We start from the raw sequence: 144179 nt of genomic DNA on the forward strand, positions 1-144179 counted from the left end.
TCAGTTGGCTCCCACACATTCAGCAAGCATCTCCTCGCTTCAGGCAACAGCGCGACACGCGTAACCACTCGCAGGACCTCGTGTACACCACGCCAGAATCGCTCCACCTTTGGGCATTCCCACAGAATATGCAAGAAAGTTGCCAAAGCACCACAGCCACGCTTACACAGTCCATCCTCAGCAAAGCCCATACGTAGAAGCCTCGGCCCCGTCACGTACACCCGGTGGAGGATCTTAAGCTGGACGAAGCGAAGGCGAGCCGGGATGGCCACCTCCTTCGGAGAGGCCACCGCGGAAATCCAGTCCTCGTCGTCCAATTCCAGCCCATCGGCAACCCAGGCCTCGCGGAGGCCAGTCAGCAGGCCCGATCGGTCGTTGATCAGTTTTTTATATATAAGGGAGATCGTGCTGTCTGGGACATGGCCATCCAGCACTCTGTCCTCCAGGGGGGAAGACTCCGGAATGGACGCGACATCCGGGAAGACGGAGCCCAGCGCGTGGCGGACTTGTAAGTACCGAAAGTACTCACTGCCTTGCATCTGAAACTCCGTCTGCAGCGTCTCGAAAGTTTTGAATCCCCCCCTCGTCCAGAGATCTCCCACTGTGCTGATGCCGATCGTATCCCACTTCTCGAAGCCCTTCGAGGTCCACAGGGAGCCCAACCTCGCAGACGCATATAGCGGTGACGCCCGGGTCAAACGGTCCTTCCACCCCATAGCTGCGTTAGCCGCGTGCCATACACGCACCATGACCCGCGTCGGTCCCGTCAGGCGAGGGTCCGGCGCGCCAGAGTAGAGCGCTCGATTGTAGTCGCCACCGGGCAGGAGCATCTTGTCCATTTCAAATGCCGGGTTCAGGGCGGGCCCGTAAAGGCCATGATTAAGCGCAGCCAGCTGGGAGGCCCAGTAATACCGTTTGATATCCGGGAGGGCAACCCCCCCATCGTACCACGGGAGCGTCAATTTAGCCAAGGCAATACGTGGCCTCCCGTCCCAGAACAGGCGACGCTGCAAACTCTCCACCTCACGGAAGTAGCGCGCCGGGACCAAGTCCATAGTGTTCTGGAGAGCGTACAGAAAGCGCGGCAACGACATCATCTTAAACAAGGCCGCTCGGCCGAGCGGCGAAAGCGGCAGACGCCGCCAACGCACCACATCCTCCTTCAAGCGCTGGAGGGGGGGCAGCAAATTCCGCTCGTAGCGGGCCTCCGGGTCCAGAGTAATATATATTCCCAGGTACCGAAACCCCTGGGAGGCAATCTGGATCGGACAGTCCCGTGGTAGGACCGGAGCCTCCCCGGCAAGCACATATACACAGGATTTCGCCCAGTTGATGACGAGGCCTGAGTTGCGACCGAATGAGCGCAAAACATCAACTAGGACGATCAGTGATTTACGCGGGGAGGCGAGATATAGAAGGATATCATCAGCGTAGAGGGACACACGGTCCTCATGCTCGGGGGTCCAGCGGAGACCACGGATGGAAGGGTGCCACCGCAGCCACTCCGCCAGGGGCTCCAGGGCCAGTGCAAACAGGAGAGGCGACAGGGGGCAACCCTGTCGCGTGCCCCGTCCCAGTGCGAACGGGGCCGAAACTCGTCCATTCACCACCACCTGCGCCAATGGGCCGGAATACAACAACTTGACCCAGCCGATGAAGCCCGGTCCGAAGCCAAACTTCGCCAGCATCGCCCAAATGTATGGCCACTCGAGCGTATCAAACGCCATGGTGGCGTCCAAGGACGCCAAGATGGCCGGTTCCCGCACAAACGGGACACGCGCGAGCACCCCGTGCAAGCGTCGCAGATTAAGGGCCGTGTTGCGATGGGGTATGAAGCCGGACTGGTCTTGGTGGACCAAATCGCCCACCACGCCGACCAGCCGGTTGGCCAGCACCTTGGCGAGGATTTTGGGCTCCGCGTTCAAGAGCGAGATAGGCCTATAGGACGTGACCCGCTCACGGGGTCTCCCCTCCTTGTGGATCACCACGATCGTGGCCAGACGCTGGTCCGGCGGAAGGGAACCCCGCGAGCGGGCCGCCAGGAACATCGCGCGCAGGTGGGGCGCCAGTACGTCTGGTCGCAGCTTATACAGCTCGATAGGGATGCCATTAGGGCCCATGGCCTTGCCAGATGCGACCGAGCGGATAGAAAGGGCAATTTCGTCCGAGGTGGGAGGAGCGTCCAGCAGATCCCTGTCCTCCACCGAAAGGGAGGGCAGCGCGATGTCCCGAAGCAGGGCATGGGAATCCTCCTCCGAGCAGGGAGAAACCGGGGAATACACCTCGCGGAAGTAATCCGCGAAGCAGGAGACAATGGCGTCCGGCTCGGTGACACACACACCATCCATCCTCTCGATCAACGGAACCACACGACTCGCTCTCTCCTTTTTGTCCAACCACGCAATCAATTTACCAGCCTTATCACCCACATCATACAGTCGCCCCTGTTGCTCTCTACTGAGGCCCCTGGCCGCCTCCGTGACGAGGGCCCTATAAGCCGCCTGCTTGAGGTGTAGAACATGCAATGTGGCATCCGTCACCCCGCTCCCCAGGTCACCCTCCAGTTCAGTAATTTCGGCCTCCACCCGGGTTACCTCCTCCCGCTCGCGCCTCCGGGCATGGGAGATAAAGGAGAGGGCCTCCCCTCTGAGAACTACCTTAAAAGCCTCCCACAGGGAGATAGCCGAAGGGACAGACCCCACATTCTCCTCAAAGTACCGCTGCAAGGATTTGATCAATTCGGCTCGAATAGTGGGGTCGCGCAGGTACCAGGCATTGATTGGGGCTACCCTGCCCTCCCCCCTCGGGAAGACATCAAAGTGCAACAGTAGTGGGGAGTGATCTGAAATACCCCGTGCCAAATGGCGCACCTCTCCCACTCTCCCAGCATAGGCCGCAGGGACAAGGACATAATCTAGCCGCGAGAGGCTACCATGGGCACCCGAGTGGAAGGTGTATTGCAGCTGCGCGGGATGCTTTAGTCGCCAGCAATCCACCAATCCTAGTGTATCTAAAAGGCCGGACAGCCACGCCTGTGCCCGGGGGAGGTCCCTGGGGGGATAACGATCCATAGACCCAGAAGCCACCGCATTGAAGTCCCCCCCAACTACCAGAAGCCCACCCGGGAGGTCAAGGAGGAGGCGCCCCAGGTCCGCAAACGTGGTAGATTGCAACGCCGGCGGAACGTACACTGATACAAAAACGACCACTCTGCCCTCCATTCTACCCACCAAGACAGTGTAACGTCCCCTCTCATCATGGCGCACCTCATCAATCTCCAATGGGAGCGAGTTCTTAATCATGATACCCACCCCCCGCGAGCCCGAAGTGAAGCCCGAATGGGCCACCAAGCGATAGCCTCGCCGATTCATGGCGTGAAAGGAATTACCTATAAGGTGTGTCTCCTGCCGGAAGACCACGTCTGGTGAAATTCGTTTCAGGTACTGCAGGACCACACCACGCTTAATCCTATCCCCCAGTCCGTTAACGTTCCATGATAACACTGTCAAATCCCTACCCCCCATCATACCTGGAAGCCATCCGTCGTCCCCCAAAGAGCATCTCGAAAACAACAATACAGTAAAGGGTTCGCCTTGCGGTGCAAACAAACAACACTCCACCCCCGCCCACCCATCCCAACAGAACTCCCCCCTCCCTGCACCCCTGCATGAGCCCAGACAGCCCCCCCAAAGTGCAGTGTGCCTGTCGCCCCATAGACAAAAAACTAACTAGTCCCCCAGAGGAGGAGGGAAAGCCCCCAATGGACCCCGTACGACCTCCATAGGAGGGGAACATACACGATCAGTGAATGGTAACCGGAATGTTGTCCAGAGCAAGGCCTACTATTCACCCCTCAGTTCTGATCCGGCGAGCCCTCCCCGCCAACCGCACCCCCCCCACCCCCCCGGCCCCGATCCCCAGGCAGAGTATCCAACCAGTCCCCAGCCGCCTCGGGACGGTCAAAAAAGTGCGTGCGACCATCCACCTCCACCCTCAGCTTAGCTGGAAAAAGCATTGAGTACTTAAGGTTCAGGTCCCGTAGGCGACGTTTAACTCCGAAAAAACTCAGTCTCTGCTTTTGGACCGTCGGAGTAAAGTCAGGGTAGAAATTCACGTCCATATTATCAAGCTTGACCGGTCCCTGTAGCCTGGAAGTCTGCAGGATAGCGTCTCTGTCCCGAAAGTTAAAAATCCGGGCAATGAGAGGCCGCGGCGGGGCTCCGGCCTTAGGTCTTCCTCCGGGGACCCTGTGAGCACGTTCCACCGCAAAAAGTTTACTCAGCCCCCGGGGCTGGAGACGGGTGAGGATCAGGTCTTCCACAAACAAATCTGCCGCCTCCTCCTCCCGTCCCTCCGGCACCCCGACAATGCGAACGTTGTTCCTCCGGGCCCGACCCTCGGAGTCCTCCAATCGACGGTCCATCAGGGCGCTCGCCTGGCCAAGCCGGTGCACCTCCTTTTGAAGGGCCGCCACGTCTGTAGTGAGACCCGAGGTAGTGTGGGCCAGGGAATCGACCCGGTCATTTGTTTTAGACAAGTCGGCTCTCACCAGGCCCACATCCACCAGGGCCGAGTCTATCTTCTGCGCCAGAGTATCAAAGCGCTGGTCCACCGAGGCCTTCATCTCGGCAATGGCGCCCATGACGTCCCGGAGGGTCAGATCCGCGGGCTGAGCAGACGCCTCAGTCGGGCCCGCGGGGGATGTACGCGGTGCCTCTGGAGATCCCTTCTGGAGGGTGTAGCGGTCCATGCTGTTAGACTGATGTGCCGGGCCACGGCGGGTCGATTTCACCTTTGCCCGGTCGCCATCTTGCTTTGTGGACATGTCGCACTCCCAAAGTCGTGCCAATCTCCTCGAAAGGGCCGACAAACCAGTTCACGGGTTCCGGGGGGGGGCGGCCACTGGACCGCAGGACAACTCACAGCCGGCGGGTCAGCCGGGCACCGGGACAAGACCACACCACCGCACCCCGCTCCGCAACCCTACCTCGCTTGAGGGCAAGGAGGGCGCAAAAGCGAAAGTGAAAGCGCGGGGTACGCGAGTCGCCCAGCCCTGCCCGCCGCTGTTGTTCGCTTTGTCCCCGGATCGCCCCACAACTCCAATCCGGGGGGCCGGCGCGGAGAAGGCCGCAATCTTCGATCGGTGCTCCCACCGGTATCCGGGGTCAGATTCGAAAACGGAAAACGGGTGCCGCCTCAGCTCGGGTACACAGACACAGTCCCCTCATCAAAGACAGGATATAATCAGGATTAATTCAGGAGGTCGCGGAGGTCCTCGGGAGCTTCGCACCTACGCGGCCATCTTGGTTGCGCGCTAGGCTCCTCCTCTCGTACGACTTTGTTATCACGCCCTGAATACATATGAGGATAGGTACCACGATAAAGGTCCCGAAGGCTTAGCGGCCCTATATAGGAAGGTAGACATTGGGGAAGAAGGAGAGAGCGATGTGACGAACCACTTCACTCGTACACTCGAGGTCTATCGACACCTTAAAGAACACAGACAGGCCACCAAAGCAGAAACCCCCATAGCGACTAAGCCCCAGGAAGGAAGGACTGATACCATGATGCCCATAAAAGAGGCCGCCCCCTACTGGGCCCCCCACGAGGTCAGGGAACACATGACGACATCAACCACCAAGATGCGAAGGGAAGGGTTGTATATAATTGGGTCTACCAGCCATGGGACCGACAAGATATTTTGACCTTTAGAAAAACTCTACCCGACTTAAGAAAGAACCCGACTGCCTTCTACACCGAACTCGGTACAGCCTTAGGCTCAACAATAATGACTTTAGCAGATATCGACTTGTTCTTCGGATTATGTCTACCGGCTGACGTGTGGAAGCAAATCCGGAAAGTTGACCACGCTGAGCCGTTCGGATATACCTGGGTACAACTCGATACCATAGATAAACAGCGAGAACCGGGACAGAAACCCCCGAAAGCCATATTGGAGCTCCCAGACAAGATTGTACAGAAATTGAAGACTCTAATCCCAGAAAGAAAGGTAGACTGGTCGATAGTGACGGCTTGTCGCCAGAAACCCCAGGAGGATGTGTCTGAATACTTCTCTCGATTCAAGACTGTGTTTTCCGATTATAGTGGCCAGGACATGACCACTGCAACCGGACATCACCTCTTTGTCCAGAATTATGTGAAGGGTCTGTCACAAGAAGTCTCCCAGAAGCTACAGACCAGCGAGAGTAGCTGGGCAGCCTCCAAACCCGCAGCAATCCTCCAGATGGCCCAATACTACGAAAACCAAAAGAATGAGAACGATAGGGCGTCAGAGAGGAAGAAAAAGGAACTGAAGGAGAGGGTAATGATAGCACAGTTGCAAGGGGTGACCATAGGAAGGGAACCCCCGAAAGGGAATTACCAACCAACCGCCCCTAGAAAGCTACCCCCTAGAGACCATACCCCTGCACCCTACAACGGACGGAGAGACTTAGATGGGAACCAATGTGCGTTCTGTAGAGGGTTCGGACACTGGAAATCCCAGTGCCCGGTCCTTCTGGAATTGAACACAAATAGGGACCCCAGAGACACAGCATATGACCCCAGAAATAGAGGACAGGGACGAGGGTACACGAACGACGCCATCAACGACAGGCCAGGCAGACCAAACACCTTTGATCGCCCCCGACAAAACCAGTGTCAGCAGTCCGACTACGAAAGCACCCATGACTTCGCATAGGACCGCCAGGGGCAAGGGAGGGATCCAGTCGAACTCCGTGTTGACCAGCAAGGTCCTTACGTCACTGCTAAGGTCTTGGGCAACAAGTCTCCATTCCTGGTAGATACTGGGGCGACACGTAGTGCGTTATCTAAACGACTGATTCCTAGGGCACCCTTGTCTGGCTCACATGTAACCTCAATAGGCTTCGATGGAACACCCTCCACTAACCCCTTATCAGCACCAATCTCCTTTAACTTAGAAGATAACGCCACTGACACGACCTTTCTACTCTCCTCCAACACCCCCGATGCTATTATGGGACTTGATTTGCTAAAACATTTTCGAGCTACCATCAGATGCTCCCCAGACGGAGTTCGAGTCATCCTGCACGATAACCCAGATCTGTTCAGACCTTGTCACACGCGGCGTATGCTCTCTATAACCGATGCTGACCTGTCCCTACTCGACACGTTACCTTCACATCTATGGGCTAAAACCGACTCAGATGTAGGGCGCATGGTGATCGACCCAGTACACATAACCGTCCGACCGGACGCAGTGCTCCCAAAGCTTCCACAGTATCGGATATCGCCCGAAGGCGAGAAGGCATTGGTGGAAATCATCGAGTCCCTAGTCGATGCAGGAGTGGTAGAAGAAGTAGTCAGTAATGTTTGCAACAGCCCTATCCTACCCATTGTAAAAAAGCAAGGCGAGGGAGACGAGAAAGCATACCGCTTTATTGTTGACTTACGAGAAGTTAACAAAGTAGTCATACCTCAGTACCCCGTGGTCTCAGACATCACCACCATCCTCACCCTGATTCCGTCCACTGCCACCACCTTTACCGTTATTGATCTCAAGAACGCATTCTTTTCCATCCCCATCCACCCAGACAGCCGCTACCTGTTCGGCTTCACTTTAAAAGCCCGTTCGTACAGATTCTGTAGGGCACCCCAAGGCTACACTGAGAGTCCCAGCATTTATAGCCAAGCCCTCAAGAGACAACTAGATGCAGTCCAACTACCCGATGGAGTGGTGTTAATACAGTACGTCGATGACATTCTTTTGGCGGCCGACACCACTCCACTTGCCGTCACAGCCACCATTCACCTCCTCCACTTCCTCGCGGAAAACGGTCACAAGGTCTCCAGGAAGAAGTTGCAATTCTGCCAACCCCAAGTGACATATCTAGGCCACCTACTATCCAAAGACGGGAGGAAACTTACCCCTGACCGAATTCAGACCATCCTAGAAACCCCTGTTCCCAAAACTCAGAAGCAAGTGCGGTCTCTAGTAGGCCTCACCTCCTTTTGTCGACAATGGTTGCCAAACTTCAGTCTTATTGTAAAACCTCTGCTTTCCCTGCTGGCTAAAGATGTTCCCTTCCCCCTCCCCTGGACACCCGAATGCCAATCCTCCTTCAAAGAATTACGAGACGCCCTCTGCTCGGCCCCAGTCCTAGGAACCCCAGACTACACTAAACCTTTCTCCCTCTACACCCACGAAAGGGAGGGATGTGCGTTGTCTGTCCTAACCCAGTCCATAGGCCCTAAACAACGCCCTTGTGCCTACTTCTCTGCCACTCTTGACCCTGTAGCCAGAGCTTTGCCCGCCTGCCTTCGAGCAGTAGCCGCCGCTGCTGTCTCTGTCCGGCAAAGTGAGGGGATCGTGCTCTCGAACCCCCTCACAGTATTGGTACCCCATGCGGTTGACACCCTCCTGAACCAAACCAAGACCCAACACCTGACTAGCGCACGACTGACTGGTTACGAACTAACTCTGCTTGCACCCCACATCACATTGAAACGATGCACCACTCTGAATCCAGCTACTCTACTACCTCTCCCTGACGCTGACCCCAATGCGTCCCCTATACATGACTGCGTGACCCTCACCGACGAACAGACCAAGAGTAGGGTTGACCTCCGGGATACTGCCTTCCCGGACCCTGACGGAGAACTGTGGGTAGATGGCTCATGTATCAAGCTCCCCGACGGCACCACCTCAGCTGCCTATGCAGTCACCACAGCCCGAACAGTTGTTGAGACAGCCCGCATCACACAGCGATCCGCACAGGCAGCGGAACTAATTGCTCTCACACGAGCATGCATCCTGGCAGCAGGGACAACCGCAAACATTTACACAGACAGTCAGTACGCCTTCGGGGTAGTTCACCACTTTGGGCTCTTATGGAAAGAGAGGGGATTCCTGACTTCCTATGGCACACCCATCCTGCATGGAGATCTAGTCTCTGCCCTGACCGAAGCAGTCCTCCTCCCCACACGACTGGCTGTGATCAAATGCCAGGCACACAAGAAGGTGACAGACATTATAGGACAGGGAAATGCACTAGCTGACATTACTGCCCGAACCACAGCCGAGAGTAGGTCCACGACCCATATGTACGTGACCAGGTCACAAACTGAGAAATGGAAGGATGCTAGGGAAACGATTAGGGATATCCAACTAGCCAGCACACCACACGAATTAACTGAATGGGCCCGGGTGGGATTGAAGGACGATGACGGTTGCTGGCGAACTAAAGACTCGAACAAATGGTTGCTACCCGACTCATACTTGATCCCCATGCTGACCATGGCACACTCCCCCGCACACATAGGGTCTGCCCCCATGATCGAACTCATCTCCAAAGTCTGGCACAACGACAAAATCCCAGACTCAGCCAAACGTCTGGTCCAACAATGCCTGGTATGCCTCCAACACAACCCTGGGAAAGGAACTGCTGTACCCCGGGGAGGGTTTGGGGTTCCCAATCACCCCTTTGAAGTCCTACAAATGGACTATGTCCAGTTAGAAAGGTGCCAAGGTTTTAAGTACGTACTTGTCGTTGTGTGTGCCTTCAGCAAGTGGGTGGAGGCCTACCCAACCCACGACAACACCGCTATGACTACCGCAAAAGTACTACTGAAAGAATTCTTCCCCCGATACGGCCTTTGTCGAATTTTGTGGAGCGATAATGGCCCCCACTTTGTAGCCGAGGTTATCCAACTCATCTTAAAGGGGCTGGGTGTGAAACAGAAATTCCACGCGGTCTTCCATCCCCAATCTGCAGGCTTGGTTGAGCGACATAATGCCACATTGAAGCTTAAGATAGCAAAATTAGTTGCCACCACAGGACTGAAATGGCCAGACGCTCTCCCGCTAGCATTGCTATCAATGCGTTCCACCCCCACTAAACACCACTTAACCCCCTACGAGGTCGTTTTCGGGCGGCCCATGAACCTTTGGACTGCACCAAAGCCAACATCCATCCACGACGTCCCGGACGTCCTCATGTCTGACTATTTGTATAACCTAACTAAAACGTTGTCTGTTATCCATCAGCAGGTGCTGCAAGCCATTCCCGATGTTTCCAGGGGCCCCGGGCACGACATCCAACCCGGCGACTTTGTCTTAGTGCGTAACTTCCAGCGCACCAAGAGTCTGGAGCCCCGGTGGACGGGCCCCCTGCAAGTCCTGATCACCACCCGAACAGCTCTTTGAGTGGAGGGGAAACGCAATTGGCTGCATGCACACCACTGCAAGAAGGTATCACCGACCCTGACGACCACGGACAACATCACCGCCCAAGAAGAACTTCTGGACAAAGACCGACCATCCCTGAACCGCCGCCCAGATACGGAGACACTTGAGCTAGTGAAATATCCCGATCCCACCGTGCCTTCCAAGGAAGGGTATAACTTGCGACGAAAGGAGAGAACTTCGGCTAAGCAGACCACAAACTAAGTGGAAATCTCAGAGCGGTAGCCTAGTCACCTCAAAGGCCACCAGGAGAGAAACTAAACAAAGTCTGTGGTTCTGCCCGCTACCGAGTCTCTTGAAGGTGATGGAAGCGCCCGACATGAAGATGATGGAAGCAACCGGACGTCCGAAGATCCACTACAAAAACCCAAAGACTGACAGAATGCACAGCTCAAAGACTATTACACTTTTCATTACCCTTCTCTTTTGCCTTCTCCTCATGGTCACCTTCTGGATCATGGAGGAGAGCACACCCGCTCATAAGACATTGCTGACCACCGTTCAACCTACCACCATGAAAGAACACCATCTGATCTCACTTTCACCCCAACTCCGAGAAAGGAGTAAGGAGTTCTGGAATAACTCTTTTGTGCAGTTGCTCCACCAACACAATCTTGCCGCCAACGCCACTAATTGCTGGATCTGTGGATTGCTACCACATGCCACTGGACACTCTATCCCTTTCATCCCTTCACCTTTTTCTGTCCATGGTTCCTGCCTCGCCTGGCTAATCCTCCTGCAGGAAAGCTACAGGGACAATGCCACTTCCGGCAAAACTGTGTCGCACTTCTACCATGGGTTCTGGCTGAACAAAACTGGAAAAACTTCTGCCCCCTTCTGCCCTCTGAGATCAAACACTTCCTTTCACATGGACATCCCTGCCAAAGAACGAGTTGAAATGCAAGTGTTCAACAACCCAGCCAGACCCACCTTCTCTTACCTCCGGAAACGGACGGCCGCCACCCTAACAGTGGCCCTATCCGTCATCAACATCACTGGATTTGTGTGCCTCGAAGGCCTGGGGGCGCAGCTGGTGGGCCACAGCTCCTGCCTCATCACCCGAACATTGGACTCAGTTGATCCACCCTCCTTTGTTGCCTCCCCGAATATGTACTTCGTCTGTGGTATTAAGGCCTACACCTGGCTTCCGAAAGGTTGGGGAGGCACCTGCTACATCGCCTTTGTCCTTCCTCCGACATACGTGGCTCCAGCAAACCATCACCGACAGAAACGTGCCAAAGACATTGTGCAAGCCGACTCCACCGGAGCACAGTTCATGGACGCAGTAAAAGGTCTTGTTCCACTCTGGGGTCCAATGGCAAACAGCCGTGCCATCCGCCACTTAACCCAGGCAGTCGAAACGGCGATGAACATTACGGCTGGCATCCTCGCCAACAACACCGCTGAGCTCCAGGCCGTCCGCCTAGTGGCTCTTCAGAACCACCTCGTTCTAGATGTGGTTCTGGCTGATCGTGGAGGAGCATGCCGCATCATTGGGTCCAGCTGTTGTACCTACGTACCGGATAACTCACCCTCAGTCTACAAAGCAATTGAACACCTCCACAGACTTTCCGCAGAGGTTCATCAGGAGCAAGAAGAATGGTCACTGGGGAGTTGGTTTTGGGACACTATTAGAAGTTGGGGATGGAGGCTGTTTTCATTTATCCTAATACCAATTGTGATACTATGTGGATGCTGCTTGGGGATTCAGTGTCTGCCACCTTTATGTTCGCTTTTTATGAACTGCATCTGCCCTAAGACTTTGAACTTTGAAGCGGAACGAATGAAAGCTCTGTATGAGATGGAAGTTCGTAGTATTATGGGGATAGATCCGAACTAGACAAGCTGGCGAGACATGTTAAAAGGGAGGACTGTGGAAATTTAGCTTGCAAACTGAACATTATCTGCGCCATCTTGTCTCTCCCCAGCGCGACACACAGGAAAGCGCACGGCAGCCATTTTAGGCACCCTGGTCTCTCCCTGCTCATTGCCGATCACCAGCGCGTCCCCCTGGCGCTGCAAGCATCCCCCGCGCGCCGGCCACCCCCGCTCTCTCATACACGGGCCATAAACCCTCTCCTTCTGCGCGACCCTGCCATGGAACCACATCCCACGCCTGACCGACATCCCATACATGGTCATGCATCTCTTTGATAACCCCCTTCCTCTGCGCCCCATTGTCCGAACCGATCCCAGGCCATCACCTAGCCCTGCGGATGCAGTTTATTGCCCCTACTGTAAGGGAAACACCCCACATCAAAGGGATTACAGTAGATCAAAGCCCCTACCCCCTGAGACCCGGCCGGTCGCACACACCCCCGGGAATTGGCGGAATGTCCAGCTGTGTGATAGCCATCTCCTACTGTGGACGGGGTGGGGACTTCCACTGTAGATATGTGTGGGAACGAGCTCGAAGTGGGGATTCCGAGGATGTTCTTTCATGTTCCATGTATGATAACTCTGCAATAAAGTCATAAACCTGTGTATAAGAGGCGAGGCCTCAGAGATGCAGTTAGAGCACCTCGTGACGATACCTTGCTGTCAGATCTGATGTGTTCTGCTCCGACGGAATAAAACTTTGTTTCCTGCCTTCCAGTCTCCGGCGCCTGCCTCTTTATTGGTTTAACATCGAATGGTATAAGAGGCGATTACCGCCGGGCAATACTTGAAAGGTTATCGACTGAAACTGCCGCTACCGTTTAACACTAGTACATCTGGAAATGCGTTAAAATGCTACACCTTCCCAGTTAAGGCGTAACGAGAAGAAATATGTTTATTTCTCCTCGTTATATCCACTTTCTATTTGTGCTGCTGAATAGAATGTTTTGGTACAGGAAGGTGGGCCTTCCTGCACACAAAAACAATCCTACCTGTAAAGCAGGTAACCTAGCACCATAGTGCAAGTGTGCCTACGTTGGCGCTTGACATCCACAAGTGCGCCAGCGCAGAGATAGAGCAGGAATGCGCCATAAGTTAGTAATGGTGGTGCATTGATGAACTCTCCATTTGATGAGTGCAGCAAGTTGTCTTGCTGCATTGTGCCAAATGTTGATAAATCTGTCCCACTATGTAGAACATGATACTAGCTACTTTAGGGAGCCACTTAAGAGAGGTTAAGGATAATGGTGTCTTCATTCACCCATCACTCAAAGTCTATCACATTCCAAATCCTTTGCTGCTTTCTCATCGGCGTCTTCACAATGACACCTGTCTAGGAGGGGTGTGAAGTTGTAAAGACTTTGTCTCACAACTTGCGAAGTTATACAGAAATCTTTGCAATGATTTAGGCTTCCACACACTTGTGTGGAGATTGGGATTTTTGCAACAGGTTGTGTGAAGAAAAAACTGTTACATTTGCCGCTGTGCATTTTAGAACGCTGCAAAAAAAACTTTGAGAAAAAGTCTGCTTACATTTACCAACTTGGCTGGGATTGATCACAGTAAAAAAGCTCATGCTCGGTCTTGGAGTTTTGTTTTTCAGTGTTTAGAAAATCATTGCATTGTTGAACAAAAGCTTTAGTGGGAAAACTTTTCAAAGCTTATGAAAGGCGAAAATTGGGAATTTCGGGAAATCTCCCTTGGTTTCTCCGCACTCAGCCAGGCAGGATGCACCTGTCTTTCAAAATGTGGAATTACTCATGTTTAATTAATGAGTACGCTGTACTGTACTACGCTTACCCATCCCCCTTTCCCCAGTGCTTAATTTGTAAAAAAAAAAAATTTAAAAAAGAAGACATGCCAGGGTTCTTGTCAGGAGGCCACTGCAGCTTGCACCACACATTATCCAGACAGTGCCACCTTCTGGCAGACTGCCACAAGTGTAGACACTTAAATGCCTTTGACAAGCACCGGAAACCACTGGCTCAAATGAAGTACTGCTTACCCCCATCATATTCTGGTATATGCTTACATTCCCAGCCTATCTATAAGTGACATTGCTCATGCTGCGTGCAACGTCTACAGTTAATGAGCTACAGCACTGAAACAGAAGCACAGATGCAATTGTTTCACACACACACACACACATATATATATATGTATATGTATATATATATATATAGAGAGATAGATAGATAGATAGATAGATAGATAGATAGATAGATAGATAGATAGATAGATAGATAGATAGATAGATAGATAGATAGATAGATAGATAGATAGATAGATAGATAGATAGATAGATAGATAGATAGATAGATAGATAAATAGATAAATAGAAATCTTGTATCCTACTCTGTGGGGGGTATCCAATACCCAAGTCTCCTGCAAAAGGCAAAAATCGCTCTATGTACTCGTGCCATTCCAAATCTCTTAGATTCCTATTGAGGCCTGCTATTTTCCATGAAATAAGACGTATTTCCGACCGTGAGCCTCGTTCAGCATCTAGATGTAGGTTAATACTCGTACTACAGTTAGATCAGATCAGATCAGTTATAATACTACTAATCATGTGGTCAGATGGAAACTCTAAGAGATTACCTTGAGTAATACTTGTATTCTCCTCCACAGGAAACTGCCTTATTTCCTGTATCCTACCGGAATCTAAGACACAATGGGGCATTTCCACACTATGAGCATTTATTGAGCGAGTTTGAACCATTTCACAATTTTGCCCAATAATCCCAGGTTGGGTATCTCTCTGATGTAATATCTTTTGTTGTCAATCTAGTGCATCTAGATCAGAAAACCCCTGGAACCTATTGGAGAGTACTACTTGTGTACCATCACAATTATGGGGATTTCCAAATCGGGGTCTGTAGAAAAAGCCCAGTGGAAGGGCAGTAATGCAGCTACCTTGGGGGGATATCTCCTCATGCATATTTAGTATTCTGCTTACTAACTGTGGTCGCCAAAAATGTACTACTACGCAGTCGCCTACCATATTCTTTAGGGATTTCCCTATCCACCCAACCCTACGGACCATAAGGATATCTTTCATGTTCGAGGGATGGAATTGTTTGTGTTTAGTGAGCCAATCAATCGTCTTATTTCGCAAATTATGCCATGATTCTTTTTGCTCTCTTTTAAGTGGTGGGACTCCAGCTAAAATAAGCGCATAAGGGCACGAGCCCGGTGGAAGACCTAAAACTTCGTTATTGGGTATAAGGTCAGTCCCTTTGCGACTTTGCAGTTGTCTTAAACCAGTATGAGTCTCTAGTACATTAGGAGCTGTATGTTGGATGTTACTGTTTTGAAGCCGTCCTGAATTATCTTGTGTATCCCATGCTCTACCCAGTTGATCTATGTTCCTGTCAGTCAAGTTTGGCATATGGTTTGCTGATAATTGCTCTTTACCCACATTACTCATTTCTATTTTGCTGTGCTAACAACCCTTCTGCTTGTTATAGTGGATATGTCCCTGTAGCTTTTTCAATGTGGACGGTATTACTGCTAATTTTTAATTGTTCTATTGCACTATTCAGTTGCTCCAGCTTTATTCCTATAGGGCTACGTTTCTTATCCATTTGGTCACTAATCTGTGTTAACATTATCCCCAAAGCAGTGTCTAGCATTGATGCTATAGAGCCCTCTAGTATTGTCCTAGTCTGCTCTAAAAAAGGGGGATATATACCAAGGTCTGTCTCTGTCTGCGTGCTAACTGTTCTGTTCTGGGTTTCAATCTCAGGGTGCTCATCGGTATTATGGTTCAAATTTACCATACACACCTGCCCTCCTGCTTTCTTTGTTTTGGCTTTCTTGTGCCTGTTTGTTTGTCTATGTTTTACTGATTGCCCCGTCTCATTTAATTCTTCAGTTGACCTCGGCACACGCAACCTAGCTGTCATTCCCCTTTTGTTTGGGCCATCTTCAATAACTTCCACATTGTCCAAATCAGTTACGGGTTGTATCGGTGAAGTTAATGATCGTTGCTCATTATGGACAATCACTGTTGGACTTAGCCTTGGTGACTGTAATGGAGTCTTAGTAGTTAATGGGCTTGTTTGTCTATATACAGCTAATTTAGAAGGGTCAAGCGAGAGGCGTCTCTCTGCTATCTGTATCTCGTGGGCTAAAAGAGACTCTGCTCTAATAATAAAGGCATCCAGGGTGCCAGCAGCCCCCTTACGTCTGTTTAAGCTCATACTTCTTTAATTTACCAAACAGAAGTTAACACTTAATAATTCTTAAGTCCCAACTAACTATATCGGGACCACCACAACAATGACTCCGGTGGCAGTGGCGGCGAAAAAGTACACTAGGGCTAGGGATTGTGTTTCCTCCTGGTTTTAGGTATTTTCGGTGATATCCCGCACTCCGCACTCTGCCCGCACTCCACCGCCGCACTGCTCCTTCGGGCTGCCTGACTTCCGCTCCTCCCGCCTGACTTCCGGAACTTCCATGCGTGCCTCTCCAACAGAATCTGTCGAAAGTACTTTTCATACAAAGGGTTCGCACTTGACAGCTGTGTCAGAGAGAGATTGGCAGCCATGCTGTTTCGCGTCCCATAAAGCCCATCATGCAAAGGCAATTAACAGCATTGAGGCACAGATTCAGTCTCAGTGCTGTAACTACCCTTCCTAACAAACAACTAATTCCACATTGGATGTATTCACAGTCTGTCTTTTATGTTTATTCACTGCATTTAAAAATATGTGTGCGAACGCCTGACACTTAGCGTGATCAAGGCGTAAGCTAAAACGCATTGCTGTGCAGCCAAATAAATTAAGTTGCTGCAACGATCCAAAGTGTCCGGGAATCTTCTTTAATTAAGAAGTTGTTGGAAATGATATGACAGGGTGACCGGCACCCTGAACTCGGACCGCCCTGTCAGACGGCCTCCACCCCTGCCGGACTCTCTGCATAATATATATATATATGTATGTATATATATATGTATGTATATATATATATATATATATATATATATATATATATATATATCAGAAAACAATTCCTTTTGAAAAAAGGAAAGCCGACGACTTGTCTGTTGCGCTTAGTTTTTTATTGTCAGCACAAACGTTAGACGCGTGAACAAGCCTGTTTCACAGGCGAAACGCGTCTAACGTTTGTGCTGACAATAAAAAACTAAGCGCAACAGACAAGTCGTCGGCTTTCCTTTTTTCAAAAGGAATTGTTTTCTGATATTTTCGGGCCGGGCTTTGGCGGTCCGTCTGTCGACGCGCCCTCTGCTTAGGAGGTGGCAGGCATACCGGAGCATTTGGAAGAGAATATATATATATATATATATATATATATATATATATATATATATATATATATATATACACAGACAGATAGATAGATCTTCTGATAGAAATTAACAAAATAATTCAGGAAAAATGCACGCAGATTTATGCAAGACACGCTTAAATTTAACTGAACCATCTCTCAGGTTAATTACAAGGTTACTCAATATCAAATTACGGGATCAGGCGTTTTTGAAGTTTAATAACGTAAGAACCGTTTTGAATAGTTGGCGAACACTTCTTTTTCTCCCCAGCTGAAAGTATCTAGCGCTTTGCTTTCCACCCGAGAGTTGGAGGTTATCAACCATCCGTTGTACAATATTACCACCTAGCGGTAATGATTGAAAATTCAAGACCTCAGCATTAAACCCGATACTTGCTTGTTGTCAGCTCCAAAGTTGGCATCATCGCTCACCGAAGGAGGGACTAGATGTCATGCATAACGATCCCTGGGATATTACCAGACGTCTATCATGTCTATCATTTCTATAATTTCTTAGCCATTTCTTAGTCTTCGATGTCACGAGAAGTGAGTGCAAGAATTGGGTAGTAAGCGCTGCGCTATATAAATGCAATCACAATGCAGTGCTTTAAATGGGCAGGCCCTGTCCCGCTCTGAGTTCCTGCACTTCTTTGATTTGAAAGGGAGAGAACCTGCACTTTTCACCTTCGCTGCAATATATTTAAAGGGAGAGTGTACCAGCACTTCTCGGGTGCGAATAGGTATTCTGAAAATAAAGTAGTTCCCAGTGCTTTAGGTATATAAGTGCCAGGGATATATATATATATATATATATATATATATATATATATATATATATATATATATATATATATATATATATATATATATATATATATATATAAATAATAAGTGCCAGGGCTCTCGTCAGGAGGCACAACACACTGACCCTGCCATGCTACCAATGATTGTAACATCACAACTAATGACCTTCATACTCCTACAAGTGTGACATCTCGGACCAGTTCAGGCCTCCAAAGGTATAAGGATTGCTTGGGCATTGGGTAAAGGTCATTTTTAATGTATATTGAATTAATGATTAACAGTTGTGGTGCTATCTAAATTAACCAGACAGCCCCACCTTGTGGCAGACTGTCACAAGCACTGGTGTGAACGGACCATTAAGTGCCGGTTGCAAGCACCGTAAACCACCTGCTCAAATTAAGCACTAGTAGTTCCATTTGAATCACTGACAATACAATATAATACAATTCCGCTTGTAGTGTGATGTGGCCAGGCTTACGATCAGAAATCGAAGTGGGTAAGACCTGTTGGGAACTGCATACCTACATTTTTCTCAACAAGCTGGTTTCTATGGCGTCTTTTGAAAAAGGTTTCTGAGTAGCCAGATGCTGTGGGGTGTCAGCAGTGCCTGATGTCTTTATTTATCACAAGAGGTTCTAGAAGGTCATGCACACCAAGAGGTCAAAGGGGGCACTGCTTAAACTCCAGCCACAAAAGGAGATAAGCCCTTCAGCACAACCGCTGTCATGCAGCAACTGAAAGGGGCGATGTTGCATATTTAAATTTATGGTAAAAGGGGTCACAGAGGTGTTTGTGTGCACCCTGGGACCAAGGGTCACTGTGTCACAGCCTTCCTGGTTTTGAGCCAGCACAAACGGTAGGTATTATGCACTTTATACGTTTTTTGTTATTCTTTCCCATTATAAACCACTCTCTTGTGAGTGAGAGAATTGCATTTGCCCTCAGTTTCACATGCCCATTTCCTGTCTTCTGTCAATCATTATACACTCAGGGGGATATTCTCAAGAACGTGTGATAACCATCGCAAAATTAGCTTAACGCAACTCTTCACATCGCAGTCTATAGCGGGAAAATAACTCTGTGTTAACGTGGTATTCTCAACACAGCGGTACCATGCGATAGACCCACGATAATGTGTCAAATGAACTCGTTAAAATCAATGCAACGCTGCAAAAACACGAAACACTAATGCGAAAATAGTAGTGATGACGCCAATCGCGATACAAAAATCAGTGAAAACCAGCCACAGGCCTGCAATTCCCACGCGTCATGCGGGAAAATGCAGTAGAAAAGTAGAAAAAAATACAAGCAAAAGCCAAACAACAGCAAAGCACAATGGAGGTAGCCGGAGCAAGTACAGAGGACAAGCAGAACCCCACAAGCCCCCCGGAGGACCAGCCTGGGACCTCGGGGTCAGTGAAGGGCAAGGACAAGAAGAGTAGGAAGAAGCAGTTCAGTCCGCAGGAAAACAGGATCCTGATAATGAAGGTGGTAGAACACCATCAACTACTGTTCGTCACCTTCACTGTGTCACTGGCAACTAAAAATGGAATATGGCAGATCATCGTGGACAAGGTGAATGCAGTCGGAGTGCTGAAGAGGACAATGGAAGAGGTCAAGGAATTATGTGAAGCGCAAAACCAAGCAGAAACTCGCAAACAACTGGAAGGCTGCAATGCAGACTGGAGGTGGGAGTCCAGCATCACAGAAGGAGCTGGACGAGATGGAGGAAATGGTATCTACAGTCATCAGTGGGGAGACGGTGGCAGGAGTTTGTGTCCCGGACACTGCTCAACATGACCGGACACAACAGCAACAGGGTGAGTAACGACCAGGGACTGGGGGAACGGGGGGGGAGATGGGCACAATGTTACACATGCACAAGTAAGCATAGCACATCTGCGGACTAACCATGCCCCAGAGTCCCAACTCCCACCAAGAGACCAATGCACCCAAGTATGCAACATTTCAGCACTGTATGAGCACAGAGGTCAGAGGCACACCACATGTAAGGGATAAGGAGCAGCTAAATCAGAGCTGCAGGGGCGACTCCTCTAAAATGCGGCACACACACATTACATGGGTTGCAGGGATTCTGCTTATGCACAGAACTATGCGCAGGAACCCAGGCCCTCAGTGAATTGTGGTGTACCAAAAACTCACCTCAGAACCCAGAACCCCTTATCCGACCAGCATCAGTGTCCCATTCGTTATCCGAGTTTTACCTCGGCCGTCCCAATGTATAGACAACCCAGAACAAGCGACTTAGGGTATTCTCAGGAATGGTGGGAATCAGAAAAACCTGTTCGTAATTATTCTCATATCATTCCACAACAGAATAAACAGAGACACGGTAAAGTTTAAAGAGTTTATTTTATAAACCTCGTGTCCTAAGATGCAGTACTTTGGCTAACATAAGCAGACAAATGATTAAGATCATAACCATCAGCATAGTTACAATACCATAGAAAATGAAAGGAGTAATCATAATAAAATGACAGTGGATGACAGACACCTTCCTTTCGCTAGTAAACTAATATTATTATTATTACTAATAAAAGGTCTCTAGGCTTGAATGGGGAACCCCATACCGTAAAGATCAGCTTAGTGGAATCACATCACAGGATCAGCTAGACTCTGCTCCTGGGAAAGCTCTTCTTCCGAATGTGTCTAAAGCATGCAGCACTGCAATATTAAAAGCACTCGACTTTCAGGTATTTGCAGCTGCGTTCGTGTTATGGCTAAATAGTGGGCCGATCAACCTGAACCCAACAACATGCACCGTCTAGCAACCCAGACTGTTTCTTTACACAATGTTCAGACCAAGGTCGCTGCTCACTGTTAGGGATGTGAACAACAGACAGTTCTCATGTGAAGCAAAGGCCAGCAAGCATTTCTCAATTAATAACATGTAACTACAGTGTCGTGTGCAAAAGCAGCAAAAGTGGCAAGATGGCTTTCTAACATCTAACGCGGTTGTGCTAACTTAGCATTGTACATATATAAATAGCAGTCTTCACTACACATGCAGAGCACATCAACATTGACAACGATGTGGCACAAACCGCAACACGTCCACAACAGAACAGAGGACACAACTGGTGCCGCTTGTGTGTAGAAACTGGCCAATCACATATGGCATTGCAGGGAAATGTGAGTTGACAGTGTACAAGTACAAACACACATCCGTGATGTTGTAGAAATGTCCACTGTCCCACATCAAATGGGCAACTCCCCCCAAACAGTCACAATGTACACTGTCATGCAGTCTGTATGTAAACATGTACAATGCGTCAACATACATGTGAACACAATGTTAAACTGCATCTCCCCTTCACATTACAGGGGGAAATTCAACACCTCCTGAAGAGCAGGCCGAACCTCTCTTCTCTGATGATGAAGAGGACCACCACACCTTCAACTCCGACGCCTTCCAACAGCTGGTGGAGAGCCTCCGCAGTCCACTTCCAGGAGCAGGGCAGCCCGGCTGCTACAAGGAGACCCCGTCCTCCCACCCACTACCATGGCTGCCTCCAAGGACCCCCACGACGAACACATGGCCTTCCAATGCCGTGTGTTGGGGTGCCAGGAGAAGCTGGCTGAACAGGTGCAGGTGGGGTTCGACTGCATGGCAGCCCAACTAGACGCCATACGTGGGTGTCTAAGTCCCATCAGGGACCACTCACAGTCCCTAATGGATACCCACAGTCTGCTCCGTGCTCTCCAATGAACCATGGCTGACATCAACCAGAGTCCTGACTCTGAGACAAGAACAACTGTCGAGTCAGAGTGACTCCAGCGATCTCTCCCGGGAGTTGGGACACATGCAGAGGCTCATGGAGAACATGGAGCGGACGGGGCGGAAAGAGCGGCTGCCACAACTGCACACCAGTGAGAGGTAGCTGGGTCCCTCAATGCCCTAAAGACCATCCTCATGGCATTGCTGCCACAAGGAGTGGCGCAGATGCATGCTGCTGCTACCACTCCATCCACATCTCCGGCCCCTGATGTGTCCGTGCCACACAGTGCGGCAGACTTTCCACCTCCGGCCCCTGAGGTGTCACTGCCACACAGTGCTAGAGGCAGCACACCACCACCCACATGTGAGGCGCATGCAACAGCAGAGGACGAAACTGTGGATGGATCTGCCTCCGTGGTCAGAAGGACGCAATAGCATCTATCTCCACCATATGGCCTGTTTCTGCCCTCTGCATCATCACCTTCCACTGTCCCCAAAATACACTCTGCAACACTCACCTTGGACCTCAACATGGACTGCCATATTCTGTTTGGTCACCAATGACACAGCTATCAGACTGCGGACTGAACTCCTCCTCTTCTGATGTACCTGTCATTCCCTGAAGGACTCTGGCTGGCCCTCCACAGGCCAACAATGTAAAGTGGGGTTTGCATGGCCCTGTACTGCTCCAGCTTCAAAACTCCACTGAATGTGCAATAAACATTCATGTTCCCCACAGATGTGTCATGTCTATGATCTTTCAAGTGTGGAAGTATGGAAAAATGTAGGATCAGGGACTCCCCCTTACGTCCATGTTGCTCATTTTGTGGAACTTGGGTCACAGGGTGACACATTGCCGATTGCGGTCCGGGTGGCACCGACACTACAACGGAGACACGCATTAGTTACTTCCTTGTCCAGCCCAGGACGGAACCATGCCCAGAGCCCCGGGGTCATTGTTCACACCCTTACGCTGGACTGGCATACGCCAGGCCAGCCCATTCTGCTTACATTCACAGGGGGGGACGGCAACGCTACATGTCTGAGGTCTTTCCTGTAGGGATCTGCTGCTCACAGGTCTAGTTGTCAGCATGCCACAGCCACTCCGTCATGGCTGGTTTACACCCACACCACACCCATCCAGCACAGCCGTCACAGGACGTGACCCTGCCAATAAAAAGGGCATGGCGCACGTGCTGGATGCCATTTCCACTCTCTAACTGGGTGTCTCCGTGTGGTTATCATTTATGCATGAGGGCCTAGGGCCCTGCCACCTCACATTGCCCAGTGCCGGGGGTGACGTGATGGCGTCCGCACCACGAGACTCAATCATAAAGGGTCCATGGCTTGCGGTGCACAGACTTAGTGGCACCGAATACATTGTGGCAGGCACAGGACGGTGTCTTTCGGTGCACTAAGGTAGGGGCACCTAAAGTGCTGAGTGGGAGTGCAGCCTGCGATGATACACCGGCCAGGTGGTCCGGAATGATAAGGATTAGTGTGAGCCCTGCTGGACCGCAGTGAAGGCCTGAGACAGCGGGCAGTGCAGGCCTACCGCCACGTGACGTTGCCTCGCGGTTCACAGAGTTAGTGGTACCTCAAGAGCTGAGCGGGTGTGCAGCCTGCGATGCGACTGTGTGCACGAATGTGATCTCTGCCATTGCGAAATCAAGACCCAGAATCAAGTGTGTGACCTGATGGCCCGCGGTGCGGGGCTGCATGATGTGGAGGGTGCCCTGGCCACGGGCTTGGAGCTTGCACCGGCACGTGGTGGGCCCTCTTGGAGACACGCCGGTGGCGGAAGGTGAGCAGTAAGGCCTGGTTGAGCAGGGGCGGGCAATCACCGCTGGGCGGCGGGAGGGGCTGGGGTGCAGCAGATTGTGTGCGCAGGGGCTGGCAAGCGATGATGGCGTGTGCAACTGTATGGACTCTGCCATTCATGTCTCTGGCAACGGTTTCAGATGAGGGAGCCTGGGGGACTGCAGTGTATACCGGCACGTGGTTGGAGACACACCGGTGGCAGCAGATGAGCCGTGAGGCCTTGGTCCACAGTGCCTGCACTCTCTCTCTTTCTCTCTCACTCTCTCTCCCTCTTTCTCTCCCACTCTCTCTCTCTCCCTCTCTTTCTCTCTAACTCTCTCACCCTCTCTTTCTCTCTCACTCTCCCTCTCTTTCTCTCTAACTCTATCTCTCTTTCACTCTCTCTCTCTGTAGTTTGATGAGCGCATGACACACCTTCTTATCTAGATTTTTGTCTTGCAGGCTGTGACTTACAGAATCTCCTGAGAAGACCCGCCATGACTCTTCAGGATTTTTGTTTTGGGTTTATTCTGTAATAAACAAATTATTTGGATATTCTAAGATGAATGTATGATTCTCCTTTATCTGTCCACACATGTATGTTAGGTGTTGTGATTGTGCGACTTCATGCAAATTGTTTGGTTCGGGATTTTGTAGAGTTGATGTGCAATATCTTTATCCAAAGGGGGGGAGGGGCGCCCGGGGTAGGGCCCCGGGGGGTTGTGGGGTCCTGGGGGTGGTGGCAGTGGGTGTTGTTGCCCTATTGAGGCTCCGGGCTGCATGTTCAGTTGCTCCAGGGCATCTGTTGTTCTTCATGTGTGGCTCTGGGCTGTGCTCCCTTGTCTGGTGCCGGTTGTCGTCCGACTTTACACCAGGTAAGAGCAGGTGTTAAAATCCTGCAGCTAACGCGCCTTATCTCATGTTTTGTTTTCTTATCACCGATCTGGCTGGTCGTTGAGAATGTTGCGGAGTGGTGTTGTCACAGCTTTTGGCCCAGGAACGCCTATTCTGCATCTCATTAGCGTTAGTTGCAAGAGTCATCTGTGGCAATGTTTTTTGCGACTGCTATCGCAGGTAAACTGTTGATATGGGCTGTTAGCACCAGCTTGTGAATGGGGCGATAAATTTATCGCAACTTTGGCTGCGATAAAGTGCCGATAACTCGGCGATAGATCCTTGAGAATATGCCCCTCAGTTCAGTGAGAATCAAGGCCATAGAGTAAAAGCTACAAGGATTGGGGGCAGGAGGGAGAGGAGAGACATGCTTGTTCACATTTCTTTATTACTCTCTTCACATTTAGGTTCACATTTTCATTGATTAGGTAAATACTTAGTTGATGTATTTGCCAAAACGACTGGTATATGTGTTTTGTTGCTTAATAGCATTGATTCCAAATGGTGACATGTCACGTGTCCTGGCGTTCTAGCCAGTGGATATTTGCATTCTGGTTCTTGTAATTTTGCTTTTCCATTTTAAGCACAGATGTCCTTGCAAAACAATGCGCTGTCCAGGAAAAATGCAAACACGGCTGAAATGAACTTAGTACAAGGCTCTACTTGCCGGCCATAGACTGTGCCCCAAGGAGTCTTCCTCCCACTGTGTTACGATGTGAGAGGTAGGTTTTCCCCTCTCATTTTATGTAGATAGCATTTGATATCCTGGTCCTGATGAATTGCCCATGATCTTACTGACAACAGAGGCAAGAAACATGTCGACCGAATGAGAGTAGGACGTAGGCATCTAGGCACTTAACCCCTAGCTTTACGCCACTCTATTGACTTTTAATCAGGCAATTTACCTACCAGAATAAATACAATTCAAGGAATAATTGACCTGTTTTAACTCACTTACACTACACTACATCTACACTACTGGGCCTCTCACCCCCACTGCACTAAACGGCAGGGACAAAAGATCTCCGACAAAGAGCCCCATTTATGGGAGCCCGTCAGGCATTGCAGCGCCGGCCCGACGAGGAGCAAGCCCAGATGATGAAGCATGACACCTAGCTTGCTGGGTGTGTGAGGGCTCCAGTTCTGAAGAGGGGTCACCCCCTCTCACTTTGAATAATAGGATTCACTTATTGAACCTACATATCGAACCTAGTACTCGCTGACCTTATATGTCTCCTCACCCTTAGGAACTGCATACCCATCTTTATACACAAGTTTATATCATTGAAACAATTGTACCACTATTGGGGCATATTATCAACACAGACGAAAAGATTATCGCCGCTTTAGCATTGTCCGTTAAGGCTAGTTGTGTGCTGTGGGTTTGCCATTTTGTTTGGTGTTAAAACCCGCGGTGGTTTGTTTTTGTGAACTCTTTTGTAGTAGATTCCGCCCCTATCGCTCTCAATGCTTTCTCTTGAATTGTCAATGGTGTTAGGGGGAACTTTACACCAGCAAGTCTAAAACTACCCTGTCGCTCACTTCCCCAACCTCCTGTGTCCACATCAGCGACTCCTGTACCTGCAGAACACTGCACTCACATGTCCCTGTTGCATTTCTAAACACCCTTAGAACAAGTATAGTGCATGCACGTCTGCTCTTTCTTTTTCTTGATGATTCTGGCTACTAGAGAGCAGCATCTGTGATGTCCAGCACAGTCTATTTAAAGTGCTAAAGTCTGCTGAATGAAGCACTGATGGTGATCTAAAATGAACAAATCTACTTCTGCAAGGGAGGGGGGAGACTGGAGAGCACTTACTGTGGTGGGGATCTAGACCCCAGGATATAAGGAAAGCTAACTACTCCCCTAGAATCCATCTTTTGTTCAGACCAGACGTAAACTACATCATACTGCCAGCCCCAATGGCCTGTTTCTTAGTACTAGGCGGAGTAATGTTTTCTGCATCCTTTCCCTGTGGTAAGGTTCATGTTTGCTTTTCGGGCCAACCTGGCTCCACTTGCTTGTGTAGCCATGGGCAATGCGTAGTTTTGCTAGTGATATCAATGGTCTTTCCTGGGGCTAAGGTCTGATCCCAGCAGCTCAGCCCAAACCCTCACAGTAAGTTTGAAACCCACACTGGTTCCACGTTTAACCTCACAACCAGGCCTGCCTCGTTTGCGTGTCATGGAAGAGCGTAAGCCTCAAAGCCCAGAGCACACCCCACGATGTGGCCGAGGAAGGGTCACAGCAACAGAGCGAGACCCGCCTCGCACACACCCGCCGCCTGGGTTCGGCTCCACGGGGACACATTCCTCTTCCAGTGCCGAAAGGGCATCTTTTAGGACATTATGGCTCCGAGGAGAGTCCCCGGCCATAGGGAAGTCAGATTTGATGCACATTCTCTTGCTAGTGTGTCTCACCAGGATATGGCCAAAGAAGGATAACTGTACATCAATAAATATAATTTAATTTATACACTGCACGTGCACACACACTCAGAAGCTGTAGTACAAGATACACTTCAGTATACTGAAGAGAATATATTTACGATGATCAAAACAGAGTTCGACAGAGGAAAACAGCGTTTAAAAGAGGAGAAACTGAGGAAGGATGTAGGGGGGAAACAGCTGAGAGAAGTGTAAGAAGTGTGGAGGGATGGTGCAAAGGAGCCAATGAAGAAAGGAGAAACAGGAAAAGGAGAAAGGAGAGACACAATAAGCAAAAGTGAAAGGAGTGAAAAGAAGGAATAAAGAAGGAGAGAATGGAGAGAAAACAAGGAGTAAGACAGAAGTGGAGGAAAGAAGGGATGATAGTAGGACGGAAGGAGTAATTTAATCAAGAGACAAAAATAAGGGGATAAGAGATATTGGAATGTTGAAATAGAGGGCCAGATAAAAGGAAGGAAGAGCCAAAAAAAGATTTTAAAAAAGAGAGACTGAAAAAAGGAATGAAAAAAGTAAAAAGAAACTACATGAAAAAGACAGTTGGTGGCTTGAGAGGAAAAGAAAGTCGTATTTGAATTAAAGAACAATGGATCAGTCAAGCAATAAACAAATACATTCCATCTTTATAAATCAGTCTTTTGCGTCCTGGAGGATGACAGAGTCGGGCCACTTGACCTTCGCGCTGTAGGGTGGTGAAGGGCACTTCTAGGTTACCCCCTAGATTCCAGAGACCTGTGAGAGGAAACAAGGAGGAGAGGATCAGTGTTGATGAAGCAGCCCGTTTTAGGAATGTGTGGAGTGAGGACAATGTCTGTTCTTCTACTAAGACCTCTCAATCCAATGTGAATTACAGTTACTAAAAGAATGTGTTTCCTTTTTAGGTCTGGGATTTAACAGTGTAACTGTCGAACATACCTACTGCTTACAGTATACCTAGAGTAGGCTTTGGGTCCACCTCTTTCAACCAATGACCTTCTTTGATGAGCGTCTTTCAACCATTGGATTACGTCTTTGCCAACCATGCCTTGGATAATCCCATTGAAGTATTCATCTCTCACCTAACACTATTGGCTGCCTGGGTGTATCCTTTCATCACAATAAACCTAGTCCTATTGGCTTTGCCAATGCTTGCTCATTTAGTCTCCATCTTACTCGTGATCTCTGACAGGTGCTTGCAGTATAATTTAATAGGGGCTATAATAGGGCGTCTGTCTTCCAGGGTTGGGGGGTCCAGCCTGTGGCATTTGTTCCTTACAGAGGGAGAGTCTGCCTAATGTCACAGAAATATCTCTGCTTCTCTCTCAGATCAGTTCACCCTACACATGTATAAACCTCCAAAGATTTCTAGGTAAATAAACAAGGACTTAGAAGGCAGGGAACTGTGTCTGCATAGATAAAATGCTGTGCTTTGCTGGGGAGCTGACTTCACGGGGCTCACATAGCTTGCAATCAAAGACAAACATTTTAAAACTGAGTTTGAGGTTCTGGTTACAGACCCAAGGGCGTTTTTTCACTGTGTCGGACAAAAACATTACATTTGTTAGGATTTGCAGAAACCATCTCCTAAATTAACTTTTAAACCAGGATCCTTAGACAAACAACCCCAGGGACTTAGTAATTATTAAGTAGACTTGTTAAACCGGTTTCTCCCTACTAAGGTTTGTACATATTTATTTTATTTCCACCTTATGAACTTGGATAGTAGGTGCTCGAAGGATTATTGCTTTCTTTGAACATGTCACTGACACGTCTGGTGTCTGTATGTCCCATGTTCCTGGTGAACGAAGGAAGATGGGAGATGGCGGCCCATTCGCTCAAGAACTTACAACCCGTAAATAAGTACTTGTGGGAATGATTCTAGTGTGTATAAGGGAATTCCATGGGCCAGGGAATGCTGAAGTGAGGGGCCTGTAGCGGGAAAAGGAGCTTTCCTTGCTTAGTATGATCCTGAATGTGTATAAAAACAGTGACAAGTGCTCGATCACGTGTGCTATTCTCAGCAGGAACGGATTTCTGAAAGACCGGATCTGCCCAAGAAATATTTTTGAATATTTATTTTCTGCAAAAACGTCGACGTCAGAGAAATACAAAGGATATTCCTTGGCAAATGGTCCAGAAAGGTTTGGCTTGTTTCTCCATATTTATACCTGGCACCATGTACGGAAGCCGTTTCCGGTTTAACCCATTCCCTTTAGGCTGGCTCAGGGGTCTAACCTGGCACTTAGTTTTTCTAACATCTATATAAAAGCACTAGGAGGTCTGCTGGAGGGCACAGGCCTCTCCCAATGACACACAGCCCAGTCCTGAGGGTTTTGTGGGAGTGATGCTGGAGGGCACAAGCATCTCCCAATGACACGCAGCCCTGTCCTGAGGGTTTTGTGGGAGTGATGCTGGAGGGCACAAGCATCTCCCAATGACACGCAGCCCTGTCCTGAGGGTGTTGTGGGAGTTCTGCTGGAGAGCGCAGGCCTCTCCCAATGACACACAGCTCTGACCTGGGGTGTTGTGGGAGTTCTGCCGAAGGGCACAGGCATCTCCCAATGACTTTCAGCTCTGTCCTGAGGGTATTGTGGGAGTTTTCCTGGAGGGCACAAGCATCTCCCAATGACACACAGCTCTGCCCTGGGGTACAGTGGGAGTTCTGCTGGAGGGCGCAAGCATCTCCCAATGACACACAGCTCTGTCCTGAGGGTGTTGTGTGAGTTTTCCTGGAGGGCACAAGCATCTCCCAATGACACAAAGCTCTGTCCTGGGGGTGTTGTGGGAGTTTTCCTGGATGGCACTCACATCTCCCAATGACACATAGCTCTGTCCTGGGGGGTGTTGAGGGAGTTCTGATGGAGGGCACAGGCATCTCCCAATTACACACAGCTCTGACCTGAGGTGTTGTGGGAGTTCTGCTGGAGGGCACATGCATCTCCCAATGACACACATCTCTGTCCTGACGGTGTTGTGGGAGTTTTCCTGGAGGGCACAAGCATCTCCCAATGACACACAGCTCTGTCCTGGGGGGTATTGTGGGAGTTTTCCTGGAGGGCACAAACATCTCCCAATGACACACAGCTCTGTCGGGGGGGGGTGTTGTGGGGGTTCTGCCGGAGGGCACAGGCATCTCCCAATGACTTTCAGCTCTGCACTGAGGGTATTGTGGGAGTTTTCCTGGAGGGCACAAGCATCTCCCAATGACACACAGCTCTGTCCTGGGGGGTATTGTGGGAGTTTTCCTGGAGGGCACAAACATCTCCCAATGACACACAGCTCTGTCGGGGGGGGGGGTGTTGTGGGGGTTCTGCCGGAGGGCACAGGCATCTCCCAATGACTTTCAGCTCTGCACTGATGGTATTGTGGGAGTTTTCCTGGAGGGCACAAGCATCTCCCAATGACACACAGCTCTGTCCTGGGGGGTATTGTGGGAGTTTTCCTGGAGGGCACAAGCATCTCCCAATGACACACAGCTCTGTCCTGGGGGGTATTGTGGGAGTTTTCCTGGAGGGCACAAACATCTCCCAATGACACACAGCTCTGTCGGGGGGGGGTGTTGTGGGGGTTCTGCCGGAGGGCGCAGGCATCTCCCAATGACACACAGCTCTGTCCTTGGGTGCAGTGGGAGTTATGCTGGAGGGCACAGGCATCTCCCAATGACACACAGCTCTGTCCTGGGGGGTGTTGCCGGAGTTTTCCTGGAGGGCACACGCATCTCCCAAGGACACCCAGCTCTGTCCTGGGGTACAGTGGGAGGTCTGCGGGAGGCACAAGCATCTCTCAATGACACACAGCTCTGTCCTGGGAGTTCTGCCAGTGGGCGCAGGTATCTCTCAATGATACCCAGCTCTAATACAGTCTGCCATCGTTGGGTGACATTCAAAGTTTGAGGGACTGTCTTTTGCTATCCAGTATTGGAGATTTCATCTTTTCCTGAACCTTAAGCCATCCATGATTGAGTTTTGGTTGCGCTTTTCTTCGCCAAGTTCACCTCTGGGTTATTCTTGGCTTTCCTCTCTCTCTCCGGACTGAATATTTTCCATGTTGGTTCTGCTGTTGTGAAATCCTTATGGTTCATTTCAAATTCTGCTCATATTTTAGCTTACACAACAGCAGTTTCTTGTCTGTCCTTTTTGAGGTCGAGCCTACCAGATAATGCAAGCTGTCTTGTTAAAAAAAGACATACCGTTGGCTTGACAAGAACATACAGTGGCTTACAGTCCCCACCAGGGCCAGAGTGGAAACACAAAGCAGCCCTGGCACATTATGTCAGACCAGCCCCCGTACTGTGCATAGTGAGTGTAGCGAGCAAACCTCACTACTACAAGGAGGGTTTGGGGATGTTCTAACCCCAAGAAAATGTAGGCAAAAATGGTGCATTCTACAACACATATTTTATTATATATTCACTTGTGTTCGCTTTTAAAGCATAGTAAATTATGACCTTACAGTGCACCAGGATTTAGCAGTCTTTGTTGGGGCCCTTCAATGATTCCCTCACTATCACTTTCCAACAGTGCCCCGCATTTCTTCATAGCCCCTCTTCCACATGTATTTCATTTATTTTATAGTGCCTCTCATACTAGTGTTGGGTGTCAGAGCACTTTACATCACACACAAATACATAGGCAATTAATCATACATGTGGAAATCAGTTTATAGAAAATGTTACATAACGCAAAGGCGACTACAAGGTGTAGGATACATGTCATCACACAATGGGATGCCATACACCAACGCAGGCATCCTTGCAAAAGAATGCAGTAAACATAGAAAAAGGAAAAAATGAGGAGAAATAAAAAAAATTCCCCTTGTTGCACCTCCCTAACGCCACCCCTATGGTGGCGTTAGATTGTCACGCATTCCTAGGTTTATGATTTCTCGTAAATCTGGGAAAGTGGCAGATTCCATGGGTGTTGCGTGGAAACACACCAATGAGCAAGAACAACGTTCCCACCATGCACTCCCAATTAGCGTAGTAGTATAATTTTGTTAAGTGATTAGTATTCACACAATCATCATTGCTTTGAAATGCTAATCTTCATTTATTCAATTTTTAAGTATTCGTAATCATGGTTTTGAATCATCACATGTTGATGAATAAATTAACTTTTTGTTTTTTACAAATCCCAATGCATTTGGGGACAAGCCCTTCGTTAGGGGAAAGTATCTTCCAATACAATTAACAACCGAAATTCAGATATTCAATAATCTGTAGCCAATGTATAAGTAATAAAGTATCTAATGAAAATATATGAAAAAATATTTTAAAAAACACCTTAACCCGGATGAAAAAACGGCAAAACACCGCTAGATGATGGCAGTTGAAGTAAATATAAACGTGAATGTCACATGGAGGAAACATTCTCAAGAAAGTCGTAACTCTAGTGGTAAAAGTACACGAAACTGGTAAGTGACACGTGTTAAAAGGACCAGCCTTGTAACTTACATGCAACTCAACTAGATAGATCTCGAGTGATTTCGGATAGAAAACATTGCGGTAAAGTGGCGGGCAACGCAAATACTTTAAAGTGTGTTACACCGGAGTTGGTGTAAACTCGTGTGCACCAATAGCCGTCAGCAAAGTAAAATAGCGTGAATAGAGTGGTTGAGCGAAAGCTTGAGCAGAGTGGAATCCGTTACATACCATCACTTAAAAACGAGTTCGTCCATGTAGCAATGCTTCCCGATGCGTGTACGTTCATGGTTACGTGTCATTCAGTTTATAGTGTTACCGCTCAAAGAGTATAGAGATAGAAAGAGGAATAGATTCCAAAGGGGTGGCAGAAGTTAACAAAAGTTAGCGCCATCTTAGGTAAGACAGACCAGGCATAACTCGTCAGGGGTAACGGTTATGAACAGGACGTTGCAATCATACAGTAAACCAAAAAACAACTCTGAACACAGAGCTTAAAACACAAGATAGAGTGGCAATAGTGACACATAAATGAAATTCCAAGAGGAGTGCATTAAAGTGGATGAGTCTAGTTAATATGGCGTAATGCTCCAATGTAGAAATGCGTACAAGCAAAATGCCTCTGGAAAAAATTCAAAAGGATCACAAAAAAACAGATTAAACATTTAAGGGAACAACTCATATCCAAACGTTCGTTTAAACCATTACGACTACATGGGTCGAGTTTTTTTATCCAAAATGTTTCTCATTGAAGTAACCATTTCTTGTTGTCTATTCCTTCTTGGATGGGTACAGTTTCTAAGATCAGAAACCTCAGTTGGCTTACATTGTGTTTATATTTAGTGAAGTGTACAGCAACTGGCGATTTTCTGTTATGATTCCGAATGTTGCTTTTATGTTCATTGAGTCGAATTTTCATCTTCTGTTCAGTTTTGCCCACGTAGACGAGTCCACCTGGAAATTTCAGCATATAAACAACATTTTTAGAATCACAAGTTACTGGAGTGTGGAGCTTGATGGAGGTTCCTTGTACCCGGTGTGCAATGGTGTACCCTTTGATAATAATATTGCAATGACTGCAATTAAAACATGGTATGGTTTCTTTGTAGTCGAAAGTGGTTACTCATTTGCCTGGTTTGGTTAGACATTTTTTAAGGTTTTTAGTTCTTTGGTATGCAAAAAGTGGCTGGTGATTGAAGATACCTTTGAAATCATTTTCTGTTTGTAACATGGACCAATGTTTCAACACAATCCTCCTAATCTGATGACTCCGGGTAGAAAATGTAGAGACAAATGCCGATCTTTTTGTATTGTTAGAACGTTTTTGACTTGTCAGCAGTAGGTTTTTGGCTTTAACATTTGGCTTTTCAATGGCTGTAGTTATAATGCTGTTGGAGTACCCTCTTTTTTTTATTTTTTACATTTTTCAACCATTTTATTGCAATTCATGTTGCAATTTTCTTCATTGGGTGATATTCTTTTGATACTTAATAGATGGGAGTAAGGCAGATGTTGTTTCAGTGCTCTTTTGTCCGGGACTATGTGTGGAACACAGCCAGGGACTCGGGCAAGGACTGGAAACTGGGTAGAAAACATACCATGCACAGAAAGAGCAGTACAGCACTGCCCAGGATCAAACAGGGAGTCAGAGGAGAAAAAGGGATCCAAAGGGGAAGCCTGTACAGTGAACAAGATGGCTAAGACTCAGAGAGGAAGGGCACTCATGAGGAAACTTAGCATTCAGAATAACTACACCCAGGTTGAATGTGCAAGACATATATATGAAACAACATTAACAATAAAGGGGAGTGTGGGGTAAAGCACTCAAGAGCTCCACACGGTAAGACTGAAGCTCAGTAAGTTTCCCACCCACAATTGCTGTTACAGATACTGACTGCTAATACTCACATGTAGGATATGCATGCAAAGGCAGGGTCTGTGGAGCTTATACCTATGGTGATGTTATAAATGTAACTCAAAGACAGTACTCACAGTGAACAAGAAACACCGCCTAGGTATTCAGCTGTGCCCACGGATCCTGGCGATCAAACAGGAACACGCAAGGCAGTAACAGCAAGGGGGTAGAACTAAACACAAGCACAATAGACAAGGAGCTAGCAAGGAGGAGTGCTTAACAGGAAAGGAAGGACATCACAGTGCGCACTTGGCAGAAAGCAGATAACAAACATACAAGGCAACAGAAGCAAGACAGCAGAATAGAAAGACAGCAAACTAGGAACTAGAACCAAGGAAATGGGAAGACAGGCCGGTACTGGAAAGGGATATACAGAAGGGACGGCTACAAGGGTATACTAGAATAGTGCAGGTTAAGGAATCAAGAAAACAAAGTAGCATAGAAGGCAGTGCTGGGGCAGGAACAAGAATTGAGCTAAGGCTCAGGAGTCAAGGAAGCACTGCAGGCAGTGCTAATTGGGGTAAAAGGGATGGCTATAGCTCAGGTACTCAGGAAACAAGGTAGCACTGCAGGCAGTGCTAATTCAGGCACAAGGAATAGCTATAGCTCAGGAATCACGGAACAAGGATTAACTATAGCTCAGGAATCAAGGAATATCAAAAGCTCTGGAAACAAGGATCGGTCTCACCGGAATACAGCTACAATGACCAACCTTGGCCTGAAGGGAGCTGGGGCTTAAAAGAGCTCACAGTAATCACATGCAGCAGGTGTGAGCAGGCTAGCAGCAGCCAGCCACAGGTGAGCTGAATTCCTCCACCCATCCTTGGCCTGCAGGGGTGGAGACGAAGCAGTGAATTCTAGGCAATGTAGTTTCCAGCATGAGCAGGCTGGCTTCCACAAAACCCGGCATGGATTGGGAATGGATGTGAATTCCCAAATAGTGTCCAAATGGCTGGAAGTCAAGATATGCATACAGGGAAGGGTCTGAAGGCATATTAGAACACTGGAAAGCCCCACAATTCGGCCCCCTGGTGGTGGGCACGAGAGCACAGGGAGTGAATCGTGACATCTTTGATGACAACTATTGTAAAGTAATATATTGTTTCAATCTGTGGGTTTGGTAAATACTTTAGTTTCAAGATTTTTGCCCTGTACTGTGATTTCAACATCCAAAAATGCTATCTGACTCTTACTCATGCTGTTGGTGAAACTGATACATTCATCTATAATGTTCAGATCATGAATTGCAGAAACGAGTTCTGATTCTTGACCTTTCCATATTAAAAATATTTCATAAATGTATCTCCAAAAGGTGATCAGATTTTTGGATCATTTGGATTTTTGAAAAATCTTATCTAATTCAAAATGATGCATAAACAAATTCGCATTGCATGGTGCCACACAATTTCCCATGGACGTACCAGAGATATGTAAGTAGAATTCTTCGTTCCATGTGAAGTGGCTGTGGTAGACTGTGAAATGAAGTATTTCCAACAAGAATATTTTGAGGTCTTCATTCATCCTGTCATTCAACAAAAAAGATTCTACAGCATGTAATCCTTAGACATGAGGAATGGAAGTATTTAAAGATCGTACATCTATTGTACAAAGAATGTGAACAATATTTTCATCGAACTCAATAGATTTTATTTTATTGAGCAAGTCACTTGTGTCGTTCAAATATGTAGACATACGTTGGACGATGGGTTGGAGATGTCTATCCAAATATCTGCCAATAGGTTTGTGTATAGAGTTTCTTGTAGAAACAAGTGGTCGGTGAGGTGGTTTCTGTAAATCTGTATGGATTTTCAGTAACATGTATATGTATGGAATACTTGGATAGTCTTGAATAAGATATTGTTTGTTAGCTTCATTGATGGTACCCATTTATAATGCCTTATCCAGAATGGATACAAGTACCTTCAAAAATTCTCCTGTCGGGTTCGAGTTTAGTGTCATGCACATGTTCGTCAACATTCTTCAAGTAAAAGTCAGTGTCTAAGATAACCAATGCTCCTCCCTTCTCTAACTTGCAGTAGGTGACGGTAGAATTGTTTGCGATCTGGGTAATAGCTCCATGTTCTTTTTGTGTTAAATTAGAACTCAGAGTTTTGTTTCTTGAAAATTTCATGGAGATCTTTTAAGACACTGGTTTCAAAGGAATCCAAAATCTTGTGACTAATGGGTGCTACGAATGTACTTTCCTTTCTTAGACCCATTAGCGACCCTTCTTCATTCCTAGGGCAGGATTCTATCACGTTGTCAAAGAAATATCTAAGTCTCAAATTTCTCATGAATTTGTAAAAACTTCTTTGAGTTTCAAATTCATTGGAATGATAGGTAGGAACAAATGAAGTGCCTTTTTGTAAAGTATTTATTTCAAAGGCGGTCAACTGACAGCTGGAAATGTTAATGACTAGGTTTTTTGACTCCTTGTTGACTTCGCTATAGGTTGAACCTTTGTTTTTGTGACCACTTCCCCTCCGGGTTCAATGACGGTGTCTTGGCCTCTCCCTAAAAAAGGCACTTCTGTGGATGGCTGGATAGAAACGGTCAAAGAGGTGGATGCCTCTTGGTTCATGTTATCTCTTATATGCGTAACTTTATCGATGGGTTCATGTGAAGTAGAACTTTCACCATCTGTGAATATCGTAGAAAATGGTTTTTGTTGACGCCTCTGGGCATTAATTTCAGCCCAACTGTAAACTTCACCCATTTTGTAATCAATGGTATCGCGTTCGAATTTTCATATTTTCCTCTCGTTAATTTCCTTTGTGTACTGATCAAGTTGTTTGTTGATGTAGACTAATGTTGTATCCCATTCGTATATTGGCATTTTGTTTGATAATTCACATCTCAACTGAATGATTTCTTTATTCAATTCTTCTAATAATTTATATAGCTCTTCTACAATCAGCAAAATTAAATCGAGGGAGCATTTATTCAAAATAGCGTACCAACGTTCAGTAAATTTAGAGTTGTTTTTACCTAGAGTGGATTTTAGGAAAATTATTAAGCCTCTTGGAATCAGTTGAGCTCTATGATATTTGATGAGAGTGCTTGCGTGTAAGCGTTGATTTACTTTCCTCTTGGTAATACAAAGCATTTGCTTAATGTTCCTCTGAATAGTTCTTGTACTGGTCGTGGCTGCATCCATTTCTTGGATCAAATAATATTTACATTGTGCAAAAAGTGTCCGCTCTATTGTCAGTTATGTTTGAAATCTCTTCGTACGACATCCTCAAAGATGGGTGCACACAACGGTTGATCATAAACGATATATCAATGTGTAAGACTTAAGTTGTGGCACTCCTATTAACGTACTATAATCCCTTTCTTCTGCGTAAATCTGCTTACGGTGCAGGTGGGTACCACCCTCTGATCTAGGGCGTAACTATCGTAACCACACCAATTGCGTTGTCTTGAGGAAGAACAACGACCCCACCTTGCACTACTGATTAGCATCGTAATATAATTTCATGAAGTGATTAATATTCACACAATCATCATTGCTTTGAAATGAAATCTTAATGTATCCCATTTTTAAGTATTCGTATTCATTGTGTTGAATCATCACACGTTGATGAATAAATTAACTTTTCATTTTTTACAAATCCCAGGACAAGCCCTTCATCAGGGGAAAGTGTCCTACAGTACAATTAACAACTGAAATTCAGATATTCCATATCCAAGCGATGCAGCCAGTGTAGAAGTAATAGAGTATCTAATGAAAATATATTAAAAAAATATTTAAAAAACATCTTAACGCAGATGAAAAAAACTGCAAAACGCTGCTAGGTAACGGTAGTTGAAGTAGATATAAATGTGAATGCCACATGTTGAAAAAATTGTCACTGAAAGTCGTAACTCTAATAGCAAAAGTGCACGAAACTGCTAAGTGACGTGTTAAAAGGACAAGCGTTGTAACTCACATGCACTCAACTATGTAGTTCTCGAGTGATCGCGGATAGAAAACACTGCGGTAAAGTGGAGGGCGAATTAAAAGAATGCCGTATCGTGAGATCTATTACATGTTGAAACTCTGTTAGATGTAAAGAGTACAACTCAGAAAGAGACAACAGTGGAGTCCAGACAGATAAAATTGCATGCATAGAACTAGTAATGAACTGGTAAGCCGGTGACTAGTTCGTGAATTGTGACGCAAATACTTTATAGTGCGTTACACCGGAGTCGGTGAAAACTCGTGTGCACCGATAATGAGGTGTCAGCAAAGTAACATAGAGTGAACAGAGTGGTTGAGCAAAAGCTAAAGCAGAGTGGAATCCGTTACATACCATTACTTAAAAGTGAGTTTGTCCATGTAGCAATGCCTCCCGACGCGTGTACGGGCACAGTTACGTGTCATTCAGTTTATAGTGTTACCGCTCAAGGAGTATAGAGATAGAAAGAGGACTACATTCCAAAGGGGTGGGAGAAGTTAACAAAAGTCAGCACCATCTTAGATAAGACAAAAATCGTCAAGGGTAACAGTTATGAACAGGACATTGAAATCATACAGTAAATCAAAAATAACTGAGCACTGTATTTAAAACACAAGATTGAGTGGCAATAATTGACGGTTACGTGTCATACCGTTTATAATGTTATCGATCAACGAGTCTGGACAGTAAAGGACAACTAGATTCCAAAGGGGTGGCAACAGTTAACAAAAGTCAGCACCATCTGAGATAAGACAGACCAGGCATAACTCGTCATGGGTAAAGGTTATGACCCGGACATTGAAGTCATACAGTAAACCAAAAAATTACTCTGAACACAAAGCTTAAAACACCAGATTGAGTGGCAATAGTCACACATAAATGAAATGCCAAGAGGAGTGCATTAAAATGCATGAGTATAGGTAATACGGTGTAATGCGCCAATGTAGAAATTAGTATATGCAAAATGCCTCTGGAAAAAATTCAAAAAGATTTTTAAAAAAAAATAATAATATTTAAAGGGAACAACTCATATCCAAATGTTCATTGAAACCCTTACGACTACATGGGTTGAGTTTTTTTATCCAAAATGTTTCTCATTTAAGTAACCATTTCTTGTTGTCTATTCCTTCTTGGATGGGTTCAGTTTCTAAGATCAGAAACCTCACTTGGCTTACTTTGTGTTTATGTTTAGTGAAGTGTACAGCAACCAGTGATTTTTCGTTATGATTCTGAATGTTGCTTTTGTGTTCAGTGAGAAGAATTTTCATCTTCTGTTCAGTTTTGCCCACGTAGACGAGTCCACATTTTTGGAATCACAAGTGACTCTGGTGTGGAGCTTGATGGAGGTTCCTTTATCAAGGTGTAATGGTGTACCCTATGGTAATATTACTGCAATAACCGCAATTAAAACATGGTACGGTTTCTTTGTAGTCTAAAGTGGTTACTGATTTGCCTGGTTTGGTTAGACATTCTTTAAGGTTTTTAGCTCTTTGGTATGCAAAAAGTGGTGGGTGATTGAAGATATTGCAGCAAGAGTCCTCATAAATGAGGCCCTTAATTTCAACCTGCAGCTCTGGGTCAATCAACCAGTACTAAATGCAGTGGCGGACAGCAGCAGACAAAACTGATGTGGAGAATATTTAACCCACTGACATGCACTGGTAATAAAACCAGCAGCGCCCTAAGGCTCAGTGCCAAAGCTCTCATTCATGGTCCATTTTAAACAATGTTTATAATGGGCCATGATTGACAGCTTTTGGGTTGAGGCTGAGTTGATTTAAACTAAAATAAAGAAATAAAGAAATACTTACCCGTCTCGGCACTCGGTGGCTCCTTCAGTACAGGCAGCAAGCTTCCAGAGCCTCGTCCTACCCACCTCTACTAATCCAGGCACTGCTCTCATGCTGCTCCGGCAACATGAGAGAAGTGCCAAGATTGGGTGGAGCGCCCTCGTCCAATGCTCCTTCAGACACCGGAGGCCTGTGCATTTCTCTCCACCCAGCTGTCTAAGACAGTTTGGTTGGAGTGTTTAATGAGTGAATGTCAGGCTCACTGTCGCACGACAGCTTGCTAAAGTGACATGCACACTTTAAACTGAAGGGCACAGTGCCCGCTGTTTCTCCCTGCTGCCGGCACCGCCCTCTCAGACTCTGCTGCTTGCCAGAATGAAAAATAAAATGCGGATAAATTTGTTTAATTACCATTTTATTTTCATGTTTCCCTTCACTTTCAGCAGCGGGGCGACACTCCTTTGCTCTCATGGAGGCACCGCCACTGACTAAATGGTAGCCGCCATTTTGTGGACCTGCACAAGTACCACCAAAAATTTCATAAGATTTCATTTCATAGAGATCCGAAGGGAGAAACACCCGCCACCTTGAAGGTAAGTGAAAGCAATCAAAAGAACCAGATTGCCGTTTGTAACCAGAGGGCAACCAACGTGCAGCATAAGTGCCCCGTGCACAAATGAGGGTTTTGTGGAGAAGCAGGAGCGCTCTGTGAAAAACTGAGGCGGTCCAGGTTGAAGGGGGAGAACTGAGGGGGCCGAGGGCTGAAGAACGAACGAAATGATGGTGAACGTTGTGCTTTACAAGGTCTTTAGCAAGGGAAAAGTAAATCCAGGCAATGGGTGTCCCCTGACCTGTGACAAATCATCCCACGCACCTAAACGCGCCCCATTGTAAAACCCTTCAATGGAACAAAGGCCGTATAGATTTTAATTGGAGAATAATTAAGTATACTTTTATCATCATTTTTCTAATCCTGATTCCTAAAGGTTTAGCAGCATGTAGCTCAAAATTATTTAGGATTTTACATTTACCTGTGCATTGATTGTAAAATTGCTAACTCTTAATTACTCTGCAAAGCTACTTTTTCTTTTTGAACACCGACAGGATCTTTGGCGGAGTTATGCTTCGAGCTCAGCTCACAGTACCCGTGGAGACACAAGAGTACATAAGGACACTTTGGCCCACCTCCTGTGGACATCTTGTGGTAAGCTATAGCATGGGCTGTTTGTTCATTCTGTCATTGTTGACATTCATGCTTACCTGTATGAACCTCTCTAACAGTAATGTAATTATCCTGTGTCCTATTGGTTACGCTTTGTTGTTGTTCATAGAACATTCCAAGTTCTAAGAGTGTTGCTTGTCAGTTGGATCTTGCTGTGGAGGCCCTTGGATGCTCCAATAACCAGCTACTACTTATTTACACCATTTATGTGTGTGCCCCTTTGACCCTACCGACACACAATTTGATTGTGGTGGAAGGTCAGTTTAAACACATTCAGAAAACACCTACTAATCTACCTTGACTATGCCAGTGATCTCTTGCAAGGTATCAGGGAGTGGCTCTCTGTGTTACTATACTGAATTATAAGGGCTACAATTTATGATTGAGTTGATTTGCAACGAAAATGAAGATGTTTGTGGCTTATAAGTTGCAAACACATTTTTTTTTCAATGAAAGAAAATTTGCAATGTCTTTTTACACGGAAACAAAGAATTGGCGTTTAAAGTGAAACTGAGACGGTCGAGTAGCAAGTGAGGTGAACCAAGTCAAGCAAGGCATTTTCAGAAAAGATGTGTCAGAGGCAGCGTGTGCGTGCACCACAGCTGGCCAACAGCGACACGGGGAGGATGAGATTGGTGTACCATGCAAATTAACAGAAAAATAAGACCACAGAATCCCATCTGTGAAAACCAAATAAAACGAAAACTTGTTTGGAGGAGAAAGCACATTTTTTGAAAAACAGTCTATTGGAAAATGATAGCAAAAACCTAAAAACAGCTCAAAATGTAACATCAATGTACAAAAAAGGAAAGAAAGAAGATAGAAAACAACCACAAGTAATAAAAAAAAGTTGTGGGCTCAAATGATAATGTGCTAGATAGAGCATAGCTTCAATTTTAAAGCAGAATAAAGAGTTAAGGAGACAAAGGTAGAGGGTTTAGAGGTAGGGAACTGATCGTCAGGATGAATTAGGGTACGGAAAGGAGACCAACAAAAAATATAACGTATAAAATGGAGGAACAGGTTGGAGAGAAAATAAGCTCCTTAAAATAATACTGAGGTGTTAGGAGTGTTTACCCAAAAATAAAGAGGATGGAAGAGGACGAAGAGGAGGGGTGAGAAAGTGGGAGGGAATAATAGTAGCAGAAATCGAGAACGAAGTTCGGGGTAACCTCGGAATAGCAACTGGAAATAACATTGAAATGTAACATATTGACATCAACGAAGGGGTGAAGAAAAAACGACCAGCACAAAAACTTGTAGAAAAACCAACAGCAAACCCATTTGCAAGATTAATTGCATTACACCTAGAAAGAATGAAACCAGCAATTTCTAAAAAAAAGAACATCTCATGAGTTCGTTTTTAACAAATGGTTCATGGTCACCTTCAGATTTTCGGTTAAACGGTTTAGGTGAAATTGTTTCTCAGTATGGGTACCCGAAGAATTATTTTGCCTATGAAATCACATCCAACTGGAGCCCTCCATTATAGGTGAGTAGGACGCCATGATGCTTGGAGAAGGGGGTGCCACAGAACTGAACACCCACAAGGGAACACTGCAAGAATGTTTAGCAATCCAGATAAAATATCTTTTTGCTGCTGACATAATTTTTCATATAGAAAAGTAGAAGCTTAGTCCTTTTATTTTAATTTGATACTACCTCGCACTTGCGGTCAGAGACGACTGTCTTAGTTCGTCCTAGATGCGCTAGCTCGCTTCAATTTTCCAGCAGTAGCTGTTCAGAAATGTCATGCAATCTGCTCTTTGGCAAAGGAAGCATTGCCAACATTTGATCATCTGTATGAAAAGCAAGAATAAGCACCCAGGATAGGTACCATCTTGGCGTGACATTAATCGGAAGGTCAGAACAATACATACAAAAGCTAAAAATGGAGAGGAGGACGTTGTCCTCATTGTCATTCTATAGAGAACTGAAAACTGTACTGGGCCCAGAAAACTATTTAACGGAAATTATGTTAGCACCATTAAGGCTGTATTTATAGTTTGGATGTCTATGTTAATAGTAGGACTGAGGTATTATGTACACAAGTACACAAATCCTGGGATCCGCAGTTCCCAGGCGGGCTGAGATGTCCTCAATCAAGAGGGTAGAAAGGACACGTCCTCCCTAGTTCATATAGTTATCAACACAAGAATGTCCCTTCTATAGTCGAATGGCTCCTTTCTCTGTACGTAAGACAAGCAATGAAGGAGTGATCCAAATAAGATGGGGGGTTCCTAAATGTGTGATGGTGATTCTTTCGTCAAAGGTACTCCCTGCAGGGACATACTCGTGCGTGACGAGTAGGTCCCTGCAGGGATGACCTTTGACGAAAGTGTGACAATAAGGCCTTCCTCCTGCGCTCCCTCCGGGAAGCTGTTGCCCTGAGTTACAGGGGTAATTCCTCACCAAGACCAGTGGCAAGTATTAGGCTTGTTCCAGTTTTTAATCACTTAAGAGTGCCTGAAACAAATCGTTGACACGCGTGCACGTCTTTGGGGGAAGTAACTTCTTTACATCCCATCCTGACGAAAGCCCAGGACCTATATAGGCCAGATAGTTAGGGCTGAAACATGTTGGTGCTAGAGTAAGCGTCTAAGGACCATCACGTCCTTAGACACCCTATTGTATATATTTTAACCTTCCCTCCCTCTCCATTATTAAAAATTCCTTTAGGAGTGGGCGAGGAATTTTATCTTTAACAGTACGCCCCCATACACAATGGGGCAGATTTATGAGGCCCGTTGCGCCATCGGAACGTCACTTTTGTGACGTTCCGTGGCGCAGAAGCATGCGTGATATTTATCAGGCAGCACTGAGCCACATTTTTTGGCTTAATGCTGCCTCATAAATATCAGTCCCTTTAACGCAGTGTTCTGCGTTAAAGGGGCGTGCAATGGGTGTTGCTCGGGGCGTTCCCAGCAACACCCATGGCCTTTTGACACTGCCCCAGATTTACGAGAAATCGTAAATCTGAGGCAGCGCCAAAAGCTTCCGCCTCCCCAGGGGAGGCGTAAGGGAGGCGCAACAGGGAGAAATATCTTTATTTCTCCTCATTTTTCCTTTTTCTATGTGTGCTGCATTCTGCAGCACCCATACAATGAGGAAAAACATCTTGTGATTATTTTTGTACAGAAAGGTTTCCCTTCCTGTACAAATTCATCTCCGCAACGCAGGCACCCTTGCACCATGGTGCAGAGGTGCCTGCGTTCGCGCAGGCAGCCCATTGTGCGCCGGCGCAGGGGAAAAGGACAGGAATGCGCCACATTTTATAGATACGGCGCATCCCTGCCCTTTTCTTTTGCCGTAGGGAAGCGCAGCAGGAAGGCCTGCTGTGCTTCCCTATGGCAAAACCTCATAAATCTGCCCCGGGATCTTTAAGTGCTCCCTGAAAAACAGTCGAGCCCACCCCGACTTTTAGCAGTTGGGGACAGCCCTATGATGACGCATGTCACTATTAGAGTGAGTGAGGGCTATTTAAAGAAAAGGGTCTTTTTCCCTTCCCACCCGTAGCAACGGGTTGGACTTAATTCTGTTGTTTCTCTTGTGAGTTTCGTTCAGGAGAGGATCATCATCACACATTTAGGAACCACCCCACCTTATTCGGATCACTCTTTCATTGCTTGTATTATATATACAGTCGGAGGATAGACATTGGTTTATGATTTACCAGCATAACAGGAATTAGAACACTGGAATATTGAGAGCTCCACTGAAGACATTGGACCGACTCAGGGACTATAAAGGCTGGTAAAGCCTTTTTGCTCCAATATTTCAGTGTTTGTCTTTCAGTTTCTCTCTTTTTAATTTATAACATTCTACCCTCAGGGGTGAAATGATCTAACAGCCTTAATAGCCCGTCTGCCTAAGGCAAATAACAGTTGTTAAAGACCCTGACCCTCGTTATGAGCCCTTGCCTTTGGCTCAGGCCTTTTTGGGGCTATTAACAACCATAAATGCCTCCAACAGCAGGTTATAATGCTTAAAGAATATACCCCACCCTTTTTAGGTCGAGCCTAGCGCAGCGCGCAGGCGTTGCTCTAGGTAAAACAACTTCTTGGAATCACTCCAGACTTTTTGCACGCTTGTGCGTGTTTTTTTTTTTCTTCTTTTTCTTATTGGTCTTTGCGTGCGTCTTTCGAAACAAGAGAGTACGCGATTGGGCAACAGCGGGTGCATGTCCCACCTTTGCCTGGAAATGTATCCGCCCACGGCCTACGGCTTGCGGTTACACGCGGCCTGCCATCTGTTTCCAATTATCACGCCCGCGTCTCGCGTTAATTGTAAACAGATGGCGGTCGTCGAGCAGCGGCTTTCCTCCCTCGTTTACATTAGCAGCTTGTTAACAAATAGTCAGCCCGGGAGCGAGCAGTGGCGCGTGCCAGCTGCATTCCGCGTGTGTCGGGTTACACACAAGAGCACAATTTATTATGTTGCTAATCTCCGCTCACTTTCCAGACCCTCTCACCTTTCTCTTCTTGAGGCAGCTTCAGAGTCCGCCTAGTGGAATCTCGGGCGGGGGCGGCACCAGGTCTGTGATTTGTGAGCCCAAGCACGGGGCTTTCTTGTACACCACTGCCCTTTGCCTGTGACTTCGGGGCCTCCACTATCTCCGGATGCAATTTGGCGGTGAAGCCAACGCCGTCCCGGCTGTTGCACTCTTGGGTCCAGCCACGAGACTTCTGAGACTGCGATTTGCGGACGGTCGCTCCGCTCGTGACTTCTCTGGGCCACAGCTCCGCTCCCGGCATGCGGCTCCACCTCAATCCTCTGCCCAGGGTCTGCCGTCCTCACAGTTATGTAGCAGGGGGCCTCCTTCACCCTGTACGTGATTTCCACCAACTGGCCAGCCTCAGCCTCCTCCGTCTCCTGTTCTGTATTTCGGTGATATAGCTCCTCTCTGTTTGGTCTTGATCTGCGGCTTCCGGCAATAGCACAGATGGGTCCACGCGCTGTCTCTTTAGGCTTTGGTTTCGCTCATGCCGAGTGGTCTCTTCGCAGACCCCATTCTGGGTCCGCCGGCTTCTCAGATATACCAGGGGCTTCCGTTTCCTCGAACTCACTTACTTCAATGGATTACTGGCCGGATTATGGGGTTATGCTCCGGTTGTGGCAGAGCTCAGTTACAAACCCGCCTCAACCAGAGCTGTGCATAAAGGGGAAGTAGCTTGGTTGCAACCACGGCTGATTAATCTTAATGTTGATATGGTATCAGCAGGGCATGAACACTTTGCAGTTGTTTACCGGGCAGAGCCTGTACAGTGTAGGGAAGCACGATTGAGGCCTGGTGAGGCCAACTAACCAAGAACCAGAAAGGGTGTGTTTAATTTGGATGGGAAAATCCTATTAACTACCGTCATTGTTTGCTCGCCAACTCAGGAGGGATGTCACTAATTTGCATGTTTCGTCACACGTTCTTACAGGACCTTTCTTTTCCTCTCCTCTTTCTTCCTCTATCTCGCCCTATTTTTCTCTGCCTCCTGCTCTCTCCCTCCCCCCACCCCTATCGCTGTCAGTGTCCTTCCTCCTGTGTATGCATGTGCTTAATGCCTAAACACTTAAAAGGTCCCAAAGGCGAGACCTATTGGCTATGCCAATGCTTGTTTATTTGTGAAGGCTAGCTGCAGATAAAGGGTGAAACACTGATTAATTGCAGCCACTAGATAGGTATCCCTTTCTCACTCCTGTTTGACATCAAACTTTAATGCTTTGTCTTTCGATCTTAGTGCACGAGATTTGGCAGAAGCCACAAGAAAGCTCAGCTCTTTTTGGGCTCAAAGATTCAAGAGGACCTTGAGCTGAATCAGAACCTATCATGTGGCTGGAGTCTTCAGTGCCTCATCCGCCTCTATACTGTAATCTGGCTATTCTGTGCCTGAAATAAACTCAAATGCTAATGTGATGCCTGTTTTGTATGTGAGGCTATATTAGCCTTCACTGCTGGTGGCCATCTTGTACCTGTAATAATAATCCACATTTGTAAAGCGCGCACAAACACCCGTAAGGGTCTCTAGGCGCTGGGGGCCGTCGGGAAGATTAAATAAGCTATTGCCCAGAGTCACATGGTGCTGGGCTAATCTGCGCCGGCGCTGGGGATCGAACCGTGGTCCCCAGATTCCGGAGGCAGTCGCCCTGGCCGTGGCGCCACACCTCTTCCACGACCTCTTCCACACCTCTTCCTCTACCTGTGATGTCTTATGCATTTGACCCAAGGACCCTCCTGCGCTCCCGCTCCCTGTGCTCTATCTATTTCTGTATATTTTAGGTCTAACCAAAAGACTGTTTTAGTTGTCTCACCAGCCTTATGTTTCCACAAAAATAATACATAACCTTGCTTAGAAAAAATCTACTTCAGATATTCATCAGACAGAGTGTCATTCACATATTCGTTGAGTCTTTCAGAACAGCATACATAAAATAGGGCAGTAGATCAGCCTTCTTCGACCATTGGCTCTCTTCCCAAAGTATGGTTCTGCTTAGTAGACAGCCGCCGGTCTTTAGGATGTCAGGTATTCTGAGTAACAGTATGTTGCGTGTGCTGTACTACTCTGCATGTGAGAAGCCCACCATCAGGAGAAATTTCCTTAAGTTCATCCCCCAGCAGCTCACCTGCAAATGCAGACTTCTGCTAATTGAGTAATGAGAGTACCAGCAGCTTAGCTGACATTGCTCCTTGACCACAACTTTCTTATGCAGAGTGCCAGGCATCATTCTGCAAGCTTCAAAACCATGCCGTCATCTTGAAACGATACTCTGTCACAAGATGGCAGACCAGTGCAAAGCTTTTTTTTTTTTTAATGAAGCACATGCCCTCCACATTTAGTAGACATAGTTTTCTTTTGTTTTTCTTTATTTGTTTTTTATTTATTTTAGCATATTCTTGCACTACCTCGTTTTTAGAAGTTAAGTTAGACTTTTTGTTTTGATGCCGAAAAGCCTACACAGATCAGAATTACATTCTGCAGTGCTGGTCTAAGTTTGGCCTTATGGGAGATTAGATAATGTCAATGGACATTCACACTTCAGTGTAGCTTTCTTCAAGAGCTTTGAATTACACTAGTGAACCGATGCACTAGATATTCAACCTGTGTCTCCTATTGGCAACATCTGTTCAAACACCACTCTTTCCTAGTGAGCTGTGTGCCTGTGTGTGAGCAGTGTACTTAAATTAGTACAGGATATTCACCATGTTTTATGAGTGCATTGTGTATGATGTACCTCTGAGAATGTAGGATTAACATTGTATTTTCGAGTGCAGGGTAAGTGGTCTACAGGTTGAAAGTTGTGCGTGTGTGAATGCAGAGTGAGGCCTATGTCTGTGTGAGTGCAGTGTGAGGGATGTGCCTATAGGAGGGTAGAAATTTGAGTATGGAGTCCTTGCATGTTATGTCTTAGTGTTCATGCACCTTACAAGGGCCAAACCTATTGGCTTTGGTAATGCTTTTTAGGGTTATGGCTTTGACTTGCAGAAATACAGTCCAGGCAGTGAAAATACAATAGACTGTGTAAAAGAATGGTAGTGAGTTTTGATAAGGCAGATGCAGACTCTGTTGAAAGAGGTTGAGGAGTGACGGGTCAACAGACAGACTGAAATGTCACCGTAGTGAGCGGGCCCCCTCATTTTACTTTGCCCATTACAATCTAGCTATGTCACTGGTGATTTGCCTAGTTTGTTGCATGGATGAAAGCTGTTTCTGCGTGGCATTGAGCTCTTCTGCCAGCTTCTACAGTATGGCGCTGAAGGATCCCTCTGCACTGACTTGGTGCAGGGTTTTCGAGGTGCACTTGGTGTTGATTTTGGCTCTGATGTAGGATGGTTACCACCCTTGGGCCAAAGGGGAGTCAGCAGCTGTCATGGCTGTTGACACTTTAAGGGCCTGCTGGTTTCAATGCTGAGGAGCCCGCACCTTGTTCCTCTTTTTCGTGAATGTTCAAGGACAGCATTTCCAAGCTGCCTATTGTTTGAGCCACGGGGACTCCAGAGAAATGTGGTTCTTACTCCACAATGCAGTGAAAATGTTGGGGGTTGCCGAGGTAGATTGCTATTGCGTCTCCCTGTACACCCAATTTTTTTCCCTTTGATACCTCAGTGTTTTTTGCAGTTAAAGGTATGGGAGAATTCACAGGCGATGTCGTCATGATCAGGGGAGAGGCAGAGGTTGCAAACATCAAAATAATCTGATGAATGGTATTTACCATTGCACCTTAATCAGACCTGGAAGGGCGTATGTTCTATCAACCCCTTTCCAGTATGTATTCCCTGAAACAATGCCTGATAAACTTACGCGGATTTGACCAGTGCAGGGAAGGTCTAATCATGAGATGTCAAGGCGCAACAGCCGTCATTGGTCAAGCAGGTCAGGTGGTTTTTCAGCAAGAGAGAACTATCCAGTAAGCGCGGACAGCGCAGTAATTGTCTTTCCAGTTTTTGGTCCCGAAGAGTAGACCTACAGGGCCACTAAAAAGCTGCAAGGATACACAACAGTCTCGGAGCCCTTGCTGGACATATCTGAACCTCTATAGTGGAAAAAAAGATCTAGGGTGGAGTCAGCGCCCATGCGCCTTGTAGACTAAGGCCAAAGCTACAACACATTTTGTGCCTCCAAACTTCTTCGAAGCAAAATAAGTTGTAACGTCGGAGCCAACACTAGATGGTGGTAGTATGAAGAGCATGTGTATCTACAGCCACAAACACTACAAATATATTGCTTTCTTTGAATATTTCACTGACATTTCCTTTGTTGTGTGTGCATGCTAAGCTGTCTAATCATTGCTGGCAGATACTTACTATTTTGAAAATAACTATGCTTTCTATTTTGCTTGAAAAAGAAAACACAAACCTTAAGCCAGGCTCTACATAAATTGTTCCATTAGAATGCAGAAGTTTAAGACTATCTTGCCTCTAGTGAACCTGCAGCTTCCAATCTAATTTTAGGTGAGTTTTTAGAGTGTGTGTTCAGGAGGTTCTCGACATAGTGTTTTCATTAGCGGCTGTAGTCAGGGATGTAGCTCTCACATCAAAACCTGCTCCCATCAAACATGTAAGATCTATAAGGAGGCAAGTTAAAGAGGAAAATGCATCCCTAGAATATTTTGTTTCAACAGAGACAGTTTTCCTTTTCAGAATGAGAAGCATGTTTGTTTTTAAAAGCGACCCTTCATATGAACCAGCACTATTTTCAGTCCCTTATCCGGCACCATTTCACATTCCTCCTAGGGCCATTTTGGTCAAACAGTGATGCCACCTCAGAGACACATCCCGCACTTGCAGAAGCTTTTAAATGCCTAGCCATTGGTCCAAAGCTACTCATCCTGGATAGGGTGGGTAACCAAAGGTATGGCCAGTGATTCCATGCCCATAAGACACTTAATAGACAAGATCTCCTGCAGGCCAGAGTTTGAGTCAACTTCACAACAGTAAGCATTGGGAAGTGCTCAAAATGGCAGCCAGCAGAAACTCCTACCTGCATAACAAGTCAGCAGCCGCATGGAAGGCGGGAGCATTTGTCACGAGAGACATTCATGATCACAGCATTATTCCCCTAAGAATTCCTTCCTTGTGACTCCCTACGCTAACGCCCTTCCGTTTTCATTAGATAGGAGTCTCTGATATGTACATGAGTGTGCCGCATCTCTACCAATCTCGGGAAGAAAATAAAAGCCTCATAAATCAATAATGGTCCCCAGTGACTAAATTCCAAACATTTGTCCTGACTGAAGATTTAAGTACCAGCCACAAAGGCAGCGAATGTGGAACGATAAGTACTCACATTCCTATACAAGAACTGCAAAATAATACACTTCAAGAGCCTGGTAGGCAACTTCTGAGAAGATCTCATAAGATAATGTTGTTTCAGCCCATGTCTCAAATAAAAGAGACCTCTTGTTATTGGACAGGAGTTACAAGTTCTATCCACTGTAAGTTAACCTTTTTCCAATTTTAGGAAGAAGTAAGACTCTGTGTCCTTGAAGGTAGTTTCTTGTGGGGAGATGTGAGATGGAGGCATGAGATGTAAGCACAACCTTTGTGATGGAGGGACAGCAGTGTGGTGATGTGTGACGTAGGGTTATGTTGGGAGAAGTGGTGTGGTGAATAGGGTGGCATGCAATCGTCTTACGAGTAGCTGTTTTGTTGCTGCCTGCGTCGTGCGGTCCTCATCTTCTCAAAGCGTGCCTCCATCTCCTCCAGGACCTTGGGAGTATAGCGTACCACAAGCTTCACTGTGCCCTGCGCAGCCTTAAGCAGCTCCACTGCCTTCTCGTGCTGCTCTCCTTCCACACTCTGAAGAAGAAAGACAAACAGTGAGAGAGAGAGAGACAAAGGAGAAAAAATATCAGGGAGCAGGAGTCCGCAGGGTAAAGGTTACAGAGAATCATCATAGAAGGAAAGTCAAGGAGGGAAACAGTGTGGATCAATCTCAAAGGAATAATCATGGTGAGGGATTGAGAAACTGGAGAAGATTCACATTAGTTTCTTCAGAATTACTCAGCTGTTCCCTCCCTCCAGCTGCCACTCAACCTCCAGCAGGTATGCTGCTCTAATATGTAATTCAGAGTATAATTCTTAAGGGGAAAACATGGTATCTCAGGGCTAGTTTCTTAGCAGAGTATCTTAGTAAATATATGAGATCTTCTGATTGTATAAAGGTCTAATCTAAAGTAAATCTTATGATCCACAGAATTCCCAAAATAAAAAGTACAGATTCTAAAATTTTCCAGTGGAAGATGGTGAACGCTAAAGGTGGTGGGACATACATATACGTCTCAAGTTGGATCAAGCAAGTTACTGCACCTACTTTCCACTGGTACATTTTGAAAGTTATTTGGAAAAAAGAAGCCAAATAGTTCATTATGCAGCACACTTGCCACACATATAAATGGCTAATTTTCCAAAGATTCTGAAGGGTTATTAAGGAAATATTCCAATTTGTTTATTCCCTCTAAGAAAATTTAGGAAGAACAGTGGCAAAACAATGCATTTTAGCACACTATCTTTTGAGATTGGTGAAGAGTTAAAGAGAGAAAATTAAACATCTTGCGTTTGTGTTCCCAAATATATATAGCAAGTGCTCTCAGTGGGAAACAAGAAGCACAGGTCAGCACCCAAAGAATTAAGCTGCTGATGGCAGGTTCCACTGTTAGTAAGTCTGGCAGTTGCAGAGATGATTTTGAAATGTATAAGGTGCATGTCCCCAAGCTATGTAATGGGACCACAGCAAGATATGGTGCATTCTGAAAAGTCACATATTACATTACACGTAGGATAGCTCAGGGATTAAAGTGACTGCCACACAGATCTTCTTGTAATCTGCAGGCAACAGGTCCCTGTCCCTGTAACATAGATCAGAGCATTAGTTTGCTGCTAGCTGCCGGGCTGTGCGTAACCTTCATGACATAGATCTGAATCCTCACAAAACCAATTCAGCCATCCATCCTTCCAAGGTCGACAAACTGAGCATAATTAAATATAGTCATAACAACAGCTATTTTGAATTGGGAGTAGGACATAGTAGCCACTGGGACATTTTTTATGCATGACACCTTTAGCCAGTCCGGCCAAATTAGGCAACAACAACATATGTATTCTGACACCTGAAAGTATTTTTTGGGGCTCACAGAAAGGTAGTGTTAAGGAGTAGTAAGGTTTTTAGGTTTCAGGGAAAAATAGCATTAAGAGTTAGAAAGTGTTTTAAGGGTTACATTAAATGGTAGTAAGGAGTTTCTAGGGTTCAAGGAAGTTAAGACTTAGATAGGGTTTCAAGGGTTCAAGGATAGGTAGCATTAAGGAATAGTAAGAGGTTTGTAAGGTTCAGGGAAAGATAGTTTTAAGGGATTTTTAGGGTTCAGGGAAGGGTAGCGTTATTGGGTAGTAAGGGGCTTTTAGGGTTCGGGGAAGAGAACAGCAGCTTTAATCAGCAATAATGGGTGATAATGAGTATTTATGCTTCAAGGAAAAATAGAGTTACGGGATAGTAAGGGTTTTCTTATGGTTCATGGAACTGCAGCGTTAACGAGTAGTAAAGGTTTTTAGGGTTCCGTTCATTGTGGCGTTACAGCAGGGGTCTCCAATCTTTCCAAAACTGAGAGCTACTTCTAATCATTAAACACCACACTGAGCTTCTGTCCAATATAAGGATATGATAATGGTACACAAAGGCCAAGTAACTTCGATGCCACCTACGGATTACCACAATTCCGCTCCAGTGTGCATACACTACTAGCAGTACATGATTTGTATTGTAAAAGATTTACATGTGGGATTCCCAAAAGTTAATTTTATACCTTTTCTGTTGTGTATGGATCAGCTCTAAGAGGTGAGTGTCTCACTGGGGCGTATACCAAACTTTTCATGCAATATAGACGATGGCACTGCTCTCCTTTTGTGAGTGAGAGCCCAGAGTTCTTCCTAGGTCTGCCTAATTACCCAGAAGTCCATTAGCATTTACATTGCCTTCTTAACTAGGACTATTAGTAAACATATAAATAAACATATCTCTGCAGTCCACCCTCACCTGCGACACACACACATTATGCCTGCCAGCTAATTATGATACACAAATTAATGCATGAACAGATTGTTTTCAGAAGCCAAACACCCGTAAAGAAAAGAAGGAAATACATAAAGGCAGAAAAAAGAGAGAAATACAGGAACGAATGAAAGGAAGAAAAGAGGAAAAATGAGCAAGGAGGGTAGGAAAAAAGAAAATGAAAGAATTTGTGAGAGGAAGTAAAAGGGAGAGAAAAGAACAAGGGAGGACAAACACAGAAACAGAGAGAAAGGAAGAGAGGGAAAGAAAATGACAAAAAAAGAGATGAGGAGAAAGAGACCAAAAGGTAGACAAAGAAAGAATAGAGGATGAAAGGAGTGAAACAAAAACAAAGGCAGAAAGAAGGAAAGAAAGAAAGGAAGAATAGAAAATGAAGAAAAGAAGCACCAATTACAGAGAAAAGGAGAGCAAGAGAAAAAAGGAGAGAACAAAAGAAGAAATAAGCAGAGGAAAATGAAAAAAGCCAAAAATATAGAAAGGAGAAAAAGAAATATGAAAGAAAGAAGAGAGAAAAAGAAAGAGGAAGGCAAAAGAAAACAGGAACAAAAGAGAGCAGACAATTAAAAAAATGAAAAACCTAAGAAAGAAGGATAGATCAAGTCGAAAGATACAAAAAGAGGTAAATGAATAAGAGAAATAGAATAAGAAAAAAAGAAGAGGAGAGAAACAAAAAACTTGAGAAAGAAACAGAAAAAGGAGAGAAAAGAGAGAACGAGAAGAGTAAAAAAAGGTAAAAACAAGTAGATTAAGAGAGAGAAAGAAAGAAAGAGGACAAAGAAAAACTGAACAAGACAATACAAACAAGAAATAGAAAGTTTGCAGGAACGAGAAAACAAAAAAGAGCAACAGGAAAGAAAGAGCAGAGAAACATCAAACGGAGAATGTAGAGAATAAAAGAATGGAGAGGAAAAAAGAACAAATGAAAGAAAAAGAGGAGGAACTGGGTTAAGAAAGGAAGAATAATTAGAGTAAAACAGAACAAAAGAGAACGAAATATGTTTTAACAAGAGGGTGGGGTGCCTTTTTCTGCACTGTCAGCTTCCCTGGCCTAACAGAACTGGGCCCATGGTGTTTAAAATGTTGCTTAAGCCGGTGGGCAGCTGTATTTTTTCAAACAAGCAGACAGGCATTTTGTTGTTAATTGTTTAGTTTAGGTTTATTCACTGGTTTTCACGGGGACACTTTTTATAATTGTCTAAAGAAACTGTCATTTTTTGTTCGGAATGTATATTGTGAAATTGTTTTCTAAAACTTCTTCATTGTAGATATAAAGAACAATGTTTTTTACCAAATTTCTAATGTGTATGCTCAACTTTTCTTTCTGACGTCACGTTTAACCCTCTTTTTTTATTGCCATTTGGGCTTTATATATTATATATTTGGTTATTAATCCATATGAGCCATTGTTTCTGTTTAATAATCGGTATAATAAAAGGCCTCCGGAAGGTTCTTGACGTGCTTCCAGTATCTGCTAGGAAAACCTTAGTCCACGCACTTGTCACCTCTCGTCTGGACTATGGGAATGCCCTCTATCTGGGCACCAGCAGTAAAAGCATGCAGAGGCTACAATATATTCAGAACGTGTCTGCCCGCCTTGTCCTGATGCTTCCTAGGAGAGCCTCGTCTAAAGATGCACGATCTACTCTACACTGGCTCCCAGTTAAAGAAAGAGTCTCATTTAAGGCCCTCTGCACTAGTCACCGAATCCTGCTAGTGAAGGGCCCGATCTATCTCCACAACCTTCTGTCCCCCTATACGCCCTCCAGGGCCCTGCGATCCTGGGGCGAGGGTCTTGTTCAAGTCCCTGCTATAAAAAGAACAAGAATGGGGGGACGATCTTTCCGCTACCTAGCAGCTAAACAATGGAACGCTCTCCCCTTGGAACTGCGGCTGGAACAATCCAAAACCAAGTTCCGAAGAAAACTAAAGACCTGGCTTTTCCAACCATAGAATCCTTCCGAGCCCTTATCTTCCCGGCCTCCTACCACGTACCAGGCTGCTCCAATTGGCCGCAGCGCGGAGACACACTAGTTAGTGTAACCATGCGCTTTATAAACTTCTTTATTATTATGTACAGCATTGTAGTAGCATCTGTTTGATTTAAGTCAAGCACTGTTGTAGTAATATCTAGACTTGATAAGGCGCTCTCTCAACTTGATAAACAAATAGTTCCAGATCTTGGAGGGTAAGCACTTTTTCGGTGGAAGCACACAACTTCTGCCCAAAGAAGACTCCTGTCAATCAACATGTGGATGGAGTCAGGGCTTTAGCGCTCCTGGTGCCCAGTGCGACAGTCTTTGTTGGTGCCCCAACAAAAACCTCCTTCTCCACGGATTCCCTCACTACCAAGCTCCACCAGTGCCCTTCCCTAACATGCATTTGTATTATAGCGCTACTCGTACCATTCTGGGATGTCGGAGCACTTTACATCACACACACATTATAAAGAACCAATGAATCGTATGTGTCTATAGGCAATGTCACATAAGACAATGTTGGTTACAAGGAATAGGAATCACATGTAATTCATATTAGCAGGCAGTATAAGAGTGTTTTTGATCTGGAGAAGCACAAACTAAGGATTGCTTTATTAATAAGAAAGTATTTATATTCAAATGAACCCTTCTTAGCAACAGTAGGATAATGAAAGACTGAGGAAAAAACATAACATTATAACATATATCGTTATAGGTTGCATGCAGCTCTTTGATGACAGTTCATAGGTCACTGTGCTTTATTAGGGTTGTAACTTGAGGACTGCAAGTAACAAAAAGATTTTTGTGACAAAAACAGAAAACCACTGAGCGACACACATAAAATAAAGTTTGGTGATTTGTATAGTACACGTTCTTTGCAGCAACCCTCTGTGCTACATTATCATGAGTGGAAGCTGGCACTAGACAAAACTCCGTTTTCTCTCCAGGAGGAACATAAATCACCAGAGTTATCTTGGCATTTGTATTGTTGCCTGAAAACTGCTGGACGCCCAAGAAACTCTGCAGCAGGTGCTTTTTTACGCTGGGGTTATTTCTGAACACAGCATCCCCCTAGGTGAGCGCCAGGTGCAGTTGCACCGGTCGCACTGCCCTAGAGCCAGCCATGGATAGAGCCAAAACCCCTTTCTGTAGTACTCCTGAAAACTCTTTATGTATTGATCATACAAGGACTGTACTGTCAAGCCAGAGCTTTGAACGGGGTTTTAAAAACTCCTATTCAAGTGGCAACTGTGATGCTTAATTTCTTCGTATCTGCTTGGGCTCTGTTGAGTTCAAGATTATGGCAAGTTGTATGGCTTAGTCTGCAAACATGATCCCAGACATAGCTTTGAATTATTCTATCACATGCTTTGTATCCAGCAGAAGGGAGGTACATTATATTTGCTTTAGAATGACTGCTATGCCGTGTCAGATGTCAATTTTATGCTGAACAAAGCACCCAGGGAGCTCTCTGTGCAGGAGGCACCAGAATGCTTCCCCGCTCCCTTCTCCCATGCAACTTTGCAGTCTTGCTTTGTGTTTTAGTGACGTTAGCAGATGCACAGGCTAGCATTGGTTGCTGACTGCAGACTTAAGCAAAGAGCATTATGTTATGCCCTTCAATAGCTTGCTGATTTGGGTTGTTTAGGCCTACCCTACCAGACAGTGCAAGCTGTCTTGCTGAGAAATACATATTGTGGGCTTACCAAGTACGTACAGTGGCTAGGGCCCACCCATTGCTTACCACTGGCTGGCGTTCCTGTCACTCTCATTTGGTTGCCTCTTATTTGATGGCTTATTTATCAATCTTCTGTTTGCCCCATCTATGAAGCACTGCCTCTTTACCATCTTGTTGGTTAGCTAGCTTCAATGCTTCCTCTGCTCGGTTTTAGAAAACTACTTTTTTGCTTTTTGTCTAAACACGCCATGAGAGTGCATATGCTTTCAAGGTGTCTCCCTCGTGCGATTTTCTCCCCTCAACTCTCTCTGCCCATGAGCTTTTCTCCCTCCACCCGCACTCAAACTGCTCTCTCTCACCTGTGTGCTTTTGCCACCTCCCTGGCACAGAACATTGCTTTCTTTTGCTCGTGTTCTCTCCCTCTTGTTGAGTCTCCCCCACCCGCCTTCCTTGTTGCTTCTCCTGCGTACTCTATGTACCTTCACCTCTTCCCCCTCCCCAACCCGCTCCCACAACCCTCATCTATTTTTTGTTGAAAAAGTGATTTTATGCTAACTTGAAAAAATTCTGCTTCCTTATTACTTTTTAAAATTTACCAATCCATCTCATATCGGTAAATAACCTTTTGCCTGCATGTGTATGCGTATTGAACGCATGTGCATACCTACAAATGTATGCTCTGGCTGCATCATCACATCTTTTTAGGTTTGGCCTGCACAGCACTTGCGCTGTGCTTGTGAAATCTATTGTTTTTAATATAAATCTTAAAAGGGGCTGGCATCACGCCCCCTCGCTTTCTTGGCTTTTATTGGTTCCTGGGCTTGCCACTTACTTTTTCTTCCATTTCGATTGGCTGTAGAATATTTTCTTGCATTGACCAATGCTTGTTCCTCATCTGCGTCTCTTATCAATGTCCTGTGACCAAAACACTGTTAACATCCGCTTTGGTAGAACTCTTTTTCCATAAAGATTGCCTCTTTCTGCTTTTCCATCTTGCAGCAGATTTATATAGAGCAATTTATCACACAGAGAGATTAAGTAATTTGCCCAGAATCACAGGATGTTGCGCTGCCAAGCCTGAGACTTGAACCGGTATCCTCAGCTCTCGATTCAGCTGCTCTGGCCAATGCGCTACATCCTCCAGACTGCTGTGATGCTTGTTTCCCATGGTATTATTTTATGTACTGTGTTGACGTACAGACTGTTTACATGCATTTGGGGTACATATAAACAAATTCTTTCTTATTATTTGTTGTTTAAATTTTGCCCTTGCGCAACAGGTTTCTCGATAAGACAGTGATACTCACTGACATATCTTGTATTGTTCGCTTAACAATGGCGCTGAATTTAGTGCTATAGCCCGTTCTTTTCTTTCCTTTCTGCTTATGACATCAAAACATAGGTATTTAAATCTTCCAATATGGTGACTATCGCAGACACCATCGGGAAAGAGTTAGACACGTTTGGAAACTGTTGCGCGGTGAATGCATGATAAGATCAAAAGTTCCTTTCAAATTGCATTATCATATGAGAGGGTCGTGCATGTCAGAACTGTTATAGATGAAACTAATGGGCACCTATTGTTACGATATACACAAACTTGTATATCAGCCCACAATTGCATGTTAACCCCTTCGCTGCGGCGGGAATTCCGCCGCAGCGCTGGGGGGTGCGGGGGGGGCAGCGCGGTGGCGCTGTGCTCATGACGGAGCCACTCCGTCATGAGCCACGGTTGAGCTGTGCTCATGACGGAGTGGTTCCGTCATTACTCCGCCCAGTTGCATTGTCCCCCCGCACAGGCGGGGAAACAGTGCCGCGTGGGCGGAGCGGCCGCCAACGGTCGCGGCATGACGGAACCGCTCCGTCATGAGCACGCGGCAACCGTGGCTCATGACGGAGCGGTTCCGTCATGAGCGGGGAAGGGGTTAAAGACAGTGCTTGCGTTTGTTTTTCTTCTGTCTCTAACCACTTATTCACGTGAGAGCATCATACATGAGATCACCTTTTTTAAATTTCATGAGCATTTCTTGTTTAAACTTACATCTATAAAAATGCATTAACATGTTGTAGATGTGATTACGTTTGCCACGAGCACCACGGGCCTTCTACGCACGCACAGTTTCAACCGCTCCCAATATTATGGAAGCACGTATTGGTGTGTGGGTTGCACCACGAGTTGTTTTCGGTTCTGTTTAACAACAGATTAAATATATACGTCCTTTCACCTCTAGCCGAGAACCTAATCACAGACTGATGTTCACCACGGAGTCTCTTTACAAAGGGTTGTGAGTAGGTCATAGATACACCCAAGGACCTATCTATGAACCTAAGACTTGTGCCTGAAGTTCTGGTTCCATTTCCATAATTTTATTTATTTCATAGGTTAATACTTTAGTATGCTTGGTTAGAATCTGGCAATTTATCAACAGCACTATTAAACCGTGTTCACAAATTGTAATACCATCACCTGAAGCGTTGGCTTACTGATGAGCGGGTAACGCACTAATCAACTGCAGCCCTGGGCCCACTGCGCCGCTTTCCTCAGCGTTAGTCATGGTAGACTCAAAGCTGGTTATTCTATGCACCTTTTTACACCCAGTCAAAAGTGACATGTATCACAGTATAAATGTCAATGGGTAACCTAAATGAGTTGGAAGCTGGCATGTTTGGATTCGTTTGAATTTTTTTGCCTTTCCAAGCTGGCTATGTGGCATGTTCTTTCTTCACTGCTCTATTACCTGCAACAAAACCTCGCGCCATGCCCCATTCGGACAGCAAACCAAATATAGTGATAACTGTACATTTAGAACCAGCCATTCATAAATGGATTGCAGTGTGTGCTCCACTTGTGCGGTTCACTCACGTGTGTGCGATGTAAGCCTTTTAATCTTGATTCGTTGAACACATGATGTCCAGTCAGCATGGGGGCGCGAAATCGCTTTATTTTATTCTAATGAATGTTCAATGAATTCCAGAAATTTTTGTGAAAGTATGCTTCATAGCAACATGTAGATGTCATTTATTTTCAGCATCCAAACTTTATCAATGCTTCCAACTGCCTCTTGCTCAGCAAGTGCACCCTGTCAATGTTCACACCATTTAGTAAACATGTTATGTCCCTCTGTAAGCTGTCTCTGCTGTCACTTGTCTGAACATCCCACCGCTGCTTGGGAAACTAGTTGATCCCACCGTTCCCTGTCAGCTAGTTACTGCATGCCCTGTGTGCTCCTCCTGTATCTGCCTGTTTGGATTTGTTAAGCTCCACCATATCCTGTTTATGAATATGTATTGTCCTAACGGCCAGACGTGCATACTTAAAAAACATGACGGCTTGCAAAGAAAAATCCATGAACCCGGTGCACATAAGCCTACTGGATCCAGTTGCTGTCATGTGTTTTGGACTGAATGCAAACCCTTCCCTCTTCTATACCTGCACTACCCTTTTCCTATCCAACTAACAAACTCACATGTCCACCGCTCAAATTAATTTCATATTTCCCTATACTAGTTCTCCTCTAATTCTCTTTGGGTTCCGGAGTAGCGTGCGTCTTGCCGAAAAAGCGCTTTGATACTTCGTCGGGGGTCCTAAGCGCTATGTAAATACAATTATAATACAATTAAAGCACACTGCCTGTCTTGCTCTCTGACTTTCGAGTAAAACTAAGTACGCACCGTTTTTCTCTTGAGCTGCCCTGCAGTGCCACCTGCTGATCAATTGCTAGCGGTGGCCTTGGTGGCATTGTCTCCAGTTAACCATACCCCTACATCAATCAGTCTTTACAACTATACTGATGAATTAGGCTGTTGGTCACAGATTTTGGCAGTCTTTCCGTTCATTTATTTTCTGTCCTCACTGAACACTCTATTGAAACCAACGTGTGCTTGCAGTCTCCGTTCAACAACAGTCCCTCCGCCCGCTCTTTCAGACCACTGCATTATCTGCTTACTTCCGGTTTCAACACTAACAACTTCATTCCCATCAATCCCATGGTATCGAACAGAGCCCCTTCCTCACCGTTTAACTGCCTTCTCTCGTGGATGCAAAGTGCCCGTTCCAATGAGTTACTCGTCCTACTCTGAATAGAAACGGGTTTGTGGCGGTTTCCCGGGCTGCCGGACTCTTGCCCCGCGCATTGTGGCCATCTTCTGCCTCAGTTCCTCTCACCGCTGAGTTTCATCATGGCGATTAACACTTTCAATTCCTTAACAATCTGTGCCTATTTTATCTGCTGCTTTACGCAGCGCAATCTCGGCCCGAAGGCACGGGAGCTCTTTGCCTTTAGCTTCTCAGAAGAGCTTTGGGTCGACTTTGCGCTGTATAAAAAAAGCCTCTCTCTGCTGGTTTATTAATTGCTTCATAATGCTCATTGCGAGTGGTGCAATGAGAGACAGTTTTTCTTACTTTTAACAGGGATGAACGAGAAGAAATATTCTTTATGTTCAGACACATGTGAAATGGACAGAGGACACAGACAGTAAATGATAAAAACATGAACTTATTTATTCTTTTCGATCTGCAATGATCATGTCATTCTTTAATGGCGATGTGGTTTTGTTGTGGTAAATGTTTTGTGTTACAAAATTAGAGCAAACGTCTATGAGTGAGCCTGTGTTTCCAACATCTGTATGTCAGGTAACTTGATTGACTGCCAAGAACAAAGGCTGGTGCTTTCCAGGCCACGAAAAGGCCCTGAACATCTCTGTGCCCTGCCCCAGTGACAGCCCTGCGAGATATTCACACTGCCTTTTATCCTCACCTCCAGAGCTTTCAAACCTGCTGCCTTATAAACAGCCACCCACAACATGAACTAGCACAGACACTTACAGGTGACCCACTTCATTGTATAAAATAGTGTATGTTTTATATTATTTACTCTTTTTTCCAGGTCTCTTCTTAATGCGGGGTGAGAGCCTTTCATAGCTCTTTGCAAGTCTAGTTCATGATCTTGCTCGAGTATGGCACGCATATCACACGTGCATGGCGACTACATGTTTTATTTCCTTTGTCCTCCACCATTTACCTAATCTCACCACATTATATTACCACCAGTTACTGCACAATAGATTGACTCTCTCAATAAACAAGTCATAACACTTTTATGGAGTTTCAGTAACTTATATTGCACAACTGCTCGTCAAGCTAAATCTTACACCAAAAAATGTATATTAATCACATCGGTGAATCCTAAAGCATTTATAAATGCTTGTTTTTTTACTCTTGCCACCGCAGCTGCAATGCTGTGCATCAAGGCTAAAAACATTACCAAAGCCAAAAGGTCTTATAAGACAAGCCCTATTGGCTTTGCCAATGCTTGTTTTATGAGGTGCTGCTGCTGGCTTGTTCATAAATGGATGAGTCACCACTGATTATTTTTATTGTAACATCCACATCCATCAATTTATTTTAAAAGCGAAAGAACTGAAAACTGCAATATAACAATCGAAAAGAAATAAATCCTTCATACGGTAACAAAAAGGCAGTGTTGAAATCCGATAAAGGGCTTTACTAGTGGCATGTGGTACGTGGGTGGGATGTTTGGGATAGACTGTGCAAGTTTTTGTTTTCTATTTGTTCAGGGGGGGGGGGGTTATTACTATCTCCTGTACATGTTTGTGGGCTGTTTAGGCCTTGATTTATTGCTAAAATCCAATAAGAATTGTCTTGGTAAAAAATGCAGTGTTCAGGTTTCAACATACACTGTAACGAATCGTTTATCTGAGAAAAACAATAAAAATGATTGTTGGAATGATTGTCTTTATCTCCAGCGTGGTCCAGTCCATTGGTTTGTCTGGCATGCCAATCCAAACAGACACCAGCCGTATGCAAAATGTTTAACTTTTTATAAAAGATGGAAATTACTTTAAATATTTTCTTAATTGTTCAGGCATTTGTACAGAACTGGCCAAAACAAGTATTTTTGAAGGGGCCGGATCACCTTTATTGAGCATTCAGACGCATTGAATGTAGACTTACATGCTTGCATTTTTAACTTCCCTGCTTGCCAAGACTACAGTAAGATAGTTTGCCCCTACCATCAGGACCCTTAAATTAGAATTATAAATGACTACGTCCTCGAAAATTGGGGAATATGTCTATGACTCCATTTCCCCTTGCAGCGGAAACATGGAACTACCCATATTTCCTGAGAGCATGGGCAGATGGGCAAGCTGTGGCGTGCAAGTGCACAAGACCTTGCGAGGAGCTATGGTACTCACCACGCCGTTGACAGACAGCAACTGGTCTCCTCTCTTCAGCCCTCCGTGCCGGTCGGCAACTCCCCCAGGAATGATGCGAGAGATGTAGATGGGGGAGTTCTGCTCTTTGCCTCCCATGATGTTAAACCCCAACCCTTCATCGGTTTTGGGGAGCTCCACCACGCGCGGGTGGGCATGGCCTTCACTGGCAGCAAAGGCGGCAACTGTAGCCTGAGGTATAAGCAGGGAGAGAATAGAAGCAAAGATGGTCAGAACTCAGGCAACAATGTGTACTTAAGTAAACCAATTATTTAGACTTTAGCAAAACAAATGTCAGTGTGGGGCCACCATATGTATGCATGTGGTATTTGTATAGCACAGACGTAGCTGTAAGGTAGCAAGGCAGAGATACAGTCAACAAGTGGTTGGAGAGATATTTGGATTCTCAATAGTAAAAGGTGACTTTACTTCATTATGATGTAGTGTTCTTTAAAGAGATGTGCTTTCAGCTCTTTCCTAACTTGGGGTAGGTCCTGATGGATACAGCGATGCTGTTCCAGTTGCTCAATGCATAGATGGGGAAGGCCTGTTGCCTTTTTTCGTTCTGTTTTTGCACTTCTTCATTTACAATCTGATGGATTCCTGGTTGTGGGTTTTCTAAGAGATGCCAGAGATCTATTGTTAGCCAGATAGCCAGGGGTGCCGGTCGTGATGGCTTTGTAGATTTAGCCAAAGGGTTTGAGAATGGTGTGAGCCGGAAAGGTTAGACTAATTGATAACGTTTGCTTTGGCATGAAGGATGCCATCAAAGGGGTCATAGTGGAGGCTGGTACGGCATGGCTCAAGGCATTGCCACCATCCAGATGCAAGAGTGCTGAATTGCAGTTCTAAAGTCACTCTCTAGGAAGAATGGTTTTATTTTCTTTACTTTAGACAGTTGGTGCCAGGCTGGCTTGGTTTTCTTGGTGATATGTACCATTAGGATGAAGTCGTCCATTTAAAATCAATTGACTTGTCACTTTGTGGTATTCCACTGTGAGAGTGCACTAAGGCCTGCTAACCAGACTTCAGTGCCAGTGCCCTGACCCGAAAGTATATGTTGACTTGGCTGTACCCATTTGGAAATGGTTAACTAATCTGTAAGTTCTAGGAAATGGTACCCTGATATCCAGATCATATAAGTTAGAGGGGTACTCAAGGACTGATTGTGCCTCCCTGGAGGTCCTAGGAGTAAAACATGTCCCCCATGCCACACCTGCAAACTGGTAGAGCAGTTGTGTACTGCTAGCCAGACTTTGCCATTGAAAGCAATGACAAACGCACACAAAACGGAACTTATGTTCCTGGGCAAAAATTCTTCATCTCCCTCTTCTTTCACGTGGCCACCCTGTCTCGGCCCCATGCCCATTCCTAAGCCCCAGGTTAAAAGTCTTGGGGTGTGGCTGGATAACACTCTCTGCTTCAACCATCAAGCCACTAAGCTTTCTGCCACCTGCTTTGGACTAATGCGGATGCTCAGGAAGATCCTCCCCTTATTACCTTTCCAAGCAAGGAGAATCATGGTGCAGGCCCTGATTCTATCGCGTCTGGACTACGGGAATGCTCTCTATTTGGGTGCCCCCCAGTCCACTCTCCACAAACTCCAAGTGATCCAAAACTGTGCGGCGCGTCTACTGCTTCAGATCCCTCGTAGACACTCCGCTAGGCCTGCTTTGAGACATCTCCACTGGCTGCCCATACAAGCCAGGATTCACTTTAAGGCCCTATGTCTGGCTCACAAGGCTCTATGGAAATCAGGACCCCCCATACTTCAATCTTTGATCACTCCCTATCATCCTGCCAGAACCCTCCGCTCCAGCTCTGCCTTTCTTGCTACCTCCAAAAAGGTCCAAAGATCTAGATGGGGTGGGCGATCATTCTCTTTAAATGCTTCCAACCTCTGGAACACCCTTCCTTCTGTGCTCCGGGGTGAACCCGACCTGCTGACATTCCGGAAACTTCTTAAAACACATTTTTTCCTCTCAGCATAACAGTACAAACCCCTCGCATTACAGTTCTCGGCTCCGCAAAGCGCTAGGAGGCCTCAGGGTAGCTATGCGCTATACAAATGCGACTTCATTCATTCACTTCCCCATGACATGTATGTAAGTCACCCCCTTGGCAGGCCTACCGAACCCTAAAGGCACGGTGCAATCAGTAGCGGCTCGTGGAGGGAGTTCGGTGGGGGCAGTGAGGCGGGCAGGGGAAATGTAAACACCGGAATATGGATGAACGGAGGTAAGTACACATTTAAATAAATTAAATGAATTTCGTTGCGCGCGCTGCATCGCAAAATGCCCCACCGAACTCCCTCTACGAGCCGCTACTGGGTGCAACATATGACACAAACATGACATGTAATTAAAATGTCCTGGCAATAAAACATGCAAAACAACAGTTTTACTGTGGAAAGACTTGGTCGACCAATTGGCGAGTACAGGGTTACACGCTGACCCCTTAGCTGTGCTAACTCCAAAGTAGGCACTCCAAAGTATAAAACAACTCTTTACATTAAACTCAACTTGTAACTCAAGTCACAATGAATGTAACTTGTTGCAGCATGCAAATTTAACAAAACTCCCAATTTGTTGCGTTTAAAACTCCTGTGCCTTCCAGGGCACACATGCTCCATGAGACAGCTATCTGCCCTCCTTGAGAGACATGCCAAGACTCCCAGGAAGAAGGAAATTAGGGATTGCAGGCCAGGGAGGTGTCACCTCCCTCCTGCAGGAAGCCACTCAGGTATTAGCTCTAAAAGGCAGCCTTCAAAGGTGAAGCCGCCTTTGAAGAGCAGATGTGTAACTCAGGGGGAGGGCTGCTCCATTGTTGAGGTAGACAGGCTGGCAAGGGATGCAGAGAGGAGAAGCCAGCTGCCAAACCTTTCCCCCCAGGGGCGTGTAGAACTGAGGCAGCCACACTCCAGGGGTGGCTAGTTAAGTCTGGACACTGAAAAAGGGGGTTGTCATCCTGGGAGTGGGCAGATTGGTGCTCCTGGAGATAGCCAGATGTCACACTCCACAGGAAGGGGTCGCCAGGTGGGAGGGAACCTGGTAGCACATTGGCTCCAACCACACCCTGCCCTGAGGGCACTTTCCAAGCATTAGGAGGGCACCATTGGCAGCCAGACCTCAGAACTCGACCGACTTGGAAGAAGGATAGAAAAAGGACTGCCCTGCTGCACAGAGGGGCCAGCAAAGAGCGGCTTCACTGACGAGGACTGCACCTGGTGTCTAGCAAAGAGAGGGGCTGTGCCTGCCATGTCCTACTCAAGAAGAAGCCGTCTTCATAGCCCACTCAATCCAAGGGAACTCAAAGGGCTAGCTGAGTGGCCTGCTGGGGCAAGTTAGTAGCCCAAAGTCATGAAGCTGCTTCTTCGGCTGCCGTGTAGAACCAAAGGCCAAGACCTGATGCACAAGTTGGACTCGATTTCGCTGAGATGAGGAGTACTGTCTCAGAAGGCAAGTTATTGACTCAGAAAGGAATGGCCTGTGACTGAAACAATGGTCAACTGGTAGTCCAATGACAACTGGACTTTGTCCAAACCAGAGATGCATGGGAAGTCGACCCTGCAACCAGGACCCCCTCACCATCTTTGTGGACCAAGGAATCCCTGCAGGAAGAGCACCATAGATAAAGTACCTGGAACTGCTGGAAGACTGCTACTTTAGGGAAAGTAACTGTTCGTGAGGGACTTGCTGGCCCCCCTGACTGAACTTTTACAGTGCAATACAGTACACTCACTCGGCCCTTTCCCCTCGCCAGTGATGTCTTGGGGATAACTAGTATTGCCTAAAGGTAGGGTTGCCTAGTCCTGTACGCTCTCTGCCATTTGCCGCTAATTAAGCATGCTGATAAGGAGATTACAAGAACGCGCTGTCTCCCCAAAAACATTTGTTTTTGCAATGACAACATTCCTTTGACACGAGAAGCAATGGTAAAGACAGTAAGGTTCAGCAACGATCGGGACTGCTGCCCAGTCACCCCCAGCCCCTGACCCCCCTAGCTCCCCACGACGAATAACCCCCACTGCTGTCTTGAAAACCAGGAGGATTTGGACTGCTTAAGCCTTGACCATAAAGCACGCAGACTATGGGGCGAGCCAGTGCAGGCACGAGCCTGGCTGGGCCTGCTCTGACTCAGCCCATGGTCCCATGGGACTGACTGCTGAGCCAAATCCAGCCGCCCCAGCATCCCTGTCCTCGGGAGGTCTCCCCTCCTCATACTCCCACCTTAGTCCTTCAAGTTCGATAACGAAGCTAGTTCTGCATCCGCAACCAAATCTTAAAAATGTGTGACATTGAGGAAATATCTCCTACTGAGAAGTAAGTTGAGAGAAGTGTGTATCTGTCTACAGTCTGTACCATGAGAACATTACTTGGTGGGCCTCCGTGTCTTCGCTGCACACGCTTTGCACTACAGGTAAAGTGCCTGCACTTTTAATACATTCTGTTTGCTAACTCATCTATACCACAATGAATTATCTTTCCTGCTAGTTCTGTTGAGGCTTAATCCTACTAGTTGTGCCTAACTTTATTAGAGATAGATCTACACCTGACTTATCATGTGATTTGTATATGATGCTGGAATCAACCCACCGTGCCCAGACTGATCCTTTAGTATGTTCAACCCAGTGCCAAGCCTGTGGTAAGCACCACAACTCCCATCTGTGGTAAGCACCACAACTTCCGTCCTGCAACCCGCAACCCCAGGATGCGCACCTCCCCACATAGATCCCCCGCAATCCTGATGCCTTCGGAGCCCCACATAATGCCCACAAATTGCAAACTTCAAAGCACCACCAAGCCAGCCCTAAAGCCAACACCCCAGCCCTACTATCCTCACACATCATCCACCTACTCCCCCGCAAGTCTTATACTTCAGTTTTTTTACTTATAAGATCCCAAAGGCGAGACCTATTGGCTATGCCAATGCTTGTTTTAACATGTACTGTTTTTTTATTTATTTTACATATTTAACAGATTACTCATATAGCCCTATTTATGTCTATATGCATATACAATCTAAGGGGAGAGAATGCGGCATCCGAAGCGCATGAACATGGCCGGAGATGTGACATAACGTTAGGAAAGAAACTACACCAAGAACAACTGCAAGGAGAGTGGCACCGCCGGGCTCGTATGTAAATTCAATATTGAAATCCAGACTTAGACCTTTGTAGGGTGGTACTCTCTTAAAGGGACAGCATGCCAGGTGTTCAGCCCTCACTTCTGAACTTATTCAACATCTTTAATATGTATGCCAGAGAAGGAACCCTAAAAGTGTCTAAACTGAAAGTTATCTGAGCGCCCGGAGAGCTCTTCGATTTGAGGTATAGACCATGTAACTTCAAAACAACGCTGATAGATGTACCTTGGCTGTGGCATGGGCACGTATCTCTGCACTGCCATTGACATCCAGGGTGTCATACAGCTGCTCATAAACCTGGAAATACAAAATCAGTGACATTGGGAAATAAGCCATCAGAAACACAGAAGCATCATTAAGGTAGCAAATAGAAGTGGAGTCCTCAACTTGTTGACCATTTCTTAGCCAGGATCTGACACTTTGTCGACAGTAACTCTGGCACCACCCAACCTACCCTCGCACCAACCCTAAACAGACGGGTGGAACCCCAATCAAACCAAGCACCAGCCTCATTCTGACCCGCCGAAACTCAACCTATCACTGTATCATCAACCTAAACTGGAATCTGACCAAGGATTCTCAAACCTAGGACCAGTCACCACATTTAACACAGTGCTGCACTCAACTTACTAAAAAGACTGAACCCAACCAATGTAACCAGGAATGCCCTGACAAAAGTTGATTCACATAGTCTATTTCAGGTACACCTTAACCTGGTATGACAATACCCCCACCCAATTTGAATGCACCCCTAGTAAATACGATGATGTCCCAGTTTAACTAACTCGCACCATAAACTAGTCCAGTACAACTCAGCCTAACCAGATGACACTTATCTCTTTAGACCATCCCAACCTTACCTGGAAACCTAATCTAAACAAGTACCACTTAATCTAACTAACTCACCTATCTTTAATGAGAGCAAAATGAACCTCTTTCTCTGAGGATCATCAGGCTAGCGAAAAAAAACACATGCCTGACTACTGATTCATATGTATACAGCCAGGTTCAGAAATACTTAAGCCTTCCGCTAACTTTTTTGAAAAGCATAACTTTGTAAAGCATCTGATCTTTTTATTCCCACTACTGGATTTTAGATCAGGCAGGAAGGAAACTGGTGGGAAATTAAGCTGCTGCATGTGCTGCGCTGGGGTAGAACCACTGGCCACATGTTGTGCAACTGCCAAGGCCTGGTCTACAGATATGGGAAGCACTTTGCGGCCTATTATTATTAGTATGGGTTTCAGGAGGAGATCTGGAGATATAGCGACGCAGTTTTAGCATGCTTGACTAGTGGCAATTAGCATTTGGTCAGTCACTTTCTTCAGTTTATGGACACAACACTGTCATATTTGAAGTAACATGGCCATCAATTTTACCCACCACCAACCTGGCTACTTTATTTTTTTAACTGTTACAATGTATTTATTATCTAATTGAAGACGCTGGCTGTTCACTTAATCTTATTTACCAGTTTCATTAATGTATTTCTCCCCGTATAATCACCATTTTTCAGTTGCTCGAGCCACATGTCAAGGCATGTGTCAATTTCCTTTACGATTTTTTTGTGTGGTTTTAATTCATCAGGCAATTAAGTTATTAACTAATTGAACTAGTTCCTCTAAAAATCTACCAGGTGCCGCATGACCGTACTAGAACACACTGAACTACGCATCAGACACCTCAATCCAACTGAGATATTGCAACCGCACGCAGATCAAGCCAACCTAACCCATCGCTAGACAGCCTTCCCATTCTAACTTGATGGTGAAGTATAAATAACTGTATTCATATGATTCTGCGACAACCCCTAACAGAGCGGTCAACAGTAGCACAGCAAACAGTCAAGAAAAGAAAAAATGAACACAACCGCTAGCTGTATGGTGAAAATGAACATCAGGGCCAAAAAGAACAGTGAAAAGACGACAAGAAGACAAAGTAACAGGCACTTTTGGAATCCAATCAAGAAGACAGAGTTTGAAGGTATACGTTGGAGTGGGATGTAGACAAAGGTAACGTGTGGGGTTTATGAAAATGTTTTTTACGTAAAGCATACAGAGACGGCCAATATGGAGTAGACTGAATGAGATGGTGTTCGTCGGTCACCTGACCTCCCTTATAGCTGAGCAGAACTTGCTCTGCAGGACTCGCTGAAGGGCTTGCAGTTTTTGGGGTGGTACCTCTCCGCTCCGCTGCAGTCGCTCCAGCAGATCTATGGCTCGGGCAACATCTAGCAACAAAAAGGAGAAGGTGAATAGTCAAACATATAGATGGCTATTGCTCTCAACCCAGTGTTATCTGACACTCCCTGGACCCCACATGTTATTGAATTTGGCACACGTCTTAAAATTTGCAGAGTAAATCCCATTATTCTTTGCAGCCTGCAGTGATCTCCTTCATCTGTGATAACGCCTTTCCTAAGTTTTTGGGAATTTCCATGCCCCCCCACCTGTGAGAAATTCCCATGAAATGGAGGTGCCATCCCTCAATGCAGGATATATTCCTTTGTATTTTACCCCACGTCCCCTTTCTGTAGATAAGGAACCACCTCTGTATTTTGCGCACGAGCTGGTGGATTACTGCCATCTGAGGCTCCTAGGGATGCAAGATGCAGTAGATTACTCTGGCTGCACTAAAAGTTACAGTTGTGTGTTGAATATGGCTATCTCCATAGACTGTACCGCCTTTTCTCTATGCCTTGGGCACCACTTGATATAGGACACCAGGCCTAGGTGAGCCTGCAGTCTGCCTGGTGTGGGGGTACGGAAGGTGGTCTAGGGATAAACAGTTCTATAATGAGGACAAGATCGAGGTTAGTGGTGTAATCCACAATATACCCATGCTAGCACCAACACTAAAAAGGACAAACATCTTCATGCTTGTGTGGGGGATGGGGAGAACTGATCAAAATCTCCTTAAACCTATATTAATTAGAGGAATGGGATAATCTAAAACAGATGTGAAAAATAGAGACGGAGGTGACCTGCCTCAAACCAATCAAGTTTTCCATCAACCCGGGATGGTGTTTTCCATATTGGAATCCTGGTGTGTGGACAATCATCTATGGCAGGCTTGAGCCTCTTTAAGCTGGGGGTGTGATTCCAGAGGTGTTGGCAGGACAAAAATGGCACCATGGCAATAAAGTGTTACATAAGCTTGATCTGTGTATAAAAGAGTTACCGAGGACCCTTCAAAGGCACCTATGACCTGTTGCTGGAAATTGGAGTTGTAATCGCCACTTTGGCAGGTTACCAATCCTGGTGGCCCTTCACAAAGTAGTAAATCTGCGCCTGTTTAAGTACTCCTACTATTTATTATTTCTTGAACTTCCCAGTAGAATATATGAAAAACGACTCCAAATTGCAGGAATGTTACTGGGTAACATGCTCCCTGAGCTCCAATTTCTCAAATACATGACTCTTCATAGCATAGATTTAAGCAATGGGAAATGGTGCCCGATTTAGTGTGCACATTTATTTTCTCGATGGTGAAACCAATTGACTCAGTGGAGAAAGCCCTTCCCTACATCTCCAAGTCTGGAAGATCCATCCGTTCCTCTTCCCATTCTGGAAAGAGAGTTACTCAGTCCTTTCATGACCGGATGGGCTTGTGGGTAGTCAAAGCCTTACGAGTCTAACCACACCTTGTTCTCCCCACCTGCATGGGAGCTGCTATTGCAGACGTCTTAAGTCTGGCAACCGCGAATGAAGGCATTTTCAGCCATTAACGTATGCTTATGGTCCAAAGTGCCTTTGTAAACTGCCCCATTGTGTGTTTCTGACCAAAAATATATCTCCCTCCAACTATTGTATGTTAAATTTAATGTGCCTACGTAATGTCAATACATGTAAATAAAAAAAAACACTTGATGTACACAATTCCAAGTCACCTTCCCAATCCCCGATATGCAGTGGTCCTCTGATCCCAAGTTAGGTTTGTGCTATATGATAACCAATTCTAGGTGCCATGAGTTCATCAAGAAGCTGTGCCCAAGACACTACCCGTGTTTGATTACACATTGTATTATTTGTATTTCCGATATTGTTTGTGTAATTCGATGAGTGCCATTATGGTCTTATAATTGTTTATGATTATGTTCTTCTGGCAATACATTTTCTATATAATTTAAACAGTCTGTACATGGGTATCTTTTTTTTTGCTTTGTTTTTAAGTGTTTTTCTTGATCCCCTGTTTGGATTTCAGCGTTATTTTGCCCCAGGTTCAGGTCTTAGGGCTGCCCCTGTCGTTTGTAACCAAGACACTACCCAGGCACAGATATGGAATGACCCTCATTCGCAGTATACATTCCGTAAAATACTAGCTGCGTATCAACTAATCTTTTATCCCCAGTCTTGGTGCACTTTCCAGGATTGCTTACAATCTGGAATGCTTCTTTTTCACATGTGCACAGGCAGTTACGAGATTGAGTTGTAGAACAAGTGGAGTAGGTGAAAAAATCAGAGAAGGGGTCACAGTTGGTTAAAGTGGGTAGGGTGAATTTAATGGGTTGAGGTTGATATAGAGGGTAATGGCAGCAGGGGGAGTAGCAGAGATGCAGATATGAAAGGGGGAGGAGTGCAGCAACTGTAAAGATCTACAAGCCCTATGCGAATAAACTTGTAATTTGTGTGTCACCAGACTGGATTCTAATGATTATGTTTAACATTCAAACTCAAAAAACCCTCTGTGGGTGACTGAGAAAAGCAAAGTAAGCTTTGTAATATGTCCTCATGTATTATTTAGTCAGAGTTTCCAATGGTCTACGAAGAACAGTCAATAGATCTTCAACAGTGTGTGTACAGAGTCGTAAAAACATGAATGTCACAATTCCACCTGCCTGTATCATACACCCCATGTCTATACTCTGGAGAGGATTCCCCATGGGTGATAATGCACCAAAATACCAGGGGTAGCGAAGAGGCGTCACATAACCACCCATTGACACAAGGGCATCATAGGAAGTGAGATCATTGATATGTGTCTCTGCATCCTCCCAGGAACTGATGTTACATGATATTAATACTGATTGCACCACAGTAACTAACATTGCTGAAGTTAAGAGGCGCTTAAACACACAATTATAGAATAACACAACAGTTACATACATAGTTAAATATTCATCTTGTGCACCACCTACATTTTAAATAGGGTGCTGACAGGATAGGAACATTACACATTTCACTATTATTTGTGTGTCATATTATGTTTTTGTTGGAGGAGGAAAATGCAGTACCACAAAGACAACAGTAAGAAGGCAAATTATTTATAACACTGTCATGATTTAATAGTGAATTACGAAAGCATAAAATGGACTGCTAAATTACAAGAAGAAAAACAAAAAGATTTTTTTAAAACAATAGTGATTTTGTACAGCTGTATTTCTTGATGCAGACCATATACTGAATGTGAACTGTGTTATTGACTTATACTATTCCTTAGCATTGTCAATCTCTCATTCTAAGAACAAAAGTGGGTTTTTTGTTCGAACACATCACTTTCCATGTGTTCACAACAATAACATTGAGCAACATCTTGTTTAAAAGTATATATGTTATTTCATTTTTTTAATGTTATTTAGGAGAGTATACATTGTATACAGAACAAAGAGTTTAAAGCCTCAGGTCACAATCGAAGCTGCAGAAAGTAAAGGGTGCACATTACAACACTGTTTACCTTCTGTTTTGGCCAGGTGTTGCAAGGGGCAACCCCTAAAAGATGATCATGGATTGCCCTGCTATGGGACACTCTTTCAAGCTGCAACCACAACACTCTCTCAACCAAAACGTCCTTGAAGCCTGGAAAAAACTCCACCCGTGCAACTCATGAGATGCTCTGGGAGCCTTTGGAAAACAGCTCAACTCATGTTTGCAACTTGGGTGGAGACAAAATTGGCCCCTTTATTACTGAGTTACCCTTGTGCAGGCTACGGGGTAAACAGCCCAAATCCCTGCAGTTATGTGCAGGCTTCCCTGCCAAGTGTATTCATGAGATGTCCCTGTAGCCTGGAGGTATCCTACTTCCCCCTGGAGCCCTTGCAGCCTGGGAGGAGGCAACCCACCTGCTGCTTTCATGAAAAGCCCCTGAAGCGCATGGCCGGGCACCCCACTCAGTGCATTTATAAGATGCCCAGCACCCAGTGAGAAACAGATCCCCCTGTACTTCTGATGTGTTGCTGCAGCGTAGGGGGAAATAAACATGTCAGCTGTTTTTTTCAGTGGTAGAAACAGTGTGTTATACATTGCTTTATGCATTGGTTTGCTCTGTAGCCTAGGTATGGAATCTCATGTGCCTGTGGGATTCTTGCCATTGTTTTGCATTAATCTATGATATGACAGTTTCTCTGGCCAGTTTGGGATATGGTCACGACTGCTATGAGCTACAGTAAACTGAAGAAAATCATACCTGCGTTAAGAGGTTTCTTTGCCATTTGCGTCAATTTTGGCGACGAGCTGGTCAGGCGAGTTCCTGTGGCGGAGAGAGTGACAGGAGCAGTGAGCAGTTGTGTGACCACAGCGAATCCACATAAAGGTTGTGTTGGATAGGAAGTTCACCCTGGAAGTGACACTAGTGTGCACAGGTGTCACGGGTAAAGTCATTACTGCGGTCTAAAAGCGGCAAGTACTTTTGATATCATTTAAGTCAGCGCGATAAGCTTAAAGCGAGCATCTTTCTGGCTCTTGACATCACGCACACGGCGTGTGTACCCCCAGCTAGCCATATTAAGGAAGGAGCATTCAGCCGCTCTAGCTGTTCGGCGTACTTCACGCAAGCACGCGCAACATGGCGGCCATCTTTCTGGCTTCTGGGTGCATGGTGTGTGTACTCTCTGATGCCCATCTAAAGGAAGGAGCATTCACCCGCTCTAGTCATTCGGCGTACTTCACGCAAGGATGCACAACGTAGTGGCCATCTTTCTTGCTCTCGTGTAATCTGTGGCTTCAGAGCTCATGGTAACGGTGATGCGCACATCTTTTTGGGTGTAAAGGGTACAACTTCCAGATTGCCCTTCAGCTACAGTGCATCCTACAGCACGGTGAGATTACGGTACACACGTAAGAGCATATTTACTAGCGTGTTCTTGTACGTTGACACGTACACCTTTTGGCTATAACATTTGAGTTTCAGAGATATAAGAGCACGTTTTCATGGTGACACGCACACCCCTGCAATGGAAAGCGTGTACTACAACGAAAATTAAACAGTGACACACACACTTTCAACTTGGCATAATACTTATCCTCATGTTTCTTTTGGATTTCTTGTTTCAGGTTATACAAATTATATTCGACACTCGCACACAACAAGTGTGTTTCCTGCACTATATAGCCTACATTCATTTACTATAATGGCAATGTCTCCGTTGGCAATTATAACACCACTGTGCCATAGCAAGGTGAGCCTCCTATTCCTTGGGAAGATTGGTTGCCAATGTTTGAAAACTACTTGGTGGCTCTTGATGATCTTGATTTTTCTGCAGCACGCAAAAAAAGCCTTACTGTTAAGTACTTTGGGGGAGTAAGGGCAGCGTATTCTCAAATATTTGCCACAAGCTATAGGTGTCAACGGTCAGTCCATACGTAATGAATATGAAGAAGCCAAACGACGATTAGAAATTAGATTTGAAAAGGAAGAAAATCTAGTCGTGACCAGGTCTAAGTTTTACACACAACATCAAACCAAAGAAGAGTCCATTGAAGAGTTTGTAGCTAGACTCAGAGAGCTATTAACCAAGTGTAAATTTGGTACCATGACAGATGAGTTGGTTAGGGATCAACTAATAGTCCAGTGTTTTAGCAAGAAAATACATGAAAGATTGTGGGCAGCAAAAAATCCGTCCCTAAAGGATGCTATTGATATTGTTAAGGTGGTGGAACAATCTACTTTTTACATGAAAGAAATGGAAAAGAAAAATAACATTGCAGGAAATCATGGAACATCGGAGGTTGGAGCAACGTTGATCTCTGAAGGGACATCTGTTTTAGCTGTAAGATCCCAAATTTTTTATTGGAAAAATAATACTCAAAGTAGTAGTCAAACAAAGCAAAGTAATAAAATGTGCACTAAGTGTGGAAGCTCAAGACACTCTAGTGAGGCAAAATATTGTTGGGCTAACATCAAAGAAGTCGGAAATGTGGACGTGTAGGGCATTTTGCTCAAATGTGTAGCTCAATGGGTCAAGGGAAGGTTTGTACTGTATTGCCAGAGATTCCAAAGTGTGCTCAAGAATATGATAGGATTTTGTGTGTGTAAGAGAATAGTGATTGTAACGACAAGAGGATAAATCGACCTAAAGCCGTGTTTGAGATAGATGGGCGTAATATACAACTAATGATGGATTTAGGGTCGATGTACACCATTATTCCTCGGAGTTTGTTTGATGGTGAGTGGCATAACAGAGAGTTGTGTCCTAAAGACATTTCCCCTGGGGGCTCCCAGGGTGAATCAATTGATATTTTAGGATATGTGTATGACAATATCAAATTCAAGGATAGGAGAATTCAAGGGAAAGTGTACGAGGCAGATGAAGGTTCAACTATTTTGGGTTGGATACACCAATACGATCTGCACATCATTATAAACCTGAGGGCTCCCTTACAGATCATGGTGGTGGATGATGAGCCCATTGATAATATCTTGAAGAGTGTGGAGCAAATTTTCAGCGATGCATTGGGAGAATTAAAGGGGCATGCCCACAAGACCGAGTTGAGAGATGGGGGAATTCCCATACAACATACAGTCAGGAAAGTCCCAGTAGTGGCACATGATGAAGTCAAAAACTCCTTCAAGAGATGTTAGACCAGGGTATTATAGAACCTGAGGAAGTGTCTAGGTGGATGAGATGTCTCAGATGAGATGGTGAGGTTTTTAAGAGAATGTGGGATTTCACAACACCTTACCTCCTTTTATAATCCTCAGGGAAATGGCATTGTGGTAAGGGCCAATAGGATGGTGAAGGGTGTTATCCAAATGGCTGCTGAGAGTGGAGAGTGTGTAGAGAAACAAGTTCAAGAAATACTTTGGGCATATTGCAATACTGTCCAAGAAGCTACCTCAATGTCTTATTTTGAGATAATGAGGGAGAGGTTTCCTGGTTCTAAGATGGTTGCAGCATGGTTGAAAGAGGAGGTTAGACGTAATAAACTTGGCAGGGGAGGTAGTGTGCATATTACCGAGTGTGTGAGCCATAATTTGAAGGGGGTTGATTGGGTCAAGGTCAGGTCGGGCTGGTTTGGGAAAGGGTTGTGTAAATTCAGAGGTCCCTATAAAATCAAACATGTGTATGACTTCAATGTGTTGCTTGAGAATGTTGAGAGGTGGAATCGCCGAAGAGGGGCATTGTAGCAGGAGGGGGGTGAGTGTAGATGTGAGGACCATTACAAAAGTAGTGGTTTTATGTTACTGAGTGATGCAGGGACGTAACACAGGCCACCGCAGCCCCCGCGGTGAGGGGGGGCTCCCAAGCTCCATGGGGCCCCCTCAGCACAGCACTCTGGCTGCAGAGCTCCTGATTGAGCCCGGAGGGGGCCCCTCCACGTGCCTTGCAGGGAGGCCCCCTCGAGTTTCGTTACACCAGTGAAGTGATGGTGAGTGTGTTAAGACCAGTCCTGTTTCCTGACACCCAAGGTTGTGAAGGTGAGAGCTGGATGGGTAGGGATTATTGTCCCTCTGCCAGTATGAGTTTTCCAGGTGGACTTTCGGGTGTTCAAGAGTCTGCTGGTGGGAAGAGATGTTCTAGGGTGTGCAAGCAACCCACCTTTTTAAAGGATTATGTACAATCTATTGTTTGATTTATGTGAGTTGTTAAATATGTTTTTTTTTCATTTCTCCTTTTTGTATTGCCGTGGTCTTTGGTGTCTTTAGGAGGAAAGGGGATGTGTTATAAATTGCTTTATGCATTGGTTTGCCCTGTATCCTAGGTATGGAATCTCATGTATCTGTGGGATGATTCTTGCTATTGTTGTGCGTGATTCTATGATGATATGACAGTTGCTCTGGCCAGCTTGGGATGTGGTCACGGCTGCAGTGAGGTACAGTAAAACTGAAGAAAATCATACCTGCGTTAAAAGCTTTTCAATTTACGGCACAGTGCCACCCTTTATTCGAACAATGGTGCTTTCATGCTGTCGATATTTAACTTTTATGTGTAGGACTATGCAGTGTCAATTCCCAGACAAGCACAGCTGAGCTATTCTGCTAAAAGGCCTGTTGTTTAGTATTGCATTAATGTTTATTCTAGCATTTCTATAGCACTTTCCTACTTCTTATTGAAGTGAAGTCCCAGTATGATCCTTAAATAGCCGAGCTGCTAGTTACACTTTCTTCCTGGGCATGGAGTGGGGAAAGGTGTTAGTTTTTTGTGTCATCTATTAGTGTTCAGTTTGGTGTCATGTATGAAGCCCGAGTAGTGTGCTCCAGAATGTGTACACCGGCATGAGGCCAAATGCAACAGGAGCGTGAGGGGTAGATTCCCAACCTATACATACCTGTATGATTTGTAACCCGCTCTATCCAGGTTTTAGGAACATTAAAGTATTTAGTGATAATCTGGATTCAAGGTGGCTTTTCATGATCCTTATCCTCTGTTGGTGGGGGCTCAAAGCTAGCGTGTCTGGAAGAGCTCCTACGACAGGGGGTTTGGTGGGGTTTCACCCAAGCATGAAAGAAGCCAAACCACTGGAGGCCCTATTAAGCCATGTGAAAGACTACATGCAGGGTCCACCCAGAGCCGAAAGGAGCCCAAACCCTTAGTGACAGTCTTAACCCACTGGCAAGTCCACCCAAGCGCAATGGAATAGTGTTACGCCTCTGGTGATGTAATATGTGGTGACTGCCCAGGAACAATGGAGGCCCAAAACTCTCGGAGGTATTGTTAAGTCACTAATAAAAATACGTATAGAGTCCACCCAGGAGAAATAAGGACCCAACCCTTTAAGTAACAGTAAAACACTAAGGGCTGAATTATGAGTCTGGCGGTTCATGGAATGCCAGACTCGTGGGGACGAGATGGTGTCAGTCTCCTGACCGACCTATTACAATTAAGGTGGTTGGAACGCTATGGCCCCACCGCAGTCGCCCGGTAACTGACGTTCCCTGGTGGTGTTGTGGCAGTCAGAAGGCTGCAATATGCTTGGCAGGATGCCACGGGTTCCAGGCGGTTCCTCCTCCATGAAAACCGTGGTGGAAATGGAACAAAGAGGGCCCTACAGGGCCCCCTTGTGCCTCTGCGCCATGGGTTACATGCAGGGGGGGGGCACAACATGTGCCCCCTTGGGTGTAGGAACTGTTTTTGGCTTTCCCATTGCAGTGCCCATTTACATGACAAGGTCCACAAAAGCCCATCAGACACAAGACATCCTTGTAATCTGGTGGGCGGCCCTAAGTGGAGACCTCCCAGGCACACTGGAGACCCAAATCACTGGAGGCATTGTCAAGCCACCAGTAGAAATGTTACATAGAACCCGATCTCTGCAGCGATTGTTAAGCCATCAGTAAAACATGCCACCCTATAGCAATTGAGTCTCAAATCTCTGTTAAGCCACCAGTTAAAATGTTATGTAGGATCCATCCCCATCCAGGAGTGCAAGAGTCGGAATCCCAGGAGACATTCTTAAGCCATGAGTAATATTTTATGTGCCAACATATTTTAAACAAGTTAAAACAAACAATCCCTTGGACGCCAGTACATATAATACCACCAACCCCCCTGCTAGGTTGGAATGTAACTAATTTAACCCCCACTCTATTCAAATACCAACCTATATAAACACACAAATCATCAACAGACTCATTAAATTATAAAAATACAAAGCATTTTTATTTCATCATTAATGTCACAATAAAAACCATCTAATTCCTTTTCTAAAATCTCACTAACATATATCTCCTACTTCATAGGACAGTTATATTGTTTTGTGGAGCATTGGGAATTGTAGTAAGCTTGGTAAGGTTCAATAATATGATACCTCTGAACTGTGTAGCGTGTGTGTACTTTGTTATGTCACAAGTGTTCTGAAGGAATCTGAAATTGTTTACAAAGGTGTAAGAAAGCAGCTTAGCATAGTTGCTGTATTCCTAAGAGCTTGGTACAAACCAATAGAAACCTGACAATGCCATGTTTGTTATGTGTTGTAGACATATGGCTTTATGTTGGGTGGGTCCTGCCAGTACTCAGCACCAGCAGTAATTAAAAACAAACATTGAAAGGATTTTCGCCAGGGCTCTACATATATTCCTTACAATTACAAGCAAAAACACTGACTTCTTTCTCTAAAGGGTGTTCAAAAACCTATATGGCAATCCAAGTTAGTGAAACAATCCCTGTAGCATTTCATGATTTACTTCATGTGCTATGTATATGTGTGCCTAGTTCCCAGGAGTATTTCCTTTTTCAGATGGGCTTCTGGAGTTTTGTTCTTAATGTGATATATATGAGTTTTGAATACAGCACACTGCACACTGAGTCACCTCTAGTGCCCTGAATACTAGTTTAGGTGTTATTTATCAAGGACAAGGATGTCTTTGACATCAATAGGGCAGCTAGCAAATTTGATGACTGGATTAGGTCATCAGTAGACCAGCTAGCTCCGGTAATAACTAAGTAAATTCGAAGAAGCCATGCGTCTGCACCCTGGTATAATGCAGATCTCAGAATTATCAAATCCAAATGTAGGTGTTTTGAACGGTTATGGAGGACATATTATAGTAAGGAACGCAAAGTGGCCTATAATCTAGTCCTGGAGGAATACAAGGAAGCTATCAAAAAAGCTAAGACTGTATTTTTTACAATAAAAACAGACGCGGCCAAAAACTCCTCTAAGGAGCTTTTTAAAACAGTTACAGTTCTATCTAAACAGCAGCAGGATAACCTATTTACACTTGATCAAAATTTTTGTGAAAAGATTGCTACCTTCTTTCAAACCAAAGTACAGACAGTTTATAATGAGCTAATTAACCCCTTCAGCGCGGCGTGGATTACCGCGCTGTGCTAAAGGGTTCTTGCGCGAGCGGGGCCGTGACGGAGTGGTTCCGTCACCCGCACAGCGCGACCGACGCGCGTGACGGAACCACTCCGTCACGCGCATCGAAGGGGTTAAGACGTTAGCCAATTCCATTGAAAACAATTAAAATATTACAGAGGCAAATCCAACCCGCAGTAGCTTGTCTAGGTTCTCTACTCTAAGAAAAGAGAAAGTTAATGATCTGTTATTATTGACCAAGTTAGGTTCCCCTACTACCCATGTCCTCCGGCCATTTTGCATCTGGTCGCTGAAAAAATCTGTGCACATTTGACCCCTCTCTCAAACGAGGTTATCAGTTCTGGGACTTTCCCGCAGTCATGGAAAAAGGCATGTATTAGGCCTATCCTGAAGAAACCCGCATTGGATCCCACTGAGGTGAAACACTATAGTCCAATATCATGTCTACTAATACCATCTAAAATCCTAGCAAAATCAATTAAAATGGAACTCACAGACTACTTAGATTGCAACAATCTCTTAGATTCCACCCAACATGGCTTCAGATCTCGCCATTGCACGCAGTCAGCCCTGATAATGGCCGCAGAGGAGATCCGGAGACAGCTGGATGGGGGGGGGGGGAGAGGGGGGGTGAAGAGCAGCCCTTATCCTGCTTGACCTATCAGCAGCATTTGATACCATTAACCATGCAGTACTGATGCAGCGGCTGAAGGCAATAGGTATCAAAGAGACAGCCTTAACCCTACTCTCATCTTTCATGGCATCCAGGGAGCAGATGATTTATTGGGATAATCTCAAATCAGAAAAATTCTGTCTCCCTTGTGGAGTACCACAGGGCTCAGCTTTATCACCAACGTTTTTCAATATATATGTCTCCCCCTTGGCTAAAATAATCAAAGATCACGGTCTTACGGTGATCTCATACGCGGACGATACCCAGATAGTTGTATTTGTCATGAAGAGGGGGGACACCACAGCCGTCGGCTTTCATAATTGTCTAAATTCCGTTATGTCCTGGATGAATTTGAACTTTCTCAAGCTTAATACTGAGAAAACTGAGGTTATGGAGTTTGGGCAGGGTCCATCTGTATGGAGCCAATTGTGGTGGCCATCTGAGGAAGGTAACTGCTCCGTTTCATCCACCAAGGCAAGAAATCTTGGAATAATATTTGACAACAAAGTAAGTTTTGCAAAACAGACCAACCATCTAACCTCCTTCTGCTTCTTTACATTGAAAATTCTGCAGAAAATCTTGCCATTTATTCCACTGAGCCTCAGGAAAACGGTAATAGGAGTTAATGTCCTTTCGAAAATAGAGTATGGTAATGCATTATCCTTGGGACTTGACAAAGGCCAGACTGCCAAACTACAGTCCTTGCAGAATGCGGAAGCGCAAGTTCTACTTGATAATCCCAAATATCACTCCACTTCCGCTAGCATCAGGCAGCTTTATTGGCTCCCAATCCAACAGTGAGTAGAATTCAAAGCTCTCTGTCTTGTGCATAAGGTGCTGTACGGTAGGGGAGCCACAGACATTCAGAAACTATTCTCCTGGTACTCCCCGCGGCGTAATCTTTGATCAACCAACACAGGACTAGTACAGGCTCCCAAAAGTCAAAAAGCCAGATGGGGAGGCAAAAGCCTCTCTCACCGAGCAGCCAAATTGTGGAACAAGCTACCAACCACTACTAGGCTACAGTCTAACAGGCTTCTCTTTAGAAAATTGGTGAAGACCTGGCTTTTTCCCCCGCAATCAACCTCGGTTGAGCCTGAGCAACGGCAACAAGTCACTCCTAGCGCCAAGACGCCTCTGCAATCGCGCGCTTTTATAAATATATCACTCACTCAATCATTTATCGCATGTGATAAACAACTATATCATGGGGAACATTACTTATTGGTTGCAATAAATAACACCTATTATGATTCGTGGGGAATAACATGCAGATGTTTGTGTTTAACGCAAAATCTGCATGGTACGGTAAATACCATATGATATTCAACTATTCAATTTCGGCAGGTTTGAGCTGCTGAAATTTAAGAAACAGTTGAGGTCCGATAATTAGCGGATATGTTAAACACCTACTAACTCATCATTTCGACCAATAGGGGTTTATGCATGAGTCAGAATATACCGACCACACAGGTGTCTGGGTGTGGATGAGTGCCGATGACAAGACATGATTGAGAGCTCTGAAGATGAAGCCGAAGAAGTGCACGTTTTTCGCAGTCTCTTTAAAAAATGTGGTCTAACTACATGCTCATCCATTGCTTGGCATCTCTGCAGAGTGCACAGAGCAGTGGTCCCATATGTACTAGGATGAGTTTAGTGTGTCCGGGCAAGAGTCTGGATTTTTTATGGTTGATTATGATAAAATATCCAATTGATGCAAGTATATCAAGCGATACTGGTGAGAAGTTTGTGCTTTTATTTGTTTATCAGAAAAGAGCAAGGATGGCACAGCCAACACGTGTTTCGCCCTCTAACCGGCCATCAGGCCTAGGGCTTCTTCAGGGCTGAGCAGAGATAGAGTAGCCATAAGAGTTCATAGCACCCAGTCAAGTGGATCATATAGTTAGTATATGAGGGTGTGTTAGGTGGGAATAGAGGTGGAGGGGTGAGGAAGTAAACAAGTTGTTAAAGGAGACCAGTGAAAACGGAAGGAAGGAGGGAAGAGAACAGAGTTAGAATATGAGAGAAGGGCAAGGGTTGTTTCCGAAAAAGAAGGTGTAGTTGCAAGGAGAAGTATATGTGTGGGTTAATACAGGATAGATATTATGTGGGGGTCAACGTTAGTGATTGGGGTGGTCGAGCAAGGAGCGGTTAGGTTGTGCGGAAAGAGGGGGAATGTGATAACGGTATTTGGATCATTTAGATGGTGAGGGAGAGAGATAGAATAGAAAGTAAGAAAAGGGGTAGGTTGGCATTAGTGGAGGAACATTACATACATTTAGGACATTTGCATGATTATTTATGTTTAGTCAAATGCAAACAGAATGACAAGTGTGATAATGGAAGGTAAATAAATTACGAGGTTTTGGATAACAACAAGTAACGGTGGCGCGCGTATGCAAAAGGACATTCAGAGCAAATAGCGATTGACAATGTACATGTTTGTAAAGATTTCATAATAACAATAATTATGACAGCGTTTGTGTCCAGGACAGGAGTGGGATAGAGATCCGTTCGTAACATGCATGTTTGTAACACCATCAAGGTCACGAAGGCATTATTTCAATTTACAGATTCAAGCGGACATTCAAGATCACAAATGAGGAGAGAGCATGTCATACAAGAAGTCGGGTATTAATAGTTAATAGTTAAGGTACAATTCGTGATGGTAAAGCAATGACATGGTCGAGAGACGTCAAAAACAGGATATGTAAAATCAGATGTAAGATGGTAGAAACACAGTATATAATTACAGAATTATTTGGAGTTCAGCGTCAAGGCGGTCCGGTCAGGTATGAAGGGAAGAGAGAGAGGTTGACTTTAGTCACATTATTAGGAGGTGGCGTCAATAAAAGTGAGGCGGTGACAAGGGCGGGCCGCGGGTCGAATGTGTCCTTCGTTTAAGAACAAGGTGATTTGAAAGATGCAGTATCATGCAGGTATTAATCATTAATGATCTTGTGATATCTTTAGAAATAATCGAGACAGTAGTCATGGGCATTGTGGCAATATTGTGGAGTGTGGCTAGTTCAAGGTGTCAAGAGGTGCTCATACGCGCTAGACTCAGGTAAAAGTGTAGGAATCGTTCGTGAATGCCAACCGTAGCGTGATACTGGTGTTTCATTTAAAAGTGTGTCGAAATTGTGAAACGTACAGATGCGCTCGGCGTATTGGGTGAGCAAGGCCATGTGAGGTGCTCAAAAAGATCGAGGTTCCCTTACCGGGAGGTCAGGTAATGGGATATCAGAATGATTGTAAGGGTTTGTCAACCCGAAGATTCTAGAGGGAAATCAAAACAAAGCAGAACAATTGAAGTGCGGGTAAAAAGGCCGACGTCAATTGGGACAATACGGGGGTGGTCTGGTAGCTCTTACCTATTGTCTTGGCTAATGCCAGGTGCCGAAGGGTTTCTCAGATCGTGGCGCGATGTGAAGCCGGTAGGATTGTGCGCAGATAAGGTGATCGTGTGTAAAGACTTCCGGGTGAACTGGAAGTGACGGTGAACTAACGATTGGCGCCATATTGGAGCGGGGTGTTTGGAGAGGAGCAATTGGCCAATTAGCAAGTAGGACGAGAAGGGCGGTTGCCATTTTGGATTGGGGAGAGGAAATAGGTAAAAAAACATAACGAATGAACATTTGCATGAAAGCGCGTTGATGAAACAACAGCAGTATTACATCAATTATTTTGTAGATGTAGGCATTCCTGGATGTTCTGTATTATAAAGAGAGGTAAAAAAGGGATTTAAAGCTTGCAAACGAGTATTCGGTTTTACAAGGTAGCTTGGAGTTATTAGCTCTGAGATTTCCGATGCAATATCTGTCAGTGGGGAATTGCTGCGTATTCTCTGGTAGTAAAGACGGTGCACATCTTGTGGAGGGTTTTATTAGGAAAGGCACAGAGGTGAAGTCTTGGGGCTCAGAGGTGCAGATGGACCAATACGCGAGGGAAGGAGAAGCAGTTAGTCATCTCCTAACCAAACATGCATTTCCGCATCTTTATTGAGTCCCAAAGTTGTGGTTTTGTAGTTCAGGATGAGTTCACTCTCGCGTCTTCGTAGTTTCAGTTCACGATTTCCCCCTCGTTTGGTTTGGTGTATAATTTCCAATCCAAAGAATTGAAAGTCCTTTTTGTGGGGATGAGTGCCATCAAAATGTTCAGTGAGTGGGTGACCGGTAGAATGTTTGTGGATGTTGCGGTAGTGTTCCTGAATCCTGATCCGTAGTGGTCTGATTGTGCTGCCAATGTATGGAAGGTTGCAGGGGCAGATTATCACGTATATACAGAATTTGCTATTGCAATCAATCCATTCCTTTATGGTGAATTCCCTTCCTTGTGTTATAGGTATTCTTTTGGTTTTGCTGCAGCTTAGTTTGCAGATGCTGCAATTTTTGCATGTGTGGAATCCTGGCGGTCTGTCTAGGAACGTAGTGACTGTGTTGCGTTTGTCTTCAAATTCCGATTTACAGAGCATGTCCTTTAGGTTTGGTGCACGTCTGAATGTGATTTCCGGGTATGTTTTGAGGTCTTGACTAATGTTAGGTGTTTGTTTTAATAGATGCCAATGTTTTTTGAGGCTTTGTCTGATTTGATGATGGCCAATATTATAGTCAGTAATGAAGCGTAGTGCTGAATCTTCCTTTTTTTCTGCTTTTTCTTCAGTGTTTTTCCTGAGCATCTGTTTCCTCTCCACTTTGGCCACTGAGGTCAGTGTATTCTGCAGCATTGAGTGGTCATATCCTCGTTGTGTGAGTCTAGATATGACTTCCTCGCCTTTTGTTTTAAAGACGTCGTCCTCACTGCAATTTCTGCGTGTTCTCAGCAGTTCACCTTTAGGAATGTTCCTTATGTTATGTCGTGGGTGGAAGCTGTCAGCGCGTAGAATGGAATTGGCCGCTGTTTCCTTCCGATATAGTTTGCTTTGTAGGGTATTATTTTTGACATAGAGTGTAACATCAAGAAAGTTGATCTCTTTTTTAGAGAAGGTATGAGTTGTTTTAATTCCCCAGGGGTTTTTGTCTAGTAGTTTCAGGAACCTGTTGAGCGATGTTTCATCTCCTTGCCAGATGCATAGGATGTCATCTATGTACCGTCGCCACATTATGATGTGGGGTGTGAATTCTGAAAATTCTGGGTCCCATAGCCAGAATTTCTCCACGTGACTCATTAGGATACAGGCGTACGGCGGCGCAAATTTGGCTCCCATGGCCGTACCGCGTGTTTGCCGGTATATCTTTCCATTGAAGCTAAAGACATTGTTATTTAGGCAGAAGTTCAGCATTTCCAGGGTCATTTTGTTACTTTCAAGTAGGTTTGCCGATTGTGTCCATAGTGAGGATTGTACTGCATTCAGTCCGTCTTTATGTTGGATAGATGTGTACAGGCTTACGATGTCTATGCAGACCAATATGAAGTCTGGTTCCCAGGCGATGTCTTGAAGTTTATCCAGGATGTCTTTTGTATCCTGGATGAAGGATGGTATTTCCTTCATCAGTCCTTGTAGTTTCCTATCAACATATTCACCTAGTCTAGAGCATGGTGAATTTATACCTGCTATGATAGGTCTTCCTGGAGGGGGGTGAATTCCCTTGTGAATCTTAGGGAGGAGGTATAGGGTGGGCATAGTAGGGTACGGAATATATAGGAAAGATTTTTCCGATTGTGATATGAGTCCTGATGTGTACCATTTGTCCAGCATAGTGCTGATTGATGTGAGTATATCTTTTGTTGGATCTTTGGTGAGGTGTTCATAGCAGGATTTGTCGGCAAGTTGTTGGTTCGCTTCATGGATGTAGTCATCAATATGTAGTGTAACCGGGTTTCCACCTTTGTCTGCCTCCTTGATGATTAGATCTTTTCTTTCTTTAAGGTTTGTAATGGCCTTCCTCTCCTCTTGTGTGATGTTTTTTGGGAGGTATTTAGATTTTTTTCGGTATTTGGTGTACTCATGTTCCAGATCATGTGTGACTGCTAGATGAAAAGCATCAATGCTATTACCTGCGGGTAATTGCGGTAGGAAGGTAGACTTTTTAGTGAGTCTACTGTCAATTGTGAGGTTCGTGTCAATTCCAAGTTCGAGTGCCGTTCTGGTCAATGTATCACGATCGTCGTCTGCCTCACTGAGATTGGTCAGTAGGTCCACATGTTCTAGTTCTTGAATTGATAGATCAGACGTGATAGTTGTTATGGTGGGCTCAGGCCTCGTATATTGATCTGCAAAGAACACCTTGAGTTTCAATCTGCGAATGAATTTAAACAGATCTATCTGTGTTTTGGTAAGATTCCATGGGGCCGTGGGGCAAAAAGATAGTCCTTTATTCAGAATATTTGCTTCCTGGTTAGATAGTTGAATATGTGATAGATTCTTGACTAGGTTTAGTGGTGTTATGTCCTTCTTTCCATCTCCTTTTTTCTGGATCTCGTAGTCACCCCTATTGTTGGTGTCTGTTGGCGTCCAAATTGTTGGGAACCTCCCATGGTTGAAGTATTTGTGGTGTTTGATGTTTTGATACCTAGTCGATAACGTAGTACCTCCTCTAAAAAATTTACCTTGCATCTTGAGTTCTCTCCCTCTGGTACTGGCGCTGGTGAGTCAATATCAGAGCTGGTGGTTCCTCCAGACGGTTCTTCCACGGTCTCGGTGTTGGATGTATCCTGAGGTTTAGCGTCGTATTTCTTAGCGAAGGTATACACTCTTCCAAATTGGTAATCCAGATGGTCCCTTCTAAATTTGCGATTTTTTCTTTTAATGATATCTTCTTCAAATTCGTCTATTATTGAGTTAAGTATCTCGTAGTTCTTCTTTGTAAGATCTCCCCAGTTCGAATCTTCTATGTGTTTGCTGAGATTGTCCACTTCAGTTTTGGCAAGGTTGTATTCTTCTTGGGAATGATCGATTAATTGTCTAATCATATTATTAGAGCATTCCTTGAGGTTCTCTTCCCATTTGCTTATGTATTGGGGGTTAGTGGAGTCAGATGGGGGGAAGATAAGTATTCTAAGTCCCCGTGGAATTCGATCTGCTTCAAGATATTTTTTGAGGGATTCTGCTTCCCACCATTTGCTTGTTTCTCTCTTGACTGCACGTTCCAAGTTCTGGAAAGTACTTCGTGCAGATGTTGGATTGGATTTAGAGTTTGTGCTTCTATTGGTTACTGGTTCACTGGAAAAGGTTTCTTCGACCCTTGTTGATCGTTGTGCTCTTCGATCTTGGCAGAAAGCCATGAGGTCAGAGTTAGATTCTTAGTTCTTAGTATTTGCAGAGGAGTTGTCTTTCCTTATGAAGTCCGTTGTTAGATTCTGGCTTGCTGATTTTTCGGGAATGTGACCTTAGGGTTTGTTGCGTTTTAGGTGAGGGGAAAAAGATCCACATCCCTTACTCATCATATAATAAGCGTGTATTTTCTTCTTATTTTTCTGGCCCAGAGACAGGGGGAGAAACCCCTATCCCCCTAAAATGAAGTAGGATGAGTTTAGTGTGTCCGGGCAAGAGTCTGGATTTTTTATGGTTGATTATGATAAAATATCCAATTGATGCAAGTATATCAAGCGATACTGGTGAGAAGTTTGTGCTTTTATTTGTTTATCAGAAAAGAGCAAGGATGGCACAGCCAACACGTGTTTCGCCCTCTAACCGGCCATCAGGCCTAGGGCTTCTTCAGGGCTGAGCAGAGATAGAGTAGCCATAAGAGTTCATAGCACCCAGTCAAGTGGATCATATAGTTAGTATATGAGGGTGTGTTAGGTGGGAATAGAGGTGGAGGGGTGAGGAAGTAAACAAGTTGTTAAAGGAGACCAGTGAAAACGGAAGGAAGGAGGGAAGAGAACAGAGTTAGAATATGAGAGAAGGGCAAGGGTTGTTTCCGAAAAAGAAGGTGTAGTTGCAAGGAGAAGTATATGTGTGGGTTAATACAGGATAGATATTATGTGGGGGTCAACGTTAGTGATTGGGGTGGTCGAGCAAGGAGCGGTTAGGTTGTGCGGAAAGAGGGGGAATGTGATAACGGTATTTGGATCATTTAGATGGTGAGGGAGAGAGATAGAATAGAAAGTAAGAAAAGGGGTAGGTTGGCATTAGTGGAGGAACATTACATACATTTAGGACATTTGCATGATTATTTATGTTTAGTCAAATGCAAACAGAATGACAAGTGTGATAATGGAAGGTAAATAAATTACGAGGTTTTGGATAACAACAAGTAACGGTGGCGCGCGTATGCAAAAGGACATTCAGAGCAAATAGCGATTGACAATGTACATGTTTGTAAAGATTTCATAATAACAATAATTATGACAGCGTTTGTGTCCAGGACAGGAGTGGGATAGAGATCCGTTCGTAACATGCATGTTTGTAACACCATCAAGGTCACGAAGGCATTATTTCAATTTACAGATTCAAGCGGACATTCAAGATCACAAATGAGGAGAGAGCATGTCATACAAGAAGTCGGGTATTAATAGTTAATAGTTAAGGTACAATTCGTGATGGTAAAGCAATGACATGGTCGAGAGACGTCAAAAACAGGATATGTAAAATCAGATGTAAGATGGTAGAAACACAGTATATAATTACAGAATTATTTGGAGTTCAGCGTCAAGGCGGTCCGGTCAGGTATGAAGGGAAGAGAGAGAGGTTGACTTTAGTCACATTATTAGGAGGTGGCGTCAATAAAAGTGAGGCGGTGACAAGGGCGGGCCGCGGGTCGAATGTGTCCTTCGTTTAAGAACAAGGTGATTTGAAAGATGCAGTATCATGCAGGTATTAATCATTAATGATCTTGTGATATCTTTAGAAATAATCGAGACAGTAGTCATGGGCATTGTGGCAATATTGTGGAGTGTGGCTAGTTCAAGGTGTCAAGAGGTGCTCATACGCGCTAGACTCAGGTAAAAGTGTAGGAATCGTTCGTGAATGCCAACCGTAGCGTGATACTGGTGTTTCATTTAAAAGTGTGTCGAAATTGTGAAACGTACAGATGCGCTCGGCGTATTGGGTGAGCAAGGCCATGTGAGGTGCTCAAAAAGATCGAGGTTCCCTTACCGGGAGGTCAGGTAATGGGATATCAGAATGATTGTAAGGGTTTGTCAACCCGAAGATTCTAGAGGGAAATCAAAACAAAGCAGAACAATTGAAGTGCGGGTAAAAAGGCCGACGTCAATTGGGACAATACGGGGGTGGTCTGGTAGCTCTTACCTATTGTCTTGGCTAATGCCAGGTGCCGAAGGGTTTCTCAGATCGTGGCGCGATGTGAAGCCGGTAGGATTGTGCGCAGATAAGGTGATCGTGTGTAAAGACTTCCGGGTGAACTGGAAGTGACGGTGAACTAACGATTGGCGCCATATTGGAGCGGGGTGTTTGGAGAGGAGCAATTGGCCAATTAGCAAGTAGGACGAGAAGGGCGGTTGCCATTTTGGATTGGGGAGAGGAAATAGGTAAAAAAACATAACGAATGAACATTTGCATGAAAGCGCGTTGATGAAACAACAGCAGTATTACATCAATTATTTTGTAGATGTAGGCATTCCTGGATGTTCTGTATTATAAAGAGAGGTAAAAAAGGGATTTAAAGCTTGCAAACGAGTATTCGGTTTTACAAGGTAGCTTGGAGTTATTAGCTCTGAGATTTCCGATGCAATATCTGTCAGTGGGGAATTGCTGCGTATTCTCTGGTAGTAAAGACGGTGCACATCTTGTGGAGGGTTTTATTAGGAAAGGCACAGAGGTGAAGTCTTGGGGCTCAGAGGTGCAGATGGACCAATACGCGAGGGAAGGAGAAGCAGTTAGTCATCTCCTAACCAAACATGCATTTCCGCATCTTTATTGAGTCCCAAAGTTGTGGTTTTGTAGTTCAGGATGAGTTCACTCTCGCGTCTTCGTAGTTTCAGTTCACGATTTCCCCCTCGTTTGGTTTGGTGTATAATTTCCAATCCAAAGAATTGAAAGTCCTTTTTGTGGGGATGAGTGCCATCAAAATGTTCAGTGAGTGGGTGACCGGTAGAATGTTTGTGGATGTTGCGGTAGTGTTCCTGAATCCTGATCCGTAGTGGTCTGATTGTGCTGCCAATGTATGGAAGGTTGCAGGGGCAGATTATCACGTATATACAGAATTTGCTATTGCAATCAATCCATTCCTTTATGGTGAATTCCCTTCCTTGTGTTATAGGTATTCTTTTGGTTTTGCTGCAGCTTAGTTTGCAGATGCTGCAATTTTTGCATGTGTGGAATCCTGGCGGTCTGTCTAGGAACGTAGTGACTGTGTTGCGTTTGTCTTCAAATTCCGATTTACAGAGCATGTCCTTTAGGTTTGGTGCACGTCTGAATGTGATTTCCGGGTATGTTTTGAGGTCTTGACTAATGTTAGGTGTTTGTTTTAATAGATGCCAATGTTTTTTGAGGCTTTGTCTGATTTGATGATGGCCAATATTATAGTCAGTAATGAAGCGTAGTGCTGAATCTTCCTTTTTTTCTGCTTTTTCTTCAGTGTTTTTCCTGAGCATCTGTTTCCTCTCCACTTTGGCCACTGAGGTCAGTGTATTCTGCAGCATTGAGTGGTCATATCCTCGTTGTGTGAGTCTAGATATGACTTCCTCGCCTTTTGTTTTAAAGACGACGTCATAGAAGATTCGAACTGGGGAGATCTTACAAAGAAGAACTACGAGATACTTAACTCAATAATAGACGAATTTGAAGAAGATATCATTAAAAGAAAAAATCGCAAATTTAGAAGGGACCATCTGGATTACCAATTTGGAAGAGTGTATACCTTCGCTAAGAAATACGACGCTAAACCTCAGGATACATCCAACACCGAGACCGTGGAAGAACCGTCTGGAGGAACCACCAGCTCTGATATTGACTCACCAGCGCCAGTACCAGAGGGAGAGAACTCAAGATGCAAGGTAAATTTTTTAGAGGAGGTACTACGTTATCGACTAGGTATCAAAACATCAAACACCACAAATACTTCAACCATGGGAGGTTCCCAACAATTTGGACGCCAACAGACACCAACAATAGGGGTGACTACGAGATCCAGAAAAAAGGAGATGGAAAGAAGGACATAACACCACTAAACCTAGTCAAGAATCTATCACATATTCATGTAAATCGGAATTTGAAGACAAACGCAACACAGTCACTACGTTCCTAGACAGACCGCCAGGATTCCACACATGCAAAAATTGCAGCATCTGCAAACTAAGCTGCAGCAAAACCAAAAGAATACCTATAACACAAGGAAGGGAATTCACCATAAAGGAATGGATTGATTGCAATAGCAAATTCTGTATATACGTGATAATCTGCCCCTGCAACCTTCCATACATTGGCAGCACAATCAGACCACTACGGATCAGGATTCAGGAACACTACCGCAACATCCACAAACATTCTACCGGTCACCCACTCACTGAACATTTTGATGGCACTCATCCCCACAAAAAGGACTTTCAATTCTTTGGATTGGAAATTATACACCAAACCAAACGAGGGGGAAATCGTGAACTGAAACTACGAAGACGCGAGAGTGAACTCATCCTGAACTACAAAACCACAACTTTGGGACTCAATAAAGATGCGGAAATGCATGTTTGGTTAGGAGATGACTAACTGCTTCTCCTTCCCTCGCGTATTGGTCCATCTGCACCTCTGAGCCCCAAGACTTCACCTCTGTGCCTTTCCTAATAAAACCCTCCACAAGATGTGCACCGTCTTTACTACCAGAGAATACGCAGCAATTCCCCACTGACAGATATTGCATCGGAAATCTCAGAGCTAATAACTCCAAGCTACCTTGTAAAACCGAATACTCGTTTGCAAGCTTTAAATCCCTTTTTTACCTCTCTTTATAATACAGAACATCCAGGAATGCCTACATCTACAAAATAATTGATGTAATACTGCTGTTGTTTCATCAACGCGCTTTCATGCAAATGTTCATTCGTTATGTTTTTTTACCTATTTCCTCTCCCCAATCCAAAATGGCAACCGCCCTTCTCGTCCTACTTGCTAATTGGCCAATTGCTCCTCTCCAAACACCCCGCTCCAATATGGCGCCAATCGTTAGTTCACCGTCACTTCCAGTTCACCCGGAAGTCTTTACACACGATCACCTTATCTGCGCACAATCCTACCGGCTTCACATCGCGCCACGATCTGAGAAACCCTTCGGCACCTGGCATTAGCCAAGACAATAGGTAAGAGCTACCAGACCACCCCCGTATTGTCCCAATTGACGTCGGCCTTTTTACCCGCACTTCAATTGTTCTGCTTTGTTTTGATTTCCCTCTAGAATCTTCGGGTTGACAAACCCTTACAATCATTCTGATATCCCATTACCTGACCTCCCGGTAAGGGAACCTCGATCTTTTTGAGCACCTCACATGGCCTTGCTCACCCAATACGCCGAGCGCATCTGTACGTTTCACAATTTCGACACACTTTTAAATGAAACACCAGTATCACGCTACGGTTGGCATTCACGAACGATTCCTACACTTTTACCTGAGTCTAGCGCGTATGAGCACCTCTTGACACCTTGAACTAGCCACACTCCACAATATTGCCACAATGCCCATGACTACTGTCTCGATTATTTCTAAAGATATCACAAGATCATTAATGATTAATACCTGCATGATACTGCATCTTTCAAATCACCTTGTTCTTAAACGAAGGACACATTCGACCCGCGGCCCGCCCTTGTCACCGCCTCACTTTTATTGACGCCACCTCCTAATAATGTGACTAAAGTCAACCTCTCTCTCTTCCCTTCATACCTGACCGGACCGCCTTGACGCTGAACTCCAAATAATTCTGTAATTATATACTGTGTTTCTACCATCTTACATCTGATTTTACATATCCTGTTTTTGACGTCTCTCGACCATGTCATTGCTTTACCATCACGAATTGTACCTTAACTATTAACTATTAATACCCGACTTCTTGTATGACATGCTCTCTCCTCATTTGTGATCTTGAATGTCCGCTTGAATCTGTAAATTGAAATAATGCCTTCGTGACCTTGATGGTGTTACAAACATGCATGTTACGAACGGATCTCTATCCCACTCCTGTCCTGGACACAAACGCTGTCATAATTATTGTTATTATGAAATCTTTACAAACATGTACATTGTCAATCGCTATTTGCTCTGAATGTCCTTTTGCATACGCGCGCCACCGTTACTTGTTGTTATCCAAAACCTCGTAATTTATTTACCTTCCATTATCACACTTGTCATTCTGTTTGCATTTGACTAAACATAAATAATCATGCAAATGTCCTAAATGTATGTAATGTTCCTCCACTAATGCCAACCTACCCCTTTTCTTACTTTCTATTCTATCTCTCTCCCTCACCATCTAAATGATCCAAATACCGTTATCACATTCCCCCTCTTTCCGCACAACCTAACCGCTCCTTGCTCGACCACCCCAATCACTAACGTTGACCCCCACATAATATCTATCCTGTATTAACCCACACATATACTTCTCCTTGCAACTACACCTTCTTTTTCGGAAACAACCCTTGCCCTTCTCTCATATTCTAACTCTGTTCTCTTCCCTCCTTCCTTCCGTTTTCACTGGTCTCCTTTAACAACTTGTTTACTTCCTCACCCCTCCACCTCTATTCCCACCTAACACACCCTCATATACTAACTATATGATCCACTTGACTGGGTGCTATGAACTCTTATGGCTACTCTATCTCTGCTCAGCCCTGAAGAAGCCCTAGGCCTGATGGCCGGTTAGAGGGCGAAACACGTGTTGGCTGTGCCATCCTTGCTCTTTTCTGATAAACAAATAAAAGCACAAACTTCTCACCAGTATCGCTTGATATACTTGCATCAATTGGATATTTTATCATAATCAACCATAAAAAATCCAGACTCTTGCCCGGACACACTAAACTCATCCTACTTCATTTTAGGGGGATAGGGGTTTCTCCCCCTGTCTCTGGGCCAGAAAAATAAGAAGAAAATACACGCTTATTATATGATGAGTAAGGGATGTGGATCTTTTTCCCCTCACCTAAAACGCAACGTCCCATATGTACTAATTGTAATATCTATTTTATGGAAAAGTGTGTGAAGGAGGTACCCAGATGTGGAAAGATAGTTATTCTCAAATGGAAAAAAATGTAGAGTGCATTTGAGAGAAGGGATGGTGAAGTGGAGGGGAGGGGACGAAAGGAAATGCATGCATGATGCAACAGTGATGCAGTGGAAGGAGGTGAAGCAGGAGACATGCGGATGAAGGAACTTCAGAAAGATGGCTGGAGAAAAGTACCTAACACAGAGAGCGATATTATAACGGAAAGTGATGTGAAGAGAAGAAGAATATTGAATAAAAATACTGATACTGAAGAAAAAACCAATGACAAAAGATATGTTTGTTGTAGCGTTTGATTTTCGGATGCACCAGCAGAAAACACCGATGCGTTTCCTAAATACTGTTCAGGTCGCAGACTTTGTCAAGCACATCGTTCTAGTTCACGTTTTAGGCCAGGCCCATAACTACGCAGACCAAGGCTCTTGTAAACAGTTGCTACGTGTGCTTCTTTGGACACGCCCCTCCAATATCTTTTCCATTCCACTTAAAAACACTGTGTAGACCCCACAACTATATTCTGGGTTCCACGTCTCCTTTTGTGGAGAATCTCTCACCTGCATTGTGCATCCCTCCCCTCCGTCAATAAGATTATCTAAAGAGGCGTTGTAACATTGGAGCACAACAGCTCCCCTACCTGTGGAACATAGTTCCCCATCGCTATATTGTAAGGATGCAGCACCTCCTTCCTTTAGGACACAGACATTTACCACATACAGTGAGTAATGCGCCTCAGCCCTGTAGAGGATAGACGTAACTATCCAGATGCTGAAATGTTGCTGCTTCCGTTACACCTCTGCCCCCCAGCCACAGAATGGAACATTCCAGTTTGAGGGGCACACCTGATAAACACTACTCACAGACGGTGCCCCCTCATAGGCCCTGCCACGGACAGATGGTGTGATCTGTGAATGACGCCATCCATACACCTGTCCCTTGCATCTTTCATCACCTCCAAGCCCTGGTTAGAGGCACCTCAAGGAACAAGGGTGGTGAGAAGAGCAATTCCCGCACATGTCGTCGTCCATTCATTCACCCATTCGCTCTGCCGCACCCCTCTCCCCCTCCCCGACGTACACCCACACCCTGCGACGCGACCGTGCACGGGCTCACCCCTCTCCAGACCCAGGGGCTCCGCCAAGGCTGCCATGTTCGTTCCAGCGGGATCACGTGCCCCGGTCGTGGATCGGTGGGAGTGCCAGGGTGAGGTGGTGTAAAGGGAGGGACGCTGCTAGGGCGGACGGAATGAGCGAGGCGGAGGCAGGTGTTCCTAGGAAGGTGGGAGGAAAAATGGACCACGCGTGTGAGGGCGGGGGGGAGGGGTGGCTACACTCGGAGGGCAGGTAGATGCTGTATCTTCACTACAGGGGCAGGCTTCGTTGAGGGTAAAAGAGATGATGCAGAAGGGAGGGGCAGAACTCGAGGAGGGTGGAGGGCTGCTGCAGAGGGAGGCGCAGTGCGGGCGGTAGACGCGCAGGGTGGAGACGCTACAAGAAGGCTTAGGATGGACAGTCTGCAGAATGGAAGGACAGGCCGCAGATGAGGGGAGGAGGGGTGGGGATGCTGCAGGGATGCTGCGGGAATGAAGGGCGGGGCTGGGATGTAGTTGGACTTCGGGAGTGGGGCTTGAGACAGTGCAGACAGTACTTGCATTATGCCATGTGATGAGACAGGGGACATTCTGCTGCAGGAGATGTACATGGGCTCAGGACCGAGGTTGGAAAGAGCTGCATGATTTAGATTTAGAGGTAGAGGCAGGGTGAAGGCTGTTGCAAGACAGAGGGGTATGGCACATGGCTCTTTCGGCACAGGGTCGAGGCACTGGATGGGCAAGCACCTGAGGGACGGGATGCATGTTTCCTCAGGAGGAGGGTTCAGGGACCTTAACCTTGTTCAGAGCTGTAGGAGGGAGCTAGGGTGACCAGATTTAGAAAAGCAAAAACTGGGACAGGCCAGACATAGCAGTAGGACTGAAGGGTGGGAGGACATACAAGAAATAACCCCCCCCTCTCTCTTTCTATGTGTGTGATATATATATATATATATATATATAATGGATGGCTACTGCCAGAACGCGTAGGGCACTTGATTGCGTTGATGCTCTTGATGTAACACAAAAAAATAAGAAATAAACCGTTTCGGGGTACCAGGTTGGATGTGCCGCGTTCTGTTTATTTGAGCTGAGTGGAAGACGGGTGATATCGGCTTGGGAATTGGCTTGATGGTGCGACAGACTGAGTGAGGAGATATATATATATATATATATATATATATATATATATATATATATATATATATATATATATATATATATCTCCTCACTCAGTCTGTCTCACCAGACTGAGTGAGTGAGGATATATATAACTATAACTTACGCCCCCGCAATGCACTGCTTATGAACTCGCAAATTACATCACTCATGACGTGGTCAGTAACATCTCTGGTGTCATCTCAAATGACATCACTGATAACATCATCTGGTTAGTGTAAGTATTCTGTAAGTTTTTATAATTGTTAAACATATATACTTGGGTATTATAAAAGTTAAAATAGTATACTAGGTGCACTATTACTAAGTGATACTACTTCTAACATATGTTATGTGAGTGGCTGTGTGACTGTATTTGTCCTTGTGTGTAAGGGTGTGTGAGTGGCTGTATGGGTGTATAGCTGGGTGTGTGAGTAGCTGTGTGGGTGAGTGAGTTGCTGTGTAATTGGCTATATTGCTGTGTGAGTGGTGGTTTGAGTGGGTCTATGGGTGGGTAGTGACTGTGTGGGTGTCTGAATGGCTGTATATGAGTGAGCAGCTGGGTGTGTTTGTGGCTGTATGGGTAAGTGAGTGGCTGTTTGAGTTGGTGTTTGGTTGAGTGAGTTGGTGTGTGAGTGTCTGTATTGGAGAGCAAATGGAGCGGGAAGCCCTTACTATCTGGTGGGGGTGCAAGCACTTTCACCTAATGTAGGAAGCTGGCTATCTATATACTATACCAAAAATATTAGTGTGCAGAGAGTCCAGTGGATTCTGAAAGGCTTTACAGAGGCTAAAGTAGATAATACTAAGGCTCTCTTTTGTGGTAGTGTGGGCGAACAGTTAGACTTATCAGAGGGTAGTGTTAAGCATTTGTTGTACACACAGTGACAATAAATGAGCCAAGCACTCAATAAATAAAATGGAGACCAATTTATAAAAATAATACTAGGTTATATTCATTTAGTAGAACCACAGAACTTCATCTCAGGTAAATACATTTTGCAATAAAAATACATTTTAATGTAAAAAGAGGACACAGTGCAACTTTCAGATTTTGCAATGTTAACCTATGGGAGGAAGAAAACATTCAACATACGTATGGGCAACATTGACTTACAAGACCAGTCTTCGGAAGCTAAGGTCAGTATTGGACAAGCTTCTGTTCAGCACCAACAGTACACCACCATCGGCACAGGGGGTGTAGGGTGCAAGTTCGAGATTGGGCACCCAAGACAAATCAATGGGAACTGGAGGTATCGGACAGGGGCTGCTTACAAGTAGCAGTGGCTTGGGGGACCTGTCTCTGCTGGAAAGGGCCAAAAGCAGCACCAACAATACACCACCAGCGGCACAAGGGGTGGCTAGGTGCAGGGTGCCAACACGGCAACGGGTACCCAATGAAAAGCAATGGAGGCAGTCCAAATCAGAAAGGGCTGCAGACTCATGCCAGGAGGCCGGTCGAAGGAAACCAACAGCTGTGGAGATAATTTTGCAATGCGTGGGGACATCTTTTGTCCTCTTCACCAAGGCCCAGGATGGACAGGAGTAGGGGTGCCTTTTGGTGTGGGAAACAGGATACCGGAGCAGGTCACTGCTGAGGGTGGTCTTCGTGCAAAGGCTGCAGGCGACATCAAGACGCCCGGGAGAGCTCAGCTCACTGTGGACTCAGGCTCTGGATGTGAGAAGTTGGCCTGGTATATGCTGACCACTAATTAAAGTGGGCACCTTGTACCAGTCCAAACAACCCTCATTGATGATTAGGTTAAAGACAACCTTTATTTTGTCAGTCAGTCAGTCAATACTTTATTTCGGCTATGTAGCCATAAAAGTCAAATACATGAACAACAATACATATAGCTCATGACATACAATTTACATAGAATTGAAAAGGGTGAATAATTCTCCATGATTAAGCAATACCAGATAAGATATAAATAAGCATATTAAATTATCTAAAAGCCAGAATTAATAAAATGAATAATGCTAAAAAACTGAGGTAGACTTAGTCAATTAAAGCTATAAACAGGATGATCCTTAGGTCTTCCTACTGCAATTACAGTTTATAACCGGAGCGTTTCCTAATGATGTATACGTTGAATAAAAATCTACTTATGCCATATACTATCACTTGAGAGGAATTAGATTTTAATATACGCTCTGCTATTTTGTATGACTGTACTCCCATATTTCTACAGAGGGGTTTAATCCAAGAAGACCTTGGTTTCTTATAGGCAGTACAGAAGAAAAAGATATGGGGGATATCTTCCCGGGCCCCAAGAGAACACATAATACACGCATCCGAACCATCTTCTCCAGCCCACCTACATGTATAGGAATTTATCAATAACACCCCGTACCTAAATTGTAGGTAGAGAGATTTTGCTAAGGGGGGAACAATTTCATCCATAAATTCCTCAAAGTTTGGTGTATCTTTTACATTTAGAAAATTCTGAGTCAGGATACCTATTTGGGATCCCAGAATTATTTCGTCATTAACATGTGACCAGAAGGTGGCTTTGAGGAGTTTCTTGGAAGACTGGGTTAAATTATGGGGCTCCTCCCAAAAATTGAGGAGCCCTAGTCTCTTAAGTGACGTGCAAATATACTTCAACCATGGGGTTTTCAAATACACATCCAGCTTAATTAGTTCAATCAGGCCGGCCTTATAATCTCTCAACTCAGGAGTTGACCATACCCTGATCCAATACAATAGTGGTCTTAATGAAGCTAGATGCTCTGTTCTTTTAAGATTAATATCTAAAAACAGAGGAACAACGGGAGTACGAGGCGGTATTTTGAGTAAACTCCGCACAAATTTGTTTTCAATCAAGGCGAATTTGGTGCAGTTACAGTATCCCCATATCTCAGCACCATAAAGCGCAGCTGATTGGGCTTTAGCTTTAAAAACCTCCAATGCCGGTGAAATAGCTTTGGAGCTACTTGCTCCGTGCACCTTTAGGATGGGAAGTGAGTTTTGTTTGAGGGACAATAAACTTTTATTCTGCTGACCTCGCCAAGTCAATCTATTATCCAACAACAAACCCAAGTAATTAAAACTTTCCACCTGTTCCAGTGTACGGTTCTCTAAAAGCAAGTTTTTCCTAGGCGTTTTTGTTGGGTTTAAAGCCATATATTTTGTTTTTGTTGGGTTAATTTCTAACCCCTTTTCCACACAGTAGTTATGGAAGGAATTAACCAAATTTTGCAAGCCTCTCGGGGTCTGGGCAATAAGGATGGTATCATCGGCGAAAAGTAAAGAAGTAATTGGTTCACCGTCTAGCTTCGGGGAGTCATGGGCACAATTCCTCAAGTATGTTGGAATGTCATTAACATACAATGAGAACAATGTGGGTGCTAGTACGCAGCCTTGACGCACCCCCCTGTCTACAGGGATTGCTTTAGATAATTCTCCAGCTTTTCCCCATCCTATTTTTGCGTAATTCCCTGTGTGAAGTTTAATAAGTTCATTAAGGAGCTCACCAGGGATATCTAACTTCTTTAATGTAGACCACAACAATTTGCGGGGAACAAGGTCGAAAGCAGCCCTTAGATCTATAAATGCCACGTAGAGACTTCCCTGCCTGATCTTTATGTATTTCCAACAAATGCACATGAATCTAAACACCTGGTCAACTGTGCTTATTTTTGATCTAAAACCTGCTTGGTATTTGGACAATAATTTTGTCTCCTCAATCCAGTCTAAAATCCTATTTAAAATATGTCTGGCAAAAATTTTTTGTAAAACGTCTATTAAACTGATTGGACGGTAATTGCTAGGATCATGGCGATCACCTTTTTTAAAAATTGTTATGATTTCTGCCCCTTTCCATGATTCTGGAATTGGTGTACCAGCCACAATCGAGTTGCTTAAAAAGTTAATATATGGTCCCCACACTTTAGCATCATGTTTCAATAGGTCACCAGGAATTTTGTCAGGGCCGGGAGCTTTGCCTATTTTAACAGCTAGTAGTGCCTGTACTGTTTCTTCAAGAGTGAAATGTAATAATGTGGTACTGGTAACTGGGATGATATCTGCATTATCTATGGCCAGATCATCCTTACTAATCGTATAAAGTCTGGAAAAGTGATCGCACCAAGTTGATTCATCCAGAAATATGTCCTTGGGAGATCTACCCTTCTTATTCCCCTTAGAGATTAAGTTCCAGAACGTACTTTGGTCACGTAACTTAGCTGCACTTAGTAAATCATCCCATAGGTTAGCGTCCCATAGTTTTTTCGCTTGATACAAAGTATTTTTATAGACCTGTCTTGCATTTTTAATTTCACATTGGCTCCCATTTTTTACTGTACAGATCAACTGTGATTTTGCAATCCTACAATCTTGGCTATACCACTGGTTTTCTGACTCTACATGATCCGTAATTTTATTCCCTTCTTTTTTATAGGCCTTACTCAATAAGGGAGATAGTGCATCGACCAACTTCAAATGTAAATCAAGGACTCCCCGAGTGCCTAGAGAAGGCATTGGGGTCGACCCAATGATCTCACTAAATTTATCATAAATGTTGGTCAGTGCTTCTTTTTTACCCACAATGTAAGACCATTTTATGGCACGCCTATTATTGGAAATCTGTATATCTCCAATCGGAGAATTTAGCGGGCCTGCTACAGGTAGTCTAAGAAGGAAGAGAGCAGGATCTAACCACAATTGGAGGGGAAAGTGATCACTCTCCAATCTAGAATCGATCTTAAAATCGATTAGTGAACTCCATAGATTCCTAGAGGCCATTACAAAATCAATATGAGATCTGAGACTTCCCTTAAAATAAGTGGGAGCTGATGGAATGTCTGAGGGGAAGCGACCGTTACATGATCTCAAATCGTGTGACACAGTCATCTGTAGGATCTGTGTGGCTGCTATTGTATTTTTAGCATAACTTGAAGCCTTCAGGGGCATTATGTCACTAGCAATATCTTGTTCATCAAACAATCTATCTAGAACCCGAATAGGTTCGTATTTACAATTAAAATCTCCACAAATTAAAAAGTAATCATCATTGTCTCCCAATCCCTCTAGGGTGGAATCCAAAATTTCTATCACCTTGGATTCTCTATTAGATGGGTAAGGTCTGTTGTAAACGTTTATTAAATAAATAAGACTTTTCTTACTGGTTACAATTTTTACCCCTAACAAATCAGGGCAGGGGATAAACAACTGGCTAACCTCTATTTCTAGGGAAACTTTTACCCACATAACCAACCCCCCAGAGGCTCTTCCCCTGTTTGACGGTGTTGCTTTAGAGCTAAAGGTTTTATATCCTACTCTGTGGGGGGGTTCTACCATCCAGGTTTCCTGGAGGACAATAATATCATGTTTATCAAAGAATGAACATACCTCTACGTCCATGAGGTTCCTAGAGAGTCCAGCAATATTCCATGACAGTAGACTGACATTAATATTCTCAAATATATTTAAAAAAGGTTCCCTTAATCCAGTGTCGTCACTAACAATATTTGACGCTGGAACGCTATCCACTACCACTTTGTCATCGTCAATATCAATGTTATCACCTGATGACTTTACCGGTGCTGTGAATAACCTTGGAGATATAGCTAAATCAGCTACAGCTCGCTCTCCCCTCTCGTCTCCAGGGGTCCCAACTATATGTAGTTGATGCCCGTCCAGTGGCTTTGATGGTACCCTCGGTGTCACCGTGATTTTAAACCCACGGATTTCATTACCATTTAAAATATCCAATGGGTGGGCAACCATTATTGGGACCATAGTTTTATTTTTGCCATCCTCTGGAAGTCAATCATTTTCATCTAGGTTGCTCAGTACTGTGTATCTATTTTCCATAGGGATTTCAAATGTTGGAGGGTTATTAATACGGGTAATACTTCCCCTAGTTATTTTTTGTGGTGATCTATCTAGGTGTCTATAGAAGTAGCCCAAGGAATGTACACGCACAGCATTTTCTCCTAAAACAAGAGAAGCTGCCCTTAAAAGGGTAGTTGCCACGTGTTGGGGGTGTCTAAAATTTATTATAACACAATCCCCTTTGCTTGTTTTCCTTGTGTTACCTAACCAGGCAACACGTCTGGTTGACAATATTTGATTTGAAAAATTAATGGGAAAACCACAGTTTTTGTTTAACCAAGCAACTGATTTCCTCTTAAGTGAGTCATGTGTTTCATATTGGGATTTGGAGGTTGCAGATTCGAGTGGAGGAACATTTGACAGGATGATCACATATGGCTCGCAGGCTGGTGGAAGATTAACGTGGTTTGATTTGTGTACATTAGCTATAGGTTCCCTGCAACTAGATGTAACTAAATTAGTTCGAATACCGTCACTAACTGGTTGCAATAATCTCATAGAGCCAGTTAAGGTCCCCTCCTCGAGAGGAGGTTCCGGGGCAATAGGAACAGGTTTTAAAGATTCCTTAAGCAAGGCAATGGGCTGTCTTATGTCGTCTAACAGACCACCCAGCCTCAATACCTCTGTTGTCAGGATCTCAATTTTATCAACCAGAGGTTTAATCATAAGCACTAGTTTTTCTTCTAAAATTTTTGCTATAACCTCTGAAAGTGTGGAATTCTCAGCCTCAATGGGGGTCTGTGTTTTAGCATGAGCCACGGTAATTCTCCGAGGTTGATCTTGTAGTACCTTTTGGTGCACGCTACTCTTCTTAGGATGAGGCTTTCTGCATTTCCTAACTACTCTTTTTGGGGGGGATGGAGGTGATTCAAGCTCACTTAAGGGTTCCAATAGATCTTGTCTTGAAGTGGCGACCTCATTGCCCACAATACTATGAGTCGACATCCCCACCGGAATAACATCAATTACAGAGTCCCCTGTGGCTAGCTTATGGACACTATCATTTATACATAGCTCCAAATTGTCAAAATTATCTACCGAGGACTCCTTCCCTAGTGACTTACGTCTTTCACTATTAATCATGCTGACCCTTTTAACCAGATAATTATCCATTGTTACTTTTGCTTTTGGCATAGCAACGATAACAGTTACTAGTGTACTTGGAAATACAGAGAAAATGCCAAGGAAACAAAATCAACCAATAATGCAATAATAAGGCAAAACAGAAGTAAGATGTGTGACTTTTGTAAGGGAAACAAAACCACAGCGCCTCAATGGGATCAATCGGCTAACAACCACATTGAGCACTCAATAATAGCTTATGACTGACCATGTCCTGATAGTATGACTATACTTGCAATTTCCTTGCCCACAATGCACTCAAGAGGGGTGGCCCAACCCCGACCTCCTCCGGCCTCCTAACGGCCACACAACGGCCCGCCCTTTGCCCGGGCTTAGCCCGGCGTGTCCCGCGCGCGTCCCGCGACGCGGGGGAAGACCTCTCAATTTTAAACGCCTCCTGGCGCGAAAAGGGATCCCCCGATGACGGCTTCCTGCCGCAAAGGTTCGTGGGTGATGTAGTTCCTCCCTCCCTCACTGCGGCCGCGCTGTTGGAAGAGGACGCGGCAGCGGGGAGAGACCTTCGGCGGGACCAGAGCTATCGGCAGAAGCACCAGTCAGGTAGAATTCCTCAATTTAATGTCAGCCAAGCGCCCACTCCACCGGGGAAGACCTCTCAATTTTAAACGCCTCCTGGCGCGAAAAGGGATCCCCCGATGACGGCTTCCTGCCGCAAAGGTTCGTGGGTGATGTAGTTCCTCCCTCCCTCACTGCGGCCGCGCTGTTGGAAGAGGACGCGGCAGCGGGGAGAGACCTTCGGCGGGACCAGAGCTATCGGCAGAAGCACCAGTCAGGTAGAATTCCTCAATTTAATGTCAGCCAAGCGCCCACTCCACCGGGGAAGACCTCTCAATTTTAAACGCCTCCTGGCGCGAAAAGGGATCCCCCGATGACGGCTTCCTGCCGCAAAGGTTCGTGGGTGATGTAGTTCCTCCCTCCCTCACTGCGGCCGCGCTGTTGGAAGAGGACGCGGCAGCGGGGAGAGACCTTCGGCGGGACCAGAGCTATCGGCAGAAGCACCAGTCAGGTAGAATTCCTCAATTTAATGTCAGCCAAGCGCCCACTCCACCGGGGAAGACCTCTCAATTTTAAACGCCTCCTGGCGCGAAAAGGGATCCCCCGATGACGGCTTCCTGCCGCAAAGGTTCGTGGGTGATGTAGTTCCTCCCTCCCTCACTGCGGCCGCGCTGTTGGAAGAGGACGCGGCAGCGGGGAGAGACCTTCGGCGGGACCAGAGCTATCGGCAGAAGCACCAGTCAGGTAGAATTCCTCAATTTAATGTCAGCCAAGCGCCCACTCCACCGGGGAAGACCTCTCAATTTTAAACGCCTCCTGGCGCGAAAAGGGATCCCCCGATGACGGCTTCCTGCCGCAAAGGTTCGTGGGTGATGTAGTTCCTCCCTCCCTCACTGCGGCCGCGCTGTTGGAAGAGGACGCGGCAGCGGGGAGAGACCTTCGGCGGGACCAGAGCTATCGGCAGAAGCACCAGTCAGGTAGAATTCCTCAATTTAATGTCAGCCAAGCGCCCACTCCACCGGGGAAGACCTCTCAATTTTAAACGCCTCCTGGCGCGAAAAGGGATCCCCCGATGACGGCTTCCTGCCGCAAAGGTTCGTGGGTGATGTAGTTCCTCCCTCCCTCACTGCGGCCGCGCTGTTGGAAGAGGACGCGGCAGCGGGGAGAGACCTTCGGCGGGACCAGAGCTATCGGCAGAAGCACCAGTCAGGTAGAATTCCTCAATTTAATGTCAGCCAAGCGCCCACTCCACCGGGGAAGACCTCTCAATTTTAAACGCCTCCTGGCGCGAAAAGGGATCCCCCGATGACGGCTTCCTGCCGCAAAGGTTCGTGGGTGATGTAGTTCCTCCCTCCCTCACTGCGGCCGCGCTGTTGGAAGAGGACGCGGCAGCGGGGAGAGACCTTCGGCGGGACCAGAGCTATCGGCAGAAGCACCAGTCAGGTAGAATTCCTCAATTTAATGTCAGCCAACCTTTATTGAAAGTTAACCTAGTGGTAGCTATGGAGAGCAGCCTTCAGGCTAAGTCTCGAAGCAATGTTGAGCAGCTTGTTTTACCAGATCAGAACATCCTGAATGACCAAATGAAAGGAGAACCACACAAGAGATATATAAAATATATATATTTATTACTAAACACTCTCTACTAACCTCTTTATGAGATTAGAGCACAAAGCACACAATATTAAATCACTAGAACAACAGCAAAATTGGAAAAACTTACCGGACTGTCCTGCTTCTTGACGGGGCTGCCGTCCCTGCCCTCCTTCTCTCGCCGCTGACTCTGTTGGAGCTCCCTCGCTGGGTGTAGGCTGCCACCTCATCGCGCTGCCCGGAGCGGGGAAAACCACAACTCCCAGGTGCCCCGGCGCTCCCTGACGACACCTAAGCGCCCGGAGGAGCATAAAAGTTCGCTGCTTCCTCCGCGTCGCGGGACGCGCGCGGGCGGGCGCCGGGCCAAGCCCGGGCAAAGGGCGGGCCGTCTGAGGCCGTCAGAGGACGAAAGAGGTCGGGTTGGGACTACCCCCTCACATCTAGCCAGACCCGTCATCCGTTCTGGGGTGAGTTCTACAAAGCACTCCTTGCGATATTATCCATCACCTGTGTGAGTCATGACAAGGGGGCATTCTAAATCAAGCACGAGGACTGCAGGCATGGGGACATTGGATAATTATCTAAAACAGGCTGAAACTGCCGTAGTGAATGAAATCGCCCTGGTTGAACGCCGTCTATCTCTTGAGCCCACTGGACATTTAAGTATCCCGTTACCCTCAGACGACATTTCCTCCCCTAATGCCACACCGGCTGTATTGTATCCCCGTGTGATTCCTAGTGAGTCGATTGTGGAAGACTGTAATCCTACCGCTATTACACTTTTAAGCACAGACAGTATAGCCCCTTCACCTGTGGCCATTCATACTAGACAGTCCAGGATTAAAAATGATATTATGTTCAATGGGGGGAAAATTGTCACGGGTAAAAGAAAAGCTAATAAAAACCCAGTGGGAAATCGAAAGCAGGCAAAGCAACCAAGGACTATTACCACTGTTTCTGGGTCGGAGCGAGTTAATCCTAGCTCTCTTCACTTAGATAGGGCGGATCCTAGTGAGAGCAGGCGTGTTAGTCCCAATTTAGGTGCGGACCAGAGTAGGGAGACACTTATGTCTAGTATTGTTACAACTATGGAAGCACATCTCACGTCACTTATTCAGCCCCTAATAGCTACTCTGAAGCGTATTGAGGACCGTATTAGTATTATGGAATCTCACCTCAGTAGTAAAGTGCTTAAAACAGGCTCAAACACTGCAGTAGGGGATACATTAAGCACAATTACGGCTTCTGTAGATAACTTGTTGAGTTCCATGATCACCCCTTCACAACAACCAGTCCCTCCTGTAGTGCCCAACTGCTTAGGATCTAATATTTTCCAATCAGCCAAAGATAACTTAGGTAAGACCCTAGGAAAGGAAGGGCAAACGCAGACTAAGGAGGGGGGCCCATATTTTCCTGCATCTCAGCAAGGAGGGGATTTTTCCTTACATTTACCGGCTGAGGCATGCCCCTACACTATAATTCTAGCCAATGTGCCCAAATTGGAGTGTGACAAAAAGGAACACTGGACCTCTCTGAAAAACAAGGCTCTTCACCACTTGTCTAATAAAACGGTTCTGGGTCATCACCTCAATAAGCATTTTATGATGATCAGAAGGGTACCATGGGTAGGAAAGACTGCTAAACATCTATAGGGAGACTGTATTGTTGTAAGATTTAGATCCCCAGGGTTGGTAAATGATATTCTAAGACAGGCAGGGTCTGTGAGAATCCATAAAGACTACGTGAACATTCTCCCCTTGGGTTTCTTTTATCCTCCTTCCCACATTAGACCAACGTTTTCTGTCCAACCTAATAGACTCGGTCCTATTAATAACTTTGCTGTCCCAGTCTCTAATAGATTTGATGTCTTTTCCAATCTGGAAGAAATCGAGTGACTAAGGACTCGTGATCAAATTATTACCCCTGACACACGAGTTCCTGTCCCTCTAGCCGTGAAACCACCAAATCATGTTTCCATCTCAGTAGGACCAAATCAGGAATCACCGGGTCTTTTATCTAAATTGATCTCCTGGAATATAGCAGGTCTAAAAAGTAAATTAGATGATCCCGCTTGGAGAGATCTAATCAGCTCGGGTGATATTATCGGTTTGCAAGAGACATGGGACACAGAGGATACGTTGTATATTGACGGGTATGAGAGTTTTTTCGTATCTGCCACCCCGACTAGTTCTGGGAGGGCGAAGGGTGGGCTGGTTACTTTAATCTCAGCAACCATACCCGGTTCATTCTCTCAACTAGAAACGGGTTCGTCAAATTGTTTGGCCATTTTTATCTTGATGAATGAGGGATCTGATTTTTTGGTAATTAATTTTTACAATTCATATGATAGAGTTGCCACGACCGATCACCTGGCCGCGCTAAACAGTTTTGTAGCTGATCACAAGGAGACTAATAAACTTAACAGTAAGAATTGCCTCACCATAGTGATGGGTGATTTTAACATCCATGGCTGTCCACTTCAATGCTTCCCCTCGGATCCCTTGGGACCGATTGAATCAGGGGTTGCACATTTTGAACATACAGTGGCGGGAGACCTTCTCGTATCTATTTTGGCAGACCATGGTTTGTTTCTCCCGTCTACGGCGGGCGAAATTATCCCCACTTTTAAAGGAACTGGGAAAGACTCAGTCATTGATTACATTTTTGTTAGCTCTGCTTTTGGGGCTAATATTAAAAGTTATATGACGACCTGGACCCATTTTAGTGACCACAATCCCGTGACCCTTAGTCTTTGGCACCTTCTTAAAAAACCTGTTAAACCTCAAGCAACCGTGGATAAATCCGATATTCGCCCATCAGATCAGGATCGTAGAATTAGATGGAGCAAAGTAATTCCAGGCGACTTTTACAATAACTTAAAAAGTAAGGTAGGATCTGAGTTAAATACGTGCCAGGACCTCGAAGCAGGGGATGATGAGGTTCTAGTGGCATATTCTGCTATTTGTAGTCAGATCTTAGCAGATTTGAGCTGTCCTGGAAAACATAAGGATAAGGCTGAGCTAGGCTGGTTTGACAAAAGCTGTTCAACCGCAAACAGAAAGCTGAAGGCCGCTTTGAAATCTAAGCCAGTAAACAGGATCTTGGTTTCGGGGTTGAGAAAAGAATACAAGAAAACCTTGGATGCCAGGAAAAAGACGATTAGGGAGGAAGCATGGGAAGAACTTTCCTGTGTGGATGTTATAAGAAATAGTGCAAAGTTTTGGTCAGTGGTTAATAAACCCTTCTTTTGTGATACAGGTAATGATCAACTAGATTGCGGCATTGGGAAACAATCGTGGCACTCTCATTTTAAATCAGTCTATGAAATGGGCACTTGTGGTGAATCGAGTATTTCTTCCACTATTGTGAACCCATATACTTTATTAGTCTCTAAGACAGAGGCGGTTGAGGCCATCGGTAAAATGACAAGTAATAAGGCTCCCGGCCCCGATGACGTCCCAGCGGACCTCTTCAAATCTGATCCTGAGACTTGGTCCATAGTTCTAACCAATGTTTTTAACCGGGTATGTGTCGCTGGGATTCCGGACACTTGGTCCGAATCAGTGATCATACCCATTTTTAAGAAAGGTAACAGGGGGGACCGTAGCTGCTATCGGCCTATCTCCCTATTGATTCAGCTGTGAAGGTTCTGGGGCGTGTGGTCCTGGGCAGACTAACTGATTGGTTAGAAGACACAGCTACTCTTTCGTGTCTACAATATGGGTTTCGCAAGGGCCGCGGGACCATAGACCAGAGCCTGAACCTTCAACTTTTAATAGGCAAGTATACCATTGCTAAAAAAGGGGCCTTGTATCTGGCCTTTATGGACTTGTCCTCGGCGTTTGATCGAGTAAATCGTTCAAAACTGTGGGGGTTACTACTTAAATGTGGAATAGATGCTAATATTGTTTATTTCCTAGCGGATTTGCATAGAGACCTCACTGCCACGGTCAGATACGACCGTCTTGGCAATTCCACGGATAAGATAGGAATCACTAACGGCGTTAGGCAAGGATGCATTTTAGCCCCCCTGCTTTTTACCCTTTATATTAACGATTTGGGTTCTACACTAATTAAGTCATGCAAGGACATTCCCAGGGCAGGCAAATTCGCCATTCCAGCATTATTGTATGCTGATGATGCCGCGCTCTTAGCACGCACGGCTGTAGGGCTCCAAAATCTTTTAGATTCTTTTGCAAAATTCATGATTGCACTTGACCTTGGAGTGAATTTCTCCAAATCCCATGTGATGATTGTGGGTACCAAATCAAAGAGAGTAAAGACTATGTTTTGTGAAGGTCATGTTTTATCACGGGTTACGAGATTCCCTTATTTGGGGGTCATTTTTGATGACAAGTCCACCTGGGCCCCACAATTAGCTGCCAAACGTAATGCTTTTGCTAGGGCCACACTTGCTGTTTTGGAGTTTGGACGTAAACTGGGGGTAAAGCCCATGCAAGCTATGTTGAATATTTACGTAGCCAAATGTACCTCTATTGCATTGTATGGTGCTGATTTGTGGGGATTCAAAAATATCTCTGATCTGCAGGTTGTAGAAGATAGATTTTTAAAATCTTTATTATCCCTCCCCTGCTCCACATCGGGCTATATTGTCCACCAAGAGTGTGGGATTGACTACTTAACGGATCGCATAGCTATTGCCCCACTCCTGAAATGGATTTCAATCTGGCTAAATCCTGAACTAGAACTGAATCACGCGATTTTAAAAGATTGCCTATCTTTAGAGTATGGCAAAACTATCCCGTGGTTGAATTATATTAAGTATCTAGCCAGGTACCTGGGTCGACCTGAGTTATTTGAAAATCCAAGCATTATAGTAAAGGGGGATTTAAAATGGGTTAAAGTCACCCATAAACAGAGGGCAATGCTAATAAGGGAAGAAAAGGAATTACTCAAACCCACTGTAAAGGCACATCAGTTGATTATTACATCTAACAGTCTAGAGCCTTACCTGGGTATTGTTAATATGATGAACCACCGTTTTTTATTAATCAGGTTCAGAATGAACAAATTCCATCTTTTACTTCCTGATTCCCCTGGTTGGACAAAGGAGAAGGATTTGGGGATCTGTTCATGCGACAGATTTTCCATTAAAGATACCACGCACTTTATCTTCTTTTGTGGCCACCTGTCTTTAATCCGTAAAAAATACATTATTCCTCTAATAAAAAATAAAGGTTTCAGACAGGTAAAACCAGCACTCATGTATCTTCAGATGTTGGGTTCTCCTTGGGAGATATTTAACATAGCCACCTTCTTAGTAATCTCAATGAGATTGAGGAAAAAGATCACATGGTTATAGTGTATATCACCTCTGAATTTTAACAAAAAATTTATTTGTTTTTTAATATGTCTGTAATTTTATGTCAAATGTTTTTACAATGGTTGTATTGTTTTATGTTCGTCGTACTTTTATGGTTTTTGCTATGAACCGAATAAAGTAACTTTGACTGACTGACTGACACTAGAACAACAGTAAATACCACAATACACAGCGGGCTCCAGGGGGAGACCGAACCATATACTAAGAAAGTGGTATAACAACCATGACTTAACTAGACACAGTGCCTAGAGCACATAGAATCACTGGGACCCCAAGGAACCACCCAAAGTAGTGACACAGGGGACCCACGGAGGACGGGTGCAGTGTGTGAACACAGGCGTGAGCTCCGTACAATCCTATGAGAAAGTCGCGGTTGGAATTTTAAAGATTAAGGACACTTCTGAGAGGACTTCTAGCAAACCTTTTCAAACATAGAAGGTTCTAAGGCCAGCACCCTTGAGAGTACCAAGATACCCGTGTTACCTATCCCAGAGGAGCCGGGTGCATAGGGGTCAAATGATGTCGGAAACCTTCGTTGTTTTCAATGGCTTGATGCGGAAAAGTGCTGCTGCCGGGAAGATGAAAAGTGTCCGGTGGAATCCAAGCCTGGATCTGAGGTGAGAAGAACTTGAAAGCAGAAGGGACAGAGTCTGGGTCACTTCAGGGTGACCAGGGGCACGATAGATGGATGCCCACGATGGCGGGTGCTTCAGGTTGGATGACGCGATGCTTGACTCTGCAGCCACGGGGACCAGGAGATGTCTGTGATGACCAAAGTCCGGACGTGAGCTGTCCCATGAAGGATGTTGAGTGCTGGGGGGTCAGTGTCCAGGTCGAACACAAACAAGCCGTGGCAACTGCAACCCACTCGGGCAGAGGAAATCAGCTTCGGTGAGGACCAGCAAGGTTCTGGGGACTCTCCAAGCTATGGAGAGTCAGGGCACGTCTGGAGCAATGGGGAAAGCCCATGAAAAGTCAAAGTTACCTTCACAGGGATCCACAGACCAACGGACCAGGGATAGCGAAGGGACCCCGAGCTGAATCACAAAATACCAGCCAACGGAACACTCGTGGAGTGTAGGCCGGAAATCTTCAGTGGAAATACTGCTCGGGGTCAGAACTACAAGTAGCCCAAAGCACAGCCTCAAGGATCGCCTAAAAGCATATGCTGCTGCAAAAGTACACGGTGCACAGGGGTTCAGGTTGGATGGTCCCCATGAGGGATACTGGTCTCAGAATTGCTGAGAGAGCAGATCGACCTCAGAGACCTCAGGAACCCACCACCTGTGTTGCAGAAATCTTCGAAGTCCTCAGGAGCTCAGGAGATGCAAACCAGTCAGATGTGTTAAAGGTGCCTGCCTTGCAGGGGAGTAACTCCTTTACTCCAAGGGAGATTCTTCAGTCATCCAGTGTAGTGTAGATCATCGAAGTACTTGGTTTCTGTAGCAGAGTTTAGTCCAGGTAAAATCTAAAGTCCTGTAGTCAGGGTTCCTACTTTATACCCAAGGAAGGGGTGGGACAAACTCTGGGGACCCACCTATGGGAGGGTCAGGACAGAGGGGTGGCTACACCCATGTCCTTTGTCCAGTTTCACGCCAGAGCAGGAGCCACTGGCTCCTGTAACCGGTTTGAACTGGACTATACAGAGGGACACCAAATGTGCCCCCAGTGCAGACTTTAAAGCACTCTCAGAGTGCACCCACCCAGCCCCAATACACTAAAGCCTGTCTGGGAGGTGGTCACACCTCCCTGGGACAGGAAACCTATTGTCAGGCCTTCCCCTGCTTGAGCTTAGCTCAGCAGCAGGAGGGCAGACTCGTGTCTGTGGCTGGCAGCATCCATTTTGTGATGCCCAGGTAGAGAAAGCTGGTACAGGGTGTACCGGTGTTTCACATAAGTCCCTCTAGGAGGGTGGAATCATACCTCCCCCACCAGTTACTGGCGGGGAGGTATGATTCCATGACATGTTTCTAAGCAGCCGATTTAAAGTTATCATTTACCGCGAGGTTATAATGCACTTAAATATATGGTTGGCTGCATCACAATCAACCCCGGAAAATAGGTTCCGAAGGCTGCAGAGGGGCTCTGCTCATGCATGGGCACCCTCTCACATAAAACCCAGCACCCTGCCTTCAGGATTGATAAGGCCTGTCATAGGGGTGACTGATAGGTTTATATGTGCAGTGATTTAGAATAGATATAGTGAACCTTTATCTAAGTAAAGGGTGCATGCACCACCTTACACAGGTCGCAGTAGCAGACCTGTGGTGTCAGTTTGAATGGTCTCTCAGGGGTGGCACAATACATGCTGCAGCCCCTGGGAGGCCTCTGGGTACATAGTATACCATATACTAGGGACTGATAAGGGTACCCCAGAATCCAATCTGGAGTGTACCTAAAGTACATGCAATCAATCTAGAGGAGAAAGCAGCTAGACTGGGGTCCTGGATAGCAGGATCCCAGTCAATCTAAGTCGAAAACAGTGCTACATCAGCACCAAGTGGGTGGGGGTAACTATAAGAAGCAGATCCTACTCTCCTACACTGGAGCACTGGGGAACCTTACTGGAACCAGTGGGCCACTCTGACTTAGGCCAGAGGGGTAGGGTGCAGAGGTGGAACCGGGGGCAGGCTTCGCAGTTCTTCAGGTCTCAGAGTCTTTACTTTGAAGATGGTTACTATGTGAACAGGTCCGCTGTTCTCTGGAGATCTTAGTTTTTATCGAAGGCAGACAGACCACCCAAGGTTCTGAGGTCACTGGGCTGAAGGACGAGTCCTCTTTGGTGCAGGATCGTCGAGGGCTGCAGAAAAGCCAGTAGGGCTGGGGACAAGTCAGTAGTTCTCTGCTGTCTTCTCTGCTGGTGCGACTCTGTGGTGTCCGGCTTCTTAGGTCATCAGGAACTGAAGTTCAGGGGCTGGGGATTCTATCTAAATAATAGATTTAGGGGAGTTACAAGGTAGTGGCCAATGGACCTTCCCCTGGAGTGTCTATACCCTCTATGATGCCCAGCTCCTGAGGGAGGGTGAGGGGGACACAGTCCTAGCCCTGATTGGACAAATCCACCCATTTTCAAGATTGTGGACACTGAAAAGTGAACTTCACCTCGCCTCCAGCTCCTGAGGGGAGGAGTTGGCAGACAGGAGCACACATCCTATTCTTTCCATGTTTTTCCCCATCTGTCCTTCTGGCAAAAAGGGGTGAGGACAGGAAGGGGGCTTGCTCCCTCTAACAGTAGAGGCTGGGGTTGCATATCAAAGGTGGCAAGGCCTTTGAAGCTCCCCGCCAAGGATAGTTCTACCTGACCAGGGGAAGGTGTGAACACCTCTACCCAGCAAAGGCATTGTTCTCTACCTCAGAGTGTGCATGCCCTCTCCCCATGAGTCATAACAGTGTCTGGTGGTAACAAGATGGCTCAGGACAGTCAGTGACCACACTAAGGATTGCTAGGTTTCAGGGGGCCCCTCTGAGGGTCCCTCTGTGTGCAATGTTTATTAGACCTGGCACTGGAATTCATGTAGGCTTTTTATGCTGAGATGTTTGATACCAAACATCCCATATTTCAGTGAAGTCATCATGGAGCTGGCGAGCTGGTAATGACAAGTGTCCAGCCCATGTACTTACTATGGCTTCCTTGGTCACTTATAATATCCAGGAATCGACAAGGATATTGCAGGGGCATATCTGCTTATGCAGGTATGCCCTCACAGGAGATATAGTGCACCCTGCCTTACGTTTAAGGCCTGCTGGAGAGGTGTCTTACCTATATCTCATGCAGAGTCTATGAGCATGGCACAATGGGATTTGGGCAATGTCAACTCTTCAGTTTTGTCTGCATCAAGACACGCGGGCTGCAGTGGCAGTGTGCATGTGCTTGGTAAGGAGTTCCTTCGGGTGGCACAATTTGTAATGCAGCCCTTAGGGACCCTATTCAACCACAAGGCCCTTGGTACCAGGTGTACCTTTTACTAGGGGCTTACATGTGAGCTAAAGGGGTGCCAATCCTTGATACAACAGGTACAGTTTAGGGAAGGAGATCTGGCACAGGGGACCTCGGTGGCAGGGACCCTGTGCACTTCTGGTCGAAACGACATAATTTTCCAGGCTAACCATGTCCAAAAGAGGCATTTTCCTACAACGATACATTTGCGGGCGAGGATTCTACGTTTAGAGTGATAACAATCCATTGGTAGCCCTGTTTGGGGGCACATCGAGGAACTTGCCCCTGCTAATTGAGCAGTGGGCAGTGCAGCTGCAACCTTACGACTATACAGTGATCTATCGGAGGGGCCCCAGCAACCCAGCGGTTTATCTCTACAAACAACCCACATCCTACCAAGCAGTGAAGTACCCAGATGCCGATGCGGCTGAAGAATTTGTTAACGTGACCCTGCAAGCCGCCTGCCCAAAGGCCCTATCCATTGAAGAGATCAGAGAGGCTACGGCTGAAGACAGCTGCCTGCAAAAGGTAACTCAATTCCTTCAGTGATACCAATGGAAGAGATTACTAAATAGGGATAAGCACTGGAGCCCAGAAATTCGGGCAATAATGTCCCAGCTCTGAAGGATGAAAGATATGATCTTAGTGATACCGCAGAGGGCATCATCATGTGGGGTGACACACCATCATACCCCGAGCACTCTAAGAAAGGACAGCGGACCTGGCTCATCAAGGCCACCAAGAAGTGGCCAAAACAAAAGCCAGACTCTGTGAAAAGGTGTTGAACCCTGGTATGGACACGATAGTGAAGGAAAAGGTCAGGGTGTGCCATTCATGCCAGATTACCGGCCCCCCACTGGCCCTATCCTGGATCCAGATGGAGAAAGCCAGCACTGCTCCGTGGAATCCATGGAGCATGGACTTTAGCAGCTTCCTGGCTGGGCGGCACACAGTGGTAATCACAGATAGTTACTCATAGTACTCGGTAGTGGAGGTGGCTGCTTCTACTGCCTTTTCCTCCCTGCGAACTGTACTGGAAAAGGTCTTTACTGCTTTTCAGTTACCACACATCATCAAGAAGGACAATGGGCCGCCATTCCAAAGCCAGGACATCAAAGAGTATTTTCAGTTATTGGGGTTGACCCATTGGAGAATAACACACCAGTGGGCCCAAGTCAACGGGGAAGCTGAACAATTCATGAGACCCTGATTGCAGTGTCCCAGCAGGAAGAACTAGAATGGTGCTTGTACTAGTTTCTGAGAAACTACTGCAACACGCCGCATAGCACTACACCCAGGTCACCTATGGCCTTACTGTTTGGGCAACCGGTAAGAGACAGTATACCCTAGGGGCCCGGCTGGATACCCAAGCCCATGGATGATGTGGCCATGCAGGCTAAAAGAAAGACTGCCGATGCAGGGACAGATTGTACTGTCAGGGCTCCATCCCTGCACTTGCAATCAATCACAGGGAGTTCCAAAGTGCGATCTGCCTAATTAATATAGGGGTTTCACTTACCAGTGGAAGCTGAGCTGCATGCAAATTTCTATAGTGGTCCCCAAACTGCTGCGATTGTACTGTAGTGAGAGACAAATTACTCCTCTGGATCTTAAGAGGAATAACCCTAGATACATTGTCGTGATTGGCCTACGAGTACAACAATTTGCCTACATTATTACCCAATTCATAAATAGTGTTGCAAAGCTAGTCAGGCATGTTGTGACACATCATGGGAACTCTGTTTCAGAATGGCTCCTGTTGCCTCAAGCTGACGGAGCACCGTAACCTTTTGGGGAGTGTTAGACCTGTCAGCCCTTTGGGTGGTCCCTCCTCATCATTATTTATTTTGTCCCACTTTTGCCTCAAACCCTGTTAGTAATTTTTTCCTTTTTGGGAACCACCAGACTTTTTAGTATTGATGCAGATTCAGGGAGCCATTTTATCTACCCCTGGAACTTCTGTCTGAGGGCCTGGAGCACAAAATGGTGGCCACCTGTGACATCATCAGAACCCACTGGAACCTACCAGCACCTTCCAGAACATTCCAGAACCCTGTGACAGTTGGAGGCGGTTTGGAATGTTGGGAAGCTAAGCCAGAGTTGACAGTTGGAGCTGGCAGTTGGCACCTGACTGGTGAAGAGAGAGCAGCAGAAACCTGAAGGAGGAAGGAGTGAGGCAGCAGGGGTGGAAACTTGTGCCTGGAGTGGGGTCCATAAACCCACCCTTGATACTAGTCCCTACTGACTGAGCCCAGCCTGGAGCCCTGTGTGGGAAAAAGCAAGAAAAACCATCTTAAGGACCTGGACAGCAGGAACAGGCCTTAGAAGTAAAGAAAAGCAAGAATCTGACCTGTTTATTGGTTTCCCTGGAATCCGACGTCGAGAAGCCTGAGACCGGGAGCCCGAGGTGGAGAAGCGGCGCTGACTGGAAAGCAGACGTCGTACCCGGAGCCGCCAGAGGTCGAGAGAGGGCGCCGACGGAGGTCGTGGAGAGTACCAGAGGTCGAGGAGGAAGTCACCCGAGGTCGAGTGAGCGGCGTCGACGGGGGAGTGAAGTCCGCCCTCCGGAGTCGCCGGAGACCGAGGTGAAGCGTGCCGGAGGTCGGGAGTGGAGATCGCACTCCGGAGTCGCCGGAACCTGAAGAGAATCGTGCCGGAGGTCGGGAGTGGAGGTCGCACTCCGGAGCCGACGGAAGTCGACATCGAGCCAAGACAGCCCGACGTCATTGAACCGGAGGCCGACATCGAGCCGAGGCCGCCGACATCGAACCGGAGCTGCCCGAAGTCGACATCGAGCCAAGACAGCCCGACGTCATCGAACCGGAGGCCGACATCGAGCCGAGGCCGCCGACATCGAACCGGAACCGCCTACCGGCGTCGTCAAGAACTGACATTGTGCCGAGGCCGCCGACATCGAACCGGAGCCGCCTCACGGCGTCGACTCGACTCCAGCGACGTCGGAGCTACATAAAAAGGGCAGTAAGTGGAATAGAGGGCGCCTAAGGCCCTGTGGAGCCCTGAGAGACTAACCTAGGGTGCTGGAACCAGCTTGATTGTGCCAGGGGTGAGCTGAGACTAATACAGAGGGGTTGTGTAGTGTGGGAGAGCCAGATCTCTAGATCCCCCCTTTTATCTACCTCAGTTTAGGCCTCAGCCTTGTCCAAGCCAGGGAGTATACCCCTCAGGCCATCCAAATCTTTACAAGCTGGGATTGGGTCAAATCATCCCATAGTACCTCAGGAATGTGAACTGATTTACAAGTGTCACTGTTGGCTTTTATTATTTATTGAGAGCACTGTATTTATTGTATTTATCCTATTTATGGCCTCACAGTATTTATTGTTTCACAATATTTATTGTCGTACAGTATTTATTGCCTCATAATATTTAATTGCCTGTAATGTAATGCACTTATATTTATGCCTTGATTATTTATGATCTACCTTATTTATTGAATTGTTAAGACAGTATTTATTTGACGTACCCTTCCACAGAAAAAGCCTTGTGTACTGTGATTGTATTATTATTTATTTAATCAGCAACTAAGAGAAAAGAAGATAAAGAGATATATTTTCAGTATAATTTTTAAGGTGTAGTGTCGTTTTTGGAACGGATGCACGCATGGTTATTGTGTGGGTATTGCGTATGCTTAACACGGTGCCTGACCCCTGACCACTCGAGCCAAGCTACCACAGTGTATGTCTGGAAAGACCCCGTTACCACCACCCTTTCCGGTGTGGGAGTGGGGTTTTTCTAACATAATTGGTGTTCAGTGGTGGGATAGAGCTGTGCCTACGCGTACTCGACAATAACTGTGGGTAGTCCATAGGCCTACACCTGGAGTTTTCTCAAAGCGGCCTTCCTAATTGTGAGTTTTTGTTTTTTCCAAATTTACTCTGGTGGTGGGAGGAGGTATTATTAAAGGTACCCCCCTGCATTGCTTCTGTAAAAACCTGTCTTCTGTTCTGAGTGGGCAAAATGGAGTTTGTGCTAGAAGACCTGGAAACCTATACTGTGGCCCAACTCAGGGAGTTTTGTCAGCGGGAGGGGGTGTATTGTCCCCCAGGAGCAAAGAAGGGTGCACTCCAAACCAGCTTAAGGGCTTGGGGGGAGGCACGACGAGAAAGCAAGGCTGAGGAGGAGGACAGGGATAGAGAGCCCGACAGTGAGGGAGCTGGTCTGTACCAACCTGAGGTGGGGAACCTAGTAGCGGGGCCCGGAACCATTTCCAGGAAGGGCAGCAGTGCCTCTAGCGGTGGCTTGTCTGAAGTGGAGTTAACAGACCGGAGGGAGAAAAGACAGCTCACATGGGACTTAGCAAGGCTGGAGAAAGAGAAGGAGGAACAGAGGATGGCTCATGAGCTAAGGCTGAAAGAGATAGATCTTCAGATCCTAAGAGTCGGGGCACACACTGTTCCTAATGGTGGCAGCAAAGACCAAGAAAGAGAGTTCACTAGGGAACCCAAACCCTACCTGCCAAAGGACATAGTAGCTAGCTATGGAGTGGGCGACGATATTGCCAAGTGGCTAGCGGCCTATGAGGTCTCGTTAAGGGCCCATGGGGTTCCAGAGAAGTACTGGGGAGGGGGATTGTACAGGTACATGCCTCCAGCTGGTAGGGGTGCTTTATTGGCCTTAGAGGAGGATGAGCAGACCCACTACCCCACCATGAAACTGGCGCTCATAAGAAAGTTTGGACTAACACCCGAAAAGTACAGACAGAAGTTCCGGGGTAGTCACAAACTGGGCACACAGAATTGGGTGGACTTCCTGGACTATGCAAAGAAGGCATTAGAGGGTTGGATTCAGGGCAGTGAAGTGAGGAACTACGAGGGGTTGTTTGATTTAGTACTGAAGGAACACCTGCTCGAAAAATGTTTCCCTGAACTGCGTCAACACCTGGTGGATAGCAAGCTAACCAATCCCCGGAAGCTTGCTGAGGAGGCGGACATTTGGGCTAGTACCCGGGTGTCCACAAGGGGGACTGGAGGGGACACTCAAAAGGCCGGACAGGGCGCCCCCCAGAAGAAAGAGGGAGGGGAAAAGAAAAAGGAGTTCTCCAAAGGCCCCCAAAATAACTTCCAAGGGAAGGGAACAGGATTCACCCCTAGGGCTAACCCACCCAGAAACCCTAATCCTGGCCAGAGTCAGCAGCCAAGGGTTGTCCATTGCTTCGAGTGCGGTGGCGTTGGACACTATAAGGGAGATGCGAAGTGCCCGAAACGACCACCCCCTCCCATTGGAGGAAAAACCCCCGGAGTAGCTAGTGTAGTGCTCGGGGAGGAGATGCCTTTAATTAAGGGAAGGGAGTGGGTGGGTGTCACTTTAGTGTCCCTGGGAGAACGGGAGATGGTTCCTAAGATCCAGGTGCCCGCAAATACTGTAAAGTATGGGCAGTGGGTCACCATCAACGGCCAAAGAGGGGAGGCTCTGAGAGACACAGGAGCCAGTATGACTATGGTGCGTAGCCAACTGGTGACTCCAGAGCAGGTAATTCCCGATGTACTCCACCCAGCCGCGATGGCTGACGGCAGAACAGGCCACTATCCGGTGGCCGAGGTTCCCTTTGAATGGGGGGGGGTTGCAGGTTCACTTCGAGTTGCCGTAAGCCCTGCCGTGCCAGTCGATTGTCTGCTGGGGAATGACATGGAGCACAACGCTTGGAAGGAGGTGGAATACCGGACTCATGCCGAGATGCTGGGTACACCTGACTGGGCCTGTGTGAGCACAAGGTCCGCGACTACCCGGAGAGGGAGTTCGTTTCGGCTGGAGCCTGGAACAAAGGCCCAGCCAGCTGCCAGTCAAGGGAAGAACCGAGGACAGGAGGAGCCTGCCTCGGCGTCCGCACCCCGTAGGACGGATAGGCCACCGGAGGTGGTGGACCAGGAGTCTGCGGTGGGGGATGTTACCAAACTGGAGGACCTACCCATCCCGGCCGAGTGGCACGTGGAGGGAGGCCCGTCCAGGGAGGAATTCTGCCAGGGCCAGAGGGAGTGCCCTACCCTTGAGGGGCTGAGGCGACAGGCCGAAGCCCAGGCAGCAGGGAACGTTGAAGGGAACTACAGTGTTTACTGGGAGGATGGCCTCCTCTACAGTGAACCCAAGGCACCCCTACATGGATCGTCACGAGCCTTGGTAGTCCCTCAACGTTATCGAGCCTTCCTTCTGGAGTTGGCTCACGAGATCCCCTTGGCAGGACACTTGGGGCAAGACAAGACCTTCGCCCGTCTTGTCCCACACTTTTATTGGCCTCAAATGAAAGTGTCGTCCGATACCTACTGCCGGACATGTGTGTCTTGCCAAGCCAGTGGGAAAACAGGGGTGAAGCTGAAAGCTCCCCTGGAACCACTTCCTGTCGTTAGCACCCCCTTTGAAAGGGTGGGCATCGACATTGTGGGTCCGTTAGATCCACCTACTACAGCTGGTCACAGGTTTATCCTGGTTCTGGTGGATCATGCCACACGGTACCCAGAGGCAATACCTCTGAGGACCATTACAGCACCTGTTGTGGCTAGGGCCCTGATGGGAATCTTTACCCGAGTGGGTTTTCCCAAGGAAGTTGTGTCCGACAGGGGGACCAACTTCATGTCAGCGTACATGCGGGCCATGTGGAAGGAGTGTGGAGTGACCTATCGGTTCACCACTCCTTACCACCCCCAGACCAATGGTCTGGTGGAGAGGTTTAACAAAACCTTGAAAGGCATGATCAGAAGTCTGCCTGAAAGCCTGCGGAGGAAATGGGACGTCCTCCTACCCTGTCTACTCTTTTCCTACAGAGAAGTGCCACAGAAGGGAGTGGGCTTCAGCCCCTTCGAGCTTTTGTACGGGCACCCTGTACGTGGACCTCTCAACCTGGTGAGAGACGGATGGGAAAGAACTCCCAGAAAGCTTCCCCAGGACGTGGTGAGCTACATGCTGGCCTTCCGAAGCCAAATGGCTAAGTTGTGGAAGCAAGCTTCTGACAACTTGGAGGCCAGCCAAGCAGTAATGAAGGCGTGGTATGACCACAACGCTCACCCGGTGGAGTTGGAGCCTGGCCAGAAGGTGTGGGTGATCGAACCAGGAGAGCTTAGCGCCCTCCAGGATCGCTGGTCAGGACCCTTTGAGGTATTGGAGAAGAAGGGTAAGGCTACCTACTTGGTGGATCTTAAAACCCCTCGTCAGCCCCTACGGGTGCTGCATGCCAACCGCCTCAAACCCCACCACGAGAGGCCCGAAGTCATCTTGATGATGGTGACTGACGGAGCAGAGGACGTGGAAAGCGAGCCTCTCCCAGATTTGTTTGCGTCTCAAGAGAAGGATGGGTCGGTGGAGGGAGTGATTCTCTCCCCATCTCTAACTCCTGAACAGCAGGAGGACTGCCGCCAGGTCCTGGGGCAGTACTCTTCGTTGTTCTCCCTTGTTCCGGGTAGGACTCACCTGTGCGTCCATGACGTGGACACAGGAGACAGCCCACCTGTGAAGTCCAAGATCTACCGGATGTCAGACAAGGTGAAGGCCAGCATTAACAGTGAAGTCACTAAGATGCTGGAGCTAGGAGTGATCGAACCTTCTAGCAGCCCCTGGTCCAGTCCGGTGGTGTTAGTACCCAAAGCCGCACCACCGGGTGGCCAACCGGAACTGAGGTTCTGTGTGGACTACCGGGGAGTGAATTCAGTAACCAAAACTGATGCTCATCCGATCCCTAGGGCGGATGAATTGATTGACCGGCTGGGAGCTGCCCAATATCTAAGTACCTTTGACCTTACTTCTGGGTACTGGCAGATCTCTTTGACTGATGGAGCAAGGGAAAGGTCAGCCTTCTCCACGCCCAATGGCCACTACCAGTTCTGTGTGATGCCCTTTGGGCTCAAGAACGCACCTGCCACGTTTCAGCGCCTGGTAAACCAGATCCTCACCGGAATGGAGAGTTTCTCTGCTGCTTATCTGGATGACATAGCCGTCTTCAGTAACAGCTGGGAGGATCACTTGCGTCACCTGCAAGCTGTTCTCCAGGCCCTGAGACAAGCTGGATTGACGATCAAGGCCAGCAAGTGCCAGATCGGGCAGGGGTCGGTAGTGTAACTTGGACACTTGGTGGGTAGGGGAGCGGTGCAACCCCTCCAGGCGAAGATCGAGGCCATCATGGCCTGGGAACCCCCCAAGACACAGACTGAGGTCCGAGCTTTTCTGGGCCTCACGGGATACTACCGCCGCTTCGTGAAGGGGTACGGTACCATCGTAGCCCCCCTCACGGAGCTCACATCCAAGAAACAACCTCGACGGGTAGTCTGGACGGAGGCTTGTCAGCAGGCCTTCGTGAAGCTGAAGCAAGCCATGTGCGAGGCCCCGGTCCTAAGAGCCCCAGACTTTTCCAAGAAGTTCATTGTCCAGATGGATGCATCAGAACATGGCATTGGGGCAGTGTTATCGCAACTCAATGAAGAGGGTCTGGATCAACCCGTGGTCTTCCTATCCCGGAGACTACTTCCCAGGGAACAGAAGTGGAGTGCAATAGAGCGTGAAGCCTTTGCAGTGGTATGGGCTCTGAAGAAGTTGCGGCCATACTTGTTTGGCTCGCACTTCCTAGTTCAGACCGACCACAGACCCCTTCGTTGGCTGATGCAGATGAAGGGGGAGAATCCCAAGTTGTTGAGGTGGTCTATCTCCCTACAGGGAATGGACTTTCAGGTGGAACATCGGCCTGGAGTGGACCACGCCAATGCAGACGGTCTCTCAAGGTATTTCCGCCTTAGTGATGAGAACTCCCAAGGGGTTGGGTAGCTCTCCCCACTTTCAGCTGGGGGGACGCGTGTTAGACCTGTCAGCCCTTTGGGTGGTCCCTCCTCATCATTATTTATTTTGTCCCACTTTTGCCTCAAACCCTGTTAGTAATTTTTTCCTTTTTGGGAACCACCAGACTTTTTAGTATTGATGCAGATTCAGGGAGCCATTTTATCTACCCCTGGAACTTCTGTCTGAGGGCCTGGAGCACAAAATGGTGGCCACCTGTGACATCATCAGAACCCACTGGAACCTACCAGCACCTTCCAGAACATTCCAGAACCCTGTGACAGTTGGAGGCGGTTTGGAATGTTGGGAAGCTAAGCCAGAGTTGACAGTTGGAGCTGGCAGTTGGCACCTGACTGGTGAAGAGAGAGCAGCAGAAACCTGAAGGAGGAAGGAGTGAGGCAGCAGGGGTGGAAACTTGTCCCTGGAGTGGGGTCCATAAACCCACCCTTGATACTAGTCCCTACTGACTGAGCCCAGCCTGGAGCCCTGTGTGGGAAAAAGCAAGAAAAACCATCTTAAGGACCTGGACAGCAGGAACAGGCCTTAGAAGTAAAGAAAAGCAAGAATCTGACCTGTTTATTGGTTTCCCTGGAATCCGACGTCGAGAAGCCTGAGACCGGGAGCCCGAGGTGGAGAAGCGGCGCTGACTGGAAAGCAGACGTCGTACCCGGAGCCGCCAGAGGTCGAGAGAGGGCGCCGACGGAGGTCGTGGAGAGTACCAGAGGTCGAGGAGGAAGTCACCCGAGGTCGAGTGAGCGGCGTCGACGGGGGAGTGAAGTCCGCCCTCCGGAGTCGCCGGAGACCGAGGTGAAGCGTGCCGGAGGTCGGGAGTGGAGATCGCACTCCGGAGTCGCCGGAACCTGAAGAGAATCATGCCGGAGGTCGGGAGTGGAGGTCGCACTCCGGAGCCGACGGAAGTCGACATCGAGCCAAGACAGCCCGACGTCATCGAACCGGAGGCCGACATCGAGCCGAGGCCGCCGACATCGAACCGGAGCTGCCCGAAGTCGACATCGAGCCAAGACAGCCCGACGTCATCGAACCGGAGGCCGACATCGAGCCGAGGCCGCCGACATCGAACCGGAACCGCCTACCGGCGTCGTCAAGAACTGACATTGTGCCGAGGCCGCCGACATCGAACCGGAGGCGCCTCACGGCGTCGACTCGACTCCAGCGACGTCGGAGCTACATAAAAAGGGCAGTAAGTGGAATAGAGGGCGCCTAAGGCCCTGTGGAGCCCTGAGAGACTAACCTAGGGTGCTGGAACCAGCTTGATTGTGCCAGGGGTAAGCTGAGACTAATACAGAGGGGTTGTGTAGTGTGGGAGAGCCAGATCTCTAGATCCCCCCTTTTATCTACCTCAGTTTAGGCCTCAGCCTTGTCCAAGCCAGGGAGTATACCCCTCAGGCCATCCAAATCTTTACAAGCTGGGATTGGGTCAAATCATCCCATAGTACCTCAGGAATGTGAACTGATTTACAAGTGTCACTGTTGGCTTTTATTATTTATTGAGAGCACTGTATTTATTGTATTTATCCTATTTATGGCCTCACAGTATTTATTGTTCCACAATATTTATTGTCGTACAGTATTTATTGCCTCATAATATTTAATTGCCTGTAATGTAATGCACTTATATTTATGCCTTGATTATTTATGATCTACCTTATTTATTGAATCGTTAAGACAGTATTTATTTGACGTACCCTTCCACAGAAAAAGCCTTGTGTACTGTGATTGTATTATTATTTATTTAATCAGCAACTAAGAGAAAAGAAGATAAAGAGATATATTTTCAGTATAATTTTTAAGGTGTAGTGTCGTTTTTGGAACGGATGCACGCATGGTTATTGTGTGGGTATTGCGTATGCTTAACACGGTGCCTGACCCCTGACCACTCGAGCCAAGCTACCACAGTGTATGTCTGGAAAGACCCCGTTACCACCACCCTTTCCGGTGTGGGAGTGGGGTTTTTCTAACAGGGAGTTTTTGAATAGGCGTGCCAGTCTGCAAATTCTTGTTTACTGTGATGTGACCTGCCAGTCCCATTCCCTACATTGCCCGTGAAGAAAAGCCATTGCCTGTTTCCAGATAGCTGTCTTGAGCACCTCCCATATCATCAGTGATGGCTCCTCCGCTACGGCGGAGAAGCGTCACCCCACCTGCCAGTAGCTAAAAAAATAAAAATAAAACGATAATAGACCCTTGTTTAATATCGTTTTATTTTTGCTCTGGAGTCGAGGCTTGAGGACAGGGCCAGAATGATGACAGGCTGGTGGGGGAGTGTTTCGCACTGCTATTGAGTGTGCATGACGAAGACGGTCTGGCTGGCTGTATCAGGCTGGCCAAACTGTCATGTGCACTGAAGCTCTCACCAACCTGAGCTGCATTGCCGGGCTGGAGAGAGCAGGCACAGGCTCCCAGTCTAACTGGGAGCACAAATCATCGGCGCTCAGGCCAAAACAATGGTTTGTTCCTGTCATCAGTCCGTCGCCCCCGCCTCTCCACTCTATCCACACACCGGCCACTACTGCATATCATGATTTCCGATTTGACTAAACCCAAGTTCAGTTTTAAGTAGGCTATGGCGTGTTCTTCCAGAAATGCTGAAAAGTCATCACCTAGTAACCACCAGGTGTTCAATACTCCCCCGGAAGTTAGGTGCAGCTCTATCAGAGAATGGTTAAAGAGACCTTGCATTAGGAGATTCACACACGTCAGAGCTGTCTTGATCTGAAGCTCAAAAAAAGTAGTCAGCTGGAAAAATTACATAGTGGGGTGACGATCAGGACATATATGCTTTCTCTCCCTGATGTTAGGCACGCCACTCATCACTCATTCCTAGTGAGTTTGTCCAGCTTGTGTGGCAGCCAGATCTATGGTTATCCCTTGAGGTGGAGCCTTTCCTGTCATCCACAGGTGTTGGGCCATTATAGGAAGGCTGAAGCTTGCACTATCTGTCCAAAAGAAGTCCGAAACAACCCTCCCCTCCAATCCCAACCTTTTACTTTTGACCCTGAAATATCTGTGACCCATGTCATTCTCATTCTAACTACAGGAGGAGAGCCAAACCTCAGCAAAGACCCGGGGGTATATTCACAAGAACGTGTGATAACTACCGCAAGAGTAGCTTAACGCAACTCTCAACATCGCAGTCCATCGCGGGAAAATAACCCTGTGACAACGTGGAGTCCACAACAAGGCGGTACCATGCAATAGTCTGCCTAAACCACGGACAATGTCTGCGATACAACCACTTCGATGGAGATAAACACACAAACCACAACACAAAAAAAACTGCGATGGGCCAAAGCACGATGAGGAAATCAGCGATAAGCAGTGCCAGGCCTGCAACACACACCTGGCAGGTGGGAAAAAACACCATAAAAGTAGAAAAAAACACCTAAATACAAACTGACCAACACCCAAGCACCATGGTGGCAGCCGGAGCAGGCGCAGAGGACAAGCGCAACACCACAAGCACCCTGGACAACCAGCCCGGGACCTCGGGGACATGGAAGGGCAAGGACAAGCAGATGAGGAAAACAAAGTTCAGTCCTCAGGCGAACAAGATCATAGTCATGGAGGTGATGGAACACCATGAACAACTGTTCGTCACCTCCAACGTGTCATTGGGCACCAAAACTGGAATATGGTGAGACATCGTGGACAAGGTGATTGCCGTCGGAGAGCACAAGAGGACAATGGATGAGGTCAAGAGGCGATGGAATGACATCAAGAGAAAGACCAAGGAGAAACTCGCAGCCAACCAGAAGGCAGCAATGCAGACTGGAGGTGGGGGCCCAGCGCCACAGCTCGTGCTGGATGACATGGAGGAGCTGGTGTCGACAGTCATCAGTGTGAATACTGTGGTCGGAGACGGGGGACCGGACACTGCTTGACAGGACACAACACAACCGTAACAGGGTGAGTGACCACCAGGTACTTGGGGACGGGTGGAGATGGCCACGATGGCACACATGCACAATCAAGCAGAGCACAGTGCACACCCTCAATGACTCTGGGTCATCGGCCAGATCTATAGACTGTCACAATGTACAATGCCATGCTGTCTGAATGTCAACATGTACCATGCGGCTACATACATGTGGACACATTTCAACACACCATCTCCCCCTCACATTGCAGGGCCACCATCAACACCCCCTGCAGAGCAGTCCCAGCCACTCTTCACTAATGACGAGGAGGACAACCCCAGCATCGATGCACAATCCCTCCTAGACATCAGTAACATCCGCGACTCACCTCCAGGATCAGGGCAGACCAGCTGCATCGAAGAGACCCCACCCACCACCCAAACCACCCAACAGGAGGCACCCACGGCCCCAGCAGTCTCACAAGACCCCCAGGAACAACACACTGTCTTCCAACGTCATGTGCTGGAGGCACAGAGGGAGACAGCAGAGCAGGTGCGGGTGGGGTTTGACCTCATGGCCACCAAACTGGATGCCATCCATGGGTGTCTAGGCCGGCTCCATGGTCTCCAACGAGCCCTGACTGTCATCGCTGGAGTCCTGACGCGGAGAGAACACCTGTCCACTCAGAGGGGCACCGGCGATACCAGCCGTGAGCTGGCACACATGCAGAGGCTCATGGAGGACATGGTGCGGATGGAGGCGGAAAGGATGGCAGGCACAGCTGTACATCAGTGAAATGTAGCTGGGATCTACCATGCCCTGCAGATCATCATCATGGCATTGCTGCCACAAGGAGTGGCGCAGATGGATGCTGCTGCCCCCACACCATCCACATCTCCGTCCCATGGTGTGCCATTGCCTCACAGTGCAGCAGACGTATCCACTCCGGCACCTGATGTGTCAGTGGCACACAGTGCCTCAGCCGGTACTGCAACACCCACAGGTGGGGCAGAGCACACATCCGGGGACGAGGACGTGGATGGGTTTGTGATCAGGAGGCGCTAGCATTCATTTCCGCCACCTGGCCTGTTTCTGCTTGGTGCCGCACATGGCCTCATGACCATCCACTGACCCCCGATACACTCCGATGCACTCACCTTGGACAGCAACATGGACTGCCATATCCTGTTTGATGACCAATGACATGGCGAACAGACTGCGGACTGTGCGTTTCCTCTTCCGCAGTACCTGTCATCCCCGGATGGACTCTGGCTGGCCCTCCACGGGCCCATATTGTGTAGTGTGCTCGGCTTTGCCCTGTAGCGCTCCAGCTGCAGAACTGCACTGGATGTGCAATAAACATCCAGTGACGCACTGCTGTGTCATGTCTTTCATCATTCATGTATGAATGTGTGGATGAATGTAGGGACAGTGATTTCCCCTGCGCCAATGATGCTCATCCTGTGGGATGCCAGTCAGAGGTTGCCACATTGCATATTTTGTACCGGGTCCCATGAACACTAAGACAGGGACACATGCATCAGTCACTTCCATGTCCGGACATGGACTGAAACACGCCCAGAGCCCATAAGTCATTTTTGCATGCCCTGCGCTGGTCCGCATACGGCAGGCCAGACTACTCCGCTTATGCTGCGAGGTGGGGCCCTCATTGCTACCCGTCGCAGGTGTACACGCTGGTGGTGTGCATGTCACTGGTCTAGTTGTCCGCATGGCACAGCCACTCCCTGAGGGCAGGTTTGCATGCACACCTAACCCATCCGGCACAGGCGTCACAGGCCATGTGACTCCGCCAACATAAGGGGCCGACGACGTCACATTCCCCTTTGCCGCCACGTGGCGTTGCTTCCGGGTCCCCAGAGTTAGTGGCACCCATTGGGCTGAGCGGGTGTGCAGCCTGCGATGATGCCGGGTGCACTGGTATGTCCTGTGCCATGGAGTAATCAAGACCCAGCACCAAACATGCGACCTGGTGGCCTGCGGAGCAGGGCTGCATGGTGTTGAGGGTGCCATGTCCGCGGGCCCCGGGCTTGTGGCTTGCAGTGGCATGTAGTGGGACCTCCTGTCTACACGCCGATGGCGGATGGTGAGCAGTGAGGCTTGGGTGTGCATGAGCATGCATGGTCCAATGGGCGGCGGGACGGGCTGGGGTGCCTCTGCCTGGGTGTGCATGGACAGGCAGGCAATGTTGTCTTGTGCAATTGTGTGTACTGTGCCAATCGTGTATCTGGACTCTGTTTCAGATGACGGCTCTGTCTCAGATATGTGACCTGGTGTACTGCTATACATACCGGCAAGTGGTTGGAGACACACCGGTGTCAGCAGGTGAGCAGTGTGGCCAGGGTGCGCAGGGGCAGCACTCTCTCTCTCTCTCCTCATCTCTTCTTTTCTCTCTCTCTCTCTCCCCTCTCTTCTTTTCTCTCTCTCTCTCTCTCTCTCCCCCTCTCTTCTTTTCTCTCCTTTCTCTCTCTCTCTCTCTCTCTCTCTCTCTCTCCCCCTCTCTTCTTCTCTCTCACTCTCTCTCTCTCTCTCCCCCGCTCTTCTTATCTCTCTCTCTCCCTCTCTCTCTCCTTCGCTCTCTCTCTGACCTTTGATGTGCGCAGGACACACCTTCTCATCATGGTTTTTGTCTTGCAGGATGTGACCTACGGATTGTCCCGAGGGGAGCCGCCATGTGTGTTCATTTAATTTCAGTGTTCATGTTAATAAAGTTTCATTTGTTACTTCGAAAGTGAATGTGTGATGCTCATTTTTGTGATGACACATGCATGTCACCAATTGTGATTGTGTGACATCAAGCGGGTTATTTTGGACGTGTTTAGGTGTTGCTGATGGGGCAAGTCTTTTGTCGGGGTGCCGGAGAGGGGCAGTACTGGGGGTGGTGGCGGCGGGTGTGTTGCCCTTTCGGCCCTTTGGGCTGCATGTTCAGTTGCCCGGGTGCATCTGTTGCCCTTCCGAGTTGGCTGTGGGCTGTGCTCCCTTTTGTGGTGCAGGCTGTGGTCCGACTTTGCACCAGGTCAGAGCAGGTGTTTTTTTCCTGCTGCTAACGCGCCTTATCGCCTGTTTTGTGTTCTCATCGCAGTTCTGTCTGGTCGTTGTGAATGTTGTGGAGTGGTGTTGTGGCGCCTTTTGGCATGGTAAGGCCTACTTTGCATCTCATTAGCAATAGTTGCGGGGGTCATCAGTGGCGATGTTTTTTGCGGCTGTGGGCTGTTTGCACAGGCTTGTGAATGGGGAGGTAAATTTATCACGACTTGGGCTGCGCTAAATTGCCGATAAATCGGATATAGATCCTTGTGACTATCCCCCCCAGTGCTGACGAAGCCCTGGATTGTGTCCATATATCTATTAAGTCTTACTGAACTCTTTACCCTCTAAATCAGTTGTTCTTAATCTGTGACTTCACCCGATTGAATCACAATTCGAAGCCAGGACCCCAGTCACCTCTGCGATGTGAACCTCAACAAGGGCATGGCTGGCAAGCAACATGACCAACTAGCTGTGTCAACTAGGGCTCCCACTCCGATCTACAATAAAACATGACATCGGGCGAAAGGGCTCACACCAATTTTCCACTGACACACAGTGTGTTCAAAAGGCCACTTTAATGAGACAGGTGCACATCACATATAAACTTTAACCAATAAATCCTACTTATTAACTAGACCTCACTAATTGTAATTGCATTTATATAATGCTTACTAACCGACTAGGCGTCGAATACATTGTGTTCATGCAAAAACCCCATCCCACTCCCCTACCCAAAAGTTATCCTTGTTTATCTCAAATGTCTCCCCACGATGAACCCATTTTTGGTTTGTCTTACTCTAACTGTTGTGGCCAACGTGACCTGTTTTCCTGTATTTGCCTGTAACCTCACTACCCAGCCACCCTCAAACTGATCTGCTCGTGCCACAGCAAAATCAATCCTGTTTGTACCCTTACCTACAGCAAAAACCTGACACTCAGAGAACTCCTCGCTAGGAAATTTTCACTCCCACCTACCTTCCTTAATTCAACTCAAACTCCATAGAACTAAGTTATATACCAACCCAATGGAAATCCTTTTTCACTCAATAGTTGTGCCAAGCTCACCCTTAGTTGCAAATATAGCTCCATCGCCACTTCTGATAGGTGTCAGGTATGCAACACCCATAGGGCTAAAAGGACTTTAGCCCCCCCCAAAGCCCATAGGGCTAAAAGGGCTTTAGCCCCCCTGCATTTACATTGCTCACACCACCCTGCACTCACTCCTCTCACTCTGCACGCACTCACAGTATTCACCATCAGTCAGAACTTACATGAGCACACCTCTTGCTCTGCACATATAAAAAATAGATAACTCTCATGAATATACACATATTTCTACAAAGGCACCCACAGAATACCTACTCTTTCCATAGTTCTAGATGTCTACTTAAATTCAGTCTGCAACAACAGGGCTGGTGATAGAAGGGAAGCGGACTGAGCATGTGGGATGTGGCGAAGAGGGAGACTAGAGCTGAGGCTTGGGGTATGGTGATGGATTGAGGATCGTGTGACACTTTCAGCCATTCCTGGATTTCCAATCACCATAATGCTTATTTCCAGTACTTGTAGGTTTTTTTTTCATTGTAAATTAGGTCTCAAAAATCCAAAAATGCAAAGTGTTGCTGGATAAAATCTATAGTTGCTGAAGAAGTCAAGCATTTCATAAGATCAGTTGGATTCTGTGATATTACATGTCAGAACGTGGATTCGTTTATTTCCAATACTGTAAGCCCCGTACAGCTATTTTAAGGAAGTGTACTTTTCATTCACATCATACTTGTAACAAACATTGACAAGGCAATATATTATTATTTTGAATAACGTATAGAGAATATGTTCTTATTAAGCTTCAATAAAAGGCAATGCAGGTTTAGCAGAAACAGCATGCCAAGTTTTTCTAACACAATAAAAGTAGATTGACTAACAAAAAAAGTATGAGTGGCAGTTTATCTGTGTGTGAGTGTGACAGAGTAAAAATGTACAAAAGAGTGCAAGAGGTATAATAAGAATGTGAGAGAGAATGTGTGTGTGTCAGTGTATGTGTGTTATGCATGCAAGTGTGCTGCTTGTCTGGCATACTGCAGACTTATGGACAAGGGCACTAACAGAATATGGATGGGAGGTGTTATCTATTGCAAACTGCAGGCCCTGACATTAAGACATCCTCATTAGCTATGGGGACTCGAACTGTCTAACTGAGAAAGCCACAAGCCCAGTCATACCCTGCGGCAGGGACACAGAACACTTGCCACCACACCTGGCTGAAGGCCCTGACATGATGCACGTAATTCTTAGCATATGGGGTGTATACGTAGCAAAATGTTGGAAATTATATTTGAGGTAACTCTTGTTATACGATTTCCCGTACTCATTTTATAGGGGGTGCCAATGGCAGGAGTATGCACAGCATGTGTATCTACAGCTAAACATGCCCGACAGAGGTTTTATCCAAATTTATGGTTTATAACAACACTCAATCAGGGAAAACATATCTTTTAAAACAGCCCGATTTCCTCCCGCCAATGTGCTTGATAAATTCCTTTCTGTGACCTTTCTGCTTCCATGCCAATGCCTGACCTAAATGAATGCGTCACATGCTCAGGCAAGTTTAATACCTTCAGAGCTTTCCTTAGCATTGCCAAAACTTGTCAACTCTTCAATTTAGCTCCATTGCTATGCTGAAAAACAAATCCCCTCGATCCAAGTCCATTCTTCAAAGCCTTCCACGCCACTATCAGACAGATGTCTGGGACTGGATTCTTCCTCAATCTCACTCGCCTCCAGACCCTCTTTTGGTCAGTTTTACCGTTCATAATACTCACATTCAGCCAATTGGGTCTCTCAACCACATCACAAAATTGCAAACCAACAGCCCTTCTTCCCCCCAGTAGTTCAGTAGCTCTGAAATGTGAAAGGCCCCATTGAATAACCATACCATAGCACTCATAAACACAGTTGTCTCCTCCTCTGGCCAACATAACCCTCCCAGTAACTGAACTACCCCCTTCAACAAGTCAAGTGTGAGTGGCCTCCGTAATCTTTACCCTAGCCCTCATTCCTTAGCCCACCATTCTAGCTAGTTCCCCTGCTGACGGCTCACAGCCCCAGAACATTTTCCCATAGAAAGCTACTCCAGACAACTTCCCCGCTATGCAGGGTAAGCTCCTCCATGTGGGCAGAGGAGCATCGCCCCACTGCTTTCTCGTAGTGCAAAAAATCAGAAACAAAAAATGGTATGAATACCATTTTATGTTTCTGCTTCTCACACTACGAGAAAGCAGAAGAAGGGTTTGGTTGGGGATGGGCGGGTCGATGAGGAGTGGCTAGCCCAATGTTGTGGGCCGACCAAACCAGTCATGCACACTCTCCTGTTTTCTCCATGCAAACGGCCTCCCCATAGACACCTGTGCGCTCGACGTCCCAGCCAATCAAAATGCTGCCATTGCAGCGTCGTGATTGGCTGTGGGGAGGGGAGAGAGGCTGCCTGTGGCTGCTTCCTGCAGGGGTGACGCAGGGCCGAACCACCGAAGGTAAGTTTTATTTTTTTTTTTATTTAAAATTAACACCCCCCTGCACGAGCCCCTCCCCGTGTGACCCCCGCCCTTCCACCCGCGAGTTATGCTGGCCGTGACTGCCGCTATGAACACTGATAGCAAACTACTATCCACGAGGCCTTAAATTAAATGAACCACATCATTTAACCAATTTTCTACTACGTTCTGTCAACTGGCTCATGAATTTGTAAATTCAATCCAAGCTTGCCGGTATGTGGTGCTGTTAGATGTGGTCAGTGACCCTTCAACCAGTTTCATCAGTCTGCACCTCCTATCACCCACAGCTCCTCTGGCATCTGTGTTTCTCCCTGTCTGCCTACGGTGCAAGTCCACAGAATCTCTTCCACTACGAATGAGACAACGCATCCGCAACGACAATGTTGACTCCGGGAGCGTGCCATGCCCAAAAAAAAAACATTATGGGCTAAGCAGCTCAGCACAAAGACCCGCAAAAGTTGAAATACTTTAGCGTCCCTTGTGGACTACCTGTTAATAATGTCCACCACCGCTCTGTTGTTCACTTTATAGGAGCCCTTATTTTGAAATTGTCCACCCCACAATGTCACCGCTACCACCAGTGGAAAGAATTCGAGAATAGTTATGTGGGGGGGGGGGAGGAGGAGGCATGGCCGATTGGACCAAGAAGATAGCCGCTCTTCGGTAAGCTCCTGACCATCTTGCCGAAGCAGCCAGAATCCTTGGTGCTGGTGGAGATTTGAGGTTGCCTACCGGATCCCACTACTCGCCCCACATTGGGGGGAGCTTACTTCACCCGATTCCAATAGGCGCGCATGTGTCTGCAGGAGAGACGCAGGGGGCAGACCTCGGATCCCCTTCACTGTGCTGCTGGAGACCGGGGAGGTGGCTTTGGAGATGGGCCCCCAGGAAAGCTGAGGTGAGGCTGCACTGAGGGGATGCCTTACTTCCCATGACAGCGAGAAAATTTGACTGCGGCAGGTCCTGGGGAACTGAGACGATGCAGACGCAGCCCGCCGGAACAGACAGGCCTACGCACAACTGCCTGCTGGACCTGTAGGGGTGGCGATGACAGCACTGCACAGCAGGCACCACACCCTTCAGCGACATGGGCCACGGTGGCAGAGGCAACTGCACAAAACTCCTTGAGAACTGAAGCCGGGCCCCCGGGGGAAGTTTAAACATGGACCCAGGCTGCAGGGTACATCTGGCTTGAGAAGGCCCAGGGGAAAACATGCACCAGCTTGCAGTTGGGGCAGCTGGGTGCGCCCAAGACACCAGTGGACCTCCCCCCTGGACCGGCTCCCTCTCCCACCCTTCACATGGCCGGAGGGCCAAAACTGTGCCTGCACCCACTGAGGATTGGTCAATGCCACCCGACCACAGGCCTTGTCAACGGCGGACTCCTACATGGTCCTCTGCAAAGAGGGAAAGAGGGTCCACATGTTACCCTGTGCTACGGGGTTCTAAGACATGGACCCCCCGGAGGATGCTGTCTTGTCTTCTTCTCCTACCTCAGTTCTTCTTCAACCCTTTGCTCCCTGGGAACTGTAGCCTGGCTGCTCATGCTGCCCCCCTCTGGATTCGTGGTGGGGAAGTGGGCTGGGACAAGGGTGAGATCCTTCTCAGCCCGCACGTGCCACCTGGAAGCTCAACCCTTCTGCTGCTTGCTGCTACATGGGGCTCTTGGGGATGGGTCACCAACGTGGAGGAACCCTGGTCTTCTGGCGGCCTATCATATGACTTGAGGTGAGTATGATTTCCCTTTTTAGGTCTCGCCTAGCCTCACTTTGCGAGGCATGCAGTATATACTATAGCGTGGAAGCTTTCTGGATGCTCCGCCCATCTTTTTGATTGGCTTACATCCTAAATGCTGCCTTGTGCTTGGTTTTAGGCTTGTTAGTCCCTCCTCCTGACGGCCATGTTGTCATTTGTATCCTTCCCTGGCTATTGGCCCCTTTACTCCAACACTATTTTCTGCCCCGAGTCCATCCCCGCCGCCCCCTCCCGCAGTATGTGATTTTTCACCCCCCTTCACCTCCCACTCATGTTCGTGACTTCTTAAACGCCTGCACATCCTCTGATGCAATACGTCTCGCGTAAATGCGATAGTGACCACACCGTCATCCGCTTCATTCAACACGCATGCACAGACGTCACCCAAGGATTACACTGACACTTTCATTGTGGGTGAAGAACTGCTGCAGGTTTATTTCATACAACATAAGTATGACGATAAATGGGTTATCTTACGGGCGATCCAGGGCAAGCAGCCCCTCGCTGCTCCGCCCGCCTGGTGAGCCAGCACGCACGGTGGGTCGATGCCCGGCAGTGCGGCACATATTTATTTTCAGATCATCCACTGGGTCACGTGATCTGTCTCCTACTCCCGCCCCTTCTGACAGGGGCGGAGCGTGTTGTGGCACACCCCCGGTTGGTCAGGCCCCCCAACCGCCCGAAGGACTAACGGGGCGCCGTCGCGGTCTTCCCAGAACCCCCTTCGGCTCCTGGACCTTGGCTCGGGCACCCTTACTGTGCCAGACAGGGGTACCCTTACTGTACCGCCTGTCGCAGAGGTACCCTTACTGTACCCGTCTGCCTCCAGATCGCCCTGTAACTCCGCCTGCAACGCAAAAGAAAAACATTAAAACATTCCAATAACGCGCTGTCTCTGCCACGCAGGGTAAGCGGAATGGGTGGGAATACGCGTGTCCGGGCAGGAGCGGCGCGCAGGAAGCAGAGGAGGAACTGGGCGAGAGGGACGCCTATGTAGGGGGGGCAAGCCTCGCCCCCCCCTAACGGCCCGCCTCCACCTACACACTCAATGGGAGATCTCCTCCCTGGGCGTGGCCTCGCGCGCGAGGCAGAAGGAGGGAGAAGGCTGCGACGGGCGGCCACTAGAGAGCTGCCCTGCTGATGTCCCACTGTGTGGGACGCGGGCAGCGGCATAGTGACCACACCGTCATCCGCTTCATTCAACACGCATGCACAGACGTCACCCAAGGATTACACTGACACTTTCATTGTGGGTGAAGAACTGCTGCAGGTTTATTTCATACAACATAAGTATGACGATAAATGGGTTATCTTACGGGCGATCCAGGGCAAGCAGCCCCTCGCTGCTCCGCCCGCCTGGTGAGCCAACACGCACGGTGGGTCGATGCCCGGCAGTGCAGCACATATTTATTTTCAGATTATCCACTGGGTCACGTGATCTGTCACCTACTCCCGCCCCTTCTGACAGGGGCGGAGCGTGTTGTGGCACACCCCCGGTTGGTCAGGCCCCCCAACCGCCCGAAGGACTAACGGGGCGCCGTCGCGGTCTTCCCAGAACCCCCTTCGGCTCCTGGACCTTGGCTCGGGCACCCTTACTGTGCCGAACAGGGGTACCCTTACTGTACCGCCTGTCGCAGAGGTACCCTTACTGTACCCGTCTGCCTCCAGATCGCCCTGTAACTCCGCCACAGCTCTGGGGAGGCTACCGTCGCTGCCAGAGCCCCCCCTTCCTCCCTTTGCTGTTATAGGTGCCCTGCCCCTGCGAGCCAGCTTTTAGTGGGCTGAATTATGGGGCCGGTACTGTAACCCGTAAATGCCGGCAGTAATTTGCAACATTACTCAGGCGCCCAAGGCAGACTAACAAAGGATATCTTTTGGCCCCGCTGCCGTTCAGCTTAGACGTGACTGGTGTTCCTAGCTTTCTTAGCGAAGCCACTGCAGATCTTCCTAACGTAATTATGGGAAGATCTAGCACCTACATATGGAGCCAGAACTGAACCATAGCTGAATTCGTCAATCCATCGATTCCCTTCATATCCTAGCACGCAGGTTTTAACTTCCACTTTGTCTACAAAGGTGATGTATAGACAGCGTCATGGTTCCTGAATTACTGCTTTGGGGATTGCATGATTTCTCAGCAGGACAAAACATTTTGACGTAACTGCTAAATGGACGCATTCTTTATCATGTCTCCGGATAAAGGCAATATGACTGACTGAGCGGCGAAAGAATACATCTCTCAGCTCGAGGACCCAAATTTGTGAACGCTCCCCACCTCCCTGGCTCCAAGGAGAGGCTGAGCGAGAAGAGCAACACCTAAATCTGTTTCTCAGGCTGGAAAATATGGCCTGGGTAACAAGGCATTGGTGAAATAGGCGCTTATGGACCTGCAATCCTATTAAGATTTTTCAATTGGCCAAATTAGGTGCCTTCCTGGCTTGGAATTGTGTTCCCAACAGCTACCGCACAATAAGCAGGGTGAAGGTAACCTGTGGGTTAACCAGGTTACCTACGTATATAGACACAAGCTGACCTCATGGGTACCTAAATTTGCTTCCTTTCACATCGTATTATCCTATTGTTTACTACAAACTGACCCATATCTTAGCAACCTCTCCTCGTTTTAGCCTTTCAACTTGCAGATTAAGTTACATTAAATTGGACGATAGAGTCTTATACTAGTCCCGCTGTTTATCCCAATCTTTTCTTACTCTCCACTGGGACAGCGTATCCAATTTCCTTGCTTGTTGAATAGAAGCTAGCTTTTGGACTTTATTGCTGCTGAAATGAGTTAATAGGTTTGCCTACAGTCCTTGTTATACCGGTGTTGCTGTGCTATAGGTATGTTGTGGCACCGACATCGTGGCTTGAAAGGGAAACTTCTTATTTTATCAAATAATTTGTTGTGAGCCCCAGTTATGATTTCGTTCATATCCTCATGGTTGGCGGTGTCTCTATCTTGCCAAAACCTGGGTCACGTCCGCCTTAACTAATGACAATACATCTGGCTTTTCTGCTAGCCTTGCCCATTAACCTGTCAAATGTCAGTGGAGAGCAGCACATCTCTGGGCATGCTTATTTCAGAAGGTGTTAAGCTACTTCCATTACTAGAAAGTTCAAGTGCAAAATTCAAGAGGTATGGTCGCTCTCTGCTCTCTCAATTTTTACCATGTAGATGGGGGCATGCCATTCACGGGTGTCTGGTTGAAATATGCACAGGTAATTGACACTCATTCTGGGGTGTCTGGTTGAAGTATGCACAGGTCATTGACACTCTCCCACCAGCAGTGCTGTGAAACGTTTGAAGTAGTTCATCAAATTCAGCCAGCCACCCCCTAGGTGGAGGCTTGCACTCCCAAACTTCTGCTAGTGTAAAACCCGGCCACTCCTCCAGTTCAGTGAAATTTAGTAATTCACGACACTGACCACCCCAGGGGCCAAATACTGGGCTGTGTAAATGCGGCACAATGTCACCATGAACAATGTGCTTGGAGTGGATGGGTGTTAACCCAGGCTGGCTGAAGGCACAAAATTTTGACAATCACTCCTGGCAAGATGTGCCAACGCAGGTAGAATAAAGAGTTATCCAGCCCGCCTTACTTCCTTTCCCAGTTCGACGCAGGTCGAAGAAGAATGCCCCTTCCAGAAAGGTCATGGCCTTATCCCTGAAGCCGATCCATACAGCATTCTACCGGAACTCTACAGCATTGCTTTGTAAAGCTTTTTCTGGTTCCACAATTAATTGTGGTCGATATGCTCTCCCTCAGTTTGAACAAAATCTTAGCTGATCGTACGCCTGCCTAATTCCCAGGGCTGTCTGGCTAAATGCTTTACGCCTGGAATTGCCCCACCACATGTAGCCTTGCACTGAAACTTAACTGGGTCGTCTCAACTTTCCATTTAGAGCGAGAAACGCCCCCGTGCTCCTTGTGCTTACTAAATGGACCCGCTCCTTAGTTTCCAGCACACAATGCACTTAAATGTCATCTGTCCCTGGTGCCTATCAAACAACAGTGACAGCCTCTGTCACCTTCATACAATACATAAACGAACTTCAAAAGGTCACAGAAGAGGCAAGCCAGGCTAAGTCTCGGTAGACCACGTCACTCTGGGCTTTCCCTTGCCTCCCTGTGGAACAGGGAGAATAACCTTAAAGATGTTAAGTATGACACACAAACCCAGTCCTTCCGCATGTCTCAAAAACAGCTCAGCTGCTGACTGTCCTGTATAGACTAAGCTGCCACTATGACTGAGTTGCAGAAAACATTATGCCAGCTGTTTCCGAATAGCAAGGCTAAAGATGAAAGACAGCAGCATCTATTGACTTAAGCGTGGAATCACAATAATAACCTTGGTAGATCAATTTCCGTGTTACACCTTTCTACAAGCTGACCATTGCACTTTGGTTGAGACTGGGTTTTAGGCTGAACCTTTGACATATTTGTAGTCCTGCTACCAAGATAACATATATATATATATATAGTGAGTTGCAGAAAATATCACACCAGCTGTTTCCGAATAGCAAGGCTAAACATGAAAGGCAGCCGCATCTCGACTTAAATGTGGAACTCACAAAATACCTTCAAGATGATATGTATAACACACAAAACCAGGCCTACAACTTGCCTCAACACAGCACAGGCTGCTGACTTTTCTATATACACTAAGCTGCCACTATGACTAATTTGAGAGAAACCTTACCCCAGCTGTTTTCTAATAGCAGGGCAAAGATGAGAGACAGCAGCATCTCTTGACTCAAGCGTTGAACTTACAATAATAACATTGGTCGCTCAATTTCTGTGTTACACCCTTCCACAAGCTGACCATTGCATCATGGTTGAGACTGGGTTTTAGGCTGAACCTTGGCGTATTTGTACACCTGCTCGATTTAAGATACCAGGGAATAAATTTAATGGGGGGCCTCCCAGTGCGTGTGAACCCATGTCATTGCGATTAGTAACTGTCGCTCAGTTTGAGGTAAAACACGCGACTTCATTCATATAATCAATTAATCCGCAAAGCATGCTGGAGCTGAAGGAATGTGTTGCCGGCCCAAGGATATACAAAATGAGCCACAGCATAGCATGGTGTCAGAGACATGGCTGAATGAAGCGGCCTCACGACTTTTGTGATGACCGTGCAGCGTAGGTACAACTGCCCCTCAAAATTTAATTTAACTGACAACACAAAGAAGAAGCCCTACATGTATACATACGGACAGCTGCTGTATTGCCGGCGGCGCCGGAGTCTGCATAAGACACTGCATAGGGGCATAAGCAATGTGGGTTTTTATTCCTATTGACTTGTAGTGATACATAACACCTGCTGCCCCCCCTCGGATATTGTTGCACTTTGATGACCAATTCCTTTTCATTGAAGATCTAGTTTGCTTTCATTTAAAGATGCTCAGGAGCTTATGTCCCACCACTTATATATTACCGTCACCATGGTCTATGTAAGTCTAGGGCCCCCTATAGTCGCCACGATGTCATTATATATGTCTTAGCCTCTTCCTCCTCCATGAAAACACTGTTTCATAATATGCAAAGTCACCAAGGTCACTTTCGCACGAAAGGTAGGTAATGGTATAACACCTGGTGATATGAGAGCAAAGTGCTGTAGAGAGTATGAACAAGGCCAGGGTATCCCTAGAAAATTATAATTAGTTGCCGGAAATAATTTGGTTTGTATCCTGCGCTATGCCGGTTATGTTTAATGTAATTCGGCACGCCCCTAACAGTGTTGTAGAACTCACGCACTCTCGCGGTAAACGGCAATGCCGGCCTTGGCGATGGTGGCGCTTCGTGCAAGAATGTTGTTGGCGCCCCCCCAATACCGCCTCCCCCCCGGCTTCTCACTAGCCCCCTTTAACAGTTGACCAAG

General features: G+C 46.5%; 1 protein-coding gene across 2 annotated transcripts; it reads right to left on the reverse strand.

The window, feature by feature from the left end:
* Positions 1-27082: 27082 nt before the first annotated feature.
* On the reverse strand, positions 27083-98177 carry LIN7B (lin-7 cell polarity scaffold B). 2 transcript variants are annotated; one of them, XM_085616265.1, is made up of 7 exons: positions 97807-98177; positions 75330-75392; positions 71039-71157; positions 69153-69224; positions 63765-63974; positions 51465-51628; positions 27083-27809 (listed from the first exon to the last, which is right to left on the reverse strand). In XM_085616265.1, exons 1-7 carry the CDS (start codon positions 97841-97843, stop codon positions 27788-27790), a joined length of 687 nt encoding a protein of 228 aa, XP_085472391.1. In that variant the 5' UTR covers positions 97844-98177; the 3' UTR covers positions 27083-27787. The 2 variants fall into 2 exon arrangements, with proteins under 2 accessions (XP_085472391.1, XP_085472392.1); XM_085616266.1 differs by lacking the exon at positions 75330-75392 and having other exon boundaries at positions 97807-98175.
* Between the last annotated feature and the right edge of the window lie 46002 nt (positions 98178-144179).

The sequence above is a fragment of the Triturus cristatus genome, chromosome 7 (assembly GCF_964204655.1).
Source record: "Triturus cristatus chromosome 7, aTriCri1.1, whole genome shotgun sequence".
Classification (NCBI taxonomy): Eukaryota; Metazoa; Chordata; class Amphibia; order Caudata; family Salamandridae; genus Triturus; species Triturus cristatus.

Bases quoted from the DNA above. Each gene is read 5' to 3' on its own strand.
- LIN7B (XM_085616265.1), bottom strand. From the start codon at position 97,843: ATGGCAGCCTTGGCGGAGCCCCTGGGTCTGGAGAGGG. The intron at 75,393-97,806 runs GTGAGCCCGTGC...TCTCCGCCACAG, and splicing joins GCCCCTGGGTCTGGAGAGGG to GAACTCGCCTGACCAGCTCG. The intron at 51,629-63,764 runs GTGAGTACCATA...TTTCTTCTTCAG, and splicing joins TGCTGTCTGTCAACGGCGTG to AGTGTGGAAGGAGAGCAGCA.